Source organism: Dipteris shenzhenensis, chromosome 6, assembly GCF_047967505.1.
Source record: "Dipteris shenzhenensis isolate YYH24624 ecotype China chromosome 6, Dip_SZ_1.0, whole genome shotgun sequence".
NCBI classification, from domain to species: domain Eukaryota; kingdom Viridiplantae; phylum Streptophyta; class Polypodiopsida; order Gleicheniales; family Dipteridaceae; genus Dipteris; species Dipteris shenzhenensis.
In genome coordinates, this window is record NC_141601.1 from 31,650,343 (window position 1) to 31,794,521 (window position 144,179).

At 43.2% G+C, this 144,179-nt stretch overlaps 2 protein-coding genes across 3 annotated transcripts in view; both read right to left on the reverse strand.

Annotated features, from left to right (window-relative positions):
* Positions 1 to 21,648: 21,648 nt before the first annotated feature.
* LOC147901060 (potassium transporter 23-like) lies at positions 21,649 to 85,415 on the reverse strand. Of its 2 annotated transcripts, none has more exons than XM_087375516.1 (9): positions 84,503 to 84,710; positions 84,170 to 84,410; positions 83,629 to 83,877; positions 70,161 to 70,211; positions 69,610 to 69,870; positions 46,257 to 46,309; positions 45,389 to 45,503; positions 44,930 to 45,184; positions 21,649 to 22,840 (listed from the first exon to the last, which is right to left on the reverse strand). In XM_087375516.1, the coding sequence occupies exons 1-9, from the start codon at positions 84,578 to 84,580 to the stop codon at positions 21,762 to 21,764; spliced, it is 2,382 nt and encodes a 793-aa protein (XP_087231642.1). In that variant the 5' UTR covers positions 84,581 to 84,710; the 3' UTR covers positions 21,649 to 21,761. The 2 variants fall into 2 exon arrangements, with proteins under 2 accessions (XP_087231642.1, XP_087231641.1); XM_087375515.1 differs by having other exon boundaries at positions 21,650 to 22,840; positions 84,534 to 85,415.
* Positions 85,416 to 142,611: 57,196 nt separating this feature from the next.
* LOC147901061 (acyl-CoA--sterol O-acyltransferase 1-like) overlaps positions 142,612 to 144,179 on the reverse strand; it is a 1,583-nt gene continuing 15 nt past the window's right edge. Inside the window, exon 1 of the mRNA XM_087375855.1 lies at positions 142,612 to 144,179. This exon is cut by the window's right edge and continues 15 nt beyond it. Within this exon, the coding sequence (XP_087231981.1) occupies positions 143,088 to 144,179 (1,092 nt within the window). The 3' untranslated portion in view covers positions 142,612 to 143,087.

Consider the following 144,179-nt stretch of genomic DNA (forward strand, 5'->3'; position numbering starts at 1 on the left):
CGCATACCAAGAATATGACCTGCAAATCCCAAATCCTTCATATCAAAGGCCTCATGCAACTTGGCCTTTAATGCATCTAGCTCATAAGTATTCTTGCTAGCCAATAGCATATCATCCACATATAGTGCCAGGATTATCAGGCTACTATCCTTAGCCCTTTTAGTGTAGAGGCAGTGATCAATTTCACTCCTTCTAAAACCCTGGGACCGAATGAAAGCATCAAACTTCTGATACCATTCTCTAGGTGCTTGCTTAAGACCATAGAGACTCTTTTTCAGCTTGCAAACTAAATGCTCTTTGCCCTTTTCTTCAAAGCCTTCCGGCTGAACCATGTAAATTTCCTCATGCAAATCCCCATGCAAGAAAGCTGTCTTGACATCCATTTGCATAAGCTCCATATCCTCTAATGCCACTAGTCCAAGCATGCATCTAAGTGTGGTCATCTTCACAACCGGAGAGAATATCTCATCAAAGTCCACACCCTTCTCTTGCTTGAACCCTTTAGCAACCAATCGGGCCTTGTACCTAGGCACATCATCACCCGTGACCTTCATTTTGTAGACCCATTTACATGGCAATGCTTTCTTTCCATGTGGCAAAGAAACCAAGTCCCAAGAAAGAGGGAAGTCTCGTAGCAAATCCAGGGCACGGAACATTGAGTGTTACCATTGTGGCAAGAAGGGCCATATGAAAAAGGATTGCTACAAGCTGAAAAGAGAGCAAAAGGATAAGAAAAAGAATGCAAATTGGGGTGCAAATCAAAAGGAAGAGAGTCCTAGGGAGGACAAAGGAAAAGTGAAGATCGAGGAGATCAATGCAGTCACACGTGATAGTGACAATGATGTTCTCTTCATGTCTAGTTTATCTACAGAGTTGCTTACCACTTCAGATGATGCATATTCCCAGGATTGGATTTTGGATTCTGGTGCTTCATTCCATGTTACTCCCCATAAGGAATGGTTCTCCACTTATGACAGTGGAAAGACAGGTTGTGTGCATCTTGGAAATGACTATGCATGTGACATAGTGGGAGCAGGTGACATAAAGTTTTCTTTTGCAAATGGGTCTGCATTTGTTTTGAAACATGTGAGACATGTGCCTAAGCTGACCAAGAGTCTTATTTCAGTGGGTCAGCTAGATGATGCTGGTTTTCACACCACTTTTGGCTTTCAGAGTTGGAAAATTCAGAAGGGCTCTATGCTTTTGGCTAGGGGTGCCAAGTGTGGGACTTTGTATCCCTTACATGTATCAGGGGTATTTGATCATGTTGTTGCAATAACCGAGCAGCCAAGCACTTCTTTGTGGCATTGCAGGTTGGGGCACATGAGCCAGAATGGAATGAAACTCTTATGCCGTTTGGGTTATGTACCGCATTTGAGTTTCTCTGATTTTGAATTTTGTGAGCATTGTCTCTATGGGAAGCAGACTAAATCAGCCCATAAAAGAAGGGGAAAGAAAGAGTTTGAAAAGCTTGATTTGGTGCATTCAGACGTATGTGGTCCCATGCCTACACGGTCATTAGGCGGGGCTGAATACTATGTGACATTCATTGATGATGCAACTAGGAAAGTGTGGGCTTATGCTATAGCTCGGAAGAGTGATGTGTTCCAGGTATTTCAGAAATGGCTGGCCTTGGTTGAGAATCAGTCAGGTAGAATGCTTAAATGCCTACGGACTGACAATGGTGGAGAGTATCTCTCTCATGACTTTCAGCATTTCTGTGATACACGTGGGATTAAGAGGGAGCTCACATCCCCTCATACTCCAGAGCAAAATCCAGTTGCAGAAAAGATGAATCGTACCATTCAAGAAAGGTTGCAATGCATGCTTTCCAATGCAAGTCTTTCTGGTGGTTTTTGGGCTGAGGCAATGAAGACTGCAGTGCATGTGATCAATAGATCACCTAGTAAGAGTTTGGATGGTGGTATTCCTGAAGAGGCATGGAGTGGCAAGAAGCCCTCTTACTCTCATTTGCGTATATTTGGGTGTGAGGCATATGCACATGTGCCAAAAGAGCTTCGAAAGAAGCTAGATCCTAAGTCTAGGAAATGCATCTTTCTAGGTTATGGTGAAAGTGGAGAGATGGGCTATCGTCTCTGGGATCCAGAAGCAAAGAAGATCATACACAGCCATGATGTGGTCTTCAATGAGAAGAAGATGCATAAGGCACCCATGAGGGATGTGGAAATGAGGAGAATCACTTTCCAGGATGTGAATCCACCTGCATATGTTGATAGACAGCAAGCTGTCCATGCACCAAATGTGCAAGAAATGGTACAACCAAGTACTCCCACAGGTATACAATCAAGGGTAGATGATGGATCATCTATTGGTGGAAATGATGAGCCAAATGTGGCTGATATGCAAGTGGGACAGCAAGCTGAAATGCCATTGAATTGAGATCAAGAGAATCTCCTCAAAGCAATGCAGATAGTGGTATCACGAAAAGGAAAAGAGAAGGTATCAGCCCATGTTTGATGTGAATGCAGGTCACTCTTACGTGGATGGTGAATCCAGTGGCTTAGAACAGAGCATTGATGATGAGTTGGGTATTCCTTCTGTTGTTACACCTAGAGTAAGGAAGACCAGGGATGTTTTGAGAGCACCTGGAAGTGAGCCTATTTTGCACAGGTCTACCAGAGCTAGGTATCCTATGGATAGACTGAAATATGATGGATTTATAGCCATTCACTATGCCTATATGGTCAAAGTGATATAGGAACCAAAAGCCACTTCTTTTGAACAAGCCATGGGAAATGAAAAATGGGAGAAAGCCATGGATGAAGAAATGGATGCCTTGGAAGCAAATGCTACATGGGAATTGGTGCCTTTGCCTAAAGACAAGAATGCAATTGGCTATAAGTGGGTTTATAAGATCAAGCACAATGTAGATGGTTCTGTGAACAGATACAAGGCAAGATTAGTTGTCAAGGGTATGCACAGACATATGGCATTGATTATGAAGAAACATTTAGTCCAGTTGCAAGGATGGCAACTATAAGAGCAGTCATTGCCATGGCTGCATCAAAGGGATGGTCTTTACATCAGATGGATGTAAAGAATGCCTTCTTGCATGGTGATTTGCAAGAAAAGGTCTTTATGGAGCAGCCACCAGGTTATGTTCATGCTACTCATCCTGAGTTTGTTTGCAGGTTGAAGAAAGCCTTGTGTGGCTTGAAGCAAGCACCTAGAGCATGGTTTGACAAGATAGGACAGTATCTTGTCACTATTGGCTTTCAGATTTCCAATGCAGATTTCTCACTCTATGTGAGAAAAATAGAGAAAGGTATTATGCTGCTTGTCATTTATGTTGATGATTTGATCATCACAGGTGATAGTGATGAAGACATCCTTCATGTGAAAATGCTATTGAAGTAGAAGTTTGAGATGAAGGATTTGGGAGAGCTGCGTTATTTCTTGGGCATTGAGGTGATTAGATCACCAAGTGGGATACATCTCTTGCAGAGGCAATATGGATTAGACATGCTATCAAGATGCTGTCCAAATATGGGATGACAGGCTGTAAGCCTATTTCAGTTCCTTTGGAGCAGAATGTGAACCTGAGCACAGATGCAGGTGAGCTTCTGGAAGACCCTACTATGTACAGACGCATAGTAGGAAGTTTGAATTATATGACTATTACCAGGCCAGATTTAAGCTATGCTATTGGATTCGTAAGTCAATTTATGCAGGCTCCAAGGAAACCTGATTTGGATGCGGCTAGACGCATACTCAGGTATGTGAAGTCCACATTGCAGTATGGACTATTTTATGAGGCTAAGGTTCAGATACAGTTGCATGGATACACTGATGCTGATTGGGCTGGTAGTATTTCTGATAGACGATCTACCAGTGGATATGTGTTCTCTTTTGGGAGTGCTGCAGTCACTTGGAGCAGCAAGAAACAACCTACAGTTGCCTTTTCGAGCACGGAGGCTGAGTACAAGGGTGCAGCAATGGCTGCATGTGAGGTAGCTTGGTTGCATAAGCTACTTTATGATATGCATCAGTCTACAGATGGGCCAGTTGTCATTTATTGTGACAACGTGAGCAGTATACACTTGGCAAATAACCCAGTCTATCATGCTAGAACAAAGCACATTGAGGTGCATTATCACTATGTGCGGGAGAAGGTTTTACTAGGTCTTATTGATCTAGTTTATGTCAGCACAGAGGATCAGGTAGCTGACATATTCATGAAGGCATCGGGCGCAGAGAAGCTCCACAAGTTTAGAGACCCGCTTGGTGTGCAGGAATTGGGATTGAGCTCGAGGGGGAGTTTATTGATATCGAGCTCCACTCGCGATATGCCAAGGTGACCATTGTGCATTTATGTCACCGACTTGTTAGTTGCAGATGCGGTTGGTACACTGCCCACGAATAAAAGCTGGATGACAGCTATCCTTATCTACTCTAGTTCATGGCTCAGTTAGTATGCCACCTTAGTTAGTTGAGTTTGGTTTGAGACCCACATATAGGGTTCTTCTATTTCTTTGTACTAGAGTTCTTTTGGCTTTCACAACTAAGAAGAGGAAAACTATTTTCAGCCTCCACCTTTGTGTGTATTCCCCCATTATGTATGTGAGAAAGCCACAAGTGAGCTTCCTTGCTTCTCTCCCACTATCTTCACACTTCTTCTGTAGTATGTAGTGCTTTTGGAGTAGACTCAGTATCCTCTTCCTTAAATGCAAGCGGAGGCTATGAGAACTCTTCTGATGCTTCCAATGGAGGCTGTGGTGCTGTAGGTCTACATTGAGTCTCTACTTCTTCTGTAGTGTGCAGTGCTTTCATAGTAGACTCAGTCTTGCACTAAGCCATGAAATCCTACAATCGAGTTGACAAACCAACAATAGTTGTCTTCAAGGTCCCAAACCACCAGACTCCAATGTTCCCTACACGAATAATTAAGAACCATTATTATTTAACACAATGTTACCAGTATAAGATGAAAATAAAGGTTGCCATGATACTTACATCTCGTGATATGCCATGAATAGGACTCACATGCCATGTAAATGTAAAGGCTGTAACCATTTACAAACATCGGCTATCGTCTTTTTGCTATCGCTAAGTATAGGAGAAAGGAGGGAATCCAACATATACACACGGTTTTGTACGGCTCTACAAAATCGTGAGATAACTATACTGCACCAACAAATAAATGAATATTAGCTTATTAGATTTAATCAAAATATTGAATTATCAAGCAGAGAAAAAGTTTGTATCAAACTTAAGAATGGCCATCATAACGTTGTTATTGACCTCATTTGAAGCTCTAGAGAGAATTGAAATCTCCTCTCCCCCAAATTCAAGATACTTAGGTCTATGTTGAATCATAACCCTAACATTAAAAGAGCTTCCCAATTCTTCCAATGAAGCCATGTTTGTAGAGTTGAGGTCTTCTATCCCCTTTGACTCTTTGACGGCATTCATTTCACACTCCTCTGAGCCATTATCTATTTGCCTTGTGGGAGGGTCCATAATGTCGCCCTTAATGATTTCTCGAATGGTACATGTTATAAATGCATAGAGATGTAAATCTGTATAGGTTGACAGTGTGGTGTCATTTTGTATCTCAAAAATTTGACCAAGTACCAAAAAGCAATTGTAGCCCACCCTCCATCCACAATTATAGATGTGGCTATCCTCTTGATGTGATACCTGACATGTTATATACTCTATTTGTTGTGCCAAGTCACATTGCCGCATTACTGTGTCGATAGCACCTACTAACTTTCGAGCCGATCTGCACATCAAAACATATAACAACAGTGAATATGTGCATTGCATATCAATTTACATGTCAAGAAGTGACAACAAGTGTATCTATACTTACTCTAACACAATGCCATGGACGGATGTCATTGAGTTGGCAAAGAAGCACTTCTTAGCAAAGATGTCCACAACTACCAAACTCCAATGTGAGCTGCATTATCAATAAAGAATAATTACTATGTTTGAGACAATTCTAGCAATGCAATAGAAAAAACAAGTAGGGTTTGATGCTTACTTCTCATCATATGCTGTAAAGATAACTCGTGCCTCATTCATAGGAACGTGCTTCAACCACTTGCAAACATCCTCTATGGTTTCTTCTTTGTTGCTAAGCACTTTCGAAATAAGAGGATCGAGCATATATGAAATGCTTTGTATATTTTGAGGAAAATTTACTATAACATTACCATATTTAAAAAAAAAGTATTAGCTTCTTGGGTTTAATCAAAATAAGCAAAGTATAAAGCCAAGGAAAAGGTTGCATGAAACCTGAGGATGGTTGTAATGACTTTGACATTAACCTCTTTCTTAGGATTCAAGAGGATTAAAATCTCTTCTTCATCAAATTCAAAAAAATGAGGTTGTTGTCAAATTAACAACATAGCGGTGAATGAACTTCCAATCTGCTACAATAGAGTCATATTTTCATGACTCATCTTATTGAGAGAGTATTCTACGTCGTATTCTTCTTCACTTGCTATGTCTTCTCCATCCTCCTTTTGCTATAAAAATATAAAAAAGTTATACGATGTACACATCCAAAATAAAGGCTTAAACAAGCAGATATGGTTTCATAGATGCTTTCATTAGAGTGAGTCTCTCCTCCTCTTGGAGCAAAAATTTAAAAAGTAGGGTTTCATACATGCTTTCATTAGAGTGAGTCTCTCCTCCTCTTGGAGGAAAAATTTAAAAAGTGATGAGATTTACACATCCTAAATAAAAATAAAGGTTTAAATAATCATAGAAGTATAAAGACAGCATGCTTTCATTAGACTCAGTCTCTTCTCCTCTTGGAGGAAAATATAAAAAAGTTATGAGATTTACACATCCCAATTAAAGGCTTGAACAAGCATACAAGTATAAAGATAAGGTTTTATACATGCTGCAATGTAGTCATATTTTCAATTTGTTTCCCAATGGTAGCAATTAGATGCTGAATACTCTCAGCCCGAAGTAGATCGGCTTCTGTATATGATTTCATTTTGACTGGTAACTCCAAATCCAAAATCTCTCTAAGAAACAACATGCAGTTGTAGGCAACTCTCCACCCATAGCTGTGCCCATCTTTTTGCTCCACTAGTAGATGTCATTTGAATTCTACTTGGTCTTGTTGCTCCGTGGTTGTTCTGACAACAGATACTAGCCGATATGCAACACTATCCATCATGACATATTGTCATGATCATAAGATACAAAATAAGAAAGTAAAAAAAATATTAAGAGAATAATTACCTTGGGGAGTTGGCATGATAGCCTTCCATTGAATTCACAAACCACAAACGGTTGACTTCAAGGTCCCAAGCGATCAAACTCCAATGTGAGCTACACAACCAGAATAAAAATGATTATTGTTTTACACAAACTTGCCAAAGAAATAGTAAAAATAAGGTTGGAGTTGATACTTACTCCTCATGAGAAGGCATAAAGATGACTCGCACCCCATCTAAATTCAAAGGGCTTAACCAGGTACAAACATCTTCTATAGTCTTTTGAGGAGAGCTAAGAATAGAAGAAAGGAGAGTATCGAGCATGTAGACAGGATTCTGCACTGCACTAGGAAGTTGAGAAATAGCTATACTGCACCAAGAAATAAACAAATATTGGCTCATAGAATTGATTTGCATTCTGCACTAGGAAACTGATATATAACTACATTGTAAACAAATAAACAAATGTTAGCTCATTGAAGTAGCAACAAATAAACAAACATTACCTGAGAATGGCCAAGATAACATTGTCATTAACCTCTTTTAAAGGATTGGAGAGGATTGAAACCTCCTCTCTACCAAAGCTCAAATATTGAGGTTCTCATTTCAAAACGATCCTAACTTCAAATGAGCTCTCCATTTTATCCAATGCAGCTAAATTTGCAGAATGGGTCTCTGTCATAGCCTGTATTCTATGTTTGTGGTCATTTTGCTTTTCCATGGTGTCTTTAAAGCTCTTGTGCTCATGGGATTCTTCAATCAAATTTAGAGGTGGTTGCATTGCTGAAGTAGAAGGGAGTGCCTCCATATTGACTTCATCCATTTCTTCTCCCTCTATTGCCTGTAAACAAATATGAGAGATTAGATTCATTATCTTTAAATTTAAATCTTATTTAAAAAATTGTATTTAATTGAGAAATAGAGAGTTCATACCGCTAAGTATTGTCATAGTGGCCTCTTTACATAACCCTGTGAGCCATAATTATCAAAGAAGGCATCATCATCTTTCTCTTCATCCACCAACCTCTCTCTGAACGGGTCATGTAAGTCCATCTTTTCATCATCATCAACTAGGACATTATGATCTTCAAGGTAATCATCCATGTCATCAGTGTCCTTGTGCTCCATCTCTTTTTCATAGCCTGTGGTTAGATCTGCTTGAAGCTGAAAATAAGCCATGAAATGCTTGTTTTCAATAATATTTGTGGAGTTGCAGGACTTCCATAGTTGTTTTTTTGATAATGTATGGACCTGGGAATATCTTACTCTTCTAGCATCAATCTCAAATTATTTGAATTCCCTCTTACGTTCTTTTGTAAGGAGTGATCAGGGTTGGGACTCCGCATACATAAGAAGAATGATTCAAGAGATTGAATCGCTATGCCACATTCTCTCTTGCCTCTGTTTGCTGCATAAACACCACTACAGGTCTTCAAATCTGATGAATATGCTCGCTCTAGAGTAACCTGCATGGCTTCTTTGTCTTTTTTATCAACAAAAATGACAATGTTGCAAATTGCCACTTTGCTAATGGTGGTATATGCTATTCTATCAATGAAGTTATATATATCATCGCTAGAAATTTCATTGATAAAGAATAGTTGTGGCTTACGCCATGCTGACTCATTCTTGATGAAGTCATCTTCTGAAACTCCCCTAAAGTTCACAAGCTTTTCAGACTCTGCCGTAACCTCTACATTGAATTGAAAGCTTTGGTGCATATCTGTCAGCATCCTTATCTTGCTGATTAATCTTTCCACATATGCAATCACCTGTTGTAGGATTTCTTTTCTCATGTAAGAGGTTACTATTTCCGACCCATCTTCATTTTTTTTAATCCACCTGTTTGCCCATAGCTTTACCTTGGGTGTTGACAAAGAAGCTATATACTTGACCACATTATAGTCAATGTTACAATGAGTAAGTGGAATTTGTTTCTCTGACAGCAAATACTTAATGGCACTATGCACTGCATCATGCCTCACCTATACATTGATGCATTCTTCCATGCAGTGGTCTTTGTCTTTCTTTCCAAAAAACCATTCTTTCTTTAAAAGTTTTTGTGCTGCCATGGATGCATACTTGTCAGGTAAGTAATTTATAGGCCTCCACATCCTTGCCATCAACTCCTTCTTATCCATTACCTTTGACTTTCCGAAGATAAACAAAGGAGCTTCATAGGTCAACTGTCCATGCTCACAAGCAATGCACATTTCAAGCATCTCATTGAACACTTCAATAGGATGAAATATGATAGAAGTGTAGTCGGCATATCTGTCCCTCACCACCTTGAGGCTTGTCATATTTTCTTCTCGCTCTTGAGTTCCCCTAGGCACAACTACACTCAAAGAAGTATAGAAGTTTGTGAGTGTGTCGGCGTCTACTTTTGTGACCTTTCACTTCAAATCAGGATTTGGAGAACCAAATGTTGTCCATATAACCCTTGCCTTCTGTAAGACCTCTCATGTTGAGGATATCTTATGCTTTCCATGGACATAATTATTAAGTCTTTCGGACTCAATCAAATACTTGATCTCATGCTTGAATATACAGATTATTGCAGGATAATAATGGAATGAACTTATCTTTGTAAATCGTTCTGAAGTGAGTCTTTTGACCTCCTTTGCTTCTTTTGCGATCTGATTACAAGCACAAGCCCAATGTTGACCATCAGTGTGCTGGAATCTGCAATGAAGGAGGAATTCCTTCTTTGCTTCCTTTAGCATATTCTCACCTTGTGCCTCTTCGCCTTGTTCATGTGGAATATTTTTAAGAGTGTCTTTAAAGAATCGACTGAAGGTTCCCTCGAAATGTGTAGGCCCTATAAATGTTATTTGATCTAGAAAGCTATTTTTTATTGGACAAAACATTATTGGGCGCAGGACCCCATTGCTTGCCACAGGTTTCTTTCCATCTCTCAAAGCCTCGTATATTTACAGTGCATAGGATATATCAAGGCTTTGACTATTAGTAAAGACAGCTGCAACTTCCACATCTTTGGCATTCACAAACCACGTCCTTTGACCCCAGATATATCCCACATCATCATCTGTTACTGCTTCATTAAGACGCAGATTAAGATTTTTGATTGATGTGAGTTCATCTTGATCATCTTCAAGCTCGGGTTCTGAGTCTTCTTCATCTTTCTCTTCTTTTAACCGTTTTTCATCCACATGATCTTTCTCTACGATGGGACGATGCCTTTTTTTACTGCTTGGAACCGTGGCTCTTGCAGTACTAGCCTTTTGCATTTCACGTCGTGGCTTGCTAGCAAGAGCTTCTAGCATAACTGCAGTGGATCGACCTTGATCTTCTTCAATTTTTTTTAATTCCCGTGCACTCAAGGCTTGTGTTTCATCATCCTTAGATACATCCACCATTTCTTGCTCTAGAAGTTTATGCTCATGTTCTACACGTTTGTGATTGTGTGCATGTTCTTCTTGTCCCTGCATCGAAGTCCGAGTTTGATCTCCTTCATGTGAAGATCCTTGAATATGAGGAGCATATTGTGCATCCTAAAAGTACTCAAACATTATCTTTGCATGCATCCTTTTTGCCACCACACTAGGAAATTGCTCCCAAGTATATGCAAGAGCCTCCCATGCACTTTGTAGCTCTGGACACTTTGATGGTTGAGAAGGAGGCATCACAAAGTTCTTTGAGTCTCTCCTTGACAGAACAAAATGAAGGATCTGAACTCTTTGTGAAAATATCCATAAAAGTCTCTTTTGGCTCTATCATTATGCCTACTACAAGGCTTGAAGTCGTATCTTTTTTGAAGAAAGTAGCATCCCATGGATCTTCAACATCATTGAACTCCCTTTTTGACATAAGTAGAAAGAGTCTCTTTTCCTTTTGATGAAGAAACCAAGCTCTTCTGCCCATGTGATATCAAGTCCACATGTCTCCTACCCAATCTGAGTCACAGAATCCTATCAAGATGTTGCCCTTGGTATAGGTGATGCCATAACCAAGTGTGTCTTTGATGTATTTCAGCACCCGCATCCCTGTCCTCCAATGGTTCTCCCAGGGCTTATTGGAAAACCTGCTTAGTATACCAGTCACAAAGCTGATGTCCGGCTGTGTGTTGAACAAGTAAATCAAGCTACCCACAAGTCTTCTGTACTTTGCTTCATCCACCAGTGGTGATGAATCCTCGTTTGAGAGCTTCATGTCAACCTCCATAGGGGTGCCAACTGTCTTGCACTCAGCCAGGCCAAATGCCTTCAGTATCTCTCCAGCATACTTCAACTGTGAAATGAAGATCTGTTTTGGCTCTTGCCAAACTTCAATCCCCAAATAGAAATGCATCAGTCCGAGGTCTGTCATTTCAAACTCTCTTCCTAGCAAATGCTTTGTCTGCAAGATCTTCTCTTCATGGTTCCCTGTTATGACAAGGTCGTCCACATAAAGGACCACGATCATACACTGCCTCCTTCTCTGAAGATATACAAATTTGCATCAGATGGGCTCCTCCTGAATCCGTTTTGCAGAAAGTAGGCATCAATCCGCTGGTACCATGCTCATGGGGCCTGTTTAGCCCGTAAAGTGTCTTCTTCAGTTTACATACTTTACCTTCTGAACCGGGGATCTCAAAACCTAGTGGTTGTTCCACGTATACCTCCATTGGGTCGCCAATGGAAGATGATGATTTAGTTTCTGTGACCTTGAATGGTCTAGGAAAGGATTATGCACAGTTCAGGACATCCATTGCCGTCCGTGAAAAATTTCATGATTTTGAGGAGTTGTTTGCTCATCTAATTTCTGAAGAGGAGAGAAATGGTGGTGCATCTTCTTCAGGAGGAACTTCAAAAGAAACTATCTTCTACTCAAATGTGCTAGAAGAGGTAGAGGCAGAGGTAGAGGAGGCCGATCTGGAGGTCGTGGTAGAAACCAAAATATGCAATAAACTCAAGAAAACCGGTCCTATGGAGGAGGACGTGGTAACTCTAGAGGCAGGGGGAGCCAAAGAGGTCGTGGTGGATGGTAGAGAGGCCAAAATGCAAACAACAATGTTGAATGCTACTATTGTGGTAAAATGGGTCATATGGCTAAAGACTGCTATAAAAAGTAGAATGACATCATGAATGGAAAATTGCAGCAAGGGAATTATGCATCTTCTAGTAGACAGGGTGATGACAGAAATGAGCATCTGTTTATGGTACAGCACATGACCAATTCTATGACAAATGCAGAAGAAAGCAATGATGTGTGGTATGTTGACTCAGGTGCGTCAAACCACATGACAGGTCATGCAGAATAGATGCAGGATGCAAGGAAAATGAAAAGACCAGGATTTGTGGAGACTGGTGATGATACTACACATCCTATTGTGCAGATTGGTAAAATTCCTTTGTCTATGTAGGATGGGAAAAAGAAATACCTATCTAATGTATTTCATGTCCCGAACATCACCAAGAACCTAGTTTCTGTTGGTCAAATGGTTGAGCAGGGCTTGCAGGTCAGATTTAATCCTCATGGATGCTTTGTTGAGGATATGAAAAATAACGGTCGCTTGATAGTAAAAGGAAAGAAGAAGGGTAGGATGTTTACGTTGGATGTGGACATGCCTGAATTGAGTGCAACAATGTTTGCACATGGGACTGGTGTTGTTGCAGATATTGATATCTGGCATAAACGCATTGGTCATGTTAATGTACAGTGACTTAAATCAATGTAGGCCCAAAATATTGTTGCAGGATTGCCTAAATTCAAGGTTGCAAAAATGCATAAGGTATGTGAAGCCTGTCAATTTGGAAAACAGCAACGCTGCTTCTACTGCCTGCCACACTCTCCCATATGAGCTGTTGCTACTATCCATGCACCTCCTTGCTGCCCAACCATTTCCTAGGCATGTTCAAGAGACTAAGAAGCCATTGGAATTAATCCACTCTGATGTGTGGACTACTAAAGCTGCATCTATTGGAGGCTGTCATTATTTTATCACTTTGATTAATGACTACACTAGAAAAGTTTGGGTGTATTTTATGAAAAAGAAAAGTGAAGTGTTTGGACATTTCAAAGCTTTTAAAGCTATGGTTGAAAAAGAAACATGCCTGCAAATAAAATGCCTAAGGTTTGATGGAGGGGGAGAGTACCTCTCAAATGAGTTTGCAAGGTTCCTGCAGGAGCATGGCATAAAGCAGCAATATTCATGCAGTCATACCCCACAAAATGGACTTGCAGAAAGGAAAAACAGGCATATGGGAGAGGTATCTCGGGCCATGGTAAATGAAAAAGACCTACCATACTATTATTGGGCTGAGGCAACTGCTACAGTAGTTTACATAATGAACAGGACTCCCACTGCAGCAATACATGGCATGACGCCAGAGGAGATGTATACTGGTAGGAAACCAGATATTTCTTATTTGAAAATTTTTTGTTGCATTACCTATGTTCATGTGCCAGATCAGTTGAGGTCCAAGTTGGATCCAAAAGCTGAGAAGTGCATCTTTATTGGTTATTCTCTGTAGCAGAAACAGTATAGATGCTATAACCCTCCTATTCATAAGTTTATAGTGAGCAGAGATGTTGTTTTTGATGAGATGAGCAGCTGGTATAAACCAGTAAATGTGATTGATGATGTAGATGCACAAAATGGTAATGCTACACAGAATCCACGGCAGCAATCACAAAATATCAGTGGACCAGCAGTGTCCTCTAGCAGTGGTTCACATACTTTGCCATGGACAGGCAGATTGAGATCAGGAGAATCTCCTCAAAGCAATGCAAATAGTGGTACGCAGGTATCACGAAAAGGAAAAGAGAAGGTAGATCAGCCCATGTTTGATGTGAATGCACGTCACTCTTATGTGGATGGTGAATCCAGTGGCTCAGAACAGAGCATTGATGATGAGTTGGGTATTCCTTGTGTTGTTACACCTGGAGTAAGGAAGATCATGAATGTTTTGAGAGCACCTGGAAGTGAGCCTATTTTGCGCAAGTCTACCAGAGCTAGATATCCTGTGGATAGAGGCTGATATATGATGGATTTATAACCATTCACTATGCCTATATGGTCAAAGTGATACAGGAACCAGAACCCACTTCTTTTGAGCAAGCCATGGGAAAAGAAAAATGGGAGAAAGCCATGGATGGAAGAAATGGATGCCTTGGAAGCAAATGCTACATGGGAATTGGTGCCTTTGCCTAAAGACAAGAATGCAATTAGCTGTAAGTGGGTTTATAAGGTCAAGCACAATGCAGATGGTTCTATGAACAGATACAAGGCAAGATTAGTTGTCAAAGGGTATGCACAGACATATGGCATTGATTATGAAGAAACATTCAGTCTGGTTGCAAGGATAGCAACCGTAAGAGCAGTCATTGCTATGGCTGCATCAAAGAGATGGTCTTTACATCAGATGAATGCAAAGAATGTCTTCTTGCATGGTGATTTGCAAGAAGAGGTCTTTATGGAGCAGCCACCAGGTTATGTTCATGCTGTTCATCCTGAGTTTGTTTACGGTTGAAGAAAGCCTTGTATGGCTTGAAACAAGCACCTAGAGCATGGTCTAGCAAGATAGGACAGTATCTTGTCACTATTGGCTTTCAGATTTCCAAGGCAGATTTCTCACTTTATGTGAGAAAAACAGAGAAAGGTATTATGCTGCTTGTCATTTATGTTGATGATTTGATCATCACAGGTGATAGTGATGAAGATATCCTTCATGTGAAAATGCTATTGAAGCAGAAGTTTGAGATGAAGGATTTGGGAGAGCTGCGTTATTTCTTAGGCATTAAGGTGATTAGATCACCAAGTGGGATACAGCTCTTGTAGAGGCAGTATGGATTGGACATGCTGTCCAAATATCGGATGACAGGCTGTAAGCCTATTTCAGTTCCTTTGGAGCAGAATGTGAAGCTGAGCGCAAATGCAGGTGAGCTTCTGGAAGACCCTACTATGTAGAGACACATAGTAGGAAGTTTAATTTATATGACTATTACCAGGCCAAATTTGAGCTATGCTGTTGGATTCGTAAGTCAATTTATGCAGGCTCCAAGGAAACCGCATTTGGATGCGGTTAAACGCATACTTAGGTATGTGAAGTCCACATTGCAGTATGGACTATTTTATGAGACTGGGGTTCAGATACAGTTACATGGATACGATTGGGCTGGTAGTATTTATGATAGACGATCTACCAGTGGATATGTGTTCTCTTTTGGGAGTGCTGCAGTCACTTAAGAAACAGCCTACAATTGCCTTGTCGAGCACAGAGGCTGAGTACAGGGGTGTAGCAATGGCTACATGTGAGGTAGCTTGGTTGCATAAGCTACTTTATGATATGCATCAGTCTATAGATGGGCCAGTTGTCATTTATTAAGACAGTACGAGCAGTATACACTTAGCAAATAACCCAGTCTATCATGCTAGAACAAAGCACATTGAGGTGCATTATCACTATGTGCGGGAAAAGGTTTTACTAGGTCTTATTGATCTAGTTTATGTCAGCACAGAGGATTAGGTAGCTGACATATTCACGAAGGCATTGGGCGCAGAGAAGCTGCACAAGTTCAGAGACCTACTTGGTGTGCAAGAATTGGGATTGAGATCAAGGGGGAGTGTTGAGATATCGAGCTCCACTCGTGATATGCTAGGGTGACCGTTGTGCATTTATGTCACCGACTTATTAGCTGCAGATGCGATTGGTACGCCGCCCACGAATAATAGCTAGATGACAGCTATTCTTATGTACTCTAGTTCGTGGCTCAGTTAGTATGGCACCTTAGTTAGCTGAGTTTGGTTTGAGACCCACATATAAGGTTCTTCTATTTCTTTGTACTAGAGTTCTTTTGGCTTTCACAACTAAGAAGAGGAAAACTGTTTTCAGCCTCCACCTTTGTATGTATTCCCCCATTGTGTATGTGAGAAAGCCGCAAGTGAGACTCCTTCCTTCTCTCCCACTATCTTCACAGATTTTACATCCATCTGAAACACGGGCCAACTTCCGTGGGCAGCTAAAGCCAAAACACTATGAATTGTGGTTAGTCGAGTTGTGGGAGCAAAAGTATCCTAATAATCAAAACCATGTATCTGTGCAAATCCTTTTGCCACGAGCCGAGCCTTGTACTTATCCAACGTGCCGTCGGACTTATACTTGGTTTTGTACACCCACTTGGTGCCAATTACCTTGCGTGTTGGTGGTCAATCCACAAGGTCCCAAGTGTTGTTCTTCATTATGGAGCCAAACTCTGACTACATAGCCTCCATCCACCTATCATCACCGTGTGCCTCTTCAAGACACTTGGGTTCGTCAGCACGGATCACCTCTCTCATCAAAGTGTAGTTGCCTAAGTGTTCCTGTGCCCTTCTTTGCTCCTCTAATCTCTTGGACCGGCGGTGTTCGGATGGTTCCTCCTCAATGGCTGGAGGTTCTCTGCCGTCCAAAAGCTGCTTTACCCACTTTGGGGATGGCCGTTGCCGTTGTGGTTCTGCAGGCTCTTCCTCATGTTCTTTATCTTGAATCCTCCCAAGCACCATTGGGGGAGTTCGGTCTGCTGTTGATGGTTGTACTAGATGGATATCCTGGTCCTGGTTGTCTGGGAAGGAAGTACCCTCCTTCAATTGATGCGGCTGTTCTGAGAAGACCACATCGCGACTTACTATTACCTTCTTGGTAACAGGGTTATAGAGACGGTAACCCTTCGCCTCTTCACTGTAGCCCAAAAAAATACACTTCTGGCTCTTCAGTTCCCATTTGGTCTTGTTAGCATCAGGGACATGCACAAAACAGTCACATCCAAAAACTCTGAAATGTGCATCTGAAGGTTTCTTACCAGAAAAGACCTGCAGTGGAGTCATCCCGTTCACAGCCTTTGTGTAGCTACGATTCAGAATGTAAACTGCCGTGTTACATGCTTCAGCCCAGAAAGTCTTTGGCAAATCTTTCCCTTTCAACATACTCATGCCCATTTCGTAGATGACGCGCATGTTGCATTCTGCTACTCCATTTTGCTGTGATGTATGTGGTGGGGGTTTTTGCCTCTTGATCCCGTGACTTTTGCAACAACTTTCGAATTTACTTGATGTGAACTCTCCACCTTTGTCTGATCTCAAATTCTTCACCTTCCTCCCTATTTCTTTCTTGACCATTACATGCCATTCTTTGAATTTACTAAAAGCCTCATCTTTAGTCTCCTTCTTCTGTAGTCATCGATCAGCATCATGTAGTAGGAACCTCCCAAAGCTTCCGTCTCCATCTTTCTGCAGAGGTCCGTGTGAACGAGCTCTAGAGGAGCCTTTGCCCTGCTGGCCTCTTTAGGAAAGGGCTACCGATGTTGCTTGCCCATCATGCAAGCTTCACATACATCGGGCAGATCTGTAATTTCTGGTAGGTCTGCAATCATTCCACTTTTATGCATCTCCTTTAAAGAACTAAGGTTTAGATGACCAAACCTCTCATGCCACAGCTTAGTGTTCTTCACATCCACTTGAGCACTGAAAGCTGAGAGTTCGTAGATGTTGTTGCGTCGTGTACCTTTACCAATGACCTTCCCTTGAAGATCCAAAATCTGTGCGCCATTCTTATCGAAGTGAACTTTGAGGTACCGATCCGTGATCGCAGAAACGGACAAGTTCCTCTTGATATCTGGCACATAAAGAACATTGGACAATTGTTTTACAACTCCATCTGACTTGAGAGCAATTGTACCTTTTCCTTTTGCTCGACATTTTGCATCATTGCCGACTGCTACCAAGATGTCATTCCCTACCGGCTGTAGAGAGGTATACCAATCCTTTTGACTGGTCATGTGGCACGATGCACCACTGTCAATAATCCAAGGTTCATCCGCAGGTACATGAACTGCCTGCGTGCAAATCTCCTCAATTCCTTGTTGTGCTGGACTCTTTCTTTACTCCGTTCTTCTCATCTGCAATCTTCTTCCGACACTTATTCTGCTTGTGCCCTACCTTGTTGCAATAGAAGCACTTGATCTTCTTCTCTCTTTTTATCATCAGAAGAAGATGGGTTACCAGAGTCCTTACCCTTACCTTTCTTTGATCCAGCATAGAAAGCCGAATCTTCTCCAATCCTCGTCTTTTGACGCATCTCCTCCTCCAGAAGCATTGCGCTGAAATCCTCAAAGTTTAGGGATGGATTTCTGTTCTGCGTATTCAGCGCCGTAATAAGACCGTCGTACTTTTGTGGGAGAATCCGTATGCACCTTCGTGCTAGATTCTCACTGGTGATGGTGATGCCAATCGCAGTCATCTATTCGCGTAGATTCTTCGCCCTGGTGATGAACTTCTCTGCCGTTTCAGACTCAGACAGTTTCTTGTTCGCAAGTTGAGTCTCCAAATTCTGAATCCGCGTCTGATTCGTGGTCTCGTACTAATTTTTCAAGACCGTCCATGCCTCCTCCGTTGTGGTGACATGTTGAACTAATGCCATGACAGAATCACTTACACTGCAGACAATAGAACACAGCGCATCTGCATTTCTTCTTGTCCACGCGAGAATCTCATCCACAGTTGGTACTATCTGTTGTGCTGCATTGGCTAGATTCAGTCTCAGAACCGACTTCAGGTCCACCCCGGTAGTAGTATCCCAAAGCTCGTATGCGCTTAGGATGGTCTTCATTTTGAACTTCCAGAGTGGATAGTTAGAGCCGTCCAACTTTTCGCTTTCGTCGAACGGCCGGATTCGCAGTCGTGCAGACTGGGCCATCTCTCATAAATCTGCCCGCAAACAGAAACACACTACCAAATCTTCTTGCTAGAGCCCAAGCTCTGATACCATGTAAGAAAACAATACAATGTCTGTGCTCAATAGATAATAGGATCTCGTATGCAAGAGAGAAAACAGATAGTATGGAGAAACAAAAATTTGATTACTGTAAAACTGATACAATAGATGGTGCTGCCTCCCAGCCGTGCGCTCCTATGAGAGGAGCTTTGATGGCGCGCTGGAAACAGTAGAGGACGGAGGCTGGATGCTAAGGAATCAGGGTTGATGTAGCCAGTGATGAAATGGGCTTCACGGGCTTGCTCTTATATAGCCACCACTAGTAGTCAGTTAGACCCAATTGGGTGACCGATCCACTCCGCTCAAAAAAACCGACTGGGAGTCGGTCCCGAAATAGGCCATCGACCACACGATAGAACTGGTGCGCAAAATAGAGCAACTAACCTACGGTCTGCGTTCGGCCTAGAGCCATTCAAGATCATCTGGGGCTCCAAACGGGCCTCGCAACTCGAGAGTGGACTGCCCCGAGAAATGCTCCGTCTACCCTCAATGCGATCAGTCATGGGATGCCTTCCCGCACTTGCATGTATCCTAGTTGGCAGTGTGCCAACTGTATCCAGCCATCATGCCACACATGGCCCCCATTTGGTGTCCAAACCAGGACGTACCGGATAATCGAGCTACTCAAATGCCTTCTCCTCATATAGGGGGCTTACAAGTAGAGTTAGCTGGTTCCCGCGTAGTTACACGAGAGTGAAACATTGATATCTAATACCCCCCCTCAATGTCCACCCACAAGTGAACTTACTTTTTCGGGCCAATGCCAAGTCGATGAAGATGCCTCTCTAGTAAGTCTCTTCCAAGAGCCTTCGTGAAGATGTCCGCACCATTCTCTGTAGTCAGACAGTACACCAAGTCGACCTCTCCATCCATGATGAGCTTGCGTACAAAGTAATATTGAATCTCAATGTGTTTTGTGCGAGCATGGAACACAGGGCTCTTTGCAATCGCCATGCAACTCTGATTGTCACATGATAACTGCGTAGGCTTGTTCTGCACTGCACCCATGTCCCCTAAAATCCTCCTCAACCACACTGCCTCGCAAGAAGAACATACAAAAGACGATGGAGAAGTTACATAAAGCAAGACAAAAGCAACCCCATTGGGAGATAGGCTTGTAAGAAGAAAACTTGGCGACCTTGCAAAATTGAAAGCGGGAAGTGAAGGGTGCAAGTGTCGAGGTCAGGAAGGACGATAAGGTCTTTTAAAGTGTTTGCTATTTGCAATGTGGCTATGATAAATCTTCCTACGTTAACTCTTATTTACACATCTTGTTTATAAGAAAATTTTGGAGCCTCAAAATAAGAATGTTAATCCGAGTGCTCTTCCTAACACATGAAAGATCTCCTTTCAACTCCTATTGCAAAAGGGATGATTGAGGAAAAGAAGTTTAAAACCATCAAACGATTAATTGTGTAACAGTTTGTGGATTACACAATTTGTGGAAAGCAACAAAGTTGATGTAAACTTAATTCATGAGGCTCTCGATGAGAGTGGAGTTAGCAAGAAAGGTTATTCTTCTATTTTCAAAGCAGTGTCATCAACTTTTAAAGATCAAAGGATCAAACGTGTGCTTCTTCCAAATCTTTCTTGTAGAAGTTTGGAATTTAAGAGCTTTACTCAATCAACAAGTAGATGATTTTATTGGACAGTGGTTGCATATTGAGGATGTATTTGAAGGTAGTAAGGAGAGCATTGTGTATAATCTTCGGATTAATATTTTTGTTGATCTTAAACAATTACAAAGAAGAATGGTTGAATTTTATGGAATCACATTTGAAGAGTGTCGGGGATGACTTATATTTGTCATAAAGTTGGCTGAATGTGAAATTGTTAAAGAGAAAAAGATTGAAAGAGTGACCATCACACTTTTGAATAGGACACTTGATACATCAATAACAAAAGCAAACGGAAAGCATTACAATATACAATCAGAGAATCACATTTGACGTTTGAAGCATTTGAGGTAAGCGTGACCTTTTACTTAAAATCATTTTTCATTTTTCAAATATGTTGCTGTTTGATTTCATTTATTATATCTTAATGCTTCAATAGAAATTCATTTCCCAATGGTAGGTAAAGATAGAGGACCACCTGACAAAATATGAAGAGGGGAGAGGAGAAGAGTGGAGATGAGGTCTCTCTCTCTCTCTCTCTCTCTCTCTCTCTCAGCTTGTCATTATCCCTCTTTAGAAATGACGAGCATAACACATTGCTCCCACGATGGAACTATAAGCTGGATGATCTAACATCTAATGACCCTAATACCATGGGTGTACTTTGTGTACACCACTAGAGAATGTGATCACAATATGCAAAACTTTTTGAACTCAGCTCCACATCAAAATGCGTCAAAATTTTGACAAAGCATGTATGTAATGAAACATGCAGATATTCACTTTATAAGAACTAGAGAAGCATGGGATGAACTCACATGAAAGACGTTAATCCTTATTTCATATGGCATGTATCTTGAAGGCCTACACCGAAGACACCATCCAACAATATCTATGCATGGGTAATTTATAGCTCAAATTAAACAAACCTTCCAAGACTTTTTTTGGCCATACGAGACAAGCTATTGAGTGCAAAACCTGCACACGTGCACACACACCCACACACGTCCCTCCCTAATCGCACAAAAATAATAACCAGTAGCATGTAAACTTTCCTAGTTAAAACGGAACCACTACTTTCAAAAGACTTAGGAAAGGCTTAAGACATTCAATATTTTCTGAAGCTTGAGCATTGCAATAAAAGACTAACAAATTTTACAGGTGCAAGAATGTGATAGCAAGAGAATATATCAAACCATGTATGTCATCCCTACTTGCATGAGGTGTGTATGTGGAACGCTCAATGCTTCAGTGGTTGCCCTACAATTTCTCGTCAAAAAGGCATAAAAATAATTGATAACTAGTTTCTTAAGAAACCATGATTCTTTTTTGGCCCTGACATCTGCATGGCCAAGAAGATAAACCACACCAGTCTCTTTTGCATCACGTAAAACTGCAAGCTCCATCACAGCAATGTCATCAAGGACATTGGAGTTGGATAACGCAGACATGACCTTTGAGGACACGTCTGAACCAGAGCTTCCCGCTGATTGGTCGATAGAAATACCGGGCATCTCAGCCATACTTGGTGATAAGATGGGTGCTGTAACTGGTCCTGCTGACGATCTACCAGAAATATTATTTTGTGGTGAACTATCTCCATCACTATCATCTGATTCCAAAGCAAAATTTTCAAATTCCAATGCAAATTCCTGAGCCTCTCTTTGAATAAAAGTTTCGAGGCTTTGGAGAAGTAGCTGCTCAAAAATGTAGTGGTCCTCTTTGCGAACATCTTTGTAACCATATCTTGCAACACACCGAAAAAGATGATAATCACGAGGGCAAACTCGTCGAAAAAGAAATCGCTCAGACTGTGGCACCACAGGAACAGGTACATACTTGATGCAGACAAAAACTATGGTTGAATGAGTTGCAGGAAGACTTTTCATGAAGTAGCCAAAAATGGCTGGAACCCCACGCACTAGCTCATTGTAGAGAAGGCCCACTCCTGGAACTCTGACTGTTCCAAGGTTGGAACCCAACTCCATCATGTAATCCATTGAAATTCTCTGTTCAACCTCACTCTGATACTTCATTCGTGTACCATAGTGCCAAATATACATGATGATGAGAAGGGCGACTGCCAAAGCCAGAGGCACCCAACCACCTTGAACAAACTTCTGCAGGACTGCTGATAAATATACCAACTCTACAGCTCCAATAACAAGCACAAATGCAAGAGCTAATAAGAGTGAAGTTTGCCAAATCATAACCATGATCAAGGCTACAAATCCTGTGGTGACCAGCATGTCACCTAAGACCGCAACACCTGAAGAACCCCCCCCCCAAAATAAATAAATAAATAAATAAAAGATGATAATAACAATAAGGTGGAGAAAAAGGTAAAAAAGCTGTCTTTCTTTAATGACACTGAAATAGAAAGGTCACTTCAATAACTAACAGTAACAGAAAATAAAGGGTCGATTAAAAGTATTGAAAAACATGAAAGGGGTAAGGTGAGCAATGTGAGTGACTATGAGTGTCAGTATGAGCATGTGTGTGTGCGCGCGCGTGCGCATGCGTGCACGTGCATGTGCGTGTGCGTGTGCGTGTGCATGTGGTTGTCAGGTAGAGACTTAGTGCGTGTGCCTGTGTGCAGCACTGTATAAAAGCATAAGTGTGCACACCGCCAGCCAGAGCAACAAAATATTCTGCATTTTTACGTCCATATAAAAACTGTTTAGAAGCATACTCATTGCTCGTGTATACAATAGCACAAAAAAAGAGGCTCTCCACCTCACAAATGACCTTCCATCATCTTTTGCTCCCATACTGTATAGTAGGCTAAAATCTTTCAAGAACCACAAGGATGACAATGTTTAGGCAATTCCACAGTCTTAAGAAAAGTTCGTTTGACTGCTTCATTTGACATGACAAGATGCCACTCCACCACTAAATGTGAGAATGAAATGTTTCAATTGGACCATCTGTACAGCTTCAACAAGCAATCAGAAGATGGTTTTTAAGCAGGTCCCAAACTTGAAAGTGTTGTTAACACATAAACAACTAGTCAGAACGGCCGGAATGCACAATACCCTACCAAGTTGAAGGCATACCTTTTTGGTACCTTAAATTGGTGCCTCAGTAGAAGTCTCAATGTTAGGGGGCTGGCAGTTACAACAGCATAATTTGATTTCAGTGGTGACACATTCGCAGCCCAGAAAATTGATTACGAAGGACTAATAGGAAAGGCTTGCAAAAAACAGACTTTCAGGCTCTTGAAGACGATTATAAAAACTAGAGGAAATGATTTTAAGCAAAGCGGATAAGGAATTTGGCTCTCTCTCTCTCTCTCTCTCTCTCTCTGGTTAGAGGCATGGCAGTGGGCGACACTTTGATGGTGGATGCAAAGGCACTCATGACCAAGATGGGGGTCAACCTCACCTTCGAGGCTGCGGGTGGCGAGTAGGAAATAATGATGCACCTATAAGGCTACTGATTATTAAATTCAGGACTGCCACGGATAAATCCACCTTTCATGAGAATGAGATCCACGCTGAAGGGGACCAGAACATATCTGGATGATGATCTTACACTTCTATGGAATTGCAATGGCACCCTATGGTCAGACCCGGGGGGTTTCCCAGAGACTTGTACCGACAAAGAGATGATATTCTACACCGAGACGCATGAGAGTGGGACTACCCAGAGTCACAGGATACATTTGGGAGTCAGCATTTAGAAAGGAGACGAGGGACAGTGGGATACGAGGTTTCAGAGTAATAGCAGTCCTATTTACATCACACCTGAGGCTGCTTGTCTATGTGATGCGAAGGAGGAGCATGCATGACATATGTGGATACGACTCCAGCCACCTGATATGAGACCGCTCTTTATTGCAGTCTGCTACTTTCCCCCTGACACATCATCATATGAGATGAGGTCACTACAGAGGGTCACAGCCCGTATGAGATGATATGTCAGGATTTTGTGGAGTTTTCCCGACGAGGAGAGGTGCTCCTCCTTGGTGACTTCAATGCGTGCACAGGGGACAGACAGGTGGAGCTTCTTGACTTTGAATCAGATCCCCTCCAAGTGCCTGAGGTAGCTCGGATAGTGAGACACTCAGAGGATGCATGTGACAGGGTATGGGAGGCATCTATGGGAGACGGAAGCGATACATGACCTGATCATATACAATGGTCTTCAGCGATGGCCATTGTCTGGAGGGCTTACATGTTTCCCACACAAAGGCAATAGTACTGTAGACAGACTACTTGATAGGTTTAGCCACTTTTGCGACACAGGTATAGGATTTTATAGTTCCTTCCACCCTCTTGGTGCCGACCACGCAATTTAGTGTCTTGATTACACTACCAGATGTAGTATGTGATCCACCTGCCCCCACCCAAGTCCGAGTGAATTTTGATCATGCCCTTGATACAGTATACATGACTCGCTTATCCCATGAGCTAGCGACCCCCATAAGAGATGATGAGTGTCGGTGATTCATGATGCCACCACCAGATCATTCCCTACGACCAAATCTGCAGCCGGTCCCGCATCTGGGAAGATGCCATAGAGCCGATGGTTTGACAATGAGTGCCGGGAAATGAGATCCTACCTCATACAGGAGTAGGCCTTCATGAGATATGCGGCACAACAGATTTCACGACGTCTGACACAGTGTAAAAGGCAAGCATTCCTCTCCAATAAGATGGATGAGGTGATCCGATCTTTTTGAGGAGGGGGTCCCACCTTTGCATGGGGGCTCTTATCCAAAGGAAAGCCACCTATACCAACCACAGATCCAGATGTCTAGAACACCTACGCAACAACCCTCTATGGCGTCCCAGCTCAAGTGCTACCCGCTATGTCTGCTCTCCCTAGGCCCACCACTTGTATTCTATTCGCTGCACAGCAATGTGAGAGCTGCGCTACGCCGGCTCCACAACAGGAGAGCCCAAGATCATGAGGGGTTACGGATTGACGCATAGATAGGAAATCTTGGCCCAGATCCTAGCACAAACGTTCAATCACAACGTATGTCATGGCTTCCCTCCTGCTTGGAGTACCACCACCATTGTGCCGATACACGCAGGAGATTCCATGGATATTGACCACACTCTCATGATTAGTCATACACCAACCAAGATTTATGAGTCGGTGCTCTAGAGAGAGATCAGCTCCTACACAGAGGCACATGGGCTGCGAGCTTTGGATAGGATGGTTTTAGGAGATAGCAGTCCACTCTGGGTCATACCTTCCGGAAGGCCTTTTGACGCATGATCCAATGACTACAGGAGATGCAGATTCCAGATGTCATGATTTGGAGGGTGATGAGTCTATATGAGTCAGTTAGAGGGAGAGTACATGCCCCTACAAGCCTGTCAGGTTGGGTCGAGAACATGATAGGGGTGAAGTAGGGATGCCCTCTCTCACTGACACTATATGGGCTATATATTGATGAGATCGCAACATTTATTGGAGATTGTACAGTCCTCCACCTACTTGGGGGCAGTCTTTGCGGGGCCAGTCTTCACGATGACCCATGCAGCCAGGGCACGTCTTACAGGGTAGGGAGCTCTAGCTCGACTTGAGCAGCAATGCTTCCAAGCACATTTTCAGGATCCTCCAACAAAGGGGTGGCTACTTGACACGTTAGTGAGGCCGACAGCCATGTACGCAGCACCACTCTGGAGGTATGACTCTGAGTGGTGACACTTCGAGAGGGTGCAGGTGACTATGGGATCCAAGATGATTCGGAGCAAGCCCTCCATCCCCAACCAGATCGTACAGGTAGAGTTTGTCAATGCCATTTTTCGGACGGTCACCTATCTTCGCATGGTTTGGGCTTGCCTAGAGAGCGAATACCAATGGCGGCACTAGAGTCATCCATACGACCAGCCGAGAGTGGGGTCCGCATGGCTTGGTATGCACGCATTTCTAGGTCGTCTGATAAACAGTGTATCCAGATAATCGTCTCCTCGCCTTTCAGTATAGCTTAGATGCTCCTGATCCCCTAGTCCCGAGAAATGAGATCGACCATCTCATACCGTTGGATCTACTCCAACTTTATAAGTCACGGACTTGGGGAGCGGACCAAGAGCTCCCCACCAAGACTTGGTTCTACCACGACCATTTCTTGAGAGTGCCAGAGGATGGAGTGATCATCAGACCCCAATATCTAGAGGACAGACAAGTCTCACATCCTTTCAGGATTGCTATCGGACAAATGAGGGTCTCATCCGATCAGCAGACAGAGAGAGCCACAGATACACCCAGGGAGCAGCGGATTTGCACATTGTGCACTTTGGGGGAGCTAGAGACGGAGGAGCATTTCCTAGGAACCTATCCCTTCTACACTATCATTGCCTCTTGCGGGAGGGACATGGCTTCAGACCTCTCTCTCGACTGATTCACTTTCAGGACCAAGTCTGCGTTGGGCTCTATTTGATGGAGATGAGACGAGATTGTGAGACCCTTCTGTGTCACATCACAGAGTAGGAGAGGGTCGTGCCGTAGAAGACAAGGATAGACCGAGCCCAGCGACATGTCACAAATTTCTACACATTTGAGTTTGCACCTAGACATGTTGGGGTAGAGAAGGAGCAAATCGACGACATGAGAGCAACATGGATCAGTGAGACGAGGAGACGATGAGGAGGGATACAGCCATGGACACAAGAGCCAAACATGACGCAGCGATGGACCAGAGCATGCACGATGGACATTCAGCCCATCACAGCTCTACTCAATGGAGACCGTCCGACCAGAGGTGTCACTATCGATATGTCCCATAAGGTACAGAGGTCTCCCATAAGGTACAGAGGTCTCGAAGACCACGCCCCTCACCACAGCAGGAGATGACCAGATAGACTCATATACGAGACCTTTATGCATCTCACTGGAGAGCTAGCATGGCATCTAGCTTTCTCTTCTCACTCTAACTCTGAGTCTGAGTCTTGCTATCTGTTGGACTTTAAGTTTTCTTTCTATATATTTTTGGGTTTAGTTTAGTTAGTCCAATACTGAGCAAAGGGTCTTAGTGAGGCCTTTGCCTCGGCCCATAGTGGCTTGTATGAGCATGTATCACTTTGATGTTGTACTTTGTCTCATCGGCATGTGAGGCCTCCTGAAATTGTTAATCTCTCTCTCTCTCTCTCTCTCTCTCTCTCTCTCTCTCTCTCTCTCTCACAGAGCCCCTCTCCACTAGCCTCTTAGCTCAACCGCTCGGCCACCTCTCCGTTCAGACGCTTAGCCTCTCTATTAGCCTCGCTCAGCCCTCTCCGTTAGCACCTCCGCTCAACCACTCAGCTACCTCTCCATTAGCCTCTCCATTCAAGCCACTTAGCCGCCTCGTTCAACCCGTTCAGGTCGATGTCAAGTAGGTTGTAGGGGAGTAAACCCTAAGCCACCCCGGGCTGGGCTGAACCCTTGTCCCATCTTGGGGGTTAGTCTTAGCAAAGGGGCTCCCAGCACAAGCCACCAGATGGAGCTTCCTAAAACCAAACTCTTTGCTACTTAGTAATGGATCAAGCTATTCATTGGAGATAGAAAAACCAACAAGAACCTATGAGGATCTTCTCAACCAAGCCATTACTCTAGAAGAGAGTGGCACACAGCAAAAGAAGAAGACCAATGAAACCGTAACTAAACCAAAGAACAGCCCTCAAACCAATCCTCCTGGGCTCCTGGGCACGGCTTGCGGGCGCTTACGGGCTTCAATCCACGCGTAGAAACCAAAATCGCAGCAAAGGAAACACTCTCGGGCTCAAGAACCTGGCACGCAATCCAAGATAGGCTCTATAGAAAAAACCGCAATTTGCTCCTACACTAGAATCTGTAACCGGAACTTGAACAAAGCGTGGGAACTTTGAAGAGCTTGTTGAAACGTGATTGCCGACAAGTTTTATCAATGGACAGAAAAGCGAATTCTTTCTGCATGAAATCCATTACCTTGGACACATTCATCTCCAAAGCTGGAATAAGGATGGATCCCGCAAAGATCAAAACCATCAAAGAATGGCCGAGATTAAAACAGTGCATAGTATGAAGTTTTTTAAGATTTTGCTCCTACTATAGAAGGTTTATCAAACATCTTGCAGATATTGCAGCCCATTACATGACCTGACAAAAGTGTTTGCAGCCTTCAAATGGGGAGAGCGACAAAAGACAGCTTTCAACACTCTCAAGGAGAAGCTAACCACGGAGCCTATTCTTATTTTTCCCGATTTATATCAGCCCTTTATGTGGACTGCAATGCTTGTGGAGAGTGTGTTGGAGCTGCTCTTCATCAAAACGGGCATGTGGTCGCCTACGAAAGTAAGAGATTACGTGAGGCCGAGAGATATATTGGGATATATGAGAAAGAGATGTTGGCTGTAATTCATGCTCTTACTATCTGGAAACACTATTTTTAAGGGGCTGGTATTTCCTCACCCAAACTAAGCTTTCGAAGAAGCATATGCAATGGGCAAACTTTCTGTCCATGTTCCATTTTCAGATTCTTCATACCCCAAGAGCACAGATTAGAGTGGTGGATGCTCTTTCCAGGAGGCCTCAAGCGAATTATGTCACCATAGCCTATCACATTGACCTCGAAGGAAGAGCACTATTTGCAGGACCCACAATTTGGAAAAAGCATGGAGAATATTCAGCAAGGCTAGTCCACCAGCCAATATTCTCTAAAGGATGGGTATCTCATGAAGAATGATCATTTTGTGTGTGAGATAAAGTAATGGAGGAATCTCATGCACCACCTTATGCAGATCATCAAGGTATCTCCACCACGACTCAAGCTATTGAAAGGTAATTCTTTTGGCCACGTATGCGAAAGGACATCCATAATGACGAAATGTCTTACTTGCCAAAAAGTAAAGTATGATAGATACAAGACCCCAAGATTGTTAATACCACTTCCAGTGCCTCAAGCTCCATAGGAAAGCATAGCCATGGATTTCATCTTTGATCTACCTAGGTCAAAGAATGGAAAAGACAGGATTTGGACTATTATTGACACGTTTAGCATGCAAGCTCAGTTCATTCCTGTCAAGAAGACCATCAAAGCGGCAAAGTTATTTGTCCTTAATTATGCTAGAAGAGTTGGCTACAGGCAACCGCAGAATTAGTTGTTCTATGTGCACATGTTTGCTTGGTGGGGACACCCACAATGACTAGCCCACAGATTATTATTTGCATGCAAAGCGCTAACCATTAATGGGTGCCATGGTTGTGCGCTTCAATTAATGGTTGCACGTACCTAGAGGGATTGAAGACCCTAGCAATATGGAGCCTAGCAAGTGACTAGGAGATGTTCCCGTGACCCAGTGCTACGAAGACCCACAATTTGTCCTTTGAGGCATGTAATTAGACTTAGTCTAGGATTTGGACAAGTGGCATGTTGCCAAGAAAAAATAGCTATGAACTCTTTGTAAATTATTCATGTAAGTTTCAGTCTGTGTGCTACACAACTGTATTCAAAATTCTCTCAATGAATAAAGACCTTCTAGGAGGGGGGTCAAGCCCGACTATTGTCCTGGGCCCTAATTTGTTGCAGAGAAAGGGTGAGAGTGAGAGAGAGAGAGAGAGAGAGAGAGAAAGAAAGAAAGAAAGTTTATTAAAGTCTTCGGAAGACCGATGGGTCTATGAGACTGTGAAAATCCTGATACAACGAGCTGTGGTAGTGGAGCTACTAAACGAGCGTCCATACCAATGCAAAATGCAAAATGCAAAAAATGCAAAAATGCAGAATGGCAGTACTAAGTCCTAATTCCTAAGTACAACATAGTCATGTCTACTATATATCAATCTCAGCATCATCATCAATATCATCATCATCCCCAGCAACAGCAAGATATCAGGATGGATGATGCAGTGGAGGCATGAAGTCGGCAATAGAGTGCTGCCGGCCACTCAGAGGTGCAATCCTGGCACGTCTCCTGGTCATAGCTCTGCGTCTAACCAGGGCTACTGTGACCCCCGTCGGTCGGGCTCCGACTCTAAACAAAGAAATAGCTGCGTCCAATTTCATTGGTATCAAAGCCACGTTCAACATCTTCTATGGTAGTGACCGTTCAAAGGAGGAAGACTGCAAGAAACATACAAGGGAGTGGGCCTAGAAGGAATTCAAATTGCACGCTGTATTTGTGAGAAGTGCAGTGGAAATGAGCAGAAGAGAGAGAGAGATATAGCACGCCTCACACACACACACACAGAAAGAGAGAAAGGCACAGGAGAACTGCATGTGATCTCTAGAGAAAACCTCGCTACAACTGGGGGCAAAACCTCAAAAACAATGGGCTGCTCGAGAGCTCGGAACACATAGCTCAACAACCAAAGGAAGGGAGCACAAGTGTCATGTGCACGGATTGGTATCTGACGTGTACTAGGTACACAGAACTAGCTCAGGTTAGCCTGGGGAGGCTTAGAGCTAGGCAGGCTTGATTCTCGGGTTGAGTGGCAAGGGTACGAACTATTTATAGGTCTTCGCTATTTTTGGCGCCGGGGCCCAAGTCTATAAAAGAGGCCCAGGGGGTTCAGTTCTCAGTGTGCAGTTGGGAGCAAGTCTCGTTCCCAGGTGCAAGGTCTGATCCTGGATTGAGTCGCGGACACGCGCCTGCATCTTAGCGTAGCCCAAGGCCCAGTGGCAGATCCAGGGCTTCACAGCGCCACCTGGTGGTATGGGACACCAGGCGGGTTTGGATCTGATTGGGAGTTCGTGCCAGTAGCTCAGCTCGTGGCTCGGAGGGGACATCTTCTGATTCGGGATCACATCCCGTAGATGTCATGGTTGGGTGGTGAGCAGCCTGCTCAGATCTGATGTTGTGTGTGGTTTGTTTGCTGATCAGGGGTTTCAGGAGTGCTGGGATGTGTCAGTTGGTATCACAGCCAGCTCCTGAGGTAGGAACTTCTGATGCAAGAACTTTTGACGAGTTTTTCCTCCAGGTATGCCCTAAATTTCGAAATCTGTTGCTGCGTTTTTTGCTGGATACCTGGGATAGGAGGGGTGGAGAGATATCTGGGAAAAGGAAGAAGAAAAGGAGAGAGAGAAATCGAGATCCCTGAAGGGCCTGTGAGAGAAGGCTGTAGGAAGTGGAGAGAGAGCAGAGAGGTAGGAGAGAGTGGCGGAAAAAGCTGCAAGGGAGGCGTGGAAGGGGCGCCTGGGATGGTACAGAACAGGCTGGGGGCAAAGAGAGGCTCGTGGGGCGGCAAACAGGCTGTGTATAATCAGCCTTCTGCGCAGGCTGTACACAGCCTGCGCAGAAGGCTGATTACAGCCTGCGCAGAGGGTGCTTTTTTCGAAAAAGCACCCCTCCAAAGCTAGGGGAGCTTGGCCTTTTTTGGAAGCACAGCTTCCAAATAAGGCTGCCCTGCTCCCTATATAGGTGGGGGCAGGGTACCAGCCTACCCACAAGCCCAGCCTAGAACTTCGAAGCACTGTCTCGAACTGTGCACCAGCCTGCATCAGCCGTCCCTGCCTGCGCCAGCACTACCCCTGCACCGTGCAGTCTGCCGCGGCCGTATACTGCCAACGCCAGCCTGCATCAGCCATCGTACGGCCCTGCATCAGCGCCGTACGGAACTGTACGGAATACCCTGCGCCAGCCTACGCCCCAGCCAGCGCCATCTGTACGGATCCCGCTGCAGCGAGCCCTGTGTCAGCACTCCCTGCACCGAAACAGTACCCGCAGACTGTACGGACGCCGTACAGTCCACGTCAGCGCGGCCGTACAGTCCACGTCAGCAGACCGTACAGCCACTTCAGCAACGCGTGTATCTGGTTGCGGGTTCGGAAAAGTCTCAGGATTCGTGGGCTTCTGATTCGCCAGGTTCCAACATCTCCTTCCGTCAGCATCTTTCGGGACGGTTTTCTTCTACTCCATTCTCCTCTGTGCTTCGTTTCGGTCAATTATTTCTCTCAGTTCGTATTCAAATCAGATTTCAGCCATGTCTGATGCTCCAAATCCCGAGTTCACCATGGGAGAGCAGGACTTGGATTACACTCCTGTGGGAGAGGAGGATCAGGGTCTCTATGACGACCTGATAACCAAAAAGGCCTTCAGTGAATTTACGACTGCTCTTGATGGCAAATTCGAGCAGGTCAATGCTAATCAATCGGGGTTGACACAGCAACTCCAGGGGATACAAGCAACTCTCACCCTTCTGGCTAGCACTGTACAGGCACTCACGCATGTGGATGCCATGGCTTCAGTGCTAGGCCCGAATATAACTCCAGATCCTTTTCCGGGTGACCAAAAGTCAAGAACAAAGGAGGTAGTTGACACTTGGTTACACAAGTGGCAGGTACACTTCCAATTCCACCCCTATCCAGATGAGAAAAAGATCCAGCTTGCAGCAGGGTTTATGTCAGCTAAAGCCTTGCTATGGTGGAAGGAACTCCAGCCTAAGCCTGATACTTGGACAGATTTTGAGGGGATCTTCAGGAAGGAGTTCCTGAAGAAGAAGGATGATTACGATATCGTTGGCAAGCTCAAGGCCCTCGATATGTCAAAATTAAACTTGACCTTTGAAGTTTATCTTCAAAGATTTAGGGATCTGCAAACCAGGGCCACTAAAATGGATCCAGTGACCTTGTTAGGTTTCTTCGTGGATGGTTTGCCAGACTCCTACAAGTTGCAGATAAAGAACAACAAGTGCACAACGTTGCAGGAGGCCATGACATATGCACGCATATATGATGATACCATGGCCGGTACCAAGGCAACCACAATTACCGACACGAGTGGAAAGAACAAACGCAAGTTCTTTCAGCATACGACTGGTATTGCGGAGACGAAGTCTACGGACAACACCTCCAGGAAAAGCTTAACTCCAGCAAAGAATGGTAAGCCCGTTTCCTTCGCACTCTGAGGCTCAAGAAAGAAGGGCGATGCTTCTATTGCGAGGAGCGGGGCCACACAAAGAATGAGTGTCCTAAGCGGAAGAACCAAAAGTTGGTGCTAGGACCGAAGCTCCAGGCGGATCCACGTACCGCAGCCAAGGGAGCAAACCAAGTCGCGATGACAGGTATTTCAGTAAATGTCATTACCTGCCCACTCTCTTGTAATTGTACTTTCAATACTTCGTTGTTTGGTTCCCATGACCTTTTCCGAGTTTATGGAGAAGTTAGGGACCAACAGGTTCACATTCTCTTTGATCCGGGCAGCTCTCACGATTTTGTTAATTACAAATTTGTGCAGAAGATGGGGCTGTCCACAGTACCTAGCGACCACACCAACGAGGTGCAGCTTCCAGCTGGGAAGCAGTTTTGGGATCGCAAGGTTGAAGCGCTTCCTATTCGGATTCAGGCCTACACAGGAGCTCTTACATGTTATGTTATGCATCTGGAGCATGTAGACTTGTTGATCGGGATAAAGTGGTTTAAAACCCACAATATTCAGATCGGATGGACGGAGCATACGCTTTCTTTTGTAGATAAGGACACCCAATTTTGTATTCAGTGTGATCAAATTTCCCCTTCTCAGGGGCCTATTGTATCTGCGATGCAGCTTCGGAATATATTAAACAATTCTCATTATGATGTCTATCAGTGTGTTTTGATTCCACTTTCTTCATTTGTTGTTTCGGTAATTAACAAGAATGAATTAAGTGTGTTTGAACACCGTGAATTGAGAATGTTGTTAGATAATTTTAAGGACGTATTCCCAGCTCAACTGCCGGAAGGTTTACCTCCAGAACAGGCAGTAGATCATCGCATAGACTTAGTCCCAGGGGCTCAACCTATCAGTGTACCACCTTATAGGATGAGCCAGGTAGAGGAGGATGAGTTAGCTATCCAGCTTCAGGATTACCTGAATATGGGCTATATCCGCCCAAGTAAATCACCTTGGGGTGCACCTGTCCTCCTAAGAAAGAAGAAAGATTCTTCCTGGAGAATGTGTATAGATTATAAACGATTAAATAAAGTCACAATTAAGAACCGCTATCCTTTACCTCGTTCCAATGATTTGATAGACCGTTTGGCCGGAGCGAAGTATTTCACTAAGATTGATTTGCGTACGGGTTATCATCAAATCCGTATTTATGCTAAACACATAGATAGGACCGCATTCCGGACTAGGTATGGTCATTACGAGTTCCTCGTATTACCTTTTGGTTTGACCAATGCTCCTGCTACTTTTCAGCAGATGATGAACGATTTGTTCAAGGATTTTCTGGGCAAATTTATTGTAGTGTTCTTAGATGATATCTTGGTATATAGTAAAACGCTTGAGGATCACATAGGACACCTCCGGGTTGTCTTAGTTGTTCTAAGACAGCATAAGCTTTATGCCAAGATGAGTAAATGTGACTTCTTTATGAAGGAGATCATTTACTTAGGACACAAGATTTCTTCTGAAGGTATTAGCATTGATCTGGATCGTATCCAGAAGGTTTTAGAATGGCCTATCCCTCAGACTGTGAAACAACTTCGTTCTTTCCTAGGATTTACGGTATTTCTTCGGAAGTCAGTGCGTGATTATTCACATATCATGGCACCCTTGACCAACATATTGAAAGGTCGTGGACGCAGGTCAACCCAGCCAATCTCTTGGAATGATGCAATGAACAAGGCTTTTGAAACCTTGAAGTTTTCTATCAAGGAAGCACCCGTTCTTGCATTACCCGATCCTACCCGGCCTTATGTTTTAGAGGCCGATGCGAGTGATTATGCGATTGGGGCAGCTCTATTCCAAGAGGGCAGACCTGTAGCTTTCGAGAGTAAGAAGCTAGACGACACTCAGTATCGTTGGCCCACACTCGAGAAGGAACTTTATGCTGTAGTGTATGCTCTTAAGGTTTGGAGACACTACTTGTATGGTTCAAAGTTCCTTGTATTGACTGATCATCAGTCAATTAAGTATGTGTGTGATGGCTCAGAATTGAGAGGAAGGAAAGCTAGATGGGCAGAATTAATGCAGGATTTTGATTTCGAAATACGTTATCGTAAGGGTTCATTGAATAGTGTGGCGGATGCCTTAAGCCGAGTTAAGTTTGTAAATGCTTTGTCATTTACGGAAATATCCTCAGACCTATTTCAATCCTTGAGAGGGCTATACGCAACTGATAGTCATTTCAGTTCTTATTGGCAGAGAGTCCAGGATGGGAGCTCCATGGTTGACCAGGACTCAGGGATTGTGCCACCTAGGATACAGGCGGCGGGAGGTCAGTGGATGATTAGGAACGGCTTGCTCTTCCGGAATGAAAAGATTTGTGTGCCTGATGTTCTGGACCTTAAATCCAAGATTCTCTGGGAGTGTCATGATGCTCCTAGTGCGGGACATCCAGGTATACATAGGACTCTATCTCTTGTGAAGCATACCTTTTATTGGCCTAAGATGCGTGCATTTATAGAGAACTATGTAGTAGGTTGCCGGGTTTGTCAGGTTACTAAGGCTGAACGCCTTAGAAGCGCGGGCTTATTACAGCCTTTACAGATTCCAGGTAATAAATGGGAAAGTATTTCCATGGATTTTATTACTGGTTTGCCTCGAACGCGCAAGGGTCATGACTCTATTTGGGTCATAGTCGACCGTTTGACAAAAATGGCTAGATTCTTACCTACAAGAACAACTATTTCAGCTGTTCAGTTGGCTCACGAGTTTGTGGACCACTTGTTCAAGCTGTATGGTTTGCCATCTGACATAGTCAGTGACAGGGACTCAAAGTTTACAAGTAACTTTTGGACACTTGTTTTTGAGAAGTTAGAAACTACTCTAAGTATGAGTTCCTCGGATCATGCACAATCCGATGGCAGTACAGAGAAGGTCAACCAGTTGGTTGAAGACATGCTTCGAACATATGTAGACAGTCTTCATAGGAAGATTATCTACCTATGATTGAATTTGCTTACAACAGTGCAAAGCATTCTAGTACAGGTTACAGTCCTTTTATGCTTATGTACGGGTTTCAACCTAAGTCACCAGTTATGGTTGGATTAAAAGGGATTCAAAATGATGCTGCTAAGAATTTCTTGCTAGATATGCAGGAAATGTTGCAGTTTGCCAAGGAGTCTATTAGGAGTGCCCAAGATCGGGACAGATTTTATGCTAATAGACATCGTTCACCCAGAGAGTTCTCTGAAGGAACGATGGTATATTTGCGAATTCCTAAGGAATCCAAGAGCCTAAGTACTGGTTTGGTTCCAAAATTATCCCCCAGATACTGTGGCCCATTCAAGGTCATTAAAAGAATTGGACCAGTTGCATATCGACTAGAATTGCCTCCTGATGTTAAAATACATCCAGTCTTTCATGTCAGTAGATTGAAAGAAGTCTTGGGTGCAGATGATCAACTTGTTTCTCCTCATGAGATTATAGAAGTTACAGATTTAACTTTAATTCCTCACGAACCTGAATGTATTCTTCAATTTCGTGAAAGACAGATTCGTAATCGTACTATCACGGAATACAAGATCAAGTGGAAGGATCGTGTTGAGGAGGATGCAACATGGGAGACATTACAAAACCTCCAAAGAACATTTCCAGATTTCTAAGCGAACTCAGGAGTGAGTTCTTAGAGGAGGGGGAGTATGTCATGTGCACGGATTGGTATCTGACGTGTACTAGGTACACAGAACTAGCTCAGGTTAGCCTGGGGAGGCTTAGAGCTAGGCAGGCTTGATTCTCGGGTTGAGTGGCAAGGGTACGAACTATTTATAGGTCTTCGCTATTTTTGGCGCCGGGGCCCAAGTCTATAAAAGAGGCCCAGGGGGTTCAGTTCTCAGTGTGCAGTTGGGAGCAAGTCTCGTTCCCAGGTGCAAGGTCTGATCCTGGATTGAGTCGCGGATGCGCGCCTACATCTTAGCGTAGCCCAAGGCCCAGTGGCAAATCCAGGGCTTCACAGCGCCACCTGGTGGTATGGGACACCAGGCGGGTTTGGATCTGATTGGGAGTTCGTGCCAGTAGCTCAGCTCGTGGCTCGGAGGGGACATCTTCTGATTCGGGATCACATCCCGTAGATGTCATGGTTGGGTGGTGAGCAGCCTGCTCAGATCTGATGTTGTGTGTGGTTTGTTTGCTGATCAGGGGTTTCAGGAGTGTTGGGATGTGTCAACAAGGGAGTGGATGAACTGCTCCACAGGTGCAAGACTGGGCTAGCTCTGCTCCTCTGCCAGGCCGTGGAGTGCACCGATCTGCTGCTCCACAAGATGAATGAAACACCAAGGAGGGGGGCCTATAAATAGCCCCAGACTCTCCCGGGTCGGTCAGCGAGAAGGGGAGCGAACCAGCTGCTCTTCCTGGATGACTCATGTGCAGGGGGACCGACCCCCATCTGCCCCCTATAAAGGGCTGATTGGCAGCCCTACTGCACCTCCTAGAGAGCCGACCAGCATGTCAGTCCACTCCCCTTCTGGCCCGACTGTCCTGGCCTGCAAACCGACCCAAGAGGTGGCCATATGGGCACCTCAGCCTAGCCCAATGTAGGCGCAGCCAAGGGGCTGCCAGCGTGGCATAACCAGGCCCCAAATGCACCCTAAACAGGGCCGTACTGACCCACACCCCTCCTGGGATCTCCCACAGCCAGCGTGACAGCAAGCAGGCCCTAAAGGGCGCCGTACACATCTGCCTAACGAGGCTGTACCCACCACAAGAGCATGGCCCAAGTGTGTATCTATCCCCCCTCCTGTTGTGTACACACAAGGGGCGGGCACACCCACAACAAGGCCCTCTCTCATCTGCCCTATTCTCATATTGGGCGGGCACATTAGGAGATGTTGACCTCCAACAGTATTTACATTAGCATGTGATGGTCGATGCCAAACTCTAAGAGCGTGAGAACGGGGAAGGTGTATATGCACAGCGGGGTTGCAATTCAACACCACAGGGAAAGCCATTCAAAAAGGGGCGATTTGCCACGTGATGCCATGTTAGTGCATAATGGATTCAGTTCTTGACGCTAAGCTATGGATGTGTCCTTGAGTATGACATATGAGGCCATCCTATGTCAGCTCGATAGGTAACCGGGAACTGACGTAAAGACCACTAAGATTCCGTCAGTATGACGAGAGAATTGGAGTATGGTAAACTATTCAATCGTGTAAGATCGTAAGGCGATCTTTTTAGCGTGAACAATTCTTGACGCCAATAATTGTAAAAGCTCAAAGGCAGCCTGATTAGGTATTCGCTAGTTGACGAAAGGCCTTGAGATGAATCGCATATGGCAAAGGCAGCAGGTCAGACGGAGGTGCACGGGTTTAGACGATGTGGTGCTGACGTGGCCAGTGCTGCCAGCTGGATACTCATGACAGATGGACACGTGGCATGCAAGTGATGTGGTGCTGATGTGGCAGACACGTGTCACAGCCGACGTGGCAACCTGAGGGTGATGACATGGCAGACTATGCAGTCAAATGCTGATGTGGTAGCTTGAGGTGGTAGACCTCTAGTTAGCTTAACTTTGGTTAAGTTGACCCTGATTACAGTCTTAGTTACAGAGTAACTAGTCCATTCACCTAACCAAACCAGAGAAAGTCGATCAGGTTAGTCTAACCACACAATTAGCCAGCCCAAAAAAAAAAAAAGCAAAGCTAGTCTTTACCTGACAGTTTTTTGTCTGTCTGTCAGAAATCACAAGAAAACAGAGAAAATCAGAGATTTGCTGACAAGCAAAGAAAATGCATGTTTTTGAGCAGAGAAAATGGTAACTAGATGCATTCTGAGTGTTATTTGCAGTAACCACAAAAGGGGCACACAGCATACTGGAGTTTTGAGGTTATGCCTTGAGGTGACAGCCAATTACTGACACAAGTTTGTGAATGCAATTCACCTATTGTTGAGGTACTTTCTTTGTTAAAAGGCAAGCTGTGTTTGCAAACTTCAGGTTAAGCTTGTAAAGATGGCCTCACAGCAGGATGCCATGCCCTCCTATGAGGAGAGTGCCAGGGATGACCAAGCCATACAAGAGCAAAGTGTGCAGTCTAAGACTGAGGCAGGTTACAGACTTTTACTGGCAGAGCTTGTAGAAGCTAGGAGGGATCCATTGTGTCGCAAGCTCGTAAATCCTCATGCAGAGGAAGAGAGCTGCTTCTGGAGCAACCCAGAAGGTGACAGCCAAAAAGAGATCCCAAAATACAGTAAATGCTCTTCCTTTAGATGATATATTCAGGAAGAGCAGGAAACCTCGAGATGAGGACAGCAAAAAGAGGAAAGCAGGTAGTCAAGAAGAGAGTGCACAGTCCAAGAAGAAAAGGCCAAGCATCACCATAGCTCTTCAAGTTCTTCTTCTTCTTCTTCCAGCTCTACCTCTTCATCCTCATCATCGTCTTCTTCTTCTTGGAAATCGAAGCTTAAGCATAAGAAGAAGAAGAAGTCATCTAAGAAAGCAAAAACTAAGGAATTCAAAAATGGTGGGAAGTCTGCCGGTTTGCTACATTTAATGGCCAGTATGGTCAAACAGAAAAGGCCATGTAGTTCATTAGGCGGTTTGATGCGTCTTTTGGCACGGAGAATTTTTTTGAGTCCTCCAAGCTACGCATGGTTAGTTTACACTTGACAGGTACATCATTGTGCATGGTGGAGCGCACAAACCGCAGTTGGTTCTACTCCAAAGAAGTGGAATGGCTTCAAGAAAGCCTTTTCAAACAGTTCATGCCTAAGCAGTTTAGAGACTATGTCCTCGTTGCCTAGGAATTTGGGATGCATATCTGCAGATTACTCCCTTCAAGAAGGTCTCAAAGAAAACCCAAGTAAGAAGGTGCAGGTCTGGTCTCACTCCAAAGATACCGGCTGTCGTTAATACCCAACAACGTAAGGGTATACAAGACATCATGCATGCAGCCACTGTGCTGCACACGCAGGATCCCACCACTGTGCCTTCTCTTTTTGCCAGGACAGCAGAGAAGAAAAAGCCAGCCACACCTTAGTCTGAGAAAAAGGAGTTTCCCAAGGCTCAAATGAGGGAATTAGAGCCTCAGAAGCTGAGGGGGAAACAAGCACAGAAAACCTACAAAGGTAAACCTCAGTTCTCCCTTGAGCAAATAGCTATTTTTCGCAAGGAGGGGAAATGTTTCAGGTGTGGAAAAGAAGGGCATATGGCTGCCCAATGCCTTGAGAAACCTTCGGGTTCTAAGAAGAAAAAGAAAGCCATCAGGACAGCAAAAACCAATGGCGGGAGGAATTTTGGATGTTTTGGACAAAGTGACAAATCTAGAGGAAAGAGAGTTGCTTCTTTCTTGGGGCAAAATAAGAGACCAACAGGTGGTCATATTGTTTGATCCAGAGGCTACAAACAATTTCATCTCAAAAGACTTAGCTCTAAGGCTGAGAATAAAGACGGAAGAGTTGGGCAGGGCCCTTGATGCTAACCAGATTTTCTGTGGGGACCTTGTGCCAATTACTCCCTTGATAGGAAAGCTCCGTCTTCATGTACAAGGTTATGTTGATCAGGAGGATTTCTTCATTTCCCCACTTAGTCATCATGATGTAGTTTTGGAAATGCCTTAGTTTTTTCGCAAGGCAATGAAGTTTACCCTTCCTGAAAGAGTGCTTGAGTTTGTACATAGGGGTAAGTGTTGTTGCTAAAAATAGAGGGGAAACCATCCCCATTGTATCTAATGTTTCAGTTGGAAAAGCAATAAAGTCTACAGTTTAAGCGTATATGGTTTTTATCAAAGAAAGAGATATTGAAATGCATATACCTAGATGAATCCAGGAACATTCCCAAACCCATCCTCTAAAAACACAACATAGTGCAATTTCAATCTCAGGATAGTCATTCATAAGATTGAAAACCATCACGCATAGCAGGGACTAGCTACTATGACATCCCCACTGACGTCATCAGTGCCCAACAGTGGGTGTAGGCCATAGTATAAAAATATGCTTACACATACAAATCCACCACCCACACATACTTGAGCATCCATTTATACAAAGTCTTCATACTGAGTTTCTGTCGGCACTCTGGAGGTGAAGGGCAGACTCAGCCAGATGAAGGCTAGCACTAAAGGAGAAGGCTAATCAAAAAGTAGTCCAAAATCTCTTCATTCAAGTTACAACTGCTTGTGAAGTCTAAACGATTTCATTTTAGTCTCTCCCAAACGAGCATATAAACTGCATGCTGAAATACTGAAATGAATTGAGGCACATAAAGATAAATCTCAATTTCTTGTAAACTTTAAAGATTGTTTTTCTTATGCTTTGCCAGGTGGGTTACCCCCTGAGAGACCTAAAGACCATGGCATAGAGCTTATTCCTGGCAGTGAGCCACCTAATAGACCCCCGTAGAGAGTTAGTGCAACTCAGCGGGAAGAAATCATGGCCCAAGTGTAGGACCTGTTGTCCAAAGGGCTGATTCAGCCTAGTTCCTCTCCCTTTTGTTCCCATGTACTTCTTGCACAAAAGAAAGATGGTTTATTTCGTATATGCGTTGACTATCGCGCACTAAACAAGATGACCATCAAGAATAGATTCCCAATTCCGCGCATCGATGATGTGCTGGACCAACTTAATGGAGCCTCAATTTTCAGCACCATAGACTTAAAGAGTGGTTATCACCAAGTCAGGATACAGCCATAGGATGTGCACAAGACAGCGTTTCGCACTACTTTGATGCCTTTGGGGTTAACAAATGCCCGGACTACCTTCAATAGAATGATAAATCGTATCTTCCGCCCTTATAAATACTTCACAGCTACCTTCTTCGATGACATCATTGTCTTCTCAAAGTCAGAAGAAGAGCATAAGGAGCATCTTGCTGCAACAGCTCTATGCAAACAACAAGAAAATTGAATTCTTTTTTGAAGAGATCCACTATTTGGGGCATATAATATCCAAAGATGGGATACGGATGGATCCGACAAAGATCCACATCCAAGAATGGCCAGAGCTGAAAACTGTGCTTGAAGTCTCTAGTTTCCTAGGCCTATGTACTTACTACATAAGATTTATCAGGCATTTTGCAGATATAGCCGCTCAACTTCATGACTTCTCAGGTTATCAACCATGTCAAGAACATGACACTGGCAAAGAGGATTTGGGAGCATCTGGTGTCTCTCTACAATAGTCTCTTCCCGATAAAGCAAGTCTCCCTGGAAGTGCAAATGAGAGAGTTGAACCCCGCCAAGTCTACCACCATGTGGGAGCATATCAACAAACTGCAAGCGCTTCAAGGGGAGGTACTCTAAGCAGGCAAGGAGATCTCTTCAGAGGACATGTCCATCAAGCTATTGTCCCATTTATCATCCCAGTATTCAGCTTTCCAGTGGGAGGTTGAAATATCTCACGTTGGAAGAGACTGTACATTTCCAAAAACCTCCACACCTAAACCTCCACAAGGCGGAGGTGCGGAGGCTTTGGCTTCCCTGCACAAAAAAGGATGGAACAAAAGTACCAAGAAGTGGAACTTTTCTTTATCCACGTCCTCACAAAAGAAGACTGACATTGATCATTTTTCTTTTCCAAGATATGATGGTTCAACCTCTGATATACTACAGATCCTCTGAAAGTGGAAGATGGATTTGTGGCAATACTGATATACAGATCCAGTCAAAGTAGAAGATGGATTTGGAGCAATACTTTGTGCGTTCTCTTGAACATTGTTTTCAAGGCATATGTACAATTTACAATTGCTTTAGTAAATGTGCTACTGAGTGTGCTACTTTAATTATGGTTATGCATCTCTATAATAGAGTGGCTTTTGATATATTGGTGGCTTGCTGTTCTAATTAGTAAATCTCTTAGTCTTGCTTGTGTCTTGTTTATAATGGTCAATTGTACGTCTGATCAAAGTTGCTCCAGCTTGTCTCTCTTCTTACAGGAGGGTTATTCTTTGCAAATTAGATACAATCCCATTATGAATTACGAAACAGACTCGCATAGCTATAAAATGGGCATTTTATTCTTTTTCATTTTGATCTTATGCTAAAGGATTATTGCGCACCATTGTATACCAGCAAAGGAAATTAAATAATAGAGATGCTCTTGTTTCACATTTCCACTCAAAGGGTGCTATTGGGTCATCATGGCATTCAATATTGTCTTTTTCTTGTCTCTCTTCATTTCCCTCTAATGTTCGTCGAGTGTTCGTCTAGGCTTGGACTATGAAAGATCTTTGTAATCTATTGCATCTTAATTACAAAACTCCAAGATCTTTGTAATCTATTGCATCTTAATTACAAAACTCGAAGGAGACGTGTCACTCTCCATATATTTAGTAGGGGCACGGCTGCAGCTGTCACCCCCGCCTTTGTTCATTCGTAGGTCATGGATTCTTCATCTTCTTCATGAGGAGAGGTGTTGCCCTCAAAGTTGGTGAGACAAGGCACTAGATCCTTGATAGTGACACCTCTAGGCACATGACTCCATCCTCGGTAGAGTTCAGGACTTGCAGTTGAAGTCAAGCGACGTGTTCATCAGTGACAGTCTCACAATAACAGCTCGTGGGGAAGGATCGAGATTATTCCGGATGACAGAGGGGGAAAGCATTCCTCCAAGGTATTGTTTGTACCATCACTGGGCTTTCATTTACTCTTAGAACATAAGGTGTGTAAGCTTGGCACACGTGTGGAGTTCGATGAAGATTTTGTGGCCATCAGGGACAAAGCAACCAGCCAAGTTGTGTGTGATGACTTGGTGGAAAACGGCCTATACAAGCTCAAGGTTCTCTCTTCCATCACAAGAACCCCTATCGGTGACTTATGGCATTATATGTATGGTACAGCCAGCAGGCTTTTATGCATACCAAAAGCACAACTTACTCTTGTCCATTGGGTAGAGGACTAGAATGGCATTGTTGCCTGGCTGCTTAGCTAGTCAGGACACTTACTGCACACGACCAGAGGTTGCCTCGGTCACACTATTTGTATTGTTCTCACTGGTGTTTGACAATGTGACTATTTTATTTAATATTTGTATTTAAATTTTTGAACTATTGTTCTCACTGCAGTTTCACGATTTTTGGACTATTTAAATATCTGTAATTAAATTTTTGGACTATTGTTCTCATTGGAGTTTCACAACGTGACTTTTGGCAGTTCTGCTGCTACATATTTGTAATCTTTTTTAATCTATAGAAGACTTTTCCATTAAAAAGGAAAACAGCCAGTCAGAAGATGCCATTTCCATTTGCTGCATGCTGCATCTAGAGAGAAAAGAGCTTAGTCTATTGGGAGGAGAAGCCAAAAACACTGTACAGTAATCATGAAATCAAAGTATTTAGTGGCATACACAAAAGTACTTCTAAACAGAATGATTTTTATTGCATTCACAAAAAAGTCGCAGATACCATGATAATTTTGAAAACAACGCATAAATTCCATAAGCAGAAAACCATATGTTTTGAAGCTGCTCATTTAAAATATCTATCATGCCCATATCTCACTGAAAACGTACTTCAAAGCAAACTGTGACAGACAAAAGGAGAATTATTTTATAACAGCTGATTACAGAAATTTATAAGGCCAGTACGTTCTTACCATAAGCATGTCCTATCTCATGTGTTGTCCTGAAGCAAGCAACTATGACCACACACATTATCAGTAAAAACCAGTTGACCACTGGGATATATATTTGCCCCATGAACCGCTTGGATGTATGAATAATCTTCACTCTTGGAAAGCAGTCCAATGCTAAAGCCATTTTTATGACAGAGAAAGTTGCCAAAATCATGGCCTGGCTTGCAACCAATGAAGCTAAGGTTGCAATCACAAGCATGGGCCAAAATAGGGCACCTGCAAAGATCAAGACCTAACATTAAAACCAAATGTGGACCAAGCATGAGAATTGCAACGCTAAGCACAAAATTAGAACTCCAAGCATGATATAAAATACAAAGAAATGGGACAAAAAAATGCTCCCTCATAAACAATAGATGTAAGAGCTATGAATGTGCAAGCAACTTACTAAAGATGATACAGACTTCATGCGCAGGTTACCTGGAATTGATCTGTAGAATGTGTCATTCACATCACTAGGATTTTTCACCAGATATGCAGCTTGACCCATGTAAGCAAGCAGCAGGCAAGGATACACTACCATAGAGAACGCAATCTGCACTCAAAATTATCCAGTTGGCAACCTCAGCACAACAAAATTGAGCGAGCTGAGAGGTAAAGAGCATGAGACAGAAATCCAGCACTAAATATTTGTCCAAATGACCTTCCAAATAATATCCCCACCTTAAGCTTAACCTTCGTCAATAAGTGGCATAAAAGACTTTCACATTAAGGAAAGTAAGAATATCCCCTCACCCCAAATAAAACCTTCCTTTTATTAGCAACATGTACACGAATGAGCATAATACATCACAAAATGCTAACTATTTCAAAAAGCATTGATGAAGAAAACACTCTTCTCAGTTCGCTTCAAAGAGTACCATCACAAAGATGTACACTATGAAGTTCTTAAAGCATAGCACAGAATACAGGCTGTCAGTTAATGCCCCTGCTTCTTGCCGTACCACCCAAAAGCACACGTACCCTGTATGTATAAACCTACTTATCTATGTTTTATAAAGATTATCACACAGGCTACAGCCAGCCAGAAGTCAGCTCACGTTACTGGACTCTCAAACAGAACCACCCATACCATATACTGCCAAGAACTTGACCAGCCCCCATGAAGCCCAGGCAGAAAGCTATGAAGCTCAAAGCACTACCATAGTCCACTTTGTCTCAAGCCCAAGTTCAAGTCTAACTCAAATTTTTGCATGTCTTTATACATGGTTTACAGGAGGGGAAAGAGACAAGCAAGAAGAATAATTAGAAGACAATGTACAATCAAGCTCTCATGTTATTCACTCACCTGAATAGACTTTATTGAAAAATTTCCTAAATCAGCAAACAGGACCTCCCCTCCTGCACAGTTCAATGTAAGCTTAAGAACTCTGGTAGAATATGAAAAACAATGATTGGCATCATCAGCATTCTCAAATTAAAAATAAGATAGTCAATGGGTGTAGATGCCTATGTGTGAGTACCTAATCAAGAAGAGAAATACAAGATATGTGTACGTCAGGTGACAAAGAAAAATAAGCAAGAGATTTCCAAAAACAGTGGACAGAAAGTATTAATAAGAATGTGTGGTCTTCAATTCATAAGAACAGAGGCAATATTCGTAACGATAAATGTCTTGTAGATGATAAGCTGTGACAGTATCACATGCAGGTCACATGCATAGACATGTCCAACTTAGCACACACTTAATTGTAATTTGGAAAAGCTATAAAAAAGCTGCAATGATAACTCAGATTCAACAGTTTCTTCTGCCGTCCCATAGATTTAGCTGCTGCAGTCATGACTCAGATTCAACAATTTTCTCTGCTGTCTAAATGTACAAGCAATTTTTAGTAGTAAAGATGGCAAGGAGAAAGGTTATTCAACAGACTGACAAATTACTCTCCATCTTAAACTGATGTATGCAGGTCCAGTATCTCTTATAGTAGATCATAGCTAGCCTATAATTTTGGAGCTGCTATATGCACTCCTAGGAGATGCCTTGAGCACTCCCTCAAGCCTTTGATTTCCCAGATGTAGTTGCTACTCATTTTATATTGTGTATTTTGTCTCATAGGCTAGTGAAGCCTCCTCTCTCTCTCTCTCTCTCTCTCTCTCTCTCTCTCTGCCCACGCATCTCCTATCTGCGCGCCTAGCTCCTCCCTCCGCCCGCACATCTTCTTCCAGTGCGCCCCTCAGCCCTCACCCGCCCAGCCCCTCCGCCCTCACCTACTGCTCCTCTCTCTCACCTGCTCGCTGCTGCCCCTGCCAGCCACCCCATCCGCCTCATCCACACCCCACCCCACTTACCTCTTCCTCAACCACACCCTCACCCACCTAACCACTTCCTTACCCCACCTTACCCTCTCCTCTGATGACAGCCCTCCTTCCGCCGACAATTGGGGGGCTCACCATGCACCGACGCTAATACCTGCGAAAAAATAACAGAGAAAAAGCTACACGATAACAGCAGTCAGCTTTCAAAATGGGAAAAGGGGAGAAAGAAAAAATCAAGAAAGAAGACAAAAACCAGCAGACACAATTAAAGCTCGAGGATGTGAATAAGCGCTTCAACCGGAGTGGACTTGGAGTGAATAGCAAAGCAACTCATAAAACGGGATCTACCTCAGCTTCAGCTTCAGCCATGGCTTCATCTGCATTGACTTTCTCCTCTTCTCCCGCGACAGAGGGGTCAACACCGATCTCCTCCCTCTCTCCTCCCGCTATAGTTAGTCTCCCCATCCGCTTCATAACCTATGTCACCTACATCAGAGGTGTCATACACTGTCCCACACTACTCCTTAACCTTTCTTTCCCCTCTCCCTCTCAGCCAGCCATCTCTCCCACACCCACCAGGTATCATTCCACCATGCCTCAAACATCCCCTTATCTCACCCAGCTAGCCTAGTCACAGTCCAAGCTTTGTATCACAGCCCTTTCAGTTTCAGCTTGGTCGAGGACTAGCTGACCCATCACCAAATGCTTGGGAGTCTTTTCTCATGGAGGTACACAGCATTTGTGTACGCGAGATGGAGTTGACTCGCTTCGCACAAGAGCAAGCCTGCTTCACCCAGGAGCATGCCCGAGTCATTCAAGAGCAGGTTGGCCTCATCCAAGGGCTCAAATAGGACATCTTGCAGCTTCGACAGGAGGTAGCAGCCATCCATGCAGTCCCAGTGGAGTATCCCAGTGGTCGAGGCACAAATTGCGAGCATGCAATTTGTAATCGAGGAGACATCCAGATGAGTAGACGTGGCCAAACGAGAACCTACGCAGGCAATCATTTCGGCCACTCTCATGGAGCAATAGTAGCAAAGAGCCAATAAGGCTCTCAACATCGGAGTCTGTGGTAGTCCACTCACCGAGGCTACACCGATGAGCGATGCGACTGCATTTATGGCCACTACTCTTGGATAGCTGAGGATAGGATTCAGAGGGCATGGCGGGTAGGGAGAGATCCCGATCGAGAGCAGCCCCTTATCATACGATTCCATGATACTCATGCACGACTCTCAGCTCTACAGCGTAGGTCAGTCTTACAGGACCAGCCATCGATATCCATGGATGAGGATCTCACCCTCTTCCAAGTCAAGGAGAGGTGCACTCTGATATAACAGCGGGACCAAGCCCGCAAGGATGGGAAGTGGGCCATAGTTCGAGATGGACGACTCCTTACAGGCTCCCGTCGGGCACCTGGCCCTCCTCCCACACAGGGAGGCGGGGTCTATGAGACTTAGCATACCAAGACCCTGTCTTGTACCATTTGGAACAGTAATGGAACCTTATGGTCAGAACCAGGGAGCTTCTCGGAATCTTATACAGGTCGTGACAGTCTTTTATATAGAGACACATTAGGGTCTAGAGCGCCCACTACCAGTGGTATACATGGGAGTCTGCTTACAGCCTCGGGATGTCCGAGAGGAGACGGAGACATCAACATACGCAGCTCTATACCAGGACATTGTCGACCTCTCGAGCTGCAAGTACATGAGTATCATCGATTGGTACATAGGAAGAAGCTGGATTTCGTCGACCGAAACGAGGAAGAACTACTGAATATTCTGTTGAGTAACAACTCTAAGTACTTTTGGCAGAGATTTCTAGAGGGGCGGTCCCCTTCACTACTCACTGCCACTCAAGTCTGGCATAATCATGCACGCACAGTTTATGATATTCCAAATCAGCCAGGTCCTAATCTCTCACACCCCCCCCACATCCTGCACACTCTTCACTAGGGGGTGGGTGAAGGATGCCATGATGAAACTTCATAATGGCCAAGCGAAAGATCATGAGGACCTATTGCATATGGGATTAATCTCCTAGCCCCAATATTAGCAAAGCTCTGTAATGAAGCTGTTTGTTTGGGGTTTCCACGCACCTGGACTCTTAACACTATCTCACCCATCCACAAGGCAGGGGATCCCATGAGCCCGAAGAACTACCGGACCATTATGATCGACATGTCATGTCCAAGATTTATGCATCAATGCTTGATTCTGAGGTCAGTCGATTCGCAGAGTGCCGAGGACTTAGAGCAGCCGGACAGGCTGGATTCCGACGCGACCATGGGACCATGGATCACATTCTCACACTTAGGTGTATCATCGAGGAGGCGAGGGCACGGAAGCAGAGGGTATATTGTTGCTTTGTGGATTTCCGCAAAGCCTATGATACGGTTCTGAGAGCCCACCTTCTCCGACGCCTACAGGATTTGGGGTATGACCAAGAGATCATTTGGGCCGTCATGGCGCTTTACGAGAGAGTCTTAGGGAGTCCGAGCAAGATTGGGGTGGACAGAGGAGATCATGAGCACTATTGCGGTCAAACAAGGGTGTCCTTTATCACCCACCCTGTTTGGCCTCTACATTGACGAGCTTGAGACAGTTATGCAAACACTAGGGGGGGATGGATGCTCTGTAGCTGGCACGTTGATCCGGATATTGCTATATGCATCACTTTTGTCTTCATGCGCAGAGAGCCTCCAGAGACACCTTGATGCACTACAATCCTTTTATGAGTCCCATGATTTGAAGGTCAACCTTGGTAAAACCAAGGTCATGATCTTCAATACATCTCAAGCCATTATGCACCGGGAGCAGCTCCCGTTTGACGGGTCGCCTGTTGAGATTGTTTCATCATATACATACCCTGGGGTTATCTTATCTGGACATATCTTCACTATGAGACCCGCGATGCAGGCCCACCTGAGCAAAGGATACGCTTCATTGGCCAGATTAGAGAGGCAGTGCTTCCGCTCACACTTTCAGAATCCGCAGACCAAGGGATCGATGTTTGACTCCTTGGTCCGTCCAGCGGCAGGGATGTACAACAGCCCTTGTTGGAGGCCGGATCTGTCAAATATAGAGTGGGCTCATGTGGAGCGGCTACTGGTTCTCATGCTATCGCGGATGATCCATGGTAAGCCGTCCATCCCTCACCAGATTATTTAGGCTAAGTTGGGTCATCCCCACTACAGCTCAATGAAATATTTCAGGTTATCACCAACCTATACCGGGTAAGGGTGTCACAGCACCCCTGCACTTGGGTGCAAATTGACACACTAGCTACATCGACACGTGCATAATAGTTCCCTAATAGGAGATTTTGTCATATGCTGTGACCCCTTTGCGAGCCCTTGTCCAAGGACAGTAGGGCACAAGCTACGTAAGTCAGTCTCTCATCCTTAGGTCAAGTTAAAATAGATCAGTCCTTGTTCACTGGTACCCACTAGAGAACAGTAGGGTAGTGTTTCCGTCTTAGGTTTAGAGTTAGGTTTCGGTCCAGCCTAGGATAGGAGCCCTTTTGGGCCCCCCTCAAGGCTGGAACAAGTGAAGGAATGGCAGGGGAAGGGATGCCTTTATAGGCTACCCTGCACCCCTCCCTAGGCTGCCATTTATGGGGCCTAGGGCTGCCTTTTATGGGGCCAAGGGACCAGCCAACCAGCCAAGAGAACCGACTGAAAAGTCGGCCACCATCTTGGGTTGGTTTGCTCAGCCCTTCCAGCCCTATAAATAGGGGGTCTTCAGGCCCCCATTTCTCATTCAGTTCCCGCAGGTCTTCAGCCTCCTACAGCTCCTCCTCAGCCCCCTCTGAACAGCCTGACACTCACCCCTCGTGGCCCTCTGACCAGCCTCAGCCTTTGGCATCCTTTCAGCCCTCCGGGAAGATGTTCACGCAGCGCATCAGACGGGGAGTCCGGACAGCGAACGGAGTAAGGTTTGGGATCTGTTTCAGCATCTCTCAGCTCTCTTCTAGGATATATCACTCCTAGATTTCACTCTCTCCCTCACACAGTAACCTTGCATTCCGGTGGACAGCACAAGCCTCTCCCTTGCCTTGCAAAAGAATCCTACATTGTCAGTGTGGACAGCATCAAGGTCTCGGTATTGGTCAGCGTTACCTCTCAGGCCTTTGGGTCTGCTCTATGTGTGCACAGTGAGCTCTTCAAAAGTGTGTTTCTGTGCTCTCTCGAAGAGTGTTCCTTGTATTTCTCAGTTCTCCAAGTATAAAGCAAATTCTCCCCTGATTGGGGAAGGGGGCCCTCACTGGGTACAGGGACCCAATCAGTTGTCGACATTACTCTCTCTCTACCCTCAGCTCCTTTCTCTCTCTATGGTGAATTACGCTAATTCCTCGATAAAGGTTTAAAGAAGGTCTTGATGTGAATTACACGATCAAATTACCGTTGCATGTTACATTGGTATAAGAGCTTCGGTATGTATCCAGCTTGACCACCGCGAGTGTATGGCTTTGTTGAGATCTAAAAAGGACACACAATCAAGCGCCATGGAAGGGTCAGGAAAAGGATTCACCCTTGAAGACTCTGAAGAGGAGAAAGACTACCAACAAGATCCGCTTCCGCCAAGTGCTCAAGAAGTGATGGCAAACCTTCTAGAGTAGAATCGGGTCCTCCTACAGCAACTCGAAGAACATTCATCCTAGCTAGAAGAAAGCTGAAGACAGCTGGACTAGACAAAACAACATCTGAAGGAAAAAGAAGCAAAAACACCGTTGAAAGAAAGAAGAACCACAATTTTCAAAAAACTGCTCTTGTTGATGCATGAGGAACACAAAAATGAGGATGCACTACGACGCGCAAAGCTCGCCCAAGTAGAGAAGCAACAAAAGCTAGACCGAGAGGCGATGCTTCTCCAACACAAGCAGATCTTAGCCACTATGCAAGCAAGTTTGAGTGCAGCACCCATCACCTTCGTCATTGACAAAGGTAACACCACTCACTCGGTCCACTCCAAATTTTGTCAAGTATGATGGTAAGTGTGATCATTCAACGATTTTGCAATTTATTCATCAATTTGTAGGTCATTTTTAATTAGCGTGGATTCAAGATAAGCAAGACAAAGTCCACCTTGCAGCCCCTCATCTTGCGGGTGAGGCGGTGACCTAGTGGCAACATTGGGCTAGTAAGCATACTGACCCAACAACGTTTAAGACGAATTTCGTTTGAGCAATGTTTGTGGCCGACCTCAAAGCCCATTTTCTCCCACCCCAATATATGCTTAGCCTGGAGGATGAGTTTTCTCATCTCTCCCAAAATGGTTTGCCTGTGTTGACATACAATAACAAGGTCATCATGCTAGTGCAACAGTTGGGCATGATGGAGAGCGCCAAGATGAAGCAATTCATTCGAGGATTGGACACCAACATCCGTTATACCATTCAGAATTTCGACCCGCTGAATTACGAGCGGGCGCTGACTCTCGCACAAAATCGGGAGATGATGTCGAACGGGGGAAAGCCCAAGTAGGTCTAGAAAGATTCCAAAGCCCCGCAACAGTCAAACATCACAACAGGTTAGGATCAGAAGAAGGACAACCAGTTCCAAAAGAAAGATGGCCAAGCTTCTAGTCAAAAGAAGGAGTCCAAGCCCAAGATGACTCCGAATGAGAAGGCTAAAGCGAGTATTACGGGAGGCTATCTACAGCTCGACGAGCAGAAGAGATACAATCAAGAACATCGCTGCTTTCATTGCCACCACATCGCTGGGCATGGCAAGAAGGATTGTCCAAAGTGACTTGTCGAGAAGGTTGCAAAAGCGCCTACTTCGTCCGTCGCCAATGTATTGGCTCTTCCAACCCTGCCTCCATCCTCAGCTACGAATATCGTCTTCCCTACTTTATAAACACCATTCCCACAGTGGTCTTTCAAGGTAAGGAGGAGGGCGATTTCTCATATCAAAAAAAGGTGCTCATTCGAGCATATAGCATAGCTAACGAACATCAGTTCATTGTCATGTTCGATATGGGGAGTTCAGAAGATGCCATCTCCCCTCAGGTTGCCAAGACAGTGAGATGCACCTTGGTGCCTCACGAGCTTGCAGTGGACGCGTTCACGCCTGGCTTGCGCATACGCATCATGCATAAGGCCATCCATTTCACCTTTTCAGTTCAAAAGGCCATGTTTACGCGGGATTTATTTTGACTCCTTTGATGGGGTGCGACATGATCCTCGGGATCCAGTGGTTCCGTGAGCATGTATCAACGCTTGATTGGCGGATAGACACCTTCACTATTATGGAAGGTTTACCTAAGCCCGCCGTGATACACGGTGATCGGAGCATACCAGGGATTTCGTTAATCTTGCATATTCAAGCAGGTCGCACCGCCTGCAAGGGTGCCATGTGTGCACTTGTCTACGTCCAATGCCAAATCAATGCAGTTCAAGCCACTCCTCCGATGGGGCAAGCAATGGTGGATCTACTCCAAGAGTTCCAAGACATCATGCTCCAGGATGATCTGCCACCCCAACTTCCCAACCAAAAGACCATCGCATTGATCTACTTCTGGACTCGACACCTCCAAGTAAGTTCCCATATCGACTTTCCAAGTCTATGGAGGGAGATTTAGAGCAACAATTGTCTCAATTACTGCGCACCGGGTTTATTAGACCTTCTTCTTCACCTTTGGTTGCACCCATTCTATTTGTGGCAAAGAAAGATAAGTCCGCACAACTATGTATCAACTACAAAGCACTCAACAAGCTTACACAATAAGCAACAAGTTTCCTATGCCCCGCATCAAGTACATCTTGGAACGACTCAATGGTGCAAATTTTTTCTCAAAGATTATCCTCAAGAGTGACTACCATCAAGTCCGGATTTTTGAAGCTGACGTTTCAAAGATAGCTTTCCGAACAGAGCGAGCTCATTACGAGTTCGTCGTCATTGCCTTTGGTCTGAAGAATGCACCACCAACATTCAACAAGATGAAGTCGCGGGTATCTGCAGAGTCTATTGGGAAGTGCATGTTCATCTTTCTCGATGATTTCCTTATCTTTTCCGCTACAGCCGAGTTGCTAGAAATCCAATATTTGGGCTACATCATTAGTGCTCAAGGGATTCGATTGGACCCGAGAAGATCCAAGCTATCACAAGTTGGGCTGTCCCCACGATGACTCAGGGGATCCGATCCTTTGTGGGTTTGTGTGAAGCATACAGCTCGCACATGGATGGTTTCTCAACACACGCAACCCTCTTACAGATTTACTCAAGGGAATAAAGACACGCAGACAAAAAGTTCAAGTCACATGCAAAGCTTTGCAGGCCTTCCATAACTTGCAACGGCTGGCCACGACAACACGAATTATGAAGATCCCCTCTTGGGATGATCCATTTCTAGTAATCACAGACGCTAGCAATGTCACCATCGAGACAGTTTTACAGCAAGAAGATAGGCCCATGGCATATTACAATAGAAAGCTTAACGATGCCGAAAAGAACTATTCAGTTTATAATAGAGAGCTCCTCCGTGCATCCAAGCATTAAAACATTGGAAGCCTTTCCTATACGGACGGACTTTCATGGTTAAGACAAATTGCCAAGCCCTTAAGTGGCTTCAGACAATGCCTAGTTCACAAAGGAGCGATCGGCAGCAACAACGGTGGAGCCAAATATTCCAACAGTTTGGGGGAATGATCGAGTACGTTCCTAGCAAAAACAACCCCGTGCTCTCAGTCGGAAAGGTTCCATCCAAACCATTGAGCAGGCCACTGTGCTCCCAGTCAAAGGAAAGGATCTTGATAGCATGAAGACATAGTACACGGAGTCAGCAGAGTTTGGCACACAGTTCTAGTTAGCCATGATGCTTGCTCCAAGCCATTACTCATTAGAGGACAGTTGGCTTTTCTATAAGAAAAGATAATGTGTACTCAAAGACAAACGGCAATTGCTTCTTCATGACGCCCTTACCAGTGGTCACAGAGGTATCAACAGGACTTTGGAGAAGTTAGAGCGCTATTTCTATTGGCCAAAGATGCAAAAGGGCGTATACGGCTATGTGCAAAATTATCAGATATGCCAAAAGGTCAAGGCTTCCCACAAGAAAGTGGCAGGCCTACTTATGCCATTGCCAATCCTAGACAGCCCTTTTCAAGACATAGGTATGGATTTCGTAGGGCCACTTCCAGCATCCGTAAGTACGCGTAATACTCAATGTCTTACTATTGTTTGTCGCTTTAGTAAATATTGATGCTTATTCCCTGCAAACAAACGGCCAGCGCTGAAGATGTAGCTCGTTTGTTTATCAAGTATTGGTATCCCATTGGAGGGTTGTCAAAGACCATCACATCCGACAGGGACTCCAAGTTTACGTCTAGCTTTTGGCGAGCCTTGTTCGATAATTTTGGTACTAAGCTACAGATGTCCAGCACTTTCCATCCGCAATCAAACGGCGAGACGGAAAAGTATAAGAGTATGGCATTTAATATTTTGAAATCATATTGTCATGATGCTCAGGGAAAGTGGGAGCAGTTTCTTTCGCTTGTGCAGGCCATTCTAAACAAACCTATTCTTCGAGTATTGGTCGCACACCTTATGAAGCGGCGTTTGAACCGTGGTTTACCTCACTTCTCACCCGGATGGTATCTCCATCTCTTGAAGCCAACAAAACCACCGAATCAGTGGTAGAGATTACGGAGTCCGTGAAAAGCCGCATCACCAAAGCTCAAGCATCGTATACGCGACAAGCTAACAAATCCAGACAAGATGTCCTGCATAAACACGGTCAATGGGTGTATTTACACATTATCAAGCGAAGATTGAAGCAGGTGGGTAAGCGATGCCCTTCGCTGTCCTTCAAGAACTTTGGACCATTCCCTATTACTCAAAAGATCAACGATGTCTCAATGAAGTTACGCCTTCCAGACAGTGGGACTATGCACAATGTGTTTCATGTAGCTTCGTTGAAGCCATATTTTGGACCTCCTCTTTCAGGGATTTCCGACGAGCAATTACCTGAAGTTATGGATGAAGCCGAAGTTTTGAAGCCAGAACAGATCCTTCTTCATAGGGTCAAGGCACAGGATCTGGGAGTTTTACACCAAGCTCTGTGATCGAGGTACCCATGAAGCAGTGTGGTTGGACGAATATTTTTTCCAGGAGTTTCCCCAGATATTGGCAGACTACTTGGAAGCAATGAACCTATCGCCAAGTTAAAAAGAAGGGAATGTCACATGCACACTTGCACTTGAGTGCAAAGTGACACACTGGCTATATCGACAAGCGCGTAATAGTTCCCTAATAGGAGATTCAATCGTATGCTGTGACCCCTTTGTGAGCCCTTGTCCAGGGACACTCAGGCACAAGCTACGTAAGTCAGTCTGTCAGGTTAACAGATCAGTCCTTGTTCACTGGTACCCACTGAAGAACAGTAGGGTAGTGTTTCCGTCTTAAGTTTAGAGTTAGGTTTAGGTCTAGCCTAGGATCCTAATGTCGCCACAATGTAAATATCCTAAGTCAAAGTACAGTTGATCATTTATTTGATCATAATTAAAGAGTTTCCAATGTGTTAATTATGGTCAAAGAGTTCCTTTAATGGTCAAAGAATTGGATACTTGACTCTAGTCAAGTAAGCCTGACTTCAATTAGGGAGACTTGGTTTATTACCAAGAGGGTTAACCGTGGTTAACTAGAGAACCACAAAGCTGACTACGGTCAAAGAGTGTTGACTTCAGTCAACGAGACTTGGCATACGCCAAGAGGGTTAACTACAGTTAACCAAGTTGTGCCAGCTTTGGTTGGAGAGATGTGCCAGCTTCGGTTGAAGAGACTTGGCCATAGTTAAGGCACCACGACCATTGGTCAAAGCCCCTTAATTACGACCAAGAGAGTTGACTTCGGTCGACCAAGGATTGTGTTCTATATTTTGTTCATATGTTTGTTCAGTGTTGGGGACGCCCACCTATGACTAGGATTAGTCCACCGTCTATTATTTGCATGCAAAGAGCTAACAATTAATTGGTGCCATGGTGGTGCACTTTAATTAATTGTGGCAGGTACTAAGAAGGGTTGAGTTCCCAAGCGCTAAGGAGCTTAGCAAGCGACCAAAAGATGTTCGTGTGACCAAGGAACATCGAAGACCCCAGAGATTGCCCTCTTGTGGCATGTACTAAATTTTAGTTAGATATTTTGACATTTGGCATATGGCCAAATTATTGAGCCATGAGCTCTTTGTAAAACGGATGCACGTTTTGGAACCTGTAGAAGAAGCTTTACGCTGAACTCTTGTAATAAATTTTCTCTCAAGTAATAAAAACCTTCGGGGGGTTTAGCCCGACGTTGGTCCTAGGCCCTAGTGTGTCTGTAGAGAGACGGAGAGAGTGAGAGCAAGAGAGTGTTTTGCAGCAGTTTGTCTCCTAAGATTTCAGCAAGCAGGAAGGTTGAAAAGAAAAGGCAGGACGCTTTTTATGAGTGAGAAGTTACATTGGTATCAGAGCCAGGGTTCACAGACTCCTTACGCTGTGACGATCCAAGGAAAGAGGGAGATTAAAATTTTGATGAACGGTGCGAGACATGCTGAAATATTAGCATGAAGTGACCAGAACGGAGCGCTTCCCATTGAAGACCATTAGCTAGTCTTGTCTAGTGGTAGATACCTATGCCCAAGCAAAGTTACGCAGGGGAGACATTGCTCAGACGCGAGTGACATTTGAAGATCTACGTGACGTGCGGTAATCAAAGGAGCGAATGAATCTATTGATGGCGTGGGTGGTTGAGTCGCATCATACGGGGTCTCCTTGTGGCTGTCTGAGTTTCGTTGATAAGGGAGTAAACGGAATGCTTGGCAAGTACTGGGTGTCAGGTTGGTGAACCATAACGGAACAATAGACTCACGGGACCAGAGCACGCACGCATCGACGTGATGTATGAAAGTTTTGGCTCGTTGTTCGCAAATGGCCACTTTCTGTTGACGCCCGACACTGTTGGGAATTTTCGTTGGTTTTTCCTTTTCCTTACCTTGGCAGTATTTGCACGTGCGCTGCCGCGATGACTTCTCGATGGAGATCTTTGCAAAGGTTTAGGCAGGCTTGCAGATGTTGACGTGGCCAGGGTGCCACCTAGGAGTAAACGTGGCAGATGAGCAGTAGGCAGATGATGTGGCAGCACATGTGTGATGACGTGGCAGCACATGCAAGAATGTTGATGTGGCAGACAAGGCGGCGTGCTGACGTGCCAGCCAGGTGGCATGCATGTGCAGATGCTGGCATGGTAGGTGAATGACATGGCACACTGTTGACATGGCAGCCAGCTCACAGATGATGTGGCAAGACACGTGGCAGGCTGATGTGGCAAACCAGTGATTAAGTTAACTTTGGTTAGTTAACCTTGGTCAAAGGTTCAGTTAGTTGGTCTAACCAAACCAAACTGGTTAGACAAACCATGTTTGACCAACTAACCTTGGCTTTAGTTAACCAGACCATAGCTGGTTAACTAGACTACAGTTGGTTGAGGTCCAGTTGAGAGCCAACCAGACCAGAACAGAACCAGTCTGGTCAGTTTGACCAGACAGTAACCATCTAGTCACAAACTAACCAGACCAAAGCCAGTCAGTCTGGTTAATGTAACCAGCCAGTTACTGTCAAAGGAAAAGAAAAAAAGACAGTTGCAGAGACAGTTCTGGCCATCAATTTTCACTTATCTGTCAGACTTTTACTGTCAGAAAAGCAGCAGAAACACAGTAAAATCAGAGATTTGCAGAAAAGGAGAAAATGCATGCCTTTGTGCACAGGAAAGATGAACCAAATGCATTCTGAGTGCTTTTTGCAGCAACCAGGAAAGGGGCAACACAGTCGTTGATGCTGTGGGTATATGCTTCGAATTGACAGCCCATTACTGGCACAAGTTGTGAATGCAAGACACCTCTTGTTGAGGTACTTTCTCTTTGAAAAGCAAAGGCTGAGTGCATCAGTTGCTTACACAGTGTGTGTGAGAGAGTTGCAGAGATGGCTTCACAACAGCATGCCCAATCATCCCATGAGGGAATGGCAGAGTCTAACCAAGTAGTCTAACCAAGTACAACAGGCTGAGGCTTTACAAAAATAAATGAAAAGAATGCCTACAGAGAGTTGATTACTCAATTGGGAGAGGCAACAAGCGATCCTTTGTTTCACAGAATGGTACAACCTCTTTTTGAGGGAAAGCCAGAGAAGCCTCCCTCTGGAGCAGATCAGGAAGAAGTGGTGGGCAAAAAGAGAAAAAGAGCAGGTCCTCTTCCCAAAAAGAAAAAGGCGAAGCATCATCACAGTTCATCCAGTTAGTCTTCATCTTCTAGAAGGAGGGATCTTCAGAGTCAAAGAAGAAAAAGAAGAAGAAGAAGAAAAAGTCCAGCAAGAAGGCAGAGACTAAAGAAATCAAGGACGGTGGGAAGTCAATAAGATTTGCCACTTACAATGGCCAGTATGGCCAAGCTGAAAAGGCTATGCAGTTCATAAGGCAGTTTGATGCTGCCTTCAGCCTAGAAATTTCAGTGAATCCTGAAAGCTCCGTATGGTTGATTTACACTTGACTCGTACAGCCAGTGCATGGTGGATAGCTAAAACAGCCAACTATTGTAGCCCCCAGGAAATGGAAGGACTTCAAGAAAGCTTTCTATAAACAGTTTATTCCCAAACAGTTTTGGGATCATGTCCTTCTAGGTTGGGAGAGCATTCATATGGAAGCACAAGATACAGTTGAGTCTTACAACCAGAAATTTTGGGACGCATACTTACAGGTTTCGCCTTTCAAGAATATTTCTGATAAGACTCAACTCAGGGAGTACAGGGCAGGACTCACTCCAAAGATACAGGCCAAAGATATTAAAGAAATATCAGATCTCATGCATTCAGCCAATGTGGCTAGTCTCATGTACATGCAGGATCCTACTAGTGTGACTTCATTACAGGCAGGGTTACCAGGGGATAAAAAGCCAGCGACCCCCAAGTTTGAAACAAGAGTGTTTCCCAAGGCTCAGAAGAGGGAATTTCAGCCTCAGAAGCCGAGGGGAAACCAAGTGCAAAAGCCCTGTAAGGGAAGACCACAGTTTACCCCTGAACAGATTGAAACTTTCAGGAAAGAGGGTAAATGCTTTAGGTGCGGCAAAGAGGGGCATGTGGCTGCCCAGTGCCCAGAAAAGCCTTCAACTTCGAAGGGAAAAGAGGCAGAGAAGCCACCGGGACCACAAAAGCCAATGGCAAGAGGAATTCCTGACATACTGGGTCATGTTTCAAACCCAAAAGAACGAGAATTGCTGCTATCATGGGGCAAAGTCAGAGACCAGCAAGCGCTGATTTTATTTGATCCAGGGGCTACTGATAACTTTATATCATAGGATTTAGCCCTGAGGCTGGGACTAAAGACAGAGGAGTTGGGCAAGGCTCTGGATGCCGACCAGATGTTCTATGGGAACCCTGTGCCAGCCACTCCCTTGATAGGGAAGCTCCGTCTTCATGTATAGAGTTATGTGGATCATGAAGACTTCTTCATTTCTCCACTGAAAAATCATGATGTAGTCTTGGGTATGCCTTGGTTTCATCGCAAGGCAGTGAAGTTGACTCTTCCTGAAAGAGTGCTGGAGTTTGTACATAGGGGCAAAGTACATCGTGTGGTTGCTAGGAATAGAGGGGAAACTATTCCCATTGTATCAAATAGTTCTGTTGGAAAAGAAATAAAGTCTGTAGTTTCAGCTTACATGATTTTTGTAAAAGAGAGAGATGTGGAAATGCATGCTGAAATAAGTGAGGCAGATCAGAATAAATTTCAGTTCTTGAAAATTTTAAAGATTGTTTTTATGACGCTTTGCCAAGGGAACTACCCCCTGAGAGACCTGAGGATCATGGCATAGAACTCATTCCTGGCAGCGAGCCACCCAATAGGCCCCCATATAGAGTTAATGCAACTCAACGAGAGGAGATTATGACTCAGGTGCAGGACTTGTTGTCCAAGGGGCTGATTCAGCACAGTTCTTCTCCTTTTTGTTCCCCTGTACTGTTAGTACAAAAGAAAGATGGCTCATTCCGTATGTGCGTCGATTACCGCACACTGAACAAAATGACCATCAAGAATAGATTCCCTATTCCACGCATTGATGATGTGTTGGATCAATTAAACGGAGCTTCAGTTTTCAGCGGATAGACTTAAAGAGTGGATATCACCAAGTGAGGATACAACCTCAAGATGTGCATAAGATAGTGTTCCGCACTACTTTTGGGTTATATGAGTATCTGATGATGCCTTTTGGATTGACAAATGCCCCAGCTACTTTCAATAGGATGATGGATCGTATCTTCCGATCCTATAGACAGTTCACTGGTACCTTCTTCGATGACATTGTCTTTTCTAAGTCCGAAGAAGAGCAATAGGAACATCTTGCTATAGTGTTTCAAAAGCTGAGAAATCATCAGCTCTATACAAACAGCAAGAAAAGTGAATTCTTTCTGGAAGAGATCCATTACTTGGGGCATATAATATCCAAAGATGGGATACAAATGGATCCAACAAAGATCCGTGCCATTCAGGAATGGCCAGAGCTGAAAACTGTGCATAAAGTTCGAAGTTTCCTAGGCATGTGTTCTTACTACAGAAGATTTATCGGGCATTTTGCGGATATAGCCACTCCACTCCACGATCTTACTAAGAAAAATGCAGCTTTTAGATGGGGAATTCCTCAAAAGACAGCATTCATCACACTCAAAGAGAGGCTGACCACAGAACCAATCTTGATAGTTCCAGATTTATATCAGCCATTTGATGTGGATTGCGATGCTTGTGGGGAATGTGTTGGGGCTGCATTGCATCAGAATGGTCATGTAGTGGCCTATGAGAGCAAGAGACTCCAGGATGCATAGAGATATCTGGGAATCTATGAGAAAGAGTTATTGGCTGTAATTCATGCCATCCATACTTGGAAGCATTATCTTTTGGGTGCAGATTTTACAGTTAAGACAGATCACCAAAGTCTAAGATACTTTTTGACTCAAACAAAACTTTCCGAAAAGCATATGAAATGGGCAAATATGCTGTCAATGTATCATTTTCAGATTGTCCACACTCCAGGAGTTCGGAACAAAGTGGCAAATGCTTTGTCCCGAAGACCCCAAGTCAATAATGTAACTATTGCTTTATCATCAAGACCTGGAAGATATGAGGGAGCAATATGCTAATGATGCAGATTTTGGTGAGATTTTACAGCAAATGCAAGAGGGGCAGTCCACCAGTCACTATTCCCTAATGAAAGATGACTGCATCACTCAAGAGATGAGAAAAAAGATTTTGGAGGAATGCCATGCACCTCCCTATGCTGGACATAGAGGAATTACAACAACAACTCAAGCACTAGAGAGGTATTTCTTTTGGCCAGGGATGCGGAAAGATATACATCAGTTTGTTACTGAATGCCTTACATGTTAGAAAGTGAAGTATGATAGACGGAAGGCGCCTGGCCTACTTATGCCTCTTCCCATGCCTCAAGCACCGTGGGAACGTATTACAATGGACTTCATTTTTTATTTGCCAAGATCAAAGTCAGGGAATGATCGGATTTGGACTATCATTGATAGATTCAGCAAGCAAGCTCATTTCATTCCGGTTTGCAAAACCATAAAGGCTGATCATATGGCTAAGCTTTTCATGGCACAGATCTTTAAGCATCATGGTATGCCTAAGTCCATTGTCAATGATCGAGATCCTAGAATGACCAGTCTATTCTGGAGAGCTTTATTTGATCATATGGGGACGAATCTGAATTTTTCTTCTTCTTTCCATCCCCAGACAGATGGTCAAAGTGAAGTAGCAAACTCTATACATTGGATATGCTGAAATGCTATGTGGGTGACCAAGGTTCAGACTAAGAAAAGTACCTACCATTGGTAGAGTTTGCTTACAATAATACAGTACACAGCTCTACAGGGAAAGCACGGAAAGCCCCCTTTGAGGTCATCTATGGGAAGGTGATTCTACCACCTATCCTAAGGACCAAAGATGAAATTTTTACAACTGATCAGTTTGTGAGAGACCTCCAGACAGCTTTCAGCCAAGTCCGGACAGCAATTGAAAGGTCTCAAGAAAAGCATAAAAGAGTTGTAGATAAGCATAGGAGACAGTTAGATCTCAAGGAAGGGGATTGGGTACTTTTGAAGTTCGAGAAAGCTAGGCTCCGTAAGTTTAAAGGCAAACAGAAAGTGTATGCAAAGTTATCTTCCAGGTACTATGGCCCTTTCAGGGTTACAGAAAGAATAAATGAGGTTGCATACAGATTGGCATTGCCAGAGCATTGGAGGATTCACAATGCATTCCATGTGAGTCTTCTAAAGAAACTATAGGGGCCAGAGCCTACAGAGCCAATATCAGAGGATCCACCAGAAGTATATGAGCTGGAAGAGGTCCTTCAGCCAAAGCAGATTGTGTGCCATATAGTACGCAAAGGCCCTCAAGGCAAGGAGTTTTACAGGTATCTTGTAAAATTTAACAATTATACGGCATTGGATGCCAAGTGGATGGATGAAGACATGTTGTTCGATCATCCACAGCTTTTGGATGTTTACAAGGAAGCTTTTCAGTTCAGGTCAACTGAAAAAAAAGCCGAGGGGATGTCACCACAATGTAAATATCCTAAGTCAAAGTACAATTGACCATTTATTTGATCATAATTAAAGAGTTTTCATGTGTTAATTATGGTCAAAGAGTTCCTTTAATGGTCAAAGAATTGACTACAATCAAAGATACTTGACTCCGGTCAAGTAAGCCTGACTTCACTTGGGGAGACTTGGTTTATTACCAAGAGGATTAACCGTGGTTAACCAGAGAACCACAGAGCTAACTACGGTCAAAGAGTGTTGACTTCGGTCAACGAGACTTGGCATATGCCAAGAGGGTTAACTATGTTGGTAAACTGAAAGGAAAGCATAGAGTGAACACAAACTCAGAATACTTGCATATAGAATGAAGAAGAGTGAGGTCCTTATGTAGGCACCTCTTACATGCTCACTGACATCACTGATGACTTCAAAGCTCCACAATCATCTCCTCAATCTGCTCCTAGATTCTCTCAATCATCCTATGTGGCTTCTACCACCACCTAACTGTGCTTATGGGCACCTAACTGTGCCTCTAGCACTCACACATAGAAACCAAGGTGTGCCTGAGGCATACACCTTGAGATATCCCAACAAACCCCCCTCAAGGGAATGCCTCAAGCTATGTCAAGGATACAGCTAGCACAAGGTGTCTCATGCCATCTCATGGTGGTCATGGATCTATCAATGGCTAGGATCTCAAACTAGCAAGAGTTCCCATGGGTGTAAGGTAAACAAAAGGGATACAAAAGACCTTCCAATGTTTATCTCCCCTGCATGTACATGCACACAATGTCTACACGAGGTACCATGGAGCAAAACACATACACATGGCCTACATCATAAGGTGACCAGAGGTGTTTACAAAAACACACAAACACAATAGTTTATTTCATTCATTTTGGAGGACTATCCAGGCTGAGTACCTTGACTCAACATAAAAAGAGAGATCTGGAGCATACATAGAGATGATTTAAAAAGCATAATCTTCAAAGGATGCCTCATCTTGTGGAGGCACATCAACTGAAAGTAGATTGGCATTTTCTGTCTTTGAAGTTGCTTCCTTTTTTACTCTGCAAAACTTCTCATGATGATTGTTTTTGCCACAGTGTTTGCATGGATTGATTTTGAAGCAGTCTTTTGAGAGGTGATTAGTCTTCCCACAATGATTGCAAGGTGAAAACTTGCCCTTCTGGATTTTTATGGCATAGGCTGTGTCATTACCTTTCCGGAGCTCCATGTGCCTTTCTTCTTCTTGGAGAGCAGAGATAATACCTTCAAGATTAGGATTAGGAAGATTTTTCAAAGTGGTAACAATATGATCATAATCTTCAGGCATACTCTTAAGCAACACTGCCATAGCATCATCTGTAGTGATAGGAGAGTTGATAGAAGCAAGTTGAGTCATAAGACTCCGCATGTAATTGACATGGGCAGCCAAAGGAGTGCCACTAACCATCTTCAATTCAAAGAAAGAAATTTTAAGTGATAATTTTGAGATGTGAGAGCTAGCACCAAAAATCATGTCAAGCTTCTACCAAGCTTCTGAAGGAGACTCTAAGTCAGAGATGTGATGAATATAATCATCTCCTAAAGCAAGAGCAATGATACGATATGCTTTCTCCTCTCTAGCAGGATCCCTTACCGGGCGTGTCGGAGCTGAGGATTCTCCAGCATTGGAGGCTGTTGAAGAAGAAGTTGAAGCCGGTTTGACAAGTCCCCAGAGTTTTCCCTCATCAATGCAAATTTCACCTTCATCTGCCATGTGTGGAAGCCCTTACCATTGAACTTATCTATATTCAATATGGTAGCCATGAGAGGGTCTAACCCAGGTATTGGGCAATGTCTTCTCTCTTACAAGGCTAGAAAAATAACTGAAAAGCTTCAAAATATAAGCATTTAATGTAGCAAAGACTTGTGACCAAATTTCAATCAATGATGCTTTCACTTACATGCTTCACAGAGGTGGCTAAATGAAAGCTTTCCAATCAAAACCAGGTATAGCAACTTAAAAGAAAGTTGTAGCCACAGTTGTACTAATGCTTTTCAAAACTTCAAAACCTCAAAAATGCTAAAGTAGCATCTAATGTAGCATCACTTTCAAAACCTTGTCAAAACTGTCAAAAACAAAGGCCTGATCTTGGAGGGCTTGTATCTCACTCTCCAAAGCAAAGAAAAAGAGGCTTTCTGAGGCAAAAGAAAGCTCATATACCACAGAAGGTCCACTGAGGAGGAAATTTATTACAAGAGTTCAGCATCGAGCTTCTTCTACAAGTTCCAAAACGTGCATCCTTTTTACAAAGAGCTCATGGCTCAATAATTTGGCAACATGCCACATGTCAAAATATCTAACTAAAATTTAGTACATGCCACAAGAGGACAATCTCTGGGGTCGTCGATGTTCCTTGGTCACACAAACATCTTCTGGTCGCTTGCTAAGCTCCTTAGCGCTTGAGAACTCAACCCTTCTTAGTACCTGCAACAATTAATTAAAGCGCACCACCATGGCACCCATTAATTGTTAGCGCTTTGCATGCAAATAATAGACTGTGGACTAATCATAATCACAGGGAGGCGCCCCCAACACTGAAGAAACATATGAACAAAACATAGAACACAATCCTTGGTCGACCAAAGTCAACCCTCTTGGTCATAATTAAGGGGCTTTGACCAATGGTCGTGGCGCCTTAATTATGGCTAAGTCTCTCCAACCGAAGCTGGCACATCTCTCCAACCGAAGCTGGCACAATTTGGTTAACTGTAGTTTGTTGGGATATCTCAAGGTGTATGCCTCAGGCACACCTTGGTTTCTATGTGTGAGTGCTAGAGGCACAGTTAGGTGGTGGTAGAAGCCACATAGGATGATTGAGAGAATCTAGGAGCAGATTGAGGAGATGATTGTGGAGCTCTGAAGTCATCAGTGATGTCAGTGAGCATGTAAGAGGTGCCTACATAAGGACCTCACTCTTCTTCATTCTATATGCAAGTATTCTGAGTTTGTGTTCACTCTATGCTTTCCTTTCAGTTTACCAACATGGTATCAGAGCCCTTTGATCCCCCTTGATCCCATTTCTGCCACATCATCATCTTCTTCTCCATCTTCTTCACCATCTCTTCCCCTTCTTCCCAAATCTTGCTAAAGCCTGTTCTCCTCCGTTTCTCTGCCATTCTCCAAGCCCTTCCTGCTGGAGATTCATCTCGATGGAGCGAACCTTTGGCTGCAAGGAATTAAAGTATCTTCGTCGCTGCAAGTCGCCATTTCGCATAGATCGTCGAACCTGTCTTCCACGATTTCTCTGAGACTGCTCCATGTTTCTCTAATTCCTTTCAGAGGGAGCTTCTCCATACCTTGAGCTATCCTGTGCTGAAATCTGAGCAGCAATGGCTGCATATTCAAGGTGAAAACAGAGAAAAACCAGTCGAAATTGAAGAAGCAAGCTATGGCGATTTGAAGCGGATTTGCGCCCCTTCTCTCAAGTAATAAAAACCTTCGGGGGAGTCCAGCCCGACGTTGGTCCTAGGCCCTAGTGTGTCTGTAGAGAGAGGGAGAGAGTGAGAGCAAGAGAGAGTGTTTTGCAGCAGTTTGACTCCTGAGATTTCAGCAAGCAGGAAGGTTGAAAAGAAAAGGCAGGACGCTTTTTATGAGAGAGAAGTTACATAGAAGCCCTTTTGGGCCCCCCTCAAGACTGGAACAAGTGAAGGAATGGCAAAGGAAGGGCTGCCTTTATAGGCTACCCTGCACCCCTCCCTAGGCTGCCATTTATGGGGGCCTAGGGCTGCCTTTTATGGGGCCAAGGGACCAGCCAACCAGCCAGGAGAACCGACTGAAAAGTCGGCCAGCTTGGGCTGGTTGGCTCAGCCCTTCCTATCCCATAAATTGGGGGCCTCCCCCATTTCTCATTCAGTTCCCTCCTCCTACAGCTCCTCCTCAGCCCCCTCAGAACAGCCTGACACTCACCCCCACTGGTCCTCTGACCAGCCTCAGCCTTTGGCATCAGTTCAGCCCTCTAGGAAGGTGTTCATGCAGCGCATCAGACGGGGAGTCGGGACAGCGAATGGAGTAAGGTTTGGGGTCTGTTTCAGCAGCTCTTTTCAGTTATCTTTTACAGTTTTACACAGCTCACTCTCAGCGCTATACTTCAGTCATCTCTCAGCTCCCTTCTAGGATCTATCAAACCTAGATTTCACTCTCACTCACGCAGTAACCCTGCATTTCGGTGGACAGCACAAGCCTCTCCCTTGCCTTGCAGAAGCATCCTACATTGTCAGTGTGGACAGCATCAAGGTCTCAATATTGCCTCTCAAGCCTTTGGGTCTGCTCTATGTGTGCACAGTGAGCTCTTCAGCGCGTTTCCGTGCTCTCTCGAAGAGTGTTCCTTGTATTTCTCAGTCCTCCAAGTATAAAGCAAATTCTCCCTTGATTGGGGGAGGGGGCCCTCAGTGGGTACAGGGACCTTGCACCCGTTTGCATCAGCTTAGAGTCTTCACAGCCTGCTGCCTCCATCCGGATTGCCTAGGAGCTGTCTCGAGTGCTCTCTACGTTGTCTAGGCGGCCTCCTTACTTGCTGGTCGGTTCAGTGTGCCTGCACGGGTGGACCTTCAAGGCCGTTTTGGAGCTTTCCATCGCCAAAATCGACGTCTTATGTGCTGCTGCTGCATAACCACCTCCAACAGAGCCACTTCCGAGCTATTTCCAGCGCTCCAGCATACAAATACCAGCCAACTTTCAGCTTGGTGATCTGCTGCAGCAATTCGGAGTCCCTTGCTGAGCAGCCTTACAGATTTTGAGACTTACCTTCGCACTTGGAGCATCTCTAAATTGAATGTACTTGAAGTCAATAAGAGGTACTCTGCACTGGGTTGTCCCCCAAAAATGAATGTATTGTCTTCTACTTTGGTTGATGGTATTGACCACCCGGTTCAGAGTAAGGGGGGATGACAAGTGATGGTTTGCCCTTGCTGGTCGCAAGCTAACTGAAAAGTCACCATCACACAGGAGGTGTTGGATAGTTGGACTTGCTCTTTGCAGTATTGCGGTGAAGGGGGGATCGGTCTACTCTTTGCGTGTTGGGTCTCACACTCTTTGCTCTAAAGGGGGGTGTTGGAGATATCATAGTCAAAGAGTGTGTTGGTGTGAAGTGTTGGTGTGTGTAGTACTAGTCTATGTGTGTGTCTTGTGTGAGTGCCATGTGTCATCATGGGACTTATCCCATATGCACTAGGTGCTAGTGTGTGAGTGACTAACCTATATAAGGCTTGTACTTCACTTGTCTTGTCATACTTGATGAATGAATGGAAGCCTTTTTCATGTCTTCATTTGAGCATTATTTCCTCACACCCTAACTCTCTCTATCTCTATCTCCCTTCACCATGTTTCTAACAGGAAAGTGGGCTGTATATAGGGAGGGAAAAAAGTCATTATCCACGACACGACGCACCCTTTTTATACAATGGCACGTCCCGCACATGAATGCGAAGTTTAAAAATGAAGCATCATGATTATATGTGATGTCCGTTCATACAAATATGATGCAAAAAATCACATTGCATATCAAAATAATATAATAAATTGGACAACAATGAGACCAATATGATAAGCTCTGTAAGGATGTCATCCATCTCACAAGAGAAGTAACAACATAAACAGAGAATCAAGCATTCCTGTTTTTCTTTACACGTCTCCTTTTTCATTTTATTTTGTTGCCTTGATAGAGGATGAGAGGGCAAGGGAGGATTCTCTATTGTTTTCCCTGCAAAGAAAAAAGACAGCCATTTCAGAGAATCAAGTAGAGTTCAGCATGATGCTGTGAGATCATTACCTGCTATGCACAGTACGAGACCTCCAAGCGCATACCAAGCTTTAACTTTATTCCTTGTAAAGAAGTAGTAAATATAGGCAGGGTTGAATGCTTGAAAGACACTTGGATCATATTTGATGATATTGCAAATTCCAATTATCCCGATTGCAGCAAACCATATACAAAGTACTGGTGCAAACAAAAATTTGACCTTGCCTGTGCCAAATCTTTGCACGCTGAACAGAAGAATAAGAATCACAATCGCTATAACCACTGGTACATCTGAAAACACCGCACCACAGTTAAGAGACTTATATAGAAGAGCAACGTAGGAGACAAACAGTATAAGAACTCTTCATTATACACAGGCAGCAGGGATTCCTTAAACTTCAGGGTTCCACAAATGCCCAAAAACACAGATAGCAAAGAGCTGTAAAAGCAAAGAACAAAAAACCACAAGGACATTTCCAATACTTGTACTGGCATACTGACACAATATCTAGTTATACCTAGGAGCAAAGACTCTATACTATATATGATTACGGACATTGTTTGTTTCCAACGTAGCTTACCTTGTGACAGCGTAGGCACTGCTACTCGCAACCCACTTACTGCAGACATCACTGCAAGAAGAGTTTTGATTTATATTTAGAAACTTTCCACCAGAAAATATGAAAACTATCACAGCATTATATACAAGGGGAAAATATATTGCAATTTTCAGCACAGAAAAAAGATGCTAAAAATTCTTACTATGTTGATACCTGAAACAACAATATATAATTGAAAATTATTTTGTGGTATCTGATATCGATGCATCTCTTGAGCAAGGCCTCACAGCCAGCACAAAAAGGCACATGCATATCAGGGTCGTAAGGTATGCTAGGTACTAAACCTTCAAGTCACTAAAGTATCTTTAAAAATAAGGTACATTTTATGTGTGTGTTTGTGCCTAAACTGTATGCTCTAGCTTGCAGACATGAGAGATGGCCATCTAGACACAACTCACGAGCGGCTTGCCCGAGGTAGACTATAATTGGAGGGACTTCAGCAACCTTGAGTTTGCTAGGGACAAGCAAAGAGGCGCTTCCCTTTTAGAGATTCCCTTCAAAGAGAGGGCCGTGGAAACAATTCATTTTCTCCATTCGAGGTAGAGATCTCTAGTAAGGGCTAGATTTCCCACATATCCAAGGCAGCCTTCATATCTCATTTAGTATGCCCAGACTTGTAGTCTCCTTAAGAGCTTGAACCAATTTTAAATTGCGGACCAGGCAATGCAGCAAGGTAATTCCACTTGGATTTTGGCAAGGACCTGTATGTTAGACCATTCACCCATTGTCCTTCACCTTGAATAGCCACGTTAGAGGTTACCTCAACAAAGCATTCTACTTCCAGATTTCATTCTTCAGAAACACCATTATTCAAATTTGAGTAATAGAAAGTCCCATGACCATTGGGTGCATAACAGCAGCAGTCATTACAATGCAGCAATGCCACCTACCACAAGCAGGCACTTAGCCATTAATAATGGGCCCTTGAAGAGAGAGATTGCACTTGAATGACATTTAGAGTCATGGTGCAACTCAAGGAGAAGCACCTTGACTCCCCTGGCTGGGAAACCAAACAAACAGGTCAGAGTACACTCGCCGGCTATTGACACCAGCCACGCTGAGTACTCATTTCACTCTTTTTGTGTATGATGGACTCCGCAAGGTGATAATATGTCCTGTGAGGTTTTTCAAACTACGAGTTCCAAATCACCAGGCACTCAGCTGGGCATGAGATGCGGCAGATTCACATGGACCCGCAGGAGATCCTAAAGTTCATTATCTTTTTCCATGTTCTATTGACTGAATCCCACCTCTCCTTATATAGAGGCTACTTGTGAGGAGGCTTGGGCCTAGGTCCTTTTTTGTTGTTACTTGTTGAGGTGATGAGACGTGTGGAGCCTGCCCAAGACCCCAAGAGAGGATGGACTATTACTATGCTTTCTTCCAAGAATTTTGGAACCTCGTTTCTTCTCTACCCACGTTGTTTTCCTAAAGATCTTTGATTCAAACCTTATGCCCTCCTCCCACTCATAGAGCAAATTACCTACTAGACATATGCTGCAAGGTCTTCCCCAAGGTCTCGAGTCTTCTCAGCCTATTGGCGAACGGTTATAACAGTAAATGCCCTCTCCAGATACAACCCAATATTGCATTCCCTCCCACACACTCACAGGTGAAAGCATGAGTTATGTATTTCCTTTCAGGACACGCTTCCGCACTAGTAGATAGCTAACTGGCTAGAGAGAGAGAGAGAGAGAGAGAGATTCACACAAAGTATGCATTCAAATATAGAAAGAGGAACATTACAAGACCATTAAGTTTCTTTGTGGCCTATGATCGAACATTCCAGTGGTACGTTCATAGTTTCCAGCCTAAATACCACGACAAGCTTGCTCAAAATTTTGAGCTCATGAGCAACAAGGATCAAGGCCCCAAGGTGGCCCTAAGCATGAAGGGCCAAGACTCAACTTTTTCTGGAGACAATATCTTACATCCATGACTGGACTAGCTAGGGTATAGGCTTATCAAAGCCTAGGCCTAACTAACCTGGGATCTAGGACTAGATATAAGGTTAGAACATTGTCTAAACCAAGGTTAGAAATAACCTAGGGTCAAGACCAAAGCTAGCCAAGGTGAGGTCTAGATCCTGTGGATAGAGCTAGCCCACTATGTCATGACAAGAGAAATCACTAATCCGTCATATGTAGACATTAAAACATTATTATATATTATACGCCAATGGTGTAACATGTATTTGTATTTATGATGGACACCGACCGATTTGTTCTGGCGGTGGATCATCTCAGTAGCTGGAGCCACTGCTTCAAACGGCATCCAATTTGGACATGTGACACTTAGATCCTAGGGGCAATAGGAAGGGAAGGGTGCATTAAGGTGCATTGAATGGTAGATGCATGGGGTCAGAAGCTAAGGATAGGTGTAAATGGGAAGATGGAACTTGAGTGATCTCAAGGGACATTAATGAAAGGGTACCACCCTTTCATTGTAAATCTCACGTAGCATTCTCTCTATTCACCTTGCATTCATCCGCCATCTCACACATCTTGCATGTAGGTCGAAATAGAAACAAGTACTCTCATGAGGGCGCTCTTCCCCATTGGAGGGCCAATTCGCATTCAAATTCTGCATGCATTGCACACATTTGCATTCTCTAAAAGTCTGGTTCTTCACACACTAATGTCGAGGCATGGTTGAGCTATACTTGGCAAAGCGTGGCCACAGAGTAAAGTTAATCATGCATGCTAAAGTATAGGCTCACAGCTAAAGATAGCCGAGGTCTGGTCTATAAGTATAGGCAAGGGCTCAATATTAGGGGCCGAGGAGTGCTCCTTTGGACATAAGCCTGCTTGAGAGTAGCAGCTAGAGGATAGGACATGTGGTATGTTCCACATGTCTGGACTTTGATTCTGGTTGGCTCTCTGTGGTGATCTAGGCCTCTAGCTCGAGGGTGGCTCGACCTACTAAGCCTACGGCCGGGAGGTGAGCTGCTAGCTCCAACCGTTATAGATTGTATGTGGGTGTGTCCCGTAATTTGATAGGACTCTGGCTTGAAGTTGTACCTTACCAGGGTCTGGGGCTTACCAAACCTAGTTAGGGGTTGTTTCACAATAGCTCCATGAAAAGAACCCTAAGAATGGGCAGCAAAGCAGTAACAAGAAGTAGACAATGAAGGACAATGCTCTTGCCCTCTCAAGAGATCTTGTTCAAGAGTTCTATACGAAAGAACTCACTCTCATAGTTGGTTCCGTACTCGTTTATTTGGCTGAACCATACGCATATGAAATAATTATTCCGTACGTCTATGGTACCGCCAATCATACTTGGTTTTTTTGGGGGGGGAAATTCGGGTTCCCAAACCTTTATGAAAATATTTTTTATCAGTTTCTTGACTTTAAATTAATACAAGTTTGAAGTTTGAAGTTTGAAAATGAATTTTTTGTAGCTCTCTGTCAATTAAATGTGTACAACGTATATTTTCCCTTTTTTTTTTGTAAAATGAGGATCATGTATGATTCAGCCCCAGGGGCTGAGAATTTTGGAGATGATGCAAGGAATTATAAATGTTCCCATGCTGTATTTTGTATTTCCAAATTACGGTCTTTTTCTATGTAAATTTTGTTACAAGAGTTTTTTGGGTGCTAGACTTTAAATGTTACAATATTCTAAAATGTTGAACGCTTTAAATCATTGAGCTTTTACAAATCGATATTCTTCAGACACTCACCCATCTTGCAAGCATGTTGGTCATCTTTCTCTCCATCCTGGTTACCCTCATACTTATGGTTTTGGTATGCATCCTATTCACTACTCTGTTGAACAATTTCCGCCATTGCAATTGTTTGTGTGGATTCACATATAGTTTCTTATGTCTCAGTTTCTTTAATACAATGCGGAGGTGCCTGATATGCTTGTCAAGAGTACAATATAAACCATAATATCGTCGAAGAATACAAACACAAACTTAATAGATATCTCGAAAGATATTGTTCATCATCTATTAGAATGTCACAGGAGCATTTGTGAGTCTAAAAGGAAGTACAAGGAACTCATAATTGCCACATTTAGTTAAAAATCTTGTCCTTGAATGTCTTCCTAGAGTCATCCTTCTTGGGCTTGCCATTAGGCTTGCCCTTTCCTTAGCCAACATTATCATTTGCCAGTAACACCTTGTCGTCGTTGTCGCCGTCGTAGAGCTTCTCCCTAGCTTCTTCCTAGAGTAGTAATGGACCCAACTCCTCGCAAGTCAAAGGTTTGGCCCTCTGTCTTGCTGTCTTATTCATAACGAAGCTTTTGAAACTCCGAGGTAGCCTCCTCAGTACCACCAAGGTGTTAGAAATGACCCAACAGAGGGTACACACAGCGGAAGACTGATAGTAATGCCCAGGAGCTCACACAGTGTGGTGTGGGATGTGGAATCACAAACTTCTTAACTTATGTGCATAAAATAGATGTGCAGACTCATCAATAGACAATGAACCAGCCAGATAGAGAAACCACCAAAATAATATATTTCCGTCCAAAACTATGGACACAATACAAAAGAGATAGATCCAGAGTCCCACCAATGGTGTGGTCCTCTGATCTTACCACAAGGTACTTGTTAGAAAAGACCCAACAGAGGGTACACGAAGCGGAAATAATGCCCAGGAGCTCACACAGTGTGCGGTGTGGGTGTGGAATCACAAACTTCTTTACTTATGTGCATTCAATAGGTGTGCAGACTCATCAATAGACAATGAACCAAACTAGATAGAGAAACCACCAAATAATATATTTCAGTCCACAACTATGGACACAATACAAGAGTGACAGATCCAGAGTCCCACCAATGGTGTGGTCCTCTGATCTTACCACAAAGTCCTTCTCCTATCTGCTGGCTATCTCTAGACTAGAGTCCGCGTGCTCCACCTCGAGCGTAAGTAAACTTTCTGTGTAGAATGATCCTCTCAACCTTGCTATCTGGAAACCAGCCTAGGTGGGCAGCCTCCTGCAAGCTAAGTCTGCAGCACAAGGTACTTCTTTCTCCTCCTAACTGTAGGCCCAAAGGTAGCCCTGCTGCTGCTCCTTCTGCTGATGGAATTGCTGCTCCAGATGATGTTGAAATGAGGCTAAATGGCCTCTTTATATAGGCCCCAAAGCCTGTACCAAAAAACCGACTGGTCAGCCCTAATCTGGCCGACTCAGTCTGTATGAAAACCGACCCCACAGCTCCCCATTTATGGGACTGTGGGCTGCCCTTTTGGGGCACTCATTACAAGGGCCCTTGGCCCATCTTTCAAGGGCAGATGCCCTATAAATACAGGGTCCAGTCCCCCCCAAAACATACTGCAAACAGTGCACCTCCTGTCCTAGATCTATCGCAATCTGTCCCAGACTGTCTTGCTTCTGCTCCGGGCTTGTTCCAGCTCTAAGGCTCCTGCCTGAGCTCCGTACGCCAGCCGTACAGCAGGCATCTGTATTCTGCCATCCTTCCGTACTTTCCTGGCCCTCTGTCCTGCCCATAACAGTTCTAGATGTGCTGCCCTCATGCCAGCCACGATGCTGTCTATGTGGCAGCCCCTTTCTCTCATTTTCCTGTTGGGTACTGCCCTAGGTCTCCCTCCCCCATGCTCTCCTCATATGGGGGCTTACAGATGGGGAGGTGACCTTTCCAACACCCCCTCTCACCGACACATCTCAGCCCAATGCCAACACGTCGATGAAGATGCTCCAGTAACTCCCTGGTCGTAGTCCTCTGGAACCTTTCGGTGTCGAAATCTTTTCCTGGCTTTTCATCCAGTGGCTCCTGCTACCAGGTCCGCTTCCGCTTCTGCACACCATCCTGGTACACAGGTCCATCTCTGGTAGCACCTCCTGGTACCACCTTCTTCAGTCGCATTCCTGCCTCTGAACTCGAGCAATCCAGCCGTCACGATCTTCCAGTCGTCCCCCTCATAATGAGTGAACAACCTAGAGTCTTCCAGGCACCATGCTCTGAGGGTCTGTTTCAACCCGTCCTTCCTTTGGCAAGATCTGCAACCAATGAATATTTCCAGATAACCTGGACCATGAACTCTCGCTGAGTTCTCAAGCAGGTACTCTTCTGGCTTCAGTACTCTTTGTCCACCACCTTCTAGCAATCTGTGTCCGAGATTTGAAGAAGCACCCATACTTCCCCTTCTGCCTTCGAAGAAGGCCAATTCCTTCCAATCTCTTATCACCTGAGACAAATGAAGAGCAGAATCTCCCCACAGCATGCTATAAAGACTCAAATGCAGAATATCAAATACATACCAGACTGTTGTACTGCCTGAATGTTCGCTCTGAAAGCAAACCCTGTACCTCAATGAGGCACCCGCCAAGATCCAGTGTAATCCTGTACTGTCCCCTTCTGAAGTCCAGCATCCATCTGACCATGAGACCCCAGGGCTTTCCATGGAATCCATCCTCGTGTCAGTGTCAACAGCTACACACCTGGAAGGTACCAAGCGTTCCATACTGTCCTTCACCTTCACAAAGGCATCTGACTCCTCGTCGACCCAACTCTCTATGTCAGACATCCTTACTGTGACTTCTGGATCAACATACCTGACCTCGGTAACACTCGGTGATGTCACCAGGAACAATTCTTCGATTACCACATTAGTTTTGGCCTTTCCTTTTGAATCTGGGTCAAACTCCTGTTTGTTTTTCAGATCCGCCTTTTTCTTTCTGCAATCCTTTGCAAAATGTCCGGGCATATCACAATAGAAACACTTCTTCTTGTGCTTCCTCTTCGAAGTCCCCTCGTCGTCAGAGTCATCTTTATTGGACTTGCCACTGTTAGGCTTGCCCTTTCCTTTGCCAACAGAATCCTTTGCCAGCATCGCCTTGTCGTCTTTGTCCTCGTTGTAGAGCTTCTCCCGAGCTTCCTCCTGTAGCAGTAAGGGACACAACTCCTCAAATGTCAGAGGTTTGGTCCTCTGTCCTGCTGTCACAGCCGTAACAAAGCTCTTGAAACTCCGAGGCAGTCTCCTCAGTACCATCAAAGCCCGATCGCATGAGTCTGTCTTTTGACCAATTGCTGCCAGCTGATCCCGCACCACCTTGACCTTCGTCAAATGGCTATGTACCGTATCGCCTTCTTTGTAGAGTTGATGCTGAAGAAGCACGATCCGGGAGGTATTATCTGTCTCGTACAGATCCTTCAGGGTGGCCCACGCCTCTACTGACATCTCGGCTAGCTGGATATGCGGAAGAACAGAGTCCGCCGTAGTCCCTATGATTATTGCCAGGGCATGGGCATCTCTTTCTTCCCAAGCTTCAAGCTCCTCTTTGTCTACTGCCATGAGTACCTTCCCTTTACTGTCCACCATGCCTTCCGGCTTCGACTCCTCTCCCGTAGTCAGCTTCCACAACTTCCGAGCCACTAAATGACTCCGGATCTTCACTTTCCAGATCGGGTAATTAGTCCCGTCCAGGTTCCCAGACTCTCCAAAGTTAGGGATAGTGAAAGAGAGAAAACTGGAGGAGGAGGAAGGGATAGCAGGGGCTGAAGAGGCTGTCGACATCTCTGCTGTATATACCACACATCAAAGTCAACCAAACTCAAATGCAGTAAACCAGAACTCTGAACGCACCTGATTGAACCTGAGTCACCCTCCTTCTCGCAAGGGCACAATCCTCCAATCGTGGAAGTCGATTCCCTAGAGCTTCTGAATCAGGGTCATCCTTCAGCAAGGTCCCTGCCTTCAGGCTCCCACACCTGCGAGCCTCCTACTTGGGCACTGATACCATGTTAGAAAAGACCCAACAGAGGGTACACGCAGCGGAAATAATGCCCAGGAGCTCACACAGTGTGCGGTGTGGGTGTGGAATCACAAACTTCTTTACTTATGTGCATTCAATAGGTGCGCAGACTCATCAATAGACAATGAACCAAACTAGATAGAGAAACCACCAAATAATATATTTCAGTCCACAACTATGGACACAATACAAGAGTGACAGATCCAGAGTCCCACCAATGGTGTGGTCCTCTGATCTTACCACAAAGTCCTTCTCCTATCTGCTGGCTATCTCTAGACTAGAGTCCGCGTGCTCCACCTCGAGCGTAAGTAAACTTTCTATCTAGAATGATCCTCTCCACCTTGCTGTCTGGAAACCAGCCTAGGTGGGCAGCCTCCTGCAAGCTAAGTCTGCAGCACAAGGTACTTCTTTCTCCTCCTGACTGTAGGCCCAAAGGTAGCCCTGCTGCTGCTCCTTCTACTAATGGAATTGCTGCTCCAGATGATGTTGAAATGAGGCTAAATGGCCTCTTTACATAGGCCCCAAAGCCTGTACCAAAAAACCGACTGGTCAGCCCTAATCTGGCCGACTCAGTCTGTATGAAAACCGACCCCACAGCTCCCCATTTATGGGACTGTGGGCTGCCCTTTTGGGGCACTCATTACAAGGGCCCTTGGCCCATCTTTCAAGGGCAGATGCCCTATAAATACAGGGTCCAGCCCCCCCCAAAACATACTGCAAACAGTGCGCCTCCTGTCCTAGATCTATCGCAATCTGTCCCAGACTGTCTTGCTTCTGCTCCGGGCTTGTTCCAGCTCTAAGGCTCCTGCCTGAGCTCCGTACGCCAGCCGTACAGCAGGCATCTGTATTCTGCCATCCTTCCGTACTTTCCTGACCCTCTGTCCTGCCCATAACAGTTCTAGATGTGCTGCCCTCATGCCAGCCATGATGCTGTCTATGTGGCAGCCCCTTTCTCTCTTTTCCTGTTGGGTACTGCCCTAGGTCTCCCTCCCCCATGCTCTCCTCATATAGGGGCTTACAGATGGGGAGGTGACCTTTCCAACAGTACTTCTCCTATCTGCTGGCTATCTCTAGACTCGAGCCCACGTGCTCCTTGTCAAGCGTCTGTAGACTTTCTGTCCAGACTTAATCTCTACACCTTGCTGCCCTGGATGTCAGCCTAGTTGTGCAGCCCTAACTCAGCTTGTCTACAGCTCTTCAGCCTCCTATACACCTCCTGGATGTAGGCCCTATAGGTACTGATCTGCTGCTCCAGTCTGCTGAGGCTCTGCTGCTCCAGATGATGATCTCTACCTTACTGCCTGTAGATCAGCCTACGTAGGCAGCACTTACTAGCTCAGTCTGCAGCCCTCTTTAGGTCTCCTTCACCTCCTGGGAAAAGGCCCAAGGAAGCCCGATCTGCTGCTCCTGTCTGCTGTAAATCTGCTGCTCCAAAATGTATGATGATCACAACACCTTGCTGCCCTAGAAGGGAGTGGCTTCTGGCTGCTCCTGTCTGCTCCTGCTCTGGCTGAATGTTGGATATGAAATGAGGCCCAGGGCCTCTCCTTTTATAGGGCTCAAGGCCCCCTTGAACCAACCGACCAGCCAGCCCTAATTGGGCCCACTGGCTGGTCTGTTTGGGCCGACCAGTCTGCCCCCCCCCAGTCTGTAAACTGACCTGGTTGGGGGCTGTTCTTCAGACCCGCCTGGCCACGTGGCAGCTCACCATGGGCCCAGGCACTCTGCCCACCTGCTGGCCCTGTTCCTGACCTATTGCAGGCTCTATACAAGGCCCAAAGACCCTGCCATGCAGGCGCCTTTGGTGTAAGAAATCCTAGATTTACTATATTTAGAAATGTGCTAAGGAACAGAAAGGAGACTGAAATAGCAGAGAACAAGGAATAATTGTATTGCTTGAATGTCTATAGGGTATCTGTTGTGTGTCATCCATACAATTGGGCCTCTCTTATATAAAGAGTGAAGAGTCACACATGAAAAGGTGTGTACTCCAAAGTGTGTGTGCATGAAGAGGTGTGTACCCCTAGTGAAGGGTGTGACCCTTGATGAGAGGGTACATTACAATAGAAATGTCTCTTCAATATTGTGTCTCTTGTGAAGGGTTGTGCCTCATAGGAAGTGTCCAGTCGAAAGGGCAAGGGTGGTGCCTCATAGGAAGTGTCCCGTCGAAAGGGCATACCCTTCCACAAGTATCCATTCATCAAACCATCCATAAGTCTAGAAATAGAGAAAGGAATACGTCACAGATCGTGACATTTGGCCTCTCCAGATCCCGCCATCAGCCAGGACACCAACAGCCCTATCCTTTCTCCGGTAGGCCTCCGTACAGCCCCGTACAGTGGGGCTGTACCCTGCTGATGTCATTGTGCCCTTCACAGGACCCTGTTGCAGGCCGTACGCCTGCCATGAAGCTCTGTCTTGCCATGCCAGATCCAGGGCTACATGCCCCCGCCATCTTTCCTACACAAGGTCTTCTTTGTGCTGCCTATGTAGCAGCCTAATCATGCCTTGGTCTACCTCCCCCATGCTCTCCTCATTTGGGGGCTTACAGATGGGAAGGTGACCATTCCAACAACCCCTCTCACCGACACATCCAGGCCCAATGCCAACACGTCGATGAAGATGCTCCAGTAACTCCCTAGTCGTAGTCCTCTGGAACTTTTCGATGTCGAAATCTTTTCCTGGCTTTTCATCTAGTGGCTCCTGCTCCACCAGGTTTGGTTCTGCTTCCGCACACCATCCTGGTACACAAGTCCATCTTTGGTAGCACCTCCTGGCACCACCTCCTTCAGTCACATTCCCGCCTTCGAACTCGAGCAACCCGGCCTCTATGATCTTCCAACTGTCCACCTCATAATGAGTGAACAACTTGAGTCTTCCAGGCACCATGCTCTGAGGGTCTGTTTCAACCCGTCCTTCCTTTGGCAAGGTCTGCAACAAAAGTACATCTCCAAATAACCTGGACTGCGAACTTTAAACGCACCTGACTGAACCTGAGTCACCCTCCTTCTCGCAAGGGCACAATCCTCCAGTCGTGGAAGTCGATTCCCAAGAGCTTCTGAATCACGGTCATCCTTCAGCAAGGTCCTTGCCTCCAGGCTCCCACACCTGTGAGCCTCCTACTTGGGCTCTGATGCCATGTTAGAAATGACCCAACAGAGGGTACGCACAGCGGAAGACTGATAGTAATGCCCAGGAGCTCACATAGTGTGGTGTGGGATGTGGAATCACAAACTTCTTAACTTATGTGCATAAAATAGATGTGCAGACTCATCAATAGACAATGAACCAGCCAGATAGAGAAACCACCAAAATAATATATTTCCGTCCAAAACTATGGATACAATGCAAAAGAGATAGATCCAGAGTCCCACCAATGGTGTGGTCCTCTGATCTTACCACAAGGTACTTCTCCTATCTGCTGGCTATCTCTAGACTCGAGCCTGCGTGCTCCTTGTCGAGCGTCTATAGACTTTTTGTCCACACTTGATCTCTACACCTTGCTGCCCTGGATGTCAGCCTAGGTGTGCAGCCCTAACTCGGCTTGTCTGCAGCTCTTCAGCCTCCTATACACCTCCTGGATGTAGGCCCTATAGGTACTAATCTGCTGCTCCAGTCTGCTGAGGCTCTGCTGCTCCAAATGATGATCTCTACCTTACTGCCTGTAGATCAGCCTAGGTAGGCAGCACTTACTAGCTCAGTCTGCAGCCCTCTTTAGGTCTCCTTCACCTTCTGGGAAAAGGCCCAAGGAAGCCCTATCTGCTGCTCCTGTCTGCTGTAAATCTGCTGCTCCAAAATGTATGATGACCACAACACCTTGCTGCCCTAGAAGACAGCCAAGGTCCAGCCTCTAGGGAACTCAGTCTGCAGCTCACCTTCCACTCTCCTTCACCCCCAGTGTGAGGCCCAAGGGAGTAGCTTCTGGCTGCTCCTATCTGCTCCTGCTCTGGCTGAATGTTGGATATGAAATGAGGCCCAGGGCCTCTCCTTTCATAGGGCTCAAGGCCCCCTTGAACCAACCGACCAGCCAGCCCTAAATGGGCCCACTGGCTGGTCTGTTTGGGCCGACCAGTCTGCCCCCCCCAGTCTGTAAACCAACCTGGTTGGGGGCTGTTCTTCAGACCCGCCTGGCCACGTGGCAGCCCGCCATGGGCCCAGGCACTCTGCCCACCTGCTGGCCCTGTTCCCGACCTGTTGCAGGCTCTATACAAGGCCCAAAGACCCTGCCATGCAAGCGCCTTTGGCCTCTCCAGATCCCACCATCAGCCAGGACACCAACAGCCCTGTCCTTTCTCCAGTAGGCCTCCGTACAGCCCCGTACAGTGGGGCCGTACCCTGCTGATGTCATTGTGCCCTTCACAGGGTGTGCATAGGGCCCAAGGTTGAGGTGGCAGGGCATGACCATGTGCCACCCTTCCACGTAAGAGGACCCATAAGGTGTGTTGTACATAATCCATGGTAATTATATTAGTCCTTATCTGGCCTCCACACCTGCTGCCGTACAGTCCATTCTTGCTACATGCTGCTCACAGGTTTGCTGCCCATTTGACAGCCAGTCTGCTACCCACATGGCAGCCCTAATCCTAGCCCATCTGTTCCAACCTATGCTGTATGTCATCCTCCCGCATGTGGGGGCTCACAAGTGTTGACCCTAACATCCCAACATCCAGCTATAGAGACTGCTTGAACTAGCACCTTAGTTTGGATACTTGAGCTGCAGACCTGAACCCTAGAGGGGGTTGACTATGCTTACTGGGTTGACCCCAGCCTTGCACGCCGACCTAAAATGGCCAGCTTTCATCTGTCTAAGGCCAACCACAAAATGGCCGATGTGCTCCCCATTATACCCCATCCCAAGGCGGCTAGATGTGACCCCCAGTCCAATCTTCTGTCAGGCCAAACCTGCCCTATAACTGCCTTAACCTCCAAGCAATCCAACCCGTAACGCTGGGCTCAGGATCTGCCCATGTAGCAGCCAATCTTCATGGCCACATGGTAGTTCCACGCCAGTTCATAGCCTACTACTAAGCTACCATGTAGCTGTCCAATGTGGACACCACACACTTGTGAGATCTGCATGTATTGCCCATGGCACATTCACCAATGTGGACACCACACACTTCTGAGATCTGCGTGTACTGCCCATGGCACATTCAAATGGATCTCCTGATTCTTTGCTCTCACATGTGGGGCGTTTAAGTTCTGACATTATATGTATTTTTCTCATGATCTTTACTTGTAATCTTCAGCTTATGAATCAAGGCTGGATAGCTATGGATTTTGCACGTTTAGGGCTGATGTGGCTCTGACATTACATGTCACACATGTTGTGATGCATCCTAGCTTTTAGAGTATTCTGCATTTTTGGGAAGCGATGGGAAATTGTTGGCACCATGTCCATCTCTTGTGCTCTGTCCAGGGTTTTCAAGTAATCCAAAAGTAAACCTCTTAAAAATATGAGAAGCACCGAAGCATAAAAAGCATTGGGGAGACAAAGACTAGTACATGTCCTTGCAGGAATAATCAGTCACATGTTTCAAAGATATTCAATGGAGAATACATATTCAAAGATATTCAATGGAGAATACATATTGTTAACGCAGCAATGTTTATGGGAAAAAAAGAGAAGGCCGCGGGGAGAAAAGGGAGGGGGGGGGAGGGGGGGAGCACAGAGAGAGAGAGAGAGAGAGAGAGAGAGAACCTGAAATACAAGGTGTAAGGATGCCATCACCCACGACCAAGCAGGCTCCCAACAGAGCAAAGATAAGCAGTACATTTTTCCAAAACACGTTTTTCTCTAACTTCTCTTTAATGCTTAAAGCCCTCTCCAGTCTCTGTGTGGGTAATTCAATTTTGAAGTTTGAAAGCTCTTCGTCTGCTGGTTGCCTATTTGGTATAAGGCTGACTTTCGCATACCGACAGATCAAAGAATACAAGGAAAATGTGCCACCTGCAAACGCATAACAACCGTCTCAGACAAGGAAGCACACGACCATGTCTGTGGATTATGTCCCTTCTTCCTCCTTGTCTACTTCTCTAGGCAATTCGCAAAAGCAGTAGGAGATAAAAACTCTCAACAACAGCAAGCAAAAAATGTGGCAGGCCACGTTATAGTACTACCAATATACTCACGAGACAATTCATACATAGTCATTCTAACTTATTCCCCTTTCGAAACTTACTAAGCTATGATCCAAAAACAAATAACGACAGCTCAAGAAGAAGTTCCTCCAGCCAGTGACCTTTAAAGTCACCTTCCCCGTTGCTATTGGTACGAAGAACAACGAGAACATATTTTATAAGAGGAATAAGAGTAAGTGTGTATATTATGATCGACAGTGCCCCCAAGATATCGGGGCTTCCACCAATGTCAAGCTCACTAAACGCGCTGCTGTAAACATACAACGGACTAGTGCCCATGTCACTATAGATCACCCCGATCGTCTGAAACGCCAAACGCAGGGTAACTGCTAGTGTCTGATCCTGCATAAATAGAGATCAACAACCTTATTCGTCTGAGAAAGACTCGTCCGTGATAAACATGCATTCCATATAAAATCAAGTCATTTCGACACCTTATTTCGAGAGAGTGTCAATGATGAAGACCTTGGCAGGGCTATATTGTACTCCAGGCAATTGCATGGCTTCCACATCCAGCGAGTCTACCCGAGGTATTGCCCTCTTTAGTGTCTGCCTGAATTCCCCGTCAAAAAATCGCACTCCGTCGCTTGCAGTCGAAGAACGCCGGTCTTCGATGCTAGTGTCCTCATCGAGCTCCCATCGACTGATTAAAGGGGCGGATATGCTATCTTCGGAACGCTGACGCGAGTCATCCATGGTGGTAGAAATTTTGGCGTTGCCTCACTGAAAGCGGAGAACGCCCAATTGGGTGATTCGATTTCACAATTGCCGCGGTCGATTGTCAGCCGGATCGAACATTTGGCAATGCAAAAGCTACATTGAAATTTCGAGAGAAGTCATAAGCTCGCGATCGCTAGTTTTGGAGAGCTTGGGAGGGCAAACAGCAGCGACAATCGGAGTCTAGAGGTATCTCTGTGGGTACCCAAAAGAGCCATAGGTGCGAGAAGGCAACGACTATTGTTGGTAGAAGCAAGATGGGAGTGTCATGGATGAATCAAAGCAATCTGAAAGGCAGGGAACGAATTGCCAGAAGCGAATTCAAGGACTGCAAAGCCAAAACGAAGCAATCTGAACGAATTGCAAGAAGCAATTCAAGAACTGAAACCCAAATTGCAGTCCAAACCAAAGCCAAAACAGCAATCTGAACGAATTGCAAGAAGCAATTCAAGAACTGAAACCCAAATTGCAAAGCCAAAACGAAGCAATCTGAACGAATTGCAAGAAGCAATTCAAGGACTTAAACCCAAATCGCAGTCCAAACGAGGCAACAAGCAATTCAAAGCCAAATCGAAGCACTTATCAAAGAGGAGCCTCTGATTGACACGAATGAAAATCAAAACACTTTAATGAAGAGAAAGAGTGTTTGCACTTTGGTCAATGGAACCCTAAAGGAATTGCAAATATATTATCCAAAAGTTTTCAAACCCACTAGAAACTCTCTCTTAGTGGCTTCGTATTATAAAGTAGCTCAATCACCAAAAGGAGAAAAGGGACCACTAGGAGTACACGGCAAAAGAGTCCTCAAAGTGGAAAAGGAGAGGTGTGGAGCCTATTATCGAGAGAGAGGGCCATTGCCTAACTCTCGCACTTAATGTATCCCTTCTACCGTCAATCATCATTCTCGTCTTTTGTTCCCACGCTCCCCCCCCCCCCACATATGTCAATCATCATTCTTGCCTTTTGTTCCCACGCTCCCCCCCCCCCCCACATATCTGAATTTTTTGAAAAATGAGCACCATTTTTAAGACCCCTCTCTTCAAGATAAGAAAAGGGTCCATTGGCTCATCTAACTAGCTCATTGGCTGCAGCTTGTATTTCTTCATGAAATGTTCTCTCTCAAACATGCCCACCATTACATTGATTATTTTCAACCTACTCATAGACAATTATTAACTCCAACCTATGTCAAAGAAAATGTTGACTCAAGCCCTATCTTTCGCTTGCTTTGTACAATTCCATTGTATACTCTCATGAGAACATTCTAAACTGGTAGTCATTACAATGTCTTCATTCAAGCTCCATTCAAGAATAGGAAAGTAGTCCCTCACATATCAAGGTGGCTGGATATTGGGTTGGTACAACTAAATTTGTATCAAGGTGGCTAGATAAATCTTTATCAACTAAATGCATGTGCTCATTAAATATATGCAAACGTGTTCATTGAAGCTCCATTCAAGAATAGAAAACTATTCCCTACAATTAAGGTGGCTAGACATTTGGTAGGCCCTCTATTGTGATGGCTTAACCTAAAATGTCAATTATTGGGGGTATGTCTCCACATATCAAGTTGGCTAGAATCTTGGTAGACCCTCATTTTGATGGCTTAAACTAAAATGTCAACTATTGGGGGTATGTCGAGGAATTAGACAGTTAAAATGAAATCCCTAAAGAGGGTATCCCGCAAAGCAGAAGACTGATAGATGGGCCCAGGAATTACATGCGGAAGCATTTCACTATGGAATCAAGCTTCATCAACATGTGTGTACTTCACAACCATTCATTTGTGTGCAAGCCAACAAATATACTATGCTCATAGAAAAAAATATAGAAGCGACACTTTTTTTTTTTTTCATCGGACACGATACAATACCTAGAATGTCGTCCTACTATATGCTTGGCACCTCTATATCTCTGAGCCTGCATGCTCCACTGAGCATATGTAGATGCTATGTCCAAAGGATCTCTTCCACCTTACTGTTTGGATACGAGCCTAGGTGGGCTACCACTCTAGCTTAATCTGCAGCTTCTTCTGGGTCACCTTCTCCTCCTGAATGTGCTCATGTCTGCTATCCTAAGGGCTGCTCCTGTATGTTGTCTTGAGGGCTGCTCCAATTGATGGTGAATGGGGTTTCAAGGTCCCTTTAAATAGCAGACTCGGTAGGGAGATGAACCAACTGCCTTGGTCGACTTTTAGGTCTATAGCAGCCGACCTAGTTGGCTAGCTCCAACCAACCCACAACTAGGGCCTATAAAAGGGCAAGGGGCTTGCCCCCTCCAACCCTTTGACCTGCCTCTTCGAACCCCTTTGTTGCTACACCAATTCTGCCTTCTCTAGGCTCTCTCTAGCCCCGTATAGCCTTGTACCCTACTCTGTACATCCTTTGTGCAGTCTGTACTCCTGCTAATGTCAACGTCACCTATCCGTCGATCCTACATCTCTGCTCAATTCTTGCTCTAGCCAGTCCACATGGCAAACTCGTAGTCCTTCTACCCTTCATGGAGCCTCATAAAACTACTTGGTACCCTTCTTGGTCTGCTACCCACATGGCAGTCCATGTGTTGCCTGTTGAGATATCGAGCTCCACTCGTGATATGCCAGGGTGACCGTTGTGCATTTATGTTACCGACTTGTTAGCCGCAGATGCGGTTGGTACACCACCCATGAATAATAGCTAGATGACAGCTATCTTTATGTACTCTAGTTAATGGCTCAGTTAGTATGCCACCTTAGTTAGCTGAGTTTGGTTTGAGACCCACATATAGGGTTCACCTATTCTTTTGTACTTAGAGTTCTTTTGGGTTTCACAACTAAGAAGAGGAAAACTGTTTTCAGCCTCCACCTTTGTGTATATTCCCCCATTATGTATGTGAGAAAGCTGCAAGTGAGACTCCTTCCTTCTCTCCCACTCTCTTCACATGGTATCAGAGCTCGGTTCGTGCTAAGGAGCTCAAGAAAGCAAACCAAGTTCGCGGTGTCCTAGTAAGAGGATCAGTGTTGCTTTCCTTTTTTTCGAGTCTGGGAGCAAATCTTTGTAGGTAGCATAGCCAGAAAGTGCAAGAGTGCACTGTCTCAGATTGGGATGCCCTTTGCGGTGTGGCGAGAGGGCATTATATGCTACAGGACTAGGCAAAGCCCTTAGTGAAATTATTTTTTTGATTCAAGGCCATTTTGGGGCCCGTTTTGGTGGCGGAATTTTTTCACAGGCACTCAGGAAAGTGCCATGTTTTTGCTGTGCGACCATTTTTCTGCAGGTCGGTGAAAAGTTATCGCAGAAATTACATTGTATGCTTGTGCGCAGAGATATTGGGAGTGACAAAGTCTTCTTATTGCCTATTGATGCATAATTATCACTAGGAAGTGACTGTGTGGTCAAATACCACTCTCGTCAGTTTTGCTGATTTGCTCTTGTGAGGCAGAAGTTGTGTTTTTTTGCAGTGACAGAATATTTTGCAGCGTTCTATAATGGCGTCTGATGCTTCGTCTGATGCTCTTTCACATATTGTCACTAAAAAGCTTGACAAGAACAACTTCCAATCATGGAAGTTTAGAATGACGAATTTCCTTAAGGGAAAAGGCTATTAAAAGTTCATTACTGGAGCTGAACAAGAACCAGTTATTCCTTATGTTCCCAATCAACAGGAGTTGCAGGCATTTAAAGGCTGGCATGAGAGAGCCAAAAAAGTTATGCATTGGCTGTCTATCAGTATTTCAGATTCTATGATTGTGCATATTCAAGATGCAAGCACGCCGAAGGAGGCGTGGGATACTTTGACAAAAATGTATAGCACAAATACACAACCCAGGAAAAGGCACCTCAAGCAGGAGTTGCAACTTGCATAACGTGCAGAGAGAAAATATGAGCATCAATGACTACCACATGAAGGTGAAGAAGATTGCAGATGCACTTGCTTCTATTGGGTTGCCAGTGGAAGATGATGATTTAGTTTCTGTGACCTTGAATGGTCTAGGAAAGGATTATGCACAATTCTGGACATCCATTGCCGACCGTGAGAATTTTTTCTTGATTTTGAGGAGTTGATTGCTCTTCTAATTTCTAAAGAGCAGAGAAATGGTGGTGCATCTTCTTCAGGAGGAACTTCAAAAGAAGCTGTCTTCTACTTAAATGTTGGAAGAGGTAGAGGCAGAGGTAGAGCATGCCAATTTGGAGGCTGTGGCAAAAATCAGAATATGCAGCAAATTCAAGAAAACCAATCCTATGGAGGGGAACGTGGTAACTTTAGAGGCAGGGGGAGCCAAAGAGGTCGTGGTGGATGGCAGAGAGGCTAAAATGCAAATAGCAATGTTGAATGCTACTACTGTGGTAAAATGGGTCATATGGTTAAAGATTGCTATAAAAAGCAAAATGACATCATGACTAGAAAATTGCAGCAAGGCAATTATGCATCCTCTAGTAGACACGGTGATGACAGAAATGAGCATTTGTTTATGGTGCAGCACATGACCAATTCTGTGACAAGTGCAGAAGAAAGCAATGATGTATGGTATGTTGACTCAGGTGCGTCAAACCACATAATAGGTCATGCAGAATGGATGCAGGATGCAAGGAAAATGGAAAGACTAGGATTTGTGGAGACTAGTGATGATACTGCACATCCTATTATGCAGATTGGTAAAATTCATTTGTTTATGCACGATGGAAAAAAGAAATACCTGTCTCATGTATTTCATGTCCCGAATATCACCAAGAACCTGGTTTCTGTTGGTCAAATGGTTGAGTAGGGCTTGTAGGTCAGATTTAATCCTCATGGATGCTTTGTTCAGGATATGAAAAATAATGGTCGCTTGATAGCAAAAGGGAAGAAGAAGGGTAGGATGTTTACGTTGGATGCGGACATGCCTGAATTAAGTGCAGCATTGTTTGCACGGGTGTAGTTGCAGATATTGATATCTGGCATAAACGCATTGATCATGTTAATGTACAGTGACTTAAATTAATGCAGGCCCAAAATATTGTTGCAGGATTGCCTAAGTTCAAGGTTGCAGAAATGCATAAGGTATGTGAAGCCTGTCAATTTGGAAAACAGGCAAGGAAACCATTTCCTAGACATGTTCAAGAGAGTAAGAGGCCATTGGAATTAATCCACTTTGATGTGTGGACTACTAAAGCTGCATCTATTGGAGGCTGTCATTATTTTGTCACTTTTATTGATGACTACAGCAGAAAAGTTTGGGTGTATTTTATGAAAAACAAAAGTGAAGTGTTTGGGCATTTCAAAGCTTTTAAAGCTATGGTTGAAAAAGAAATAGGCCTGCAAATAATATGCCTAAGGTCAGATGGAGGGGGAGAGTACCTCTCAAATGAGTTTGCAAGTTTCCTGCAGGAGCATGGCATAAAGCAGCAATATTCATGCAGTCATACCCCATAGCAAAATGGACCTGCAGAAAGGAAAAACAGGCATATTGGAGAGATACATCTCATGCCATGCTCAACAAAAAAGACCTACCAGATTATTATTGGGAAAGAGTCATTAGTATATATCATGGAGTTTCTTGCATCTATGGATCCCGATATGCCGCAGGCTTGGCATAACAAGGATGATGATCGTATCGTTGGTGATGTTCCCTAAGGAAAAGGGATTGAAAGAAAGATGAGTGAAGGGCAAATGGAGAAATTCAATAATTTTTGTATCCTCAATAGCGAGGAGATGCAAGAGATATGAAGAGGCCAAAGAAGAAATAATAAATGCAAGGAGGAGATTCATAGTCCATCATAGGTGAGCGCAACCATATCCACAAGATCTCGCCCTTCTCTCTAAAGACATAATCTCCTCAAAGCAATGCAGATATTGGTATGCAAATATCACGAAAAGGAAAAGAGAAAGTAGATCAGCCAATGGCTGATGTGAATGCAGGTCACTCTTATGTGGATGGTGAATCCAGTGGCTCAGAACATAGCCTTCATGATGAGTTGGGTATTCCTTCTGTTGTTACACATGGAGTAAGGAAGACAAGGGATGTTTTGAGAGCACCTGGTAGTGATCCTATTTTGTGTAGGTCTACCAGAGCTAGGTATCCTGTGGATAGGCTTATGATGGATTTACAACCATTCACTATGCCTATATGGTCAAAGTGATACATGAATCAGAACCCACTTCTTTTGAGCAAGCCATGGGAAAAGAAAAATGGGAGAAAGCCATGGATGAAGAAATGGATGCTTTGGAAGCAAATGCTATACGGGAATTGGTGCCTTTGCCTAAAGACAAGAATGCAATTGGTTGCAAGTGGGTTTATAAGGTGAAGCACAATGCAAATGGTTCTATGAACAAATACAAGGCAAGATTAGTTGTGAAGGGGTATGCACAGACATATGGCATTGATTACGAAGAAACATTCAGTCTGGTTGCAAGGATGGCAACCGTAAGAGCAGTCATTGCTATGGCTGCATCAAAGGGATGGTCTTTACATTAGATGGATGTAAAGAATGCTTTCTTGCATGGTGATTTGCAAGAAGAGGTCTATATGGAGCAGCCAATAGGTTATGTTCATGCTGTTCATTTTGAGTTTGTTTACAGGTTGAAGAAAGCCTTGTATGGCTTGAAGCAAGCACCCAGAGCATGGTCTGACAAGATAGGACAGTATCTTGTCACTATTGGCTTTCAGATTTCCAAAGCAGATTTCTCACTTTATGTGAGAAAAATAGAGAAAGGCATTATGCTGCTTGTCATTTATGTTGATGATTTGATCATCACAGGTGATAGTGATGAAGATATCCTTCGTGAAAATGCTATTGAAGCAAAAGTTTGAGATGAAGGATTTGGGAGATGCTACGTTACTTTTTGGGCATTGAGGTGATTATATCCACAGGTGGGATATGGCTCTTGCAGAGGCAGTATGGATTGAACATGCTGTCCAAATACGGGATGACAGGCTGTAAGCCTATTTCAGTTCCTTTGGAGCAGAATGTGAAGTTGAGCACAGATGCAGGTGAGCTTCTGGAAGACCCTACTATGTATAGATGCATAGTAGAAAGTTTGATTTATATGACTATTACTAGACCAGATTTGAGCTATGCTGTTGGGTTGGTAAGTCACTTTATGCAGACTCCAAGGAAACCGCATTTGGATGTGGCTAGATGCATAATACTGAGGTATGTCAAGTCCACATTGGAGTATGGACTATTATATGAGACTAGGGTGCAGATACAGTTGCATGGATACATTGATGCTGATTGGGCTGGTAGTATTTCTGATAGACGATCTACCAGTGGATATGTGTTCTCTTTTGGGAGTGCTGCAGTCACTTGGAGCAGCAAGAAACAACCTACAATTGCCTTGTCGAGCACAGAGGCTAAGTATAGGGGTGCAGTAATGGCTGCATGTGAGGCAGCTTGGTTGCATAAGCTACTTTATTATATGCATCAGTCTACAGATGGGCCAGTTGTCCTTTATTGTGACAACATGGGCAGCATACACTTGGCAAATAACCTAGTCTATCATGCTAGAACAAAGCACATTGAGGTGCATTATCACTATGTGTGGGAGAAGGTTCTAGTAGGTTTTATTGATCTAGTTTATGTCAGCACAGAGGATCAGGTAGCTGACATATTCATGAAGGCATTGGGTGTAGAGAAGCTGCATAAGTTTAGCTTTAGACCTGCTTGGTGTGCAGGAATTGGGATTGAGCTCGAGGGGGAGTGTTGAGATATCGAGCTCCACTCATGATATGCTAGGGTGACCATTGTGCATTTATGTCACTGACTTGTTAGTTGCAGATGTGGTCAATACACCCCCCATGAATAATAGCTGGATAACAGCTATCTTTATGTACTCTAGTTAGTGGCTCACTTAGTATGCCACCTTAGTTAGCTGAGTTTGGTTTGGGACCCACAAATAGGGCTCACCTATTCTTTTGTACTTAGAGTTCTTTTGGCTTTCACAACTAAGAAGAGGAAAACTATTTTCAGCCTCCACTTTTGTGTATATTCCCCCATTGTGTATGTGAGAAAGCTATAAGTGAGACTCCTTCCTTCTCTCCCACTCTTCACATTGCCCATGTGGCAACCCTCTCACTTTGGTTTTCTCTCTGGTGTGTTGCCCATATGGCATCCAATTAGATGCAATGTGGCAACCCTAACCCTAGGTCCACTATCCTTCATTTGGGGGCTTACAAATGGGGAGGTGAGCACTATATTTCCAACAATACAAGTATCCAAATAGGTTTAAATTATGACCTAGATACCATCCCATCACCCGATTTTAGAGCCTTTGGCTCTAAATCGAGCATGAGGGTGCTAACTTTGTTTTGCCTCCTTTAAATTTGTCCTTCATCCTTCCCCTTCCTTGGTTGTTATGCCATGGGACATCATATAAATGCCAAATCTATTGTATTGAAGGGGGAAACGATAGAATCAATTACGTGCATTTTGGATGTTTTCACTCTCCATGACATAAGCTTGTAAGCATCTAGTTCTTCATTAATGGACTATGTTGGGTAGGTAAAATTTGAAGGATTGTTGAGATTAGTGTTTTAAAAAAGCTTCCAAAGTTCTACATAACTATTGTGAGGTATTATCAAGGATCACGCATGCATTTGCCATGTGATGCCCTAAGGCTCTCTTTTTGAATTCCACTAAGCATCATTGCAAGTTTCATTTGTGCTACTCTATAGGAATATGGCTAACCATTGTGCCATTTGGGCATGTGAGGAGGGAGAGAGAAGGACTACGACATGGACAAGCAATATGCTACTCTATTTAATAGACATGGCTAATAGTATGCCAATGAGGCCACCCTAACTAGTAAATACAGCTAACAGTAGGCTCAATGTGTAGGATGGTTGCTCGTCTTTGGATTGTCCTACACAAGTGTCTATTGGGTTAAGGTATAGCCCATGTGTGGGCTAGTTATGGGGCTATGCATAGCCTAGCCAACTATTTATTAGTTGGGGTAGCATAGTAACACAAGTGCTATTTAGTTGTGGAGTTGTGTAGCAAGTCTAGTGGCCAAGGTCGACCAGTAGATGGAAAGATAGCCGACTACCAATTAGTAGTACTACAAAGGGGCTGAAAAATATACAAGAAAGAGTAGCCAATGGCTAGGTACCACATGGTACAATAGGGCTAGTAGCAAACTACAACAACTAGTTACTTATAATAAAAGACTACACAATGCAGTTAGGTACATAAATAACCAAAGAAGGGGCCATAACAGCTTGGTAGCGGGCCAAACTTGGGCTCAAGTTATTAGGGTCTAGTTCAAAGATCTAGTTAGCCTAGGGCCTAGAGCTCCATATAAAATCCCATTGCGGGTGCATCCTATAGTTAGGTTGTAGATATCTTTAGATGCACATAGAGAGGTAGATCCTACACATTATAGGAGAGAAAAACGAATATCAATATAGAAGACTCAACCTAGAGCAACCACTATTGAAGTTAAGTTGAGACACGAGTTATATAGGAGAGTTCTACCATAGTTGAGCAGCAAATTGATTGTGATCCAAGTGCCCTACCTCAATGAATGTTTGTTGTAGGTGATGGTATAGATTTGACAAGGTTTTGTACTTGGATCTATTATCTATATATGAAAGTTTGGTTGTACATTTGTGTGTAGTCTCTCTATCTAAAGTACAATCCCTCTATTAATGTACTAACCCATGAAAGTGAGTTGGCATTTGAAGTTTTTGTGTGAGACCTTGAGAATTCTTAAAGATTTTGCTATAGTAACCCTCCAAATTCCTTTATCTTATGATGCACCATGACTTGTTGGATTGAGAACCTAGAGTACGTTAGCATTTGAATTTTTTATTGTGAGTCTCAAGACTTGTTTATTCTGCTACATAAGAGTTGGCTATATCAAGAGATCCTTTTGTCTTAAACACCTTGTTTATGGGGCTACTAATGTTTGAATCTCTTGCTTCCCAGTGCATACATGTCCACCCTCCTATCCCTCCAAATGCCTCTCTTATGATGCACCATGCCTTACTAGACTGAAGATCACCATCATAATTTTTTTCTCATCATATCATTACAAAAATTTTGGAATCAAAAAGGGGTCTTGTAAGAAAGCCCTTGGGATGGTGACTTGGAAGGGTGAGATGAATAAAACTAAGTATAATGTTGGCTAGTGGAGGGCAATAGAATATTGAAAGTGGCTTGAATTCCTATTTCTTTATTAAATGGAGTAAAATTTGATGTAGACCTCCACTTGCGACCTCAACTCTCCTATCACATTTTTAAATTGTAACCAAACCAAAAAACCTAGTTTCTCGCAAACATCTCAAAACCTGTTTCGAAGAACATAATTTGTTTTAGAGAAAGATCCATCAACTTTAACTTGGAATACAAGAGAGGCAACTAGGGAGGACAAGTTGGATCACATTTCCCCTTCAAAGGTCCCTGTTCCATCTGGTATGATTCATTCACAAGTTTTTTATCTCTTTTACATTCAATAGTTTAACAATGTTTGTGGTTTTTAAATGTGGTTTGTGTGGTTTATTGTAATTTATTAAGTCGTGTGCCTTTGAATTTTCTATATGCAAGTCCATTTATATTTTGTTTGTGTGTTACCTTTGTATGTGATATTAGTTTTGTTTTCTATCATCTTCGTGCATAGGTGCTGATGTTATTGACATTCATGTTTTTCCAAAGCATAGGGGGAAATGGGGAAAAGGAGGGAATGGGAGAGGGAAGTTTGAATTTTAGAGCGGGAAGTTTGAATTCCTTGAGGGAAATATATTGACCCTCCCATCTCCCTCTCCCTTTTCAATCACACCCTCCCTCTCATCATGTTCCCCTTCCTTCCTCTCTCCCTCTCCCTCTCCATCTCCATCTCCCTCTCCCTTGCATTGTGTTGCGCTCCCTCTCCCTCTCCCTCTCCCTCTCCCTCTCTCTCATGTTGCGCACCCCTTCCCCTTCCCTTCCCCCTCTCCCTCTCCTTTCTTCTCCCTTCTCTCCCTCCGTCTTTCTCCCCCTGTCTCTCCCTCCCTCCCTCTCTCTCTCTCTCTCTCTCTCTCTCTCTCTCTCTCTCTCTCTCTCCTCTTTCTCGTCTCCTCTCTCCCTCCCTTTCTTCTATAGTGTGCGGCAATGACACACACACACACACATCGAGAGAGAGAGTCGCACTTCCGTGATAGCACGACGGCGACGACGACCAAATAATAATAATAATAATAATAATTTTTTTTGCCGTTGCGCTGCCGCGACATCTCTACTGTCTCTCCTTCCCTCGCTCTTCCCTTACCTTCATTCCTTCCCCCTCTTCTTTCCTCTCTTTCCCTCTCCATTCTCTTCCATTCCTCCTCGTCACCCACCTATCTAATGTTAGCCGAAAAAGAAATCAGGACAAGAGGCTCGACACTAAGCATGGCGATGCTCAAGGGCCATAGAGGAAAGAAGAACGTGAGGGTGAAACGTTATTATGGGAGGGGAAATGGAATTAGAAGGGGAGGGAATGAAGAGGGAGACTATGGCACAAGGGGAAAGGGAGAGGGGGAAGAGAAGCATGTACATGGGTGGAGGAGGAATGTAGAGATGGAGACATCAAGGGAAGAGAGTCATGCTTTATTTGAAAGGAAAGATGAGGGAAAATATCAAAGTACCAGCTAGGTGACTTTAGAAGAATGAGCGTGTCTCATCAAGGAATAGCCCCCTCCTTTTATAGCCAAAAGAGGGGGTCTCTCCCAATAAATGCATCCTTCCACATGTGAAGATAGTAGGAGAGAAGGAAGGAGTCTCACTTGCAGCTTTCTCACATACACAATGGGGGAATACACACAAAGGTGGAGGCTGAAAACAGTTTTCCTCTTCTTAGTGTTGGAACACTGAAAGGAAAGAGTAGAGTTGACACAAAATCAGAATACTTGTTTATAGAATGAAGAAGAAAGAGGTCCTTAAGTAGGCACCTCATACAAGGTCACTGACATCACTGATGACCTCAAAGCTCCACAATCATCTCCTCAATCTGCTCCTAGATTCACTCAATCATCCTATGTGGCTTTTCCACCACCTATAACTGTGCTTGTGGGCACCTAACTGTGCCTCTAGCACTCACACATAGAAACATAAGGTGTGCCTGAGGCATACACCTTGAGATATCCCAACAAACCCGCCCTCAAGGAAATGACTCAGGCTATGTCAAGGATACATCTAGTCTCATAGTTTCTCATGCCATCTCATGGTGGTCAAGGATAAATCTATGGCTAGGTTCTCATGCTAGCAAGGGTTCCCTTGGGTGTAAGGTAAACAGAAAGGGATACAAACAAACCTTCCAATGGTTATCTCCCCTGCATGTACATGCACACAATGTCTGTAGGAGGTACCATGGAAATACACATGGCCTACATCATAAGGTGACCAGAGGTGTTTACAAAACACACAAAACACACAATAGTTTATTTGCATTCATTTTGGAGGACTATCCAGGCTGAGTACCTTGACTCAACATAAAAAGAGAGATCTGGAGCATACATAGAGATGATTTAAAATGCATAATCTTCAAAGGATGCCTCATCTTGTGGAGGCTCATTCACTGTAAGTAGATTTGCATTCTCTGTCTTTGCTTTGGCTTTGCAAAACTTCTCACTATGGTTGTTTTTGCCACAGTGCTTGCATGGATTAACTTTGAAGCAGTCCTTTGAAAGGTGATTTGTCTTTCCACAGTGATTGCAAGGAGTATACTTGCCCTTCTGGAATTTCATAACATAAGCAGTGTCATTGCCTTTCCTTAGCTCCATATGTCTTTCTTCTTCTTGGAGAGCTGAGATAATGCCTTCAAGGTTAGGATTCGGAAGATTCTTCAAAGTGCTAACAATGTGATCAAAACTTTCAGGCATACTCTTAAGTAACACTGCCATAGCATCATCAGGGGTGATAGGAGAGTTGATAGAAGCCAATTGAGTCATAAGACTCCGCATATAGTTGACATGAGCAGCTAAAGTAGTATCACTTGCCATCTTTAATTCAAAGAAAGAGATTTTAAGTGATAGTTTAGATATGTGAGAGCTTGCACCAAAAATCAAGTCTAGCTTCTGCCATGCTTCCGAAGGAGACTCCAAGTCAGATATATGATGTATGTAATCATCACCCAAAGCTAAAGCAATTATACCATATGCTTTTTCTTCTCTTGCTGGATCCCTTGCCGGTCGTGTCGGAGTTGAAGATTGTCCAGCATTGGAGGCCATAGAAGAAGCGGTAGGAGTAGGTTTGACAAGTCCCCATAAGTTCTCCCGCATCAATGCAAATTTTACCTTCATTTGCCATGTATGGAAGCCCTTTCCATTGAACTTCTCAAGATTATATAAGGTAGCCATGAGAGGGTCTAACCCAGATATTGGGCAGTGTCTATCTCTCTTACAAGGCAAAAATAACTGAAATACTTCCAAAGTATAGGCACTTGATGTAGCAAATAGTAGTGACTAGTTTTCAAACAATGATGCTACTTTTTGCATGCTTCATAGAAGTGGATGAAATAAACACTTTCCAATCACAACCAGGTCTAGCAAGTCAAAACAAAACTGAAGCAACACTTGTAGTGAAGTTATTGAAAACTTCAAAAGACCAGAAATGCTAGAGTAGCATTTTATGTAGCATCATTTTCAAAAGTATGTCAAAACTGTCAAAACTAGAGAGCTGAACTTGGAGGGCTCATATCACACTCTTCAAAGCAAAAGAAAGGGGGCTTTCTGAGGCAAAAGAAAGCTGGTATACCATAGTAGATCCTCTAGGAAGAAGAGGCGAAAATATGCGTCAGGTCGCCTTCACCTTCTTGAACAAAGTCGACTGGTTTTTCTCTGTTTTCTCCTTCAATATGCAGCCATTGCTACTCATATTTCAGCACAAGGTAGCTCTAGGTATGGAGAAGCTTGCCCTGAAAGGAATTAGACAAAGACGGAGCAGGCGCAGAGAAATCGCAGGAAGAAGAATCGAAGATTTTCGTGCAATGGCAACCAGCAGAGCGCATATTTCGTCAATTGTTTGCATCCTGAAATTCGCCCCAACAAGAGGGATCTCCAGCAGGAAGGGCATGGGAAATGGGTGAGAATCGGAGGAGAACAAGCTCAAGCAAATTTTTGGAAGAAGAGGGAGAGATGGTGAAGAAGAAGAAGAGGAAGAAGATGATGATGTGGCAGAAATGGGCTCAAGGAGGATCAAATGGCTCTGATACCATGTTGGAACACTGAAAGGAAAGAGTAGAGTTGACACAAAATCAGAATACTTGCTTATAGAATGAAGAAGAAAGAGGTCCTTAAGTAGGCACCTCATACAAGGTCACTCACATCACTGATGACCTCAAAGCTCCACAATCATCTCCTCAATCTGCTCCTAGATTCACTCAATCATCCTATGTGGCTTTTCCACCACCTAACTGTGCTTGTGGGCACCTAACTGTGCCTCTAGCACTCACACATAGAAACATAAGGTGTGCCTGAGGCATACACCTTGAGATATCCCAACACTTAGTTGTGAAAGCCAAAAGAACTCTAGTACAAAGAAATAGAACCCTATATGTGGGTCTCAAACCAAACTCAGCTAGCTAAGGTGGCATACTAACTGAGCCACGAACTAGAGTACATAAGGATAGCTATCATCCAGCTATTATTCATGGGCGGCATACCAGCCGCATCTACAGCTAACAAGTTGGTGACATAAATGCACAACGGTCACCCTAGCATATCACGAGTGGAGCTCGATATCTCAACACTCCCCCTCGAGCTCAATCCTAATTCCTACACACCAAGCAGGTCTCTAAACTTGTGCAGCTTCTTTGCACCCAAAGCCTTCGTGAATATGTCAGCTACCTAATCCTCTGTGCTGACATAAATTAGATCAATAAGACCTAGTAAAACCTTCTCCCGCACATAGTGATAATGCACCTCAATGTGCTTTGTTCTAGCATGATAGGCTGGGTTATTTGCCAAGTGTATACTGCTCATGTTGTCATAATAAATAACAACTGGCCCATCTCTAGACTGATGCATATCATAAAGTAGCATATGCAACCAAGCTACCTCACATGTAGCCATTGCTGCACCCCTGTACTCAGCCTCTGTGCCTGACAAGGCAACTGTAGGTTGTTTCTTGCTGCTCCAAGTGACTGCAGCACTCCTAAAAGAGAACACATATCCACTGGTAGATCGTCTATCTGAAATACAACTAGCCCAATCAGCATCAGTGTATCCATGCAATTGTATCTGAACCCCAGTCTCATAAAATAGTCCATACTGCAATGTGGACTTCACATACTTGAGTTGTGGGGGTTAAAGGTCACTGTGCCTTTACCCCGATTATGTACAATATCAAACACATATATAAATGAATGAAAAAGAAGATTAGGGTGTTCTGCACCCACCAAAACTTGTGTGGCTCTCTGTTTCTCTCTCTCCCTCTTCCGTTCTTGCTTTTGTTGAGAGCACTCTCAACTGGTATCAGAGCCTGGGTGATCTAGCTAAGCGTGCATGAATGCTTGAAGCTCAGCAGCTCTGTGGGAGGAAGGAGAAGCTCTGTGGGAAGCTTTGTGGGTGACTTTACTTGCATCCGAGTGTGTAGAGACCTTGGAGGAACCTTTGGAAAAGTCACTTTGGTTTTGCGAAGTGGTTTTGAGAGCCTGTTAAGTGCTTTCAAAGAAAAAGTCGTTTTTTGAGCTTTTCCCTGTTCCGTTCAATGACAGAGACTCCGTATTGACTTGTAGAGGCAACTATTGCTTGCTTTTGGTGTCCACTTCACTTCAGGAGCTTGGAAACACCTTCATTCTTGAATCTGGGATCATTTCATTGGATTTCTGACTCACTGTGTCAGTTTCGGCGTTTTTCTGCCTGGGTGTTGGAACTCAAGTTTGGAGCAACCATTTGCAGATCTATCAGTTCCGATGGACTCATCATTTGCACTCTGGTGGAGTTTACAAACAGCTCTGTTTCCAAAAACGTTTTTTAGTCCGTGTGTTGGACCCAGTGATTGAGACCATGGTTTCCGAAACCATCTATCCCATTACGTTTTGGACACCCAAAAACCCCTACCTGTTAGTTCTTATGCAATTCGGTGGAGGATTTTCAGTGTTATAGATCTCTGTGTATTCGATTTTGTCTCTCTCTTATGCATTTTTCATTCTAAGTTTTTGAAACCTTAGATTTATGCCACATGGTAGTCGATGAGTGTTGACTCCCATTTCTCACTTATCGGTTGGGATTTTGGAGTTCCGACAGAAAGGAGATATTTGCAGATTTTCTTGCTGAGTTCGATTATGCAATGGCGCCCATGTTTTGAGGCATCTCAGGTTCTATTTTTAGTAGCGGTCATTACCGTGGGACTACGATTTCTTGAGCATACCTTATGCAGATCACTCTAGTTGTAGTTTGAGCAGTGTGCACTCATTCGTGGTGTGCATTGGGTTGTAGTGGATGATTTATAGGCCATTTGGATGCATTGCGGTCCTTATTGGATGCGCTGATAGGCCCAAATTGCCTTGTGCGATGCTATTTTTATGGATGCTTTGCACATGGATGATATTTCATGCTGAGGGACAGCTTTGACACATTCCAGTTGATGCACTGATAGTGCTATGCTCTCTTGGATGAGATATTATTAATGCATATGCCAGTGGAAGGTGTTTATGCTTGAGTCATTTGGCACTTATTGGCATTTTGGATTGCCATTGCAGTTGGCATTTTCTTTTGGGCCAGATTTGCTCATATGGATGCATAGTATATGCACATGAGTCAGATGCTTTGAGACAGGAGTTTTGGTGATATTTCACTCTATTGTGGCATACACATTTGGGTGTACCTGGTATTTGGTGTGATTCTCTCTTGTAGGCACTAGCATTTGGGATTTTTGTTCATTTCCATCATGGCATCCTCTTCCATGTCTGAAAAGGAGTTTTTTAGCATTAAAAAGTTTGATGGGTCAAACTTTTCTTTGTGGAAAGAACAAATAAGGGATGTGCTTATTCAAAAGAAGTAGATTAAACCCTTGGTAGGGATTGAAGCTAAGCATGCAAATATGTCTGAGGATAATTGGAATGAGTTGGATGCATTAGCAAAATCTACTATTAGACTTCATCTTGCAGAGTCAGTTTATTTCACAGTAGTAAATGAGCAGACTACGAAAGATTTGTGGAAGAAACTGTGTGCCACTTATGAAAAGGAAAATGCCTCTAATAAAGTTTATCTCATGAAGAGGTTGTTTGAGCTGCAGATGAAGGAAGGGGTCTCCATTGCTTCTCACTTGAATGAATTCAATATTATTTTCAGCTAGCTTCAGGCTCAGAAGATGAATTTTGATGTGGAGACTAAGGCAATATTTCTCTTATGTTCATTGCCATCCTCATGGGATACCTTCCGTACAGCTGTTAGTAACTCTGCACCTAGTGGAGTACTGAAATTTGATGATGTTGTGGGTAGTTGTTGGCCGAGGAGATTAGACACAAGTCTATGGACGGCAACAAGCAGGATGCAGCCTTAAATGTGCAAAGGGTCAGATCACAGTTCAGGGGGAAGTCCCAAGAAAGAGGGAAGTCTCGTAGCAAATCCAAGGCATGGAACATTGAGTGTTACCACTGTGGCAAGAAGGGCCATATGAAAAAGGATTGCTACAAGCTGAAAAGAGAGCAAAAGCATAAGAAAAAGAATGCAAATTGGGATGCAAATCAAAAGGAAGAGAGTCCAAGGGAGGAAAAAGGAAAAGTGAAGATCGAGGAGATCAATGCAGTCACACATGATAGTGACAATGATGTTCTCTTCATGTCTAGTTCATCTGCAGAGTTGCTTACCACTTCAGATGATGCATATTCCCAGGATTAGATTTTGGATTCTGGTGCTTCATTCCATGTTACTCCCCATAGGGAATGGTTCTCCACTTATGATAGTGGAAAGACAGGTTGTGTGCATTTTGGAAATGACTATGCATGTGACATAGTGGGAGTAGGTGACATAAAGTTTTCTTTTGCAAATGGGTCTGCATTTATTTTGAAACATGTGAGACATGTGCCTAAGTTGACCAAGAGTCTTATTTCAGTGGGTCAGCTAGATGATGCTGGTTTTCACACCACTTTTGGCTTTCAAAGTTGGAAAATTCAGAAGGGCTCTATGCTTTTGGCCAGGGCTGCCAAGTGTGGGACTTTGTATCCCTTACATGTATCAGGGGTATTTGATCATGTTGTTGCAATAACCGAGGAGCCAAGCACTTCTTTGTGGCACTGCAGGTTGGGGCACATGAGCCATAATGGAATGAAACTCTTATGCCATTTGGGTTATGTACCGCATTTGACTTTCTCTAATTTTGAATTTTGTGAGCACTGTCTCTATGGGAAGCAGACTAAATCAGCCCATAAAAGAAGGGGAAAGAAAGAGTTTGAAAAGCTTGATTTGGTGCATTCAGACATATGTGGTCCCATGCCTACACGGTCATTAGGCAGGGCTGAATACTATGTGACATTCATTGATGATGCAACTAGGAAAGTGTGGGCTTATGCTATAGCTTGGAAGAGTGATGTGTTCCAGGTATTTCAGAAATGGCTGGCCTTGGTTGAGAATTAGTCAGGTAGAACGCTTAAATGCCTATGGACTGACAATGGTGGAGAGTATCTCTCTCATGACTTTCAGCATTTCTGTGATACACGTGGGATTAAGAGGGAGCTCACATCCCCTCGTGCTCCAGAGCAAAATCCAGTTGTAGAAAAGATGAACCATACCATTCAAGAAAGGTTGCAATGCATGCTTTCCAATGCAAGTCTTTCTGATGGTTTTTGGGCTGAGGCAATGAAGACTGCAGTGCATGTGATCAATAGATCACCTAGTAAGAGTTTGGATTGTCCACTTCTGGTTATGTGTTCACCTTTGGAGGTGGTGCAGTGTTGTGGATGTCTCACGCATAGAAGTGCATTGCTTTGTCTACCACATAGGCTGAGTATGTTGTAGCCACAAAGGGTTGCAAGGAGGCTATATGGCTTGATCAGCTAGTGGGAGATTTGGGGATTCATACAAGTGTACCGACATTGCATAGTGATTCCATGAGTGCTATTCAGCTAGCACGGAATCTAGTCTTTCATGCAAAGACCAAACACATTGAGGTTAGGTACCATTTCATCAAGGAGGTACTTGAGGACAAGTGCATAGAGCTTGTCAAGGTTCATACAGATGATAACCCTTCAGATATGCTGACGAAGAGTCTACCTAGTCAGCAGTTTGAGTATTGTCGTGTATTGATGGGCATTGGATAGTATGCTCATTGGTTGTTCTCCCTTAAAGGCACATTGTCCTTTAAGTGGGAGGTTGTGGGGGTTAAAGGTCACTGTGCCTTTACCCCGGTTATGTACAATACTCAAACACATATATAAATGAATGAAAAAGAAGATTAGGGTGTTTTGCACCCACCAAAACTTGTGTGGCTCTCTGTTTCTCTCTCTCCCTCTTCTGTTCTTGCTTCTGTTGAGAGCACTCTCATGAGTATGCATCTAGCCGCATCCAAATGCCGTTGCCTTAGATCCTGCATAAACTGACTTACCAATCCAATAGCATAGCTCAAATCTGGCCTGGTAAAAGTCATATAAGTCAAACTTCCTACTATGCGTCCATACATATGGACAGCATGTCCAATCCATACTGCCTCTGAAAGAGCTGTATCCCACTTGGTGATCTAATCACCTCAATGCCCAAGAAATAATGCAGCTCTCCCAAATCCTTCATCTCAAACTTCTGCTTCAATAGCATTTTCACATGAAGGATATCTTCATCACTATCACCTATGATGATCAAATCATCAACATAAATGATAAGCAGCATAATACCTTTCTCTGTTTTTGCTCTAGGTGCTTGCTTCAAGCCATACAAGGCTTTCTTCAACCTGCAAATCAACTCAGGATGAACAACATAAACATAGCCTGGTGGCTGCTCCATAAAGACCTCTTCTTGCAAATCACCATGCAAGAAGGCATTCTTTACATCCATCTGATGGACAGACCATCCCTTTGATGCAGTCATAGCAATGACTACTCTTATGGTTGCCATCCTTGCAACCGGACTGAATGTTTCTTCATAATCAATGCCATATGTCTGTGCATACCCCTTGACAACTAACCTTGCCTTGTATCTGTTCAAAGAACCATCTTCATTGTACTTCACCTTATAAATCCACTTACAGCCAATTGCATTCTTGTCTTTAGGCAAAGGCACCAATTCCCATGTAGCATTTGCTTCCAAGGCATCCATTTCTTCATCCATGGCTTTCTCCCATTTTTCTTTTCCCATGGCTTGCTCAAAAGAAGTGGGTTCTGGTTCCTGTATCACTTTGACCATATAGGCATAGTGAATGGCTGTAAATCCATCATATTTCAGCCTATCCATTAGATACCTAGCTCTAGTAGACCTATGCAAAATAGGCTCACTTCTAGGTGCTCTCAAAACATCCCTGGTCTTCCTTACACCAGGTGTAACAATAGAAGGAATACCCAACTCATCATTAATGCTCTGTTCTGAGCCACTGGATTCACCATCCACATAAGAGTGACCTGCATTCACATCAAACATGGGCTGATCTACCTTCTCTTTTCCTTTTCGTGAAACCTGCATACCACTATTTGCATTGCTTTGAAGAGATTCTCCTGATCTCAATCTGCGTGTCCATGGCGAAGTATGTGAACCACTGCTAGAGGACACTGTAGGTCCACTAATATTTTGTGATTACTGCTGTGAATTCTGTGCAGCATTACCACTTTGTGCATCTACATCATCAATCACATTTACTGGTTTATACCAGCTGCTCATCTCATAAAAAACAACATCTCTGCTCACTGTAAACTTACGAGTAGAAGGGTTATAGCATCTATACCCTTTCTGCTGCAGAGAATAACCAATAAAGATGCACTTCTCAGCTTTTGGATCCAACTTGGACCTCAACTCATCTAGCACATGAACATAGGCAATGCAACCAAAAATTTTCAAAGAGAAATATTTGGTTTCCTACCAGTATACATCTCCTTTGGCATCTAGCCATGTATTGCTGCAGTGGGAGTCCTGTTCATTATGTAAACTGCTGTAGCAACTGCTTCAGCCCAATAATAATCTGGGAGGTCTTTTTCATTTAGCATGGCCCGAGATACCTCTCCAATATGCCTATTTTTCCTTTCTACAAGTCCATTTTACTGTGGGGTATGACTGCATGAATATTGCTGCTTTATGCCATGCTCCTGCAGGAACCTTGCAAACTCATTTGAGAGGTACTCTCCCCCTCAATCTGACCTTAGGAATTTTATTTGCAGGCCTATTTCTTTTCCAGCCATAGCTAGACAAGCTTTGAAATGCCCAAACACTTCACTTTTCTTTTTCATAAAATGCATCCAAACTTTTCTGCTGTAGTCATCAATAAAAGTGACAAATAATGACAGCCTCCATTAGATGTAGCTTTAGTAGTCCACACATCAGAGTGGATTAATTCCAATGGCTTCTTACTCTCTTGAACATGTCTAGGAAATGGTTTCGTTGCCTATTTTCCGAATTGACAGGCTTCACATACCTTATGCATTTCTGCAACCTTGAATTTAGGTAATCCTGCAACAATATTTTGGGCATGCATTGATTTAAGTCACTGTACATTAACATGACCAATGCGTTTATCCCAGATATCAATATTTGCAACTACACTAGTCCCATGTGCAAACATTGCTACACTCAATTTAGGCATGTCCGCATCCAACGTAAACATCCTGCCCTTCTTCTTTCCTTTTGCTATCAAGCGACCATTATTTTTCATATCCTCAACAAAGCATCCATGAGGATCAAATCTGACCTGCAAGCCCTGCTCAACCATTTCACCAACAAAAACTAGGTTCTTGGTGATATTTGGGACATGAAATACATCAGGCAGGTATTTCTTTTTCCCATCTTGCATAGACAAAGGAATTTTACCAATCTGCATAATAGGATGTGCAATATCATCACTAGTCTCCACAAATCCTGGTCTTTCCATTTTCCTTGCATCCTGCATCCATTCTGCATGACCTGTCATGTGGGTTGATGCACCTGAGTCAACATACCACACATCATTACTTTCTTCTGCACTTGTCATAGAATTCGTCATGTGCTGCACCATAAACAAATGCTCATTTTTGTCATCACCCTGTCTACTAGAGGATGCATAATTGCCTTGTTGTAATTTTCCATTCATGATGTTATTCTACTTTTTGTAGCAATCTTTAGCCATATGACCCATTTTACCACAATAGTAGCATTGAACATTGCTGTTTGCATTTTGGCCTCTCTGCCATCCACCACGACCTCTTTGGCTGCCCCTGCCTCTAGAGTTACTACGTCCACCTTTAAAGAATTGGTTTTCTTGAGTTTGCTGCATATTCTGATTTCTACCACGGCCTCTAGATCGACCTCCTCTACCTCTTCCAGCATTTGAGTAGAAGACAGTTTCTTTTGAAGTTCCTCCTGAAGAAGATGCACCACCACCGGTCCACAATGGCAAAAACTTCTTATCCATTTGGTGGTCCAATCTGTTATCAAAGCATAGCACAACATCCCCCTCAGCAAAGCATCTTTCCCATCCCTTGTGAATCTTAGCATCCAAGCGGGCCTTTTGTCGATTCTGTAGTGCAAGGCGTCGGGTTTCATCTAACTTCTCAAGTTTTACCAATCTGGCCTCTACATGTTCATCTTCTATCATCCTCCGTTCTTGTGCCAATCTCAAGGCCGGCATCTCTATCTCCAATGGTAAAACTGCCTCAATACCATACACCAACTCAAAAGGAGTGTGACCAATAGACATTTTATGAGTGTTGTAAGCCCACACGGATTCAGTGACCTTCTGATCCCACTGGCTCCTATTCCCTGCGACCATTTTTCCCATGGTTTTATAAAGGAGGCCATTGGTCCACCGCTTCGTTTGACCCATGGATGTTGGATAATAGATGCTAGAAGTGTGATGATCAATACCCATGTGATCCATGAGTAACTCCACTCCTTCATTTAAGAATGGACTCCCATGGTCAGAGACTATTTCCATTGGTGTCCCAAACCTTGTACAGATACGTTCAAATATGAAATTTGAAACTGCCTTACCATTTGCAGCGGGGAGGGCGATAGCTTCAGCCCACTTAGTGACATACTGAGTGGCTACCAAAAGATACTTCTTTCTGCGGGTAGTCATGGGCAAGGGCTTGACAAAGTCTATTCCCCACTTCTGGAACAGATGGATGGAGATCACTGGGTGATGTTGCCCAAGATGCAAATCCTTCCTACCAAAGAATTGGCATGGTTCACAGGTTTTGTAGTACAAAGTGACATCCTTGAACAAGGTTGGCCAATAGTATCTAGCATGTAAAATCTTCTCAGCTATATAGTCACTAGCATAGTGGCCTCCACAAAATCCATCATGATAATGCTTCAATACCTTAGGCACTTCATCTGCATCAATGGCCCATCTTAGTACCCCATCCATGCCTTGATAGTACAACACCCCATCAAAGAGGGTGTAGCGCCTACTATCTCTGCGGATCTTCTTTCTTTCATAGCTAGTACTTTCTAGAGGAAAGGAGAAAGTAGTCAGAAACCTATAGATACCACCATACCATGGATCCCCAACTTCTATGGCCGCTACAAGGGTTACATCAAGCACTCCTCTAAATCAATCAAAGCATTCTTCAAGTTGGAACAACCCCCTTTTATAATTTTGAAAGAAAAATCATATTCTTGTAAAACTGCCAACCATTTGGCCAACTGGCCCATGGGATTTGGCGATTGAAGAACCTGCTTTGCAAGACCAATGCTAGTGAGTATAATGAAGGACTTTCCAGCCACATAATGCTTAAATTTCTCAATGCAGAACACCAAACACAAGGCATGCTTGTCAGCCTCTGAATAGCATCACTCATTGTTGAGCAATTGTCGAGAAGCAAATCGAATGGGATACATGAACCGATCCTCCCATTGCTGGAGAAGAATACCTGCTAGAGTGTGCTCACCAAACCCAAGATTGATATAGAAAGTCTTTTACCAATCTGGATTGCGTAGAATGGGTTCTGAAGCCAGAGCATTCTTGATTTGTGCAAACCCATGATCACAATCCTCATCCCAAGAGAAATCAACCCCATCTTTTAATAGCATAGTCATGGGTTGTGTCAAAGCAGCATATCGATCAATGAAGCGGCGATAGTATCTTGCTAGATTGACAAATGAGCGTACCTGACGCTTGGTTGTTGGCGGGGAGAGCTTGAAGATAGCTTCTACCTTCTTGCGGTCAAGCTTGATGCCCTCAGATGAGACAATATGTCCCAGTAACCTCCCTTGAGTGGCTCCAATGGTGCATTTCTCAGGGTTGAGACTACCATTCGCATCATTGACCCTTTGGAAGGCCAACCTAACCTTCATGACGTGCTCCTTACGTGACGAGAATATACAGAAATCATCTAAAAACACCTCCAAGAAATCCCCCAAATAAGGAGCAAACACCATCTGCATAAATCTTTGAAAAGGTAGCAGGAGCATTGGTGAGGCCAAATGGCATTACCTTGAATGCAAATGTGCCCCAGGGTGTGGCAAATGTGGTTTTGAGCACATCTTCTTCGGAAATTCTGATTTGATAAAACCTAGAGTAACCATCATAGAAAGTATACATCTCATGACCACTTACCCTCTCAAGAATGAGGTCTTGAAAGGGAAGAGGATGATGGTCCCTCTTGGTGGTCGCATTGAGTTTCTTATAGTCGATGCAGACCCGCCACTTGTTGTTTTTCTTTGGAGTGACTACCACTGGTGAAACCCATTCAGTATTGTGAACTGGAACAATAAACCCAGCTTCTACAAGTTTCTGCAACTCTGAGCGCAGAGCATCGATCTGTAGGGGCCCTAATCTCTGATACTTCTGAGCCACAAGCTTTGCATCAGGCTTCAGCGCTATCTTATGTTCTATGGCAGTCACATGGCGAAGGTGGCGGTAGCTAGTTGCGAAAAGGTCAGGGAAGTCTTTGAACATTTCTAAGAACTCATCTTTCTCACTTGGAGTGAGGTCTGGGGAAAGCATAGATTCAAGTTGTTGAGGAATAGCTGTTACCTTTTTTGCAGGTGGCGGGGTTGGAGACACCCCCATTATGTAAACTTCCTCATCTGAGTACTCCTCCCCCCCGTTTGATTCTTTCATTGATTCAGACACCGAGGACAAGAGAGTATCACTATCTTGCTCCTCTTCTTCTTCTGGTTCCGTGGCACCTGGTTGCACCGAGATCTTCTCCTTAGAAGCACCAAAAGATGTGTCCTATCTTCTAATAGCTGACTGCATCACTCTTTCTCAACCATGGTCTCCTGAGTATGGCTGGGTAGCTCCTGCCTGTATCTTCGATGTCCACTATATAGAAATTGATGGTGGTGGTCAACCCATTGACAGTGATGGGCAAATCCTCAATGACTCCCAGGGTGGCGAGTCGTCGACCATTTGCTACCTTGATTCGAGTGGAGGAACGCCTTGTGCATTCCAAATTCAATTTCTTCATGATTTGGGGCACCATGATATTACATGCAGCTCCCCCATCAACACACACATTTTTGACACGATAATTATCTATGATAACATCTACTGTATGTGGGTGCCGATCAATTTCTTCAGAGATAGAAGATATCTCTCGTACCTTTCCCTTTTTCTTGCTCCCCCTTGTTGAGAGCCCTTGCTATAGCTAACGTCTCACCTTAGGGCTTAATGCTATTAGTTGAGGGAGCGTGATGCTCAAAGACTGATGAGCAAGGTCCTGAACGAGTGAATAGTCTTCTTGCCCCGAGCCGATGGGAAAATCCGAGGGCGACCATTTACTCCTGCGCGATCTTTTAGTCTTCTCTGTTGGTGGGTCTGCCATCTCAGCATTTGAGGGCTCTGAGAAGGACACCTTCTTCCTGGGGCAGCTCGGTCCATGGTTTGGAGAGGGGTCCGAGGTGGTACGACTTCTTTTCCCAAGGTCAAGGATCTCTACATCAGAATCCTCAGTGCCTTATTTAGTTAGAAGATTCACCCTAGGAATATTGGGACATTCCGTATGATAATGACCCTTTTGGTGGCACTCATAGCATACAACATTAGCACAGTCTCTTGGAGGGCGGTTGGCTTGATTTTTGATGCCCACCATCTCAAGCCGAAGATCATTCAGGGCCTTGGCTAGGTCATTGACTCTAGGTTCTATTGCAAGGGGGGCCTCTTTAGTTGGAGGGGCCGAAGGAGTAGAAAGGAGGGGGGGTCGTGGGCGAGGCTGGGGAAATCTTCGAGGCGGAGGGTGAGAATATACACCTTGTTGAGGGTAAGCATCTAAGGGGGGACCATACATTTGAGGTGGAGGTGGTGGATACATCCCTGATGAGGGGTGGGGGTATGCCCCTAAGTTAGACCCCCTAGGTTTTTGTTGCAAGAATTGAGGGGGTTGCGGATGGACAATCATCTTCTTTGACGCGGGGTCTGACTGAACTTTATCAAACTTTTGAGCAATCTCATGTGCTAGCACCATAGTTTCTGGATTCTCCCATTTAAGCTTGAGGCGAAGTTCATCACTTGCTTGTGCTACAAGGTAGCCCAACACATGCTGAGTCATTCCAACTCAAAATCTGGCATTGTCCTTCTGCATGGCAATTAAATGGTCCAGGAGCATGGCTGCTCGATCCACATATCGACGCGCCGTGTCACCTTCTGACTACTTCAAGTTTGCCACCTACAGGTACATATTATCCGGCTCCTCTTCTTTGCTGAAATAGTCAATCATCGTTGCTGTCAACCTTGGCCAGCTTTGGCGAACGTCTTCGGCCTACTTCTCATACCACACTTGAGCCAAACCCTCTAGAAATGTGGGAAGAACCAACAGCCATCTATCTTCAGTAAGAAAGTTGAGAGAAACACAACGGCACTTGAAGGCCACAAGATACTCATTTGGATTTTCTTCCACCCATCCACAAAACACGGGAATGTCAGCCATGCTTGGAAGATGGAAAAGAGAGAGACAAGACGAGGGTTATCCATGCACAAACAATAGAAAGAGGAAGCTTGAACTGAAAATCGGGTGAAGATACATCCACAAAGCACACATAGGCAGGGTAGGGTGTGACTGGTGTATTGTGAAATACTACACGGGAAGAATCTTCAGCATAGAATAGCACATAGACAATCTTAAAAGGACCAACCCCATGATATCACATCCATCTTTACAAGCAAGGGTTAGAGACACGATGTTGCATGAGGTTGTTCATCAAGGCAAACAAGAATGCCATGACAAATGTCAACAGCTGGAGAGCTTGTACATCACCTTCAGCTTCTTCTAGTTCTTGTAGTTGCCATGCTATTTCTTCAAGGGGTGTGCAGTCTGGTTTGAGCAATGTCCTTGAGGACCTTTCTAATGATCTTTCGAAGTCGGTAAACTCGTATCAAATATGCCCAACACTTAGTTTCATGATGACCACAACCTTTGCATTCCTTACAAATGATCACCCTCCTTCATGGCTTGTGGCTTTTTGGGATGGTACTTCCACTCACGTCATGCATGATTGAAGTACAAGCTTCACGTGCCAAGAAATCAACAACTAGATTTCGAGCTCGAGGGATATGCTGAATTTTTACCTCTTCAAATTGGTTGCAATGTTCCAATGCTTGTTGATGTCATGGAACCAAGCCTTTGCTCCGCACCTTCCACCTTCCACTGACCTGTTCACACACTAGTTGAGAATCTCCTTGCACCTCCTATTGCTTAACGTGATGTTCTTGTGCCTTTTGTAGCCCAAAAATGAGTGTCAAGTACTCAGCTTGATTGTAGTATTTGTAGGTGCAGACTTGCTATAACAATACTCCTCACCACCCGATGAAGTGAGCTTCACACCCACGCCAGCAGCCTTGGTCGAAGGTTTGTAAGCTCCATCAAATTGAAGGATCCAAGATGTCATCACACCAAAACTAAAATTCACACATCCCAAGTTTCTCGGTAGTCTAGGATAGGTAGAAGGAGAGGGTGGGGAGAATTCAACACTTGAGCCAAACATTCAGCACCAAATAAACTTGCAATCCTTTGTTGATAGTTTGTCTTTAAATGAAAAAGAATTACAACTTGAAGCTCGAAATGAGGCACAAAAGGTTGATTAGGTACAAATGGATTCCTTGGTCAAAGCATCACCAACCATAGCCGAGGCCTAGAAACCTTTGTAGTGAGATTGAGAATAAACCATTCAAGATGAGTTAACCACAGGAATTAACAAGCAGATGTGCCAAATCTCCCCCCAAGCTTGGGGAGCATCCCGCCCTTCGATGAAGGACACCCTTTTAATTACCTTCGAAGCAGCAAGTAGCTTGATCACCACACAATGAGTAGAATTAAAATCAAAGTTCTCCTAGCATATCAATAGTTCTTCACCTTGAATCAACCATGGTGTATCATCCCACCCGTCGTCTCCTTGAACAATGCACTGGACAATCAACTGTTGAAGGTTGACATGAAGATCAAGGAAGAGATCTCACGCATTGGTAGACATAAGGTGCGGAGGACTAGGCACCAAATCCTTAAACGCATCGAGAAGTGACATAAATATCCACCCTCCTCGTGTGGCATGCTTTCATGAAGTGGACTTGGAAAAGTTCCGAATTGACGATCAAGCAGGAGATGTGAATAGAGCACATGAAATGAAGTACTTTGCTTTTTATAGCAAGAGTAAACTCCCCACGGTTAGAGGGTTACAGTTCTTGAGATTTCAATATATAAACAAAAATCATTGCATTTTCATCACTTCCAACTTGTTGGCCCAATGATAAGTCTCCCTTTTGTGAAGGGGGAGGTCTTGGGTTCAAATCCTACTCTTTAATAAAAAGAGAGGAGAAGGAGAAGAGAAAGAGAAAGAGAAAGGGGGGGCGCAGGATCTGCTGTTATAGTTTTGCAGAACTGTTCGCGACCAGGAGACGCAGTAGCCTAGAAAATTATCGCGCAGGTGAACACAATAGACGCGCAAAATAGACGCGCGAAACGAGAAAAACTGTCCGTGACTAGAAGATGCAGGAGCCCAAAAACTGTTGCACGGGTGAACATAGTAGATGCGCGGATTGAATGCGCACGCAGGAACTTAGAAGGAGCACAGATGTTACAGTTTTGCAGATGCGACCGATATGAACAGAAGATTTGCCAGCAAGAATACACGTAGAAACTGTGAGTAGAAAGCAGGTAGTCTGAAAGTGCAGAAGCAGGGAGGTTTTGCAACCGTAGGGACAAGGAAGGTACACAATTTGGAGTTGCAAAAGTAGCGAACTGTGCACGGAAGAGGCTGCAGAGCCGCACCCAGTCGTAGGAGTAACAAGTTTTACACCACTAGCCATGGAGATTTCGATCCCAGCAGTCACACCATTTCTGTTAGTCAGAAAAGAAATCAAGACAAGAGGCTAGAAACTAAGCATGGCGACGCTCAAGGGCCATAGAGGAAAGGAGAACGTGAGGGCGAAACGTTATCATGGGAGGGGAAATGGAATTAGAAGGGGAGGGAATGAAGAGGGAGACTATGGCACAAGGGAAAAGGGAGAGGGGGAAGAGAAGCATGTACATGGGTGGAGGAGGAATGTAGAGATGGAGACATCAAGGGAAGAGCGTCATGCTTTATTTGAAAGAAAAGATGAGGGGAAATATCAAAGTACTAGCTAGGTGGCTTTACAAGAATGAGCATGTCTCATCAAGGAATAGCCCCCTCCTTTTATAGCCAAAAGAGGGGGTCTGTCCCAATAAATGCATCCTCCCACATGCATGGTGTGTGTGGAAAAGTCTCCCATGTGGGCTAGGCAGTTACTCACTCTCAATTGTGTGTGACAATCCTTTGCCTCAATTTTCCACATAAATCAAGCCCCATATCTCAAGTCTATGATACTCCCTTGGTCTCTTCCCAATTTTATAATATGTTCAAACCTCTAGGAGGACAAGTGGAGGGTTGGCACAAGGAATCTTGCCACCTCATCCTACTTTCCCCATTATTTAACTTGCTCTCTTGGACCTTCTATACCTCCCCCACATGGGCCTATCCCATATGGAGGGAATAACTCAATATAATGTCCATCTCCACCTATTTTATATTACTTCTCCCATGGACTTTGAGCCATATCTCACTAAATGCAGCCACCTCATCATCCTACTTTCCCCATTATTTAACTTGCTCTCTTGGACCTTCTATACCTCTCCCACATGGGCCTATCCCATATGGAGGAAATAACTCAATATAATGTCCATCTCCACCTATTTTATATTACTTCTCCCATGGACTTTGAGCCATATCTCACTAAATGTAGCCTAGGTGGAGGGGTGGCACATGGAGGAGCGATGCCACCTTACATTTTATAATATTACTACCATGGATTATGTACATCACACCTTATGGGTCCTCTTACATTTAAGGGTGGCACATGGTCATGCCCTGCCACCTCAACCCTAGGCCCTATGCACACCATATTTTATCACACTATTGCCACACATACAAACACACACTCATATTTATACCTTTTTTCCTTAGACAAATTTATCCATAACACTAGTTAAATTTATTTTTAAAAAATTATTACTCCTCTACTCTTCCCTTCCTCGCTCCCTCTCCCTTCCTCTCTCCCTCTTCCTTCTACTCTTGCTCCCATCGTGGTCCCTTCCCTTCCTCCCTCTCTCTCTCCCTCTCCCTCGCGTTGCGCTCCATTCCCCCTCTCCCTCTTCCTTTCCTTTCTCCTCCCTTCACTCCCTCTCTCTTCCCATTCTCCTCCCTTCTCTCTCTCTCTCTCTTCCCTTCTCCTCTCCTTTATCCCTCGCTTATTCAAGAGATCTGCAGCGCGGAGACGGTGACAAAAATAAAATAAAACAAAAGAATAATAAAAATTTTAAGTTTAATTAAAAAAAAAAAATTTCCCTCTCTTTCCCCCTCCATTAAGATATGTCATTTGAAGGTGTTTGCTTAAAAAATATTTGTAACTATTGCAAGATGTTTATTGGCACGATTATAAAGTTCTTTGAGATTATACAATTTTTGCTTTTTGAAACTCTGAATGGTGTTTATTGGCACCGTTATTAACTTTTGGAGATTTTAGAGTTTTGAAACTCTGAAAGGTGTTTATTAACACCGTTATTAAGTCTTGGAGATTTTAGAGGACTCTCATGGTAAATTAATCTTATGCATGGACCTTATATATATATATATATACATATGTATGTGCGTACGTACGTATGTATGTGCATACATACGTATGTACATACGTGCACACACGCGCACACATATATAGTTTGTCCATGGATTTAAATGATTTTTATTTATTAAACTTATTAAAAACTTAAACTTTTAAATGAAGATTCTTTAGAATGAAAATTTATACTAGGATTTCTACAATATAGAGTAATGTAAGAATTACATTTCTTAGTTTTTGCATTATTAGTACAATATGATAGTGTAAATAAACTCTTTATTTTAAAAGGGTAGTGTCATCTTTTGGTTTTAGAAGGATATTTTCATAAAGTAGGCTTTTTCAATAGAAATTTAAGTATAAAAATGAATTGGGACCGTGCACCAGTCTATGTAAGAAGTTATGTTAATTTTCATAATTTTAGTTTTATTTGCTACTGTTTCTTATCTTTGGTGTAGCTTATCTTTGTTACATTTTTATAATTTTGATTTTATTTCCTTCAAAACACTCTTAAAAATTCCTTGTTTTAATGTTTTTATCTGTGTTTTGAAGCGTGAGTTTTTCCTTAAATTTTATCCATAAACTAGTCCAAAAGTAGCTATTAAAAACACACTATTCAAAATTTTTGGACTTGTCTAAAGTCCAATTTGAGAAATGGACTAAAAAACAGTCCAAAAATTTTGAATATATTAGTAATGTTGTTTTTTGAACTAGATTTGCCAACTCAAAACAAAAGATTTGATGATTAAGTACTAAAAACATCAATGCATAACCAAATCTCTTACACAGGTGGTCTACATAAACATCTTCATAACTTCACAAAAATTTCTTACAAAGTGGTCTACATAAACATCTTCATAACTTCTTGTGAATTGAGCTACTATCACCTAAGAACATCAATAGATGACCAATAATAGATGACCAATTCTCTTAGAAAGGTGGTGTAAATAAACACCTTTATGTATAAGTGGTGTGCACACACCTTTATGACCATTTCTTTTAGAAAGCTGGTGTACATAAAGCCCTTAGAAAGGTAGTGTAGATAAATCCTTTTATGTGTAAGTGGTGTACATATACACCACACTTGGTATTAAAAAACACCCTTAACCATAAAAATACATTTGACATAAAGTTTAAAATACATCATTAAGTATAAAATGGACCTCATAAACAATCTTTATACACAACAATGAGAGTAAAGAAATCAAAAAAGTAGTAAACTTTTTATTAGATATTCGCTTTACATAGAAGTTCAAAACTTGTGATTACAAAGCCGTCAGCCATCATGTTACTCAGTACCAATGTCTTCAATGCTAGGCCCTGGACTACCAGGGTCCTGACTAATAGACTGCTCTAAGACTAGAGTCTCAGTAGCAAGGTCCTCAGTAGTTTGCCCTTTAGTTCCAAGCACCTGACTAGGAGGCTGCTCTAGAGTCTCATGACCAAGTTCTTGGTGAGTAGGGACCTGGCTACTAGGTTCTTGACTAGTAGGCTGCTCTGGAGTCTGTAAGGTCATGGTTGAAGAACCATCTATGCCTCCTGGTAACTCCTCTTGGTCATGCTTTGCCTCGTCCATACCTTCTTTGAGCAAGGCTTCCTTGCTTGATCCACTTGCCTGTCCTTCACCCAAGATCAAAAGTGCCTTCCTAACTTTTAATTTCAAGGGAAGTGCTTCCACCTCTTTAGCCTTACCTTTTCCTGTGATGTGCTGTACTACTACTTCTTACTGCTACGAGCCTTCCCGTATGATGAGTGGAACCTCCTTGACTCTAGTTGACAATTGATCACCCTTATTCTTTGTGCAGATTTCTTCTTGCCGTAAGTCATCGGATGCAAAGCTTTCATCCTCATCATCACCTGAGCTAGAATCATCACCCTCAGACTCACTACCCTCTTCTTTGACATTTTCCTCTTCAAAGAAGGTAGTGCAACTGTAATATGTGTCAAAGAACTCAATTTGATGGGGGGTATCAATGACATTTGCATTTCTACCTTGGCATAGCAATTTCTCAGCAACAAAACCCATTCGATATAATGCTACTTCTAACCCATCATTCAGTAAATTCTTTGTCATCTCTAGTATCACATCAGGATCCATCGGCTTTCTATAATCCACCATTGCTGCATCTATCGGAAGACAAACATCATCAAGACCATGCAGCTCCCAATGCAAAGCATCTCTATCCATAAAGGACCATATGGCAAGTAACCCCAGAAGGATAGCAACCTCCTGATTATTGAGACCATAAATTGTCTCACTGCGCATCACATCCCAAGCTCTCATAACGGTATCAAACCTATGAAGCCAAGCTCGAGGGGATTGCTTCTGGCCATGCAGGCACTTACAAAGCAAACATATCAATGATTCCTGCCATGTGAAATATGACCCGAGTCAATAACTGCAAAAACCACATTTGTCTTGGCATAAACAACAAATGGATCATATCGGGCATCATTAGCCAAGGTATCTTGCTCACCATGCATAGCCTCATCTTCATCTGCAAGAGGCACTCTGCATCTTGGGAGAAAACTATAACTGTCCATAGAAGATGCATCAACAATCTCCATAGGAGTATAAACCTATGGAATACTCGAGACATCTGACCATCTCTGACCAAAATCAGGAAGTAATTGTGGCTGTCCCAACTTTATAACCTATTCACCATGGGAAAAACCTCCCACTCCAAGGGATATGGGCTGCCCCTACAAAGAATTCAAAGGTATCAGTGCACTTACACCCTCCTGGAACACCGCTCTCCTACTATCCACAGTCTTAGGCTACTGTCTAAACATAGCATCCTCTCTGAAATAGAATTATGGCTGCATATCTCCTAGGTGACTTGCCAAGTAAGTATGTAGTTGTCTTACATGCCTTAGCCCAATAGCATTCGGTAAGACTTGCATATCATAGCATGCTACCAATCCTATCCAATAGAATCCGATTTATGCCTTCTGCCGAGGCATCATGAGCAAAAAGATGAGGAGTGGTCAACACCCTCCTGATACCAAGTGTATCACATAGATGCTGAAATCTAGGAGAGGTAAACTCTACATCACCATCAGTCATCAAGCTCAATAGCTTCTTTCCTGACTGATTTTCAGCATTACCCAAGAAGTGCTGAAATGTATCATATACATCATGCTTTTGACGAATCAGATATACCCATATGTACTTTGTAACAGCATCAATAAATGTCGCAAAGTAAGAGGCACCACCCAATGAAACGGTAGGCATGGCCCACAAACTGCACTATGAACCAACTGCAATGGCTCAACATACCTCTCACTAACTGTCTTCCTCACAAAAGAGGATCTTGACTGCTGACCATCATGACAGTCATGACATAAAATCTGAGAGACATCCATAATAGGAATGTATCTCAATGTTGTAAGGGCTTCAATACCTGTACCAGACATATGTCCAAGTCTGGCATACCATAAACTAACTGATGGCTGCTTATTACTAATCATAAGCATATGATCCTAGACACCTGATACATGCAATGCATAAGAGAATCCAACCGATGATCCCCTAGCCATAACCAGATTGCCTCTAGCAATCTTCCATGCATGATCACCCAAAGAGACATGATAACCTGCCTCAGCCAACTGTCCAGTACTAATCTTGCTCATAGCAAGTCCTGGTATGTGTCTAACTCTCTGCAAAACAAGAATAAAGCCACTAGGCATAACAAGGTGGATATCCCCATAACCATAGACATCCAAAGAATGATCAATGCCCATCAAACTACTCTCCATAATGCATTCCTAATATGCACTGAACCATGACCTATGAGGGGTCATATGACATGAAGCACATGGATCTAACATCCAATCACCGAGAATGGGTACATCAGTGGCCAAGAAGGAGGTGTCAAACATAGACAAAAGAATGCCTTCATCACTACTACTGTCAGTGGAAACCCTAGCATCCACGCCTTGAAGCTCAACATGCTTCTTCTCCTTCTTCCTGTCATTCTTAACCTTGCTCTTCTTCTTGCATTTTCTTAGCCATTTCCAACATTACTTTTTCATGTGGCCATACTTTCCATAATAGAAACATCTAACACAAGTCTCAGAGCTAGACTTGCTCTTGACTACCAATTGATCTACCTCTGGAGGGCATATCAAGGATGTATTTCAGCCCATCAGGGCATTTCAACCCATCATGTTGTAACATAACACTATCATGGTCATACATCTGGCATATACGAGTATAGAACTCATATGCATGGTAGTCTACACCCTGTACACCATCATGTACCTACAAGTAGACTAACTTTGAGAGTGATGACTGAATGATAGAGCGTGCTTCCTCATCCATGTCATCCCAATCACTCTGTTTGATGCTATTAGGCTTGACACCTTTGCATTGTATGGGATTATGCTGCCTCTTCTGCATTAACACATCATAATCTGCTCTTTCCAATACTAAAAGTTTGATCCATCCAACCTCTCAATATCAAATAGGACACTACCATCTGTAGATGCCATATCTGTGGCACAATAGCTCACAACCAACGAGCAGTATAGTGCAATAGGCAACCCAAATGACCAAAAAATATAATGATGTCCAGACCAATCAAGTCTCCAAATAAACTGGCTGATCCAATGCTCAAAAGCACACAGCCATAAAGAGGCATAAACATGAATATATGCAACCCAGTAAGTTGGCGCCTGGAAATCCAAGTAAGCAATGCACTAAACCGAATGAGCAATGCTTGCTCAACCAATAGTAGTAGGAGCCCAACTCAACTATCCATAAACATCAGTGCGGCATCCACCAATGCAAATTCATAATGCATCGAAATGGCATTTATTGCATCACCAATGCATCAGCTCAAGTGTGTGAACCTTTGGCATCAAAATCAAGCATTCACCACTTGCTGAATGTGCCAAAGTGATGCAGAAATGCCAATAATGCCCTTGGACTGAAGTGAGATCCCAATCACTCTCTGTAATTTACCGTGAGTTCCCAATTCACTGTTGTGCTAGAGAAATTCCTACAACAATACCTCACATCCACTTTGGGCAAGATAGCACACTATCCCTATCTTTGAACATTGATATCTTTTCACCAAAAGACCGGATGCCGAAGCTATAAACAACAAAGTTGTAGCTTGTAGAAAAATCTACAACTTGTCAGTTGAGCTAAAGAGCCAAATCCTTGTGGATTCTCACAAATTCTTGCTTGAAAAACAGCTTCCTACACATTGGTCACAAATAGATAGTAGACTGTAACTTTTTGTGGTTTTGTAGAGGCTATAACTCCTACACCGTATACCGAATCAACTTGCTTCCAAAAGAAAAGTTGTAGTTCGTTCTGCAAACTACAACTTTCCAGTTTGGCACAAAGTGCAATTCCACACCAGGAAAGAGATATTCATTCCTGAAAATGACTGTTTTGTCATCAAAGATATCCCTGTGCGCATGGGTGAGAGAGATGACATATGCAACATTACTATGCCTTTGATCCACAAGGCATATAATGAATTCCAAGCCATAGTGGATGGTGGAACAGGTGTAAATGTCCTATCAAAGGAGCTCTATGAAGAATGGGGTCTCCCACTAATGCAAAAGGCTAATTGCAACATACGCCTTGCTGATGATTCACGGGCTAAACCCTTGGCAATAGTAAATGGCGTGTCCACAAAGATCGCAAGAGTCCACTTTCCCTTCAATTCACAATCTTGGATCTCCCCAAAAAATCCTATCAAATCTTACTAGGACGTCCTTGGTTACGGGAAGCATTAGTCCTGCATGACTGGGGAACTGATAGACTGACAATCCAGAATTGCGATAAGCAGTCAGGGTGAGTGTGGGAACATGAGCTATAAAACCAATTGTGCCTAGAGCATTGAATGACACATCTTCCATGACAATCTCAAGCAAATCAGCTCCGTTGCAAAAGCATGCCATAGTGGGTGACTCACAAAGCAATGTCAATAATTGGATACAAACATTGGCAACCATCGACAACTGCCATTCATTAGACCCCATCTTCTCACAGATAGATGCTAAGGCGCTATAGGTAAATCCTCCACTCACACATGAAGAACCAATCGATCTAGAGATGCCATTCTTTATGGTTGGCCTCGAGTGGGATAATGAACCTGAAGAAGGTACCCGTACCAATGATGACTCAAATTTTCCTTGGGACCTTGAAACAGAGGCTGAGAATGCTAAAATTGAAGACCAAATCTTTGATAATGACTTAGCCGTTCTGCATGCCCTAATGGCAATTGAGCTCCAAAAGTTGAACCTCCAAAGTTGAATAACAACAGAAGATCTTGCAAGAAAGCTGAAGGAGGAAATCACAGAAAAGCTAAGACCGAACACTTCAATGAATTCGAACGAGTCCAAACAAGGATCATCGAATTGTACCTTACAAAGCCAGCTTCCTCAAAATCAGAACCACCACCTCTTGAATGGTCCCCTGAGGGACTGGAAGGAGTATTCACAGCAAATGGACCCTACTTTCATGCATGAGAGAGTAACAGAGGAGATTAGTGGTAAAGACAAGCACAGAACTATTACACACAAAAAGCTCTACTCGATTTCCCACTCCCTGTTCATCCAAATTTCAGAGGGTTCAAAACCACGTCAATGCTTATCTTTTTTAGATAATGAAAGAGAACCAGGTAACCCACGTATCAAGAAGGAAATTCTAAAATAGGAAAGAGTTAGGTTATAGAAGGAGGTTGGTTATGATGAAGCAGAGATTGAGGCAGCAATGGGAGGGCAAAAAGAAGCAGGAAATAGTTAGGTTACTAAAGGAGGCATTTGTGTTCTATTAGATCATCATCATAAATATTTACATTACATGTTCTTTAGCATAGAACAGCCAGCCCCCATGGGTGGAGGGAGAGTTTCTTTATCAACACATTTCTAGGAGACACTCATAAGCTTGAGAGCTTCTAGAGTTGTCATAATAGTAGTAGCAATAGAATCAAAAGAGAGGAACATAAGAGTCATCTATGTCTCCTTGGGCACCTTTGCTAGCATGAGATCCTAGCCATAGATTTATCGTTGACCACCATGAGATGGCTTCTGAAACTATGTGCCTAGATGAAACCTGGACATAGCAAGAAACAAACCCTTGAGGGGGGGTATGTTGGGAATTGTGTGATCAAGGGCTTGCTCTATGATCATGTGTGTGTGTGTAGCACACTAAGTGCTATGATGTGTGTGTGTGTGTGTGTGTGTAGCACACTAAGTGCTATGATGTGTCTAGACTATGACATAAGTGATGATGTAATGTAAAGGCCCCTACATGGGGAGGTGCCTTAGATTTAGGAGTCCCTATGATATAGGGCTGATTGCCTATGATGTAGGAGAGGTGCCTATGATCTAGGCCACCCTCTCTCCCACTCTATAAAAAGAGAGGATTTTTTCTCAAACTAATGGAACAATTTTGCACTTGGTTCCCACACTCTCATCCATGATGTCCAACTTCTCTCCCACTCCCTAACAAATAGGTGTTGCATGACTACATCCCCTCGCAGAGGACCTTGGCATCCTTGCTTGGAAGGAAGTTGAGACTCCGTCCCAGTTGTGGGACCATGTTAATGCCAGGGTAAGATCCTTTATATTTATTAACTATACTCCTCAGGTGATCAATCACATGAAGCTCATGACAGTGGCCAAAATTATATGGGAGCATTTGGCGTTCGTGTATAACTGAACCTCTCCCATGAAGAGAGTCTCACTAGAGGTCTAAATGAGGTTGTTGGATCCCAAGAAGTCTTCATCGATGTGGGAACACATCGACAGGTTACAGGAACTTTAGCAGGAGATCCTCTAGGCAAGGAAGCAGATTTCATCGACAGACATGGCCATAACTCTCCTGTCCCAGTTATCCTCTTAGTACGGGGCCTTCTATTCATCCCTGATCACTAGTGGTAGGGCTAAGGAGTTGGAACTGGTCCCCATGGTGCTTGACCAAAGGGAGTGCTTCGTCGATTGTACCTACAACACTCAATCTGAGGCTTTGACAACTGATCAAAAAGGTAGAGTTGCGACTCTGAACTTTTAAAGATTTTTAAGGCTACCATGCAGCTGTTGTCATTGAGTTTGCAGAGCGGGTGTCATCAAGTTTGTGCTACAGCTTTCATTATCTAGGCTCTGAGAGAGTCAGAGAATCAGAGAGATTCAAACTCTAGTACGAACTTACAGACGTTCAAGAAGAAAAAGAAGCATCTACATTGAGACTCACAAGGAAAGAAATTACAACAAAGCCACGTCATCCAAAGGTTAAGAAACCTTTGAAAAAAGGCCACCTCATTAGAGTATTTCTACTCCTCTCTAAAGTCTCAACCCCCCCCTCTCTTTTCAAAGTATTTTCACCCTCTTCTTCTTCCAAAACTCCTTAGCCTCTCCAAATTGAAAGAAGAAGAAGGTGTCGAGGAGTTCCAGGGAAATGGAAGAAGCGAGATCGAACGATTGTGAATTGAAAGAAAGTGAGAAGGCACGAATAAAAGAAAGCGACACGACTTTCAAGACGAATCCAACACCTCGAACAAATACTAGGGAAGTGGGCATCACATTTTTATCTCTGACATAAAGCACTTTGCTTTCTAATTTTTGGAAAATATGCGTCTTTAAAATGACAACTCCAGAAAGGGATGGTATGATTAGGGAGGCCAAGGAAAGGGCTAGAAAGGGAAAAGCAATAGTTGGAGAGGAAACACATGAGGAGGTACAAATGGAAACTCAAGAGGATAATGTGGAAATGGAGGATATTGATTACGGTGATTATGGAATTTTGTATACGGAATTCACTAAACTTGAAACTCAAATGCAAAATATAGAAACACAGCTAGGGGTCATTAGTGATACATTGAAAACCCTAGTTGAAGCTATAACTAAGAAAGCTGATTCTCAATCTGTATCTATTATTGAAAAATCACCGATATGTAGCTTTATTCCAATCAATGTTTTTTGCAAACCCTTGTGTAGTGTCAAGCACACATAAGCCAATAGCAAAGCCATCTAAAAAGTGTCGTGACAAAAACTCATCACCTTCCATTTCCATATTGACAAGAGAGATCGTCCATGGAAAACACTTTTTTTTACTTGACACTGTAATCATTTCTTGCTTCTATTAACCATTTAACATAGCTAATTGCAGCAGCTAGTGGGAATTCATGCATTGATCTACCAAGTTGTATCTTTTCCTTTAGCATGTCTCACAAATTCCATGAAATACTTCAAAAACAATGGAAGTAATAGCAAAATACCCTACAAATTTATCCCATGTTCCATCGGACGGATTTAGATGTCATGAGGTGAATAATTTCATAAGCTCCTCTCTAAGTGCTTTGTCTTGCTTCATTCCCAGTGCCCTTTGAGCCATGTTGATAACATCCTTGTGGACTATTGCCAATTAAATTCATATTGTAGAATGTGGCATTGGTACCATTCAAATGAGAATGGCACTAGTGCCATTCTAATCCAAGTAAGTTTGTATGGAATGGTTTTGGTGTCAATTTGAGTGGCATAGAGAATGGCATTAGAGATTGGAACCACTGCCATTCTCCTATGTAATTCTAATCCATGTGAGAATGGCACCAGCGCCATTCTCCAATGCGATTCTAATCCATGAGAGAATGGATCTAGTACCATCCTCCAATGCAATCTTTCAAATTTATTTATGGAGAATGGCACTGGTGCCAATCTCTCATAAATATTATGCATTAATCTTTCACATTTGTTTCCATCTTCCAATAAGCATGGCACTACTGCCAATCTATAAAACCTTCACATAGAATGAGTGTGACACCAATGCCAATCTCACTGGAGTCACTCAGATGAGATGATTGGTACCAATGCCATTTCCAAAATATGAATTGGAATGGCACCATTGTGATTCTCCATGTGACTGGCACCAAAGCAATTGGCACTAGTGCCAACCTAATTTAGATTGTGGAGAATGGCATTGGTGCCATTTAGATGAGATTGATACAAGTGCAATGACACCAGTTCCATTCTCCATAAACTCACATGAAGAAGGGTACTAGTGCCATTACAATACATGATAGTTTGTGGAGAATGGAATAGTGCCATTCTAATTTAGATTGGACTAACACTAACGCAAACAATATAATAATAAATACTTAGTTTTTTACTCTTCTACATTTTGAAAAGAGACCACCATTATATCTAAAGATGGATAAATGCAAAGACAATTTACTACTTAAAACTCAAGTTAAATTTACTAAAACTTCCCCATCACATATTACCTATATCTATCTTATATTATACATGCCATCCAAATCAACAATAGAAAATAGAGAAAAAAGTAGAAACATTTTGGTTTAAACAAAATTTGTATTGATAAACAAAATTTGTAAGCAAAATTGGTCTCCAAAAGAGACATCCTAATGTATATGTAAAAGAAAGAAGTTCACTACTACTTTGCATTACTATCACTCGTATCCTCATCATGGCTAGAAGGGGGTCACTTGAGACCTCATCTTGCACATCTTATTCTATGCATTGATACCTGGACGATGTACCCACGGTCCAAGAAAATGTCAACGCAATCCATTATCTCCTTCACTATATCAAACTTATCAATTTCAGGCTTAAACCCAGTTCCTCCAAAGCTTGAGGAGGGTCCTCAAATTGTATCTTGCAATCTATAAGAAATGTTGCTTCCTTGAAGATCTACACTCCAGCCATGTGCATGCACTTCCACATTGAACTTCACCCATTCTTCATCGTGCTTAATTTTCTCTACAACATGGGATAGTAGAGAGTCCAAATGCCATATGGTGGAAACATGAGGGAGAGGGTTTGGGTTTAGGGAAGAAATTCGGGGACTCGGACGGTCCATTAATCTATTGAAAAACAACAAGCAAGTAAGGGAATATAAAACATATTACAAAACAAGAATGGGTGTAGAAATTGGTACAAGTATAATTGGAAGGAACTAGAAGTCAAATCCTTGGACACAGGGCAGGCCATCCCGGAAGATGTATGGGATGACAAATGTTAAGGAAAGGGCTTCGTCAATAAGGATAAACCCTAAAATCTCCTGAGATAGAATAGGTAGAAGATACATTATCTCTACAGTAGGCTTGCAACTGTAGAGCCTTGCCCTCAAATCACAATGAAAACTGGTATGCTTGTAATTCCAAATTCGCACATCAAATGACCAGCCACAATTTTCTCAGAAAGAGGTGATCATCTATGAATAGTAAAAAGGCCCAGAATGGCAAGACAAGTATCACTTCTGAATAATCAAATTGTGTGGGAGCACAACCATGCAATGACTGACAAAAGGATCCACCATGCTTCAAATGAAAAGGACAAAACACCAAAAATGCATAGTATGTCTTCTTGCCACTAGAAAGAAAATGAATTTTTTAAAAGGAGTATATAGATCAAGATTCAAAAGGATTTTCCAATGATATCAAAATAGATATAAACCATATCAGGAGTCGAGCCTTCTACAATAAATGCCATGTTCCAATCTTGAGTTCTAAAAGATCACAAAATGCACTTTCCTAGTCCCTACTGCTCAGCAATTGAGATTGTTGCAGTTGGAAAGAAGTCAAAATAAAGATGAAAAAGTCTTATAATCAAAAAGATCTATGAAAAAAAATAGTAATAGCAGCTTCCTTGTATGTTTGCTACCCTTTACAACACTCATCTACTCTAGTAAAACAGCCCCAAAAATTGGTCAAAATACATCCATCAAATCACCCCATATGTCAACTACAACACTAGCAAAATGGCAAGTACAATGCCCAACCAAATGAGCCTCGAGAATGCTCACTATTATGTGCCTATGCAAAATCGTGTGACTGTACATGATGTGTCTAACTATATGCTTATTTGTGGGATTTAATAGGGAAACTAAGACTCAATCATCCCTAATACGAAATTGATTAGGTCTTCCTAAATGTGCAAAAATGTGCATATGCCAGTGAGTGTGTGTGTAACAATCTAGAGCAAACTATATGTGCAAAAACATGCATATGCTAGTGAGTGCTCATCGTGATACAATCTAATCATAACCAAGGAAGACTTGGTTTCCCAAATCTTCATTTTTTTCAAAGGATGGCTTGCATGTTGAAGTAATAGTGCTTTAGTTGGCTCCCGTTTATTATTGTGTTGAATTGGACTCCATCCAATGTTTCTAGCAGCATAGCTCCGATGGGATTCATCTTTCATACTCGGTATGGTCCTTGACCTAGATACTTCAGTTTCCCCTTGTGTACTTTGGCGTTGTATAATAGGACCAAGTCACCTTCCTTGATGTCTTTAGCTTTAATATTTCTATCAAACCATGCCTTTCTTCTGCATTTTTCTATTGTCATGGCATGGTAGGTGACTAGTCTTGTTTTTGTATGCTTCCCCAATTGATAGAGTCTTTCTTTCAAGGATTCATGGTCTCCCATGCGTTCCTATATTGCTATGCGTAGGCTTGGTATTACAAATTCTAGTGGGACCACATCTTCAAGGCTGTACACCAATTGAAAAGGTATGTTCCCTGTACTGACCTTGAGTGTGGTTCTGTATGCCCATAAGGCTGCATTCAGTTTCTCTGCCCAATCAGAACACTGTGGTTCTACTACCTTGGTGAGGATAATGCATATTATTTTGTTGGTGGATTCGGCCTGTCCATTCCCTTGGTGGTAGTAGGGTGTGCTTTTTCTATGGATTGCCATAAAGCCAGACAAGAGTTCTTGGATTACCTCATTGACAAAATGTGTGCCTCTATCCGACAAAATTTCAATGGGGCATCCGAATCGGGTGATCACATTTTTGTATAAGAATCTTGATGTGCTTCTGGCATCTGCCTTTCTGATTGCTTTAGCTTTAGCCCATTTTGTAAAGTAATCAGTGGCCACAATGATGTAGCATGCCTATGTTCCTTTTGCTGCTGATGTATGGGACCCACATAGTTAATCCCCCATTTTTCAAATGGTTTTTGTGCAACAATTATTGTCAGGGGATTGAAGTCTTTGTGTTGTGGTTTAGTAGTCCATTGGCATACATCACAACCTTTTACATATTCATAGGCATCTACCCATAGTGTTGGCCACCAGTAGCCTGCGAGGAGAACTTTTCTTACTGTGGCTTCCCCTTGGAAGTGTCCTCCTGCAATGCCTTCATGGACTTCACTCAGGATTAGCATGATCTCATGAGGCATTACACATCTTCTTAATATCTGGTCCTTGCCCATCTTGTACAGTTGTCCTGCAATGAGTTGATAGGGTGTAGCCTTTAGAATCAATTTTCTGGCATCTACTGCTTTCATTTCAGGTGGTGGTCTTCCTGCCATTAAGTATCCAATGATATCTCCACACCACTCTGGAATAGCATCTATTTGAAATAGTGTGGCATCTGGTAAGTCATCTTCTACTCCAGTGGCTTCTCCTAACTTGACACGAGACATGTGATCGGTAATGTAGTGTTGGGCATGTTTGCAGACCACTATTTTGACATTGAATTCTTCAAGCAAGAGGAGCCATTTGGTTATTCTTCCTGTAGTACAAAGACGGTTCACAAGATAAAGCAATGCTTGATGGTCAGTGTAGAAGATAAAATCATTTTCCAATAGATAGTGCCGAAATTTCTTTACACTATACACCATTGCTAGGGCTTCTCTTTCTGTGGTGGTATTGAGAGTGCTCTCAACGGAAGCAAGAACGGAAGAGGGAGAGAGACAAAAAGAGAGCCACACAAGTTTTGGTGGGTGCAGAACATCCTAATCTTCTTTTTCATTCATTTATATATGTGTTTGAGTATTGTACATAACCAGGGTAAAGGCACAATGACCTTTAACCCCCATAACCTCCCACTTAAAGGACAATGTGCCTTTAAGGGAGAACAACCAGTGAGCATACTATCCAATGCCCATCAATACATGACAATACTCAAATCGCTGACTAGGTAGACTCTTCGTTAGCATATCTGCAGGGTTATCATCTGTATGAACCTTGACAAGCTCTATGCGCTTGTCCTCAAGTCCCTCCCTGATGAAATGGTACTTGACCTCAATGTGTTTGGTCTTTGCATGAAAGATTGGATTCTGTGCTAGCTAAATAGCACTCATGGAATCACTATGCAATGTCGGTACACCTGTATGAATCCCCAAATCTCCACTAGCCGATCAAGCCATATAGCCTCCTTGCAACCCTCTGTGGCTACAACACATACTCAGCCTCTGTGGTAGACAAAGCAACACACTTCTGTGCACAAGACATCCACGACACTGCACCACCTGCAAAGGTGAACACATAACGAGAAGTGGATCTCCTACTATCCACATGCCCTGTATAGTCTGAATCTGTGTACCCAAGTACATGCCTGTCTCCTCTACCAAAGCAGATGCACGTCTCCTTGGTACCCTTCATGTACCTCATGATGCACTTAACTACCTCTTTCCTAGATTAGCCATATACCGGCTAACAACTCCCACTGCAAATGCAATCCCTAGTCTAATAGCTATCATAGCATACATAAGACTCCCAACCGCTGATGCATAAGGAACCTTGGCCATCATGGCCCTCTCCTCATCTGATTCGGGACTATCTGTATGACTCAGTTTCACATATGGAGGCAATGGAGTACTCACTGCCTTCCCCCCCTCCATATTGAAACGCTGCAATACTTTTGTAACATATTCCTTCTATGAAAGCCAAAGGAGTTTCCTACTCCGATCACGTGTGATGCACATACCAATAATATGACTTGTAAGTCCCAAATCCTTCATATCAAAGGCCTCATGCAACTTGGCCTTTAATGCATCTAGCTCATAAGTATTCTTGCTAGCCAATAGCATATCATCCACATATAGTGTCAGGAGTATCAAGCTATTATCCTTAGCCCTTTTAGTGTAGAGGAAGTGATCAATTTCACTCCTTCTAAAATCATGGGACTCAATGAAAGCATCAAACTTTTGATACCATTCTCTAGGCAGTTGCTTAAGACCATAGAGACTCTTCTTCAGCTTACAAACTAAATGCTCTTTGCCCTTTTCTTCAAAGCCTTCCGGCTGCACCATGTAAATTTCCTCATGCAAATCCCCATGCAAGAAAGCTGTCTTGACATCCATCTGCATAAGCTCCATATCCTCTGCTGCCACTAGTCCAAGCATGCATCTAAGTATGGTCATATTCACAACCGGAGAGAATATCTTATCAAAGTCCACACCCTTCTCTTGCTTGAACCTTTTAGCAACCAAATGGGCCTTGTACCTAGGTGCATCATCACCTGTGACCTTCATCTTGTAGACCCATTTACATGGCAATGCTTTCTTTCCATGTGGCAAAGAAACCAAGTCCCAAGTCTTATTCTTCATAAGTGAACTCATATCCGATTGCATAGCATACTCCCACTTGCGTTGATCCTCGCGCATCATAGCCTCTCTGTAGCAAGAAGGCTCCCCGCAATCAGTAAGCATCACATAGTCTACCCCTGGAACAAGCCTATCAGGCGGCCTAGACACTCTAGATGATCTTCTCAAGGGCATTTCAGCTTGTTGTCCCACCTGCATATCAGCCGCATTTGGCTCATCATTTCCATCAATAAATGATCCATCATTTACCCTTGATTGTATACCTGTGGGAGTACTTGGTGGTACCATTTCTTGCACATTTGGTGCATGGACAGCTTGCTGTCTATCAACATATGTAGGTGGATTCACATCCTGGAAAGTGATTCTCCTCATTTCCACATCCCTCATGGGTGCCTTATACATCTTCCATCATGGCTGCGTATGATCTTCTTTGCTTCTGGATCCCAGAGACGATAGCCCATCTCTCCACTTTCACCATAACCCAAAAAGATGCCTTTCCTAGACTTAGGATCTAGCTTCTTTCGAAGCTCTTTCGGCACATGTGCATATGCCTCACACCCAAATATACACAAATGAGAGTAAGAGGGCTTCTTGCCACTCCATGCCTCTTTTGGAATACCACCATCCAAACTCTTACTAGGTGATCTATTGATCACATGCACTGCAGTCTTCATTGCCTCAGCCCAAAAACCACCAGAAAGACTTGCATTGGAAAGCATGCATTGTAACCTTTCTTGAATGGTACGGTTCATATTTTCTGCATTTGGATTTTGCTCTGGAGTACGAGGGGATGTGAGCTCCCTCTTAATCCCACGTGTATCACCGAAATGCTAAAAGTCATAAGAGAGATACTCTCCACCATTGTTAGCAGTCCGTAGGCATTTAAGTGTTCTAACTGACTGATTCTCAACCTCGTGAATTGTTTTGGATGAGAACTTTACACACTTTCTTCCCAAGAGGTTTTAATTTGGAAAGAAAATCAACTCTTCGTAAAACTAAAAGAACCTCTAAAAAGAGCCCTTTGATGTGGATAACTCATATCAAGCCCTTTAACATTCCTCTTTACCAACATAGTCATACACCTAACCTTGTATGGAAACCTAAAGTTATGTTACGGGGTTGTCCTAGCTCTCTTGTAATCTCACATGTTGTTCGTGAGTTGCATACCTCACTTCCTCTTCCTCCACTTCCTCCTCCTTTAGTTCCTTTAACTTCCCCAATTCTAAGAGTTTTGCTTCTTGAGACTATTACTCTATCTATTAATGTCTCTGGGTCTTTTTTCAATAAAAGTTTTTGAAAAATATAATTTCAAAGTTATTTTTAAACTTCAATACACCTTGGAAAACTTCTCTTTTAAGGATTTGAATCTAAATAAGCTCCATTATATACAACTTAAAGCTTTGTTGGATTGCTTCTTAAAAGTAAAAGCTTCCTTTCAAAGCAAAGAAGTCTATCTAAATGAGGAACTCTTGATTTGTTTTTTTACTTCTCACTCTCTTGACAAGATAGACTTAAAATCAATTTTGAAGTCTCTTGAAGTAATGGATTCTCTCCCTCATTTTGTGAGAAGAATTTGGAAGCATCCAGTAGTAGCTTGGAAGTATGTAAAAATTTTAGGACAAAAGGCTTTCAACTATGGAGAGATAGGTAAAAGGCTTTCAGAGCATTCAAAATCTTCTATCCTTAGAGAACCTTGGTGTTGTAAAAGTAAGATATTCCAAAGCTTTATTGATGATTTAAGACATGTAGTCACAACTGATACCTCAATTTTGCTTTCTAGTAACTTAAGAGACCTTTTCATGAAAGGCACGAAATTTCGATTGTACTCTTTTAAAACAAAACAAAGTTATCTTTGGTTGGCTACTTTCCGTGTTCCAGTGCATGCTTTTGCTTTTGCATGCACATATTGTGCCCAGCTTTTTGAATGGAGCATCCCTTATTTCATCTTCTATTAAAAAAATTAAAATTAAAAGACTATAAGTGTGAAGTCCTCATACCAAGAAAGCATTGGCCGGCAACAGCCATGGTGGTGCAAGCCGTAGATCCGAGAACCTCAATGCTTATTAACATCACCGTAGGTAAGCAAAGTACTGCCAACAGCCCAAGTGCTTAGCTGTAGCACCTTCAAATCAGTTGCCCACACCTGAGTTTGTTAGCTTGACATTTGCAGTTTGTGCTCGGAATCTTTTCAAGAAGGTTTAAGATCTTGGTCTGTTAATAATGTTTGTGGTATTTAAATGTATCATGTGTTGTTTCTTTGTAATTTACTAAATCAAGCGTGTTACTATATCTTTTTAATGCAATGTCGTTTTATTTATTATTTATGTGGTATGCATATATTATATTAGTTTTGTATGTTGTCATTTTCCATGTTATATGTGTTGATGTTATTGACTATTTTGATGTTAGCATGGTTGATTTGGCTAACCATCATTATAAAGTCATGAGCTATTGGTTTCTATTGACACTTTCCATTACTTGTTTCCAATTATATGAGTTTTTGAATCTATAAATTTCAATCATTAGATTTTATGTGAGTATGGATTTTAGTTTTGCTTGATATGATATACTTTTAAAACATGTCACATTTGTACTTATGTCAATATTGTGTTATATTAGATGGAAAGTAACATGGAGGTCCTTAGGAATAAGAAAAATGTGAATATCAATATTGAAATTGATGCAAGAATGCACCTCCTTAGCAAGGAATTGATTTTGCAACTCTTCAAAATCAAGGAAAAACATAGATGTGTTTGTGGCTAGATGGGGAGATATATCCTTTAGATTCACAATCTTGTCATGCTCTACAATTGCATTGATCAACTAGCTTCATGAAATTCCTATGTAAGGGTGAGAATGGTTTATTAGGATATTATCAAAAGTTGATTGCTCATGGAGCGGGTAGCTTGATACTCAAAATAAAAGTGAGAGAGACAAAAGGATTGCAATGTTAGAGGCTTGAAATCAATCATCTATGCAAGCTACAAATGTTCACATGGCTGCATATAGAGAAGAATTATAGGAAAAAGTTCAAATATTAGATGCTCAGTTTTAGGAGAGAGCACTGTAAATGCACTTCAGTTTTATAGATGCAAAAAACATCTCTAAAAGATGAGATTGGGAAATTGGAAAAAACATTTGGATACATGAAAGATACTCCTGTGGGTCCAAGACTTCATAAGAGGAAATTGCAGGGATGAAATATCCAAGAAAAGTGGTCACTAGAAGTGTTGAGTGAGAGCCTGTAGGACTATTTCAAAACTCATGTCTATACATGATGAACGTTTTGGTGCTATGGGTGAAGTGTTCATGAAAAAATGTTAGAATATCATATACGGCATCCTAAAAAAATGTTAGAATTTTCTATACAACATCCCAAATTCAAAAGTCCAAAATTAGAGATAACATTTGAGTCAACGTACAAAGTTGTGGAACAATTCTCTTCCAAAACCAACAAATGTCAATAGGCAAGGTATGCTCTCAATTTGGTTGTACATGATTTTGTCAGGAAGCCTCAACATGTATAGTGTACACTAACTCTCAAAGTGAAGGTTGAAGAGTCTAAGAACTAGAACACATAGTCAACAATAACTTTGTGAGGGATGTTCAAAGAGTTATGCAAGCCGTGGTCAAGTTTTATGACATGCCTGTGATGGCAAAATGCTAAAGATTATCCTAAAGCTTGATGAAAGGAAGGTGGACAAAGGTTAGACTTTAGATGAATAGAATACTGGACCTTCAAGTTGAGCTTGATGATGCAAGGTAGTCTAGCATGCAATCAGAAGAAGAGATTTGGTGGCTAGCTTTGTTTAAGGTATCATGGAAATTTGAATTTTGATTTGGTAATGAAAAATTCTTACAATATTTTTAAAATAGAATGCGAGTTGGTTTTGCACGTGCCAAAAGAGTCATATTCAAATTTCGAAGTGGTTCTTTGACCAATTGATATCCCAAGTGTGATCAAAGATCATAACAATGGTGACCTGCTTGAAGTTGAGGGTTGTGGACTCTACTAATTATAATGGCATCTAGTTGCTAACCTCAAGAATATTAAATTTATGTTTAACATGGCACATGGAGCAAACATAATCCATCCTTGTCCACTATGCATGTAAAAGAGAGAGCCATTGTAGGCAGGTAGAAGAACAAAAAATAAGGGGCTTGTGAACTTTGTAGAGATCAATCAAACCAAAGCACCGAATCATGATGTTCCACAAAAAGATCCATCTTGAAGCCCAATCCTTAAAATTCCTCTTGAAAGAATACACATTTTTTACCTTCATGCTATTGTAAAAGAAAGTGAAAAGCTAGTGCACCTCTACATCTTTTATGCATATAACTTGAAAAGTTGGTGCACCTCTACATCATGGATGGATATAACTTGAATCCTCAAAGAAAAGATTTGGAAAAACATGCAATGTTCCATGTCAGACAAGCTAGAAAAAGAATGATAGATCAAATGTGCTAATGAGTTTGATGTATGGCAAAAGTTACAAAACGCCAATTCTAAACAAGGGGGAACAGCTCAGGAAAAAAAATTAGAATTAGCTCTTGATAGCTTGGTATCTCTGCTATAAAAGAAAAGATTCAAAGAAGATGATGCGGAGTGTTTCATCAATGTTTGACTTTAGCTAGAATATGGAGATTTCTTGGGCAAAGAATCATTTCACATAGTACATGGTTATATCTAATTTGAATATTGAGATGTATGTATTGAATGGCTACATACTTACTAATTCATTTTCTTGTTGGATAGTTATGGTCATGCACTATACATGGCATGGCATTATGGAAGAATTGGAGTGTGGTCCACTCAGGGAATGCATGTTGTGTGTAGAATAGAGCAACACAACATGGGAGTGGTAGAACTAAGTCGAGACTGATGGTCCAATTGATTCAATGGTGGTACATCGTATCAAAATAAGAGCAACTAGAAACACTAGCATTCAGAGTCATTGGCAAGTGTCAATGCTAAACGTAGAAGAAGAATATACAATTTATCAAAAGGAAGACGAAATTATGTAAGGTGGCATGTAATTCATCATAGACATGCATATGGGTGGAGTCAGATGAAATCAATGGGGTGGAATCTTCCAATATGGACACCCAATGCACAAGTTTCATAATTTATTTGCAATTTTAGTTATGTAAACTATAGTAAAGTCAATATATAGAGGCTTTGAATTGTGGAAAAACTTGGGTACATGAATGTGAATAATAAGTTTTCAACTTTATGTTTTTAGGGTTTAGGCTTAACAACATATATTTTCAAAAATTAGATTTTGGGCCCTATATAAAGGAATTGGGTCTCATTTTTATTTCATTTTGTTAAGCTCTCTCAACTCCCACATTCCAATGCCTTCCCTTATCCCCCACCCCACCCTTGCTCTTGCACACTCTCGCTTTTCTTGTTCCAATCCTCATGGCTAGGACCAAGCAAAAGGCCAAACAGCTAGGGACCAAAGACGCTACTGACTCTGACAATGACACCTTGAGCAATTCCACCTTGAAGAAGGAGATGGTAAAAGATCGAAGATTCCCCTCCAAAGGAAAAAGAGGACCCAAGAAGAAGATGATCAAGAAGAAGAAATGTTGCAAGGGGAGCAGTAGACGAAGCATTATCTTTTGAATGAATTTCTTCATCAATAGGAGGTGGAGGAGAAGGGTAGAGAATATTGGTGACCCCCACCTCAATGGAAGTAGTAGCCTAGTTCGCCTCATGCACACCGACCTCGGGGGGGAGCACGGCAACCACCACTATGTCCAAGCTAGGGCCCACCTCAAAGATGACCCCCTGGAGCTTCTCCTTCAATGAGGAAGTATAGGTTGTGGCACTTTGGGAGATCAACAATTATCAACATTCTATCTATCTTATTATCCCAAAGGCAAGCTTTTGCAAAAATTATACACGAGATTATGCAAGACCTAAACAATAGTTCAATGTCTAGGTGGCTCAACAGAGGGCTCAAGGAGGCCCCTTGGCATATAGCAGTAGATGACCTGCTTACCTTGTGGCACACAACTGAGGCCTACTTGGGTGATCTAGAGATGCAAGGGTCCTCAATCTTGTATATCGTTTCTATGAATATAGTAATGATACTTTTTTGGCATCATTTGGAGTCTATGTCTTTGTCTTTGCAATCTCCAATTTACTTACATGCAAGTCGAAAAAAGGAATGATATTATGCATCAAAGTTGCATCATTCAAAGTCTACATCTTTGTCTTTGCAATTTCTATTTTACTTAGATGCAATTTAAAGAAAGGAAATAATATTTAGTAACAAAGGAAAACATCATTTCAAAATTAGAGGCTTTATTGATTCGAAGGCAGGATTACATGAATAAGCTATCTAGGGCACATGTTACTTTAGCCTACGCCTCTTTCTATTGGGTCCTATACCCTCTTTAGCTCATTTGAGAAGATAGGGTTCAATAATTTCCTTTGCAATTGAAGGGGGACCTGTGAAACTAGCTAGCCTTGTGATGGTTAAGATGCTATGGACAGGTCTGGATCTTGTGTCTAAGAACAAAAACAAAGCAATGGCACACTTTACCAAAACTACACAATCAATACTATGATGGATTTCATTCATCTTCAACATCCAAGTAAGGACCCCAAACTTTATAGTCTTAAACTTTCCATTTGGCAACAATTGTTGATGGAAGACCAATATATGCAGAGCCACTGTGCCAATATAATGATCAATGGAAGCCATCTCTCCCACAGTAGATCTTTCTTCCACCCTTGCACATAGCATATCCATCTAGCCACAAAACATTTTGGAATCAACCTTTGATAAGTATGAGAACCAACACAGAAGATGCATCATGCTCCTAATAATACATCGATGCAAAAAAATATACCCAATTCATGCTGCCATGTGTTCTAAACCCTAATCTCTATTTTTTATTTTGTTATATTTTCTTGGGCTTAAATTGCACTAGATGGTTTGTTCAACAAAGAAAATGTATCTGATAAAAACTAGATAACAATATGCTTGGATGCATGAAATCCAAAACAGTGCAGCCAAGACCTCCTTTTTGCGCTAAGTAGGTCTTGGCTGCACTGTTTTGGATTTCATGGTTGCAGGCATAGTCTTGATCAAGATTTTAATTAAATACTTTTTTCCTACTGAAGCAACCATCTGGTGGGAAATAAATAGAAAATAAGGAAAATAATGTAAAGAATTAGGGTTTAAATAAATTTGGACATGATTACTTTTTTTGGAGTTCTATTTGCATTGGTTCTTCTTATATGGTCTAATGTGGTGATGAAAAATATAGACCAAACTGAGACCTAAATCAAGTGTGTGACCATGGGCTACTTTTTGCAAAGATCCCTAGAAGCAAGAAATCGGCAATGGTTTGACTATGGCTTCCTTTTTCCAATAAGTAGGCCACACTATTCTAGATTTCTTGCTTCCAAGGCTCTTATTGGTATAAAAATTTTATTTTCATCATCAGATTGACTGAATGAGCACCTAGGCTTAATTCAAATAGATTGATTTAGATTATGTGGTTAAATTGAGAAACCCTACTTTTGATTTCATACTGGTGGGAAGACTATATAATGATGATCTATGTAAAAATTGAACCTACAGAAGTATAGAGGGAATCGATGATATGGATGGAAAATTGATTCAAATGATGAAGAACAAGATAACATACCCTAAACCCTAAGCTAGGAAATCACATACCTTTTCTACCTCATCACAAAGGACGTCATCTATAATGTCTAATCGAAAGCCTTTTTATTGTGGGTCTTGCATTTATGCTAACCTAAGGTGCCAACTTCTTCATTTTTGTCTTTGAACAAAGACCTTTGCAAATACTAGAATTCTTGCTTAGACATCTAGTACTCTAGTTGAGCATCCTTGATCGCTTTTGTGTGAGACAAATGGCCTAGAATTTGTTGATCTCATTGACTATTGGATCAATGGGAGTTTTAAACTCAATGAAATTTGCATAGTTGTCATTCCAAAGTTGAAATAGTGCCTTATCCTCTCAAAGACCCATTTCTTCCAACACGTCATTAAGGGTGAGGTATACCTCACCCATTTCTTCCAACACTTCATTAAAGGTAAGGTATTCCTCAACCTCAACAGTGATTGGATCAGTTGATGCAAGGCGTGGTTGGGTTGTTGCATTATCTGGATCATAAGTGGAGAATCATAGGGGGAGGATGGGTATGCATGATTTGGATATGCTTATAGGATGAGTTGTCTCTCAAAATGTTCTTCATGCAGGTTTAAACTATGCTCCTCAAATTCTATGTCTAGGTTAGTCTTATCTAGTCCACAACTTGTGGTGCAAATGGGCCCTTGACCTCTTGTTTGATACATGCTTGTTGCAAAAAGAATAATGAGGGCTACATCTCTCTAGGGAAGATGAAGTGTTCCCTTGGGGAATAAAGTACTCATGAAGAGAGATAGTAACATTACCCATGGACCTACCTAGAGTCTTCTTGAAGTTTTCACTCTAGTGAAGAGAGATCAAAACATCCAATGGGACCGATTGGTAAGGGAGTAAGCAATCATGATAGATTGCCCATGGTTCATTTAAGGCTCCTTTAAGGATAGTTCATTATTCCTAGCCTTCCAATCTCACCCAAACTCAAAATGAGAACTAGATCCCATGGTAAGGTGTAGTATTTTGACCACTGCAAGTCAACACTACACACTTGACTGTGGATGCTCCTTCCTCAGCAAGGTTGACACTCGTCGATTTTGTAGAGGTCCTTTTATTATTAACCTCCAAGGCGCTGGATCGGTCCTTTTATTATTAACCTCCAAAGCACTGGATCTTGTCTTACACTTGGCTCTAATTCCATGTTAGAGAAAAGGGATCACTTGTTAAAGCCAAACCCTATGTAGTGGAATAAACAAGTCTTGAGATCTCACAATGAATGCTTCAAAAATACCCATTCACTCTGTGTGCTTGTATGTATAGAGAGAGAACACTTCAGATGAGATACTAAACATAGATGCACAGCCAAAATATTTTATCTATAGATAATTAATGTACCTATAAAACTTTGTCAAATTTGTACCATCACCTACTATAGCAAACAATTTATGAGGTAGGGCATTAGGCTTAGATATTGTTTGTTGCTCAATTGTGTTAGAACTCTCCTAGATCAGTGCTTGTCTCCTTTAGACTTAATTGATGTCTATCCTACGTGAGTCCACTATGCTGATATTCTTGTGCACCACAATCTGGCTCTCCTAGAGCATGTAGATATAGCTCTTTGTGTGCACCTAGACCATCCAAAGATTCCTCCAAACTAACTATATGATGTTCCCACAATGGGATTTTATATAGGGCTCTGACCCTGCTAATTTGGTCGACCAGATCTACCAGCTAGGCGCTAATACACCTAACCTAGCTTGCTTCTAGAAGACTAGGGTCGGGCCCTTTGGTGACATATTTTGACCCAGTCTTTGGCCTATTTTTGCACCTGATTGCATCATGCAGTCTTCTATTGTATGCTACCACTTCTAGTTTTCTAGTAGTCTTGGACCACTCAACCATTTGACAGCTGACCATTTTCCCACATCTATTGCAAATATATTGACCAATTTGTAGTACTACCCACCATTGACATTTAGCCTTCCTTCAGTTTTAAGGCCTCTTTGTGAAGGTTCCTACCCATTAGAAGTGCTATGAAGCTCCATAGTCTAAAAGTCCTTGTTCTTTTATGCTGCCCCAAACCAATAGGCATTTAGCTAGGCTATATATAGTCCCACAACAAGCCCACACATTGGTCCTATTATCAGCCATATCTGCTAACCAAACTGGGCTCATTGGTTGCCCTAAACTAAACATAAGAAGGACAATCTATTGTTTCCCATTTAGTAGCCTATCTATTACCCATGTGGAAGTTGTTGTACATGGCTTTGTAAAGATGTTTGGAGCTTGCCCATGTGTAGGGCAATAAACCAAATCAAATTCTTTGAATATTATCTTCTCTTGATGCTCCTTTATTCCTTAAGAGCAACACAAAATATAAAAGTATTCATAAGGTTAAGAGAGAGCTCGATGGAGGTAGATAATGTCAATGGGAAAAAGTGTCTCAGACTCTAGCAACATAGGAAGATGGCCCATTGCCATCCACAAGGGGCTACAACTAAAAGTGTATAATCTTACTCATTCCTAGGAATACATAATCAATCACTATGATTTTTTGGTTACCATTATTGAAGTGGGTCATACAACACTTTAATTATGACATAAATTGCTCTTACCACTTTGGTAACCAATGCTTTAATTGAGTAAGAGTATTTGGAGTGTTTGGTTTAAATTTGGTCATTGTTTAATTGCTTGGTTTATGTTTGATTGTTGTCTATGAGGAGATTCTTAATTGTTGTCTATGTTTGCTAACATGTGCACAAAAATATGCTACAAACCATTGCAAAGTATAATGAAATATCTCGCTCATTTAGATTGAGTTCACACCAGAAGAACGATCTTCCAAATCTTACATAATAGTAAGGAGTGTTAAGCTCAAGTCCTCACCTTATATTTAATAAGCATCACCTCAAGCTCTTATCCACTGCAGAGTCCAACTGAGGACCTGTTGGGTGCCTAGTGCTTCCCACGTAAGCAAGGTTGTGATTTAGTGGAAGAGCAATAGGAGAGAGAAGAGAGCAAGAGAGGGGAGCAGAACACTCATCGATAAGGCTAGAACAGCCAGACTTAGGTTATTTTGACATTTGCATAATGATTTTAAATGGAATCCCGAAGTTGAGAAAAGGTCAAATGATGAGCGTAAATAACATCAAATATTTTAATTTTCAAAGACCTTTGAGGTGAGGCAAGTGAGGTTGAATGTGATGCCTTAGGCATTACCATTAGGGGAGTTCTTTCACAAAGGTGAAGAATGTTGTGGTATTACCGTGAGAGAGAGAGAGAGAGAGAGAGAGAGAGAGAGATCAGATTATTGGGTTTCAACAAGATATTCATGTCATCCTAACTACTTCTGGAAAAACTAGCCGCATAATATAGCAAATCTGTTGAGGTTGTTTGGAATTGCATGGATAGATGAGAACTATTTGATTTCAAAGCATGAAACTTTGATAGAACAAAAGCGACAGTAAACCGACAAGACCGAGAGAGGGTTGCCGTGTTGATCTCGTACAAAGGAATAGCTTTATAAAAGAAAATACACCTTTATGAGAGAAAATACAAGGATACATGCTCATCCAATAGCCACTTCTCTAAAAGATGAGAATGAAATAGAACAAATAAAAGGGGAGCAAAAGCCTTGACAACGGGAGGAATCTCCCAAGAAAGAGCATGAATTCTTTGCACAACACTATTTGCACGAGATAAGCACGTTCCTAATTTGTCATCTCTATTTCCGCATGACAAAGAACCAATTTGCTGTTTTGATTAGTTCAAATACTGATCTAAGTATTAAAGATAAGTGGTAAGTCCTGTTCAGCAGGACAGCCTGTCCATGTCACAGCTCCCCCAAAAAAGGATCAGTAGGACAGCCTGTCCATGACACATAACTCCAAAAACATAACTCCAAAAAGGATCGATGGCAGAAAATGGTAGCCATTTCTAAACACTACAGGGCAAATTTTGACACACACCGTAGCAAAGACTTTCTGGTAACATACAATCACTTGTACCTACTGTCAAGAAGAAAACAAGACACTCAAAAAATACTCTAGCTGTATGACTCCACTCGGGACTAGTATATCGCTGTGTATAGACTCACAAACATAGCAAGAATATTAATGGCAAGAAGCTATTAATATCCCACTGTTAAAAGGGCCTAAAAGTGGCAAGAAACACTAGCCATTTGTCCCCAGGACTGGATTGAGGACTCCTGAAACGCCAAAGTCAGAGCAAGGATCTTGATGGCAAGGAGCCATTTATTTGTATCCACTACCTTCTGAAGAGAGACATAAGTGAACTTTGGAACTGATGGTATTCAGCTATGGTGCGGATATCAGCTCCTGTTCTTGTAAGAGGAGGCATGAAAAGCCAGGCTGCACTGATGTAAACGAACGCCAAAGTGAAGAATATGGAAATTGTTCGTGGCATACGCATTAGTGATGGGAAGCTTCTCCTGAGGGCTACCTCCACAGCTGTAGCAAATCCATGGAGGATGAAGAATGCTGTGACCTCCCCTGTAGCAGGAGTTTTGCTGATATAGTAGAAAATCAGTTCGTGTATCAACCCAGAAACAAGAAATGTTGCCAACAAAGCCAGAGCCCTTGCACCCAGAGTGGGCTTCTCTTCCTTAGATTCCTCCGTATTTGCTTGGCTGGAATTGCTGGCATAGAGAGCGTTTGGATTTGATTCTTGCATTTTCTGTTTTGGCGCTGGCTTCAGTAGCTGTAGTGCTGGATTGTAGACTGTTGATCGCAGAATTGTCGTCACCACTAAATTCCATCTCTTCCCCCAAAATTCCGAGAGCGATGCAGACATGAAAGGGTTGTTGAATTGCGGATCCGATTCCAGACCGAAAAATGTGTGGACGAGTTTAGCCAGCCCTCCCAGGATCAATTCGAGGCCAAGATAGATGTGAAAACCGTAGAGGAGGTAGATCAACGAGAGCGGGAGGCGGTCTCTGAACGTATAAACGTTGAGGATGGCCACAACAGCGATGAACTGCCAGAGAGCATTGAAAGGGTGTTTATCCTCATCAGGAGCAGCATGTTTAGGCTTGAGGCCACGAACTCGGATTGGAAAAAGCACGACAGCGACGAAGTAGAGGAAGCCAGAGGCGGAATAATCGACGCCAGCGTCCCAGCAGAGGAGGAGGAGCTTAGAGGGGCCAGTCCAGAGGAAGATGAAGGAGAGGACAGCGCGGAGGTGGTAGAGGCGGACGGTCCAGGGGAGCAAGAAGAAGATGGGCAAGAGGGGGAGGACGAAGATCAAGCGAGGAAGGCCTGCGGGCAATCTGAGAGCAAAATGATAAGCAAATGCAAGGCCGCAAAGAACAGCAAGGAAGAGGACGAAGCCATGGAAGCT

Coding starts and splice junctions, on each gene's coding strand:
- LOC147901060 (XM_087375515.1), bottom strand. CDS start 84,764: ATGGATGACTCGCGTCAGCGTTCCGAAGATAGCATATCCGCCCCTTTA. Junction 45,185..45,388: donor ATTCTACAGATCAATTCCAG/GTAACCTGCGCA, acceptor TGATCTTTGCAG/GTGCCCTATTTTGGCCCATG. Junction 22,841..44,929: donor TGAGATAGGACATGCTTATG/GTAAGAACGTAC, acceptor GGGGTTCTTCAG/GTGTTGCGGTCTTAGGTGAC.